Source organism: Ranitomeya variabilis, chromosome 8 (assembly GCF_051348905.1).
Source record: "Ranitomeya variabilis isolate aRanVar5 chromosome 8, aRanVar5.hap1, whole genome shotgun sequence".
Taxonomy (NCBI): domain Eukaryota; kingdom Metazoa; phylum Chordata; class Amphibia; order Anura; family Dendrobatidae; genus Ranitomeya; species Ranitomeya variabilis.
Window position 1 is genome coordinate 66220893 of NC_135239.1, and position 144179 is coordinate 66365071.

The following is a 144179-nucleotide window of genomic DNA, read 5'->3' on the forward strand; positions in this document are numbered from 1 at the left end:
TATATCTAACAAGAATGGACGATATGTAATAAAGAAAAGGGAGGTATAAATAACAAAAATGACGAGAATCTGATATGTAAGGGACAGTGCTGTATGTAACAAGAGGGAACTATGTGATAAGGGACGGCGCTATACATAAAGAGAGTGCAGTGTAATAAGGGGCGGCAATATATATATAATGAGAGGAGACTGTAAAAAAATATGTACCGTATATACTCGAGTATAAGCCGACCCGAGTATAAGCCGAGACCCCTAATTTTGCCACAAAAAACTGAGAACACTTAATGATTTGAGTGTAAGCCTAGGGTGGAAAATGCAGAAGCTACCGGTAAATGTCAACAATAAAAATAGGTACCATAAAAGTAAAATTAATTGAGACATCAGTAGGTTAAGTGTTTTTGAATATCCATATTGAATCAGGAGCCCCATATAATGCTCCATACAGTTCATGATGGGCCCCATATTAAAATATGCCCCATATAATGCTGCACAAATGTTGATTATGACCCCATAAGATGATTCTCAATAAGTACAGTGGTCAGGTATACAGTTTATTGATTGTTGTGTGGACAAATAATACAGAACATTGTTAAAATGGGCCCAACAATCCTAACATTATCTGTGAGATAATACTCAAGTGATGGAAAATTGCAAAGATAAAGATTAGATCAACTAACTAAAAACAGTAAAACAGAAACAGATTTAATTTTATTACAACCCGTATATGAAATTGATACATTCCTATAGCATATACCCTGCAATCCTATTGGTCAGTTACTGATCACATGACCAGTGCCATCCAGGTGCCCGTGCGCTCAGTTGACAGTTGAGGAAAGTGACAGTTGGAGTTGATGGTGAAGGTGAAGAATCTGTCTGTGGATTATAAGCAAAGCGCTAATATGGAGAAAGAAGAGTTTGTAGGGAGGAAGAGAGAGAGGAAAAGAAGACACGTGGATTCATCGGCTGATGACAAGTCTTCAATCAAAAAACCAAAAAGGATGGGACGCAAGATTAAAAAAGCAGACTCAGGACGGAAGACGTCTCCCACCCCAGAAATGGAGCGAGTGGATGAGGACGTCATTGCCCAAGGTGAAAGGCTAAAGAACAGAAGACACTTTGACTCATCGGCTGATGAGAAGTCTTCAATCAAAGAGCCCAAAAGGAAGGGCAAAAAGAGGAAATATCCAGACGCAGGACAGAAGATGTCTCCCACCCCAGAGATGGACCGAGTGGATGAAGACGTCATTGTCCAGAGTAAAGGACCAAAGAACAGAAGAATCAGCCTGGACTGTTCAGAGGAAGGAAAGACACCAATTATTAAGACCAACATTCAGGAAAAAAAAGACCTGCAGAAGTACCCAGGAGGCTCAGGTAAGTAGAGAAAAAGAACTATCAATTACAGAGAAAGTTATTGTACATGTTTTATATCTCCACATGTAATCCGGGGATAAAAAGTCAGCTAAATGATTCTACATCAAATGAACCTTTATAATGAAAAATTACCAAAACCAGTTTTATATTAGTGCAGAAGATTATAGGTGTTATAGGCAGTTTACCAATATAACATGGTCAGAGTTATCTGTTCCCGAATCATGGTGACATGTTCTTATCATTGTGTAATGTCCAGGTTCAGCTCTGATGAGATTTACCACAAGATATGGAAAATGCTGACACCTTTTTAAAGGGAATCTGTCAGCAGTTTTTCGTTACTGTATCTGAGAGCAGCATGATATAGGGGCAGAGACCCTTATACCAGTGATATACTACTTATTGGACTACATGGTGTAATTGTGATAAATTGACAGTCTTATCAGCTGCAGATTTACTAGTTCTCTCAAAGCTGAGCTCTGTATAACCCTGCTAACAACACTGATTGGAAGCATTCTGTGTATGTGTACACTGTGCATAGGCAGAAAGCTCTGAATCAGTGGTGGAGTTATACAGAGCTCATGAATATGGATGACTATCTTGCAGCAGTCCTCTAGTGATAATCTCCTGCTGATAAAACAGTGATTTTAGCAAGCAGCTCAATACGTGACACATTTCTCTTTATATATTACAGTATATAGATATATAATTCTAAATATATTAGATCTCAGATTAGGTGTTAAAACCTTGGTGACATAACCCCTTTAAATGCTGCAGTGTCTGAAATAAAATAAAAAACACACACCTCCTGGAATGGCGCCATTCCAACGATGCTGGCGCTGAGTCTCCTGTAAACATGGAGTGCTTTTACTTTGTTGCTCTGCAGCACTCAGAAGGGGTTGACCAGTAGTGAATAACTCCTTAAATGACTTTCTCTGCAGTAAATGGTCCTAGAAGTTGCCACATTTTTTGCCAATGTTATAATGTTACAATTTCCTCCTCTACCCCCCTTTTATTTAGTCTTTCCACATTCACATACAAGGTTTCTCCAGTGTATCCCCCCTACTCTAGAACTCTCTACCCCAACATATCAGACTCTCACCTACTGTGGAAACCTTCCTAAGGAACCTGAAGGCCTACGTCTTCCGACAAGCCTACAACCTGCAGTAACCCTCGCTCCACCACACCGCTGCACGACCAGCGCTGCCCTCCCTCCTGTATCCTCACCCACCCCCTGTAGACTGTGAGTCCTCGGGGGCAGGGTCCTCGCTCCTCCTGTACCAGTCGCTGACTCGTATTGGTCAGGATTATTGCACCTGTTATTACTATGTATTCTCCTTCTCACATGTAAAGCGCTATGGAGGAAATGGCGCTATAATAATAAATAATAATAATCCTAGTGACATTTGTATGAGGATTTTCCGTCTCTTAGGAGGTTATTTCATGAGCATTGCGGTTGTTTATCAGCACCATACGCCGTATATTTAGAAATCCTCGTGTATGCCTTGTGTGAAATGTCTGCAGTATCTGCCATATTGAGTTCTGCTCTTATATGCAGCGGTGTACCACCAATGGCGGCGGGCCACGCCACTACAATGTGGCCCGTGAGCCAGGGAAGCCCGGTGTCAGCGCCCGCACTGGGCCCCCCTCTGCCCGTCAGCAGCCGCACTGCCCCCCGCACAGAATGATAGGGGCGGAAGCGTCTGCTGACACTCCGTCTTCCATCATCATTGCTCGTGACCATTGATGATGAGGAGGGAGTGCCGGCAGACGCTTCCACACCCATCATTCTGCCTCGGCATCTGACGTGTCAGAATAGCGGGCGCGATGACGTCATTACAGCACGCCAACTGTTCTGACATGTTCGACGCTTTACACCACATGCTCAGCAGACCAGAGCATCGGGTGGAGGAGATGTGAACATTGTATTTATTTTTTTAAATCAGTGACTGGAGGTTATAATAGCGTATGGAGGACCATGGGGGGTGGGTGAATTATTCTGCATGGAGAACCATGGGGTGGAGGGCTACATTTTATTGTATGGAGGGTGCATTATATTCTATGTAGGACCATGGGGATGCATTATATTCTAGGGAGGACCTTAGGGAATGCATTATATTGTATGGAGGACCATGGGATGGGGGGGCTGCATTTTATTGTATGGGGGACCATGGGTGATATATAATGTTCCATGGAGGACCATATGGAGTGCATTATATTCTATGGAGGACCATGGGTGGTGCATTATATTCTATGAAGGACCATGGGGGGTGCATTATATTGTTTGGAGGACCATGGGAGGACTATGTGGAGTGCATTATATTCTATGGAGGACCATGGGGAGTGCATTATATTGTTTGGAGGACCATGGGAGGACTATGTGGAGTGCATTATATTCTATGGAGGACCATGGGTGGTGCATTATATTTCATGAAGGACCATAGGGGTGCATTATATTCTATGGAGGACCATGGGGGATGCATTATATTGTTTGGAGGACCATGGGAGGACTATGTGGAGTGCATTATATTCTCTGGAGGACCATGGGGGGTGCATTATATTGTTTGGAGGACCATGGGAGGACTATGTGGAGTGCTTTGTATTCTATTGAGGACCATGGGGAGTGCATTATCTTGTTTGGAGGACCATGGGAGGTGCATTATATTCAATGGAGTACCATGAGGAGTTCATTGTATTCTATGGAGGACCATTGGGAGTGCGTTATATTGTATGGAGGACCATGGGGGTGCATTATATTGTATGGAGGACCATGGTCAGGGCAATATATTTTATGGAGGTCCATAGGGTTCAGGGCTGCATTTTATTATATGGGTACCATGGGCTGTGTATTATGTTCTATGATGGACAATGGGAGGTGCATTTTATTCTATGGAGGACCATTGAGAGTGCATTATATTGCATGGATGACCATGGGGGGTACATTATTTTCTGTGGAGGACCATGGTAGGTGCATTATATTCTATAAAGGACCATGGCAGGTGCATTATATTCTATGTAGAACCATGGGGAGTACATTATAGTCTATGGAGGACCATTGGGAGTGCATTTTATTACATGTATGACCATGGGGGTGCATAAGCTTGTATGGAAGACCATTGGGAGTGCATTTTATGGAGGACCACGGAGAGCGCATTACATTCTTTGGAGGACCATGGGGTGCGCATTATATTCTATGGAGGACCATGGGGAGTGCATTTTATTACATGTATGACCATGGGCAGTGCACTAAATTCTATGGAGTACCATGGGAGGTGCATTACACTGTATGGAGGACTATAGAATGTTCATTATATTGTATGGAGGGTACATTATATTGTAAGGAGGACCATGGGGGCTGCATTATTCTGTATAGAGGACCGAAAGTGGAGTGCATTATATTATATGGAGTACCATGGGACATGCATTATATTATATAGATAACTGGGGAGTGCATTATATGGTATGGGAAACCATGGGGGTGCATTATTCTATATAGAGGACCATGGGGGGTGTATTATACTGAATGCAAAACAATTGGACGTTCATTATATTGTATCGAGGACCATAGGGGGTATGCATTATATTGTATAGAGGGCCATGAAGGTGCATTGTACTCTACAGAGGACCATGAGTGGTGCATTATATTCTATGGAGGACCATGGAGGGTAAACTATATTGTATGGGGGACCATGAAGGGTGCATTATACTGTATGGAGGACTATAGGAGGTTCATTATATTGTATGGAGGACCATGGGGTGCATTATATTGTATTGAGGACCATTGGGGGTGCATTATATTCTAAGGAGGACCACGGGGAGTGCATTAAATTCTCTGGAGGACCATGGGGTGTGCATTAAATTGTTTGGTGGATCATAGGGAGTGCATTATATTCTATGGAGGACTATGGGGGTGGATTATAGCCTATGGAGGACCATGGGGAGTGCATTATATTGTATGGAGGACCATGAAGAGGGCATTATGTTGTATGAAAGACCATAGGTCACTCATTGCATTCTATGGATGACCATGGGGAGAACATTATATTCTATTGAGGACCATTGGGAGTGCATTTTATGGAGGACCACGGAGAGCGCATTACATTCTATGGAGGACCATGGGGTGCGCATTATATTCTATGGAGGACCATGGGGAGTCAACTATATTCTCGTGAGGGAAATGGGGTGTGCATTATATTTTTAAGAGGACTATGGGGAGTGCATTATATTCTAGGGAGGACTATGGGAGGTGCATTATATTCTATGAAGGACCATGGGGAGTCTACTATATTCTCGGAAGGAAAATGGGTTGTGCATTAAATTGTTAAGAGGACTATTGGGAGTGCATTATATTCTAGGGAGGACTATGGGGGGTGCATTATATTCTATGGAGGACCATGGGGACTGCATTGTATTGTATGGAGGACCATAGTCAGGCCCCCGGAAGAAGCAACCTTGCGAAACGGTGCACATCGGGCAAGGGGATCTCTAGCAGCAGCTGGCCCTACTGCACAGTCTCACAGTTCCAGTCTTCTAGCAGGTATCTAACTATATGAGCATTCTGAACTTCCTGGACATTTTATATACCTGCTATTTACTGAGCTCTGTCAGCACATGTGATGTGAAGGAACTAGCTTCTATGGCATATAATCCATAAGCACCTCACCTTGTCTTCACTCCTCCTGGACTTTGTTTCTTTCCTTTCCTTCTTGCAGGCAGCTATTTAATATTGCATCTGCAAAACTTAGCATATAAAGCAAATTTGTAGTGCTTGCTAAGTCTCTGTTCCTGCCCCTTCATGAATTTAAGGATTATACATTCGCCTGCTTCTTTTATGCATGGTGCTCGCATTTTATTCTTTAACTGTGCGCTTTATCATTACTTGCTGCTGCTTCCTTTCCCCATCATTTGGAGGCCCTTTTTTCTTGCCCTGTCTTTTTAAATTTGTTTTTATACTATTGTTATTTAATACAGATATTCTTTTATTTGCATGTTGTTTCATATCAGTTCTCATCTATATGGCACCTTACGATAGTAGATGATGTTAGTCATATATTGATCAAGTGTCCTTAGCCTCTTTATTATTGTATCGCATTATATTGTATGGAGCACCATGGGGGGTACACTGCATTCTATGGAGGACCATGTGGAGCGCATTATATTCTATGGAGGAAAATGAGGTGTGCATTACATTGTATGGAAGACCATGGGAAGGCATTATATTGTATGGAGGTCAATGGGTAGCTCATTACATTCTATGGATGACCATGGGGAGCACATTATACTCTATGGAGGACCATAGGGAGCCCATTTTATTCTATTTAGGACCATGGGAAGTGCATTATATTGTATGGAGAGCCATGTGGAGTGGATTATATTGTATAGATCAGCTTGGTGGGTGCATTCTATTCTTTGGAGGACCATGGGGAGGCCATTATATTGTATAGAGGACAATTGCAGGTTCATTATATTGTATGAAGGAACACGGGGAGCTCATTACATTCTATAGAGGACCATGGGGAGCGCATTATATCTTATGGAGCACCATCGGGAGCGCATTCAATTCTATGGAGGGCCACGTGGCTTGTATTATATTGTATAGAGAACTATGGGGGGTGCATTATACTGCATGGAGGACCATGGTGGTGCAGTATATTATATAGAGTTCCATGGGGAGTGCATTACATTGTATGGAGGACCATAGGGGTGCATTATGTTGTGTCGTGGACAATGGGAAGGGCATTATATTGTATAAATGTCCATGGGGGTGCTTTATATTGTATGGAGGACCACGGGGGGGGGGGGGTGTTATATTGCGTGGAGGACCATAGGGGTGCATTTTATTGTATAGAGTACCATGGGGAGTGCATTATACTATATGGAGGATTATGAAGGGCTGCAATTTATTATATGGAGGACTATGGGGAGTGTATTAAATTGTAAAGATGACCATGAGGGGTGCATTATGTTGAATGGAGAACCATGGAGAGTGCATTATATTGCATGGAGGACCATGGGGGGTCCATTATATTGTATAAAGAACAGTGGGGGATTGTATTACATTGTATAGAGGACTATAGGTGGTTCATTATATTGTATGGAGGACCATAGGGGGGCATTATATTGTATGGAGGACCATAGCGGTGCATTATATTGTATGGAGAACCATAGGGGGTGCATTATATTGTATGGAGGGCCAAGCTAGGGCATTATATTGCACGGAGGACCATAAGTAGTGAATTATATTGTATAGATGACAATAGGGAGTGCATTATATTGTATGGAGGACCATGGAAAGTGCATTATATTGTATAGAGGACCATAAGGGGTGCAATATATTGTATAGAGAACCATGGGATATGCATTATACTATAAAGAGGACCAAACGGGTACATTATAATGTATAGAGGACAATGGGGAGGTGCATTATATTCTATGGAGGACCAAGGAGAGCACATTATATTTTATGGAGGACCCTTGGGAGTGCAATATATTGCATACATGACCATGGGAATGCATTGTATTCTATGGAGGACCATTGGGAGTGCATTATGTTGTATGGAGGACCGTGGGGGTGCATTATATTGTGTGGAGGACCATAGGGAAGGCATTATATTGTATAGATGACCTTGGGTGTGCTTTACATTGTATGGAGGACCACGAGGGTGCATTATATTGTGTGGACGACCATGGAGGGTGCATTTTATTGTACAGAGTATCATGGGGAGTTCATTATACTATATGGAGGATTATGGAGGGGTGCATTATATTGTATGGAGGACTATGGGGAGGGTGATTTATATTCTATGGAGAACCATGGAAAGTGCATTACATTGTATGGAGGACCATGGGAGGTGCATTATATTCTATAGAGGACCATGGGGAATGCATTATATTGTATAATGGACCATGGGGAGTGCATTATTGTCTATGAACAATTGTGGGGAGGGCATTATGTTGTATGGAGGACCATAGGGAGTATATTATATTGCATGGAGGTCCATGGGGAGTGCATCATATTATATGTAGGACCATAGGGAGTGCATTATATTGTATAGGTGATTTGTGGGTGCATTATATTGTATAGAGGACAATAGGAGGTTCATTATATTATAAAGAGGACAATAGGAGGTTCATAATATTGTATATAGCACCATGGGGAGAGCATTATATTTATAGAAACTTAATTCCAGCTCACCCAGTTGCTCTATGCTCATCCACCTGGGGCTCAGACACTGGGTCATGTCGACCATGTAAATTTTTCTTATGTATGCACCGTATTTCTTTTGAAAAGTAAAAAGAAAAGGAAAATCCAGTCCTGTTGAGCCGGATTTCAATTTTTTCTATTTTCCTTGATGTGAGAGCAATATATTGTATGGAGGACCATGGGGATCTCATTACATTCTATGGAGGACCATGGAGAGTACATTATATTCTCTGTAGGACCGTGTGGAGCGCATTATATTCTATGGAGCACTATAGGGAGTGCATTACATTGTATGGAGGACCATGGGGGATTGAATTATATTGTATAGAGGACAATAGCAGGTTCATTATATTGTATGGAGGATCATGGCAAGTGCATTGCATTATATGGAGGACCGTGTTGAGTGCTTTATATTGTGTAGATGACCTTGGTGGGTGAATTATATTGGTTGTAGGACCATGGGAAGGTCATTATATTGTATAGAGGACAAAAGGAAATGGTTCCTCATATTGTACGGATGACCATGTGGGGTGCATTATATTTTATAGAAGACCTTGGGTTGTGTATTATATTGAACAGAGGACCATGGGAATGCATTATGTTGTATATAGAACAATGGGTGGTGCATGATATTGTAGGAAGGACCATGGAGAGTGCATTAAACTATATAGAGGACCAAGGGGGAGCATTATATTGTATGGGGGACCATGGAGAGTACATTGTATTGTATGGAGGACAATTGGAGATTCGTTATATTGTATAGATGACCATGAGGCGTGCATTATTATATGCATTATAATGTATGGAAGACCATGGGGGCATTATATTCTATGGAGGACCACTGGGGCTTATTATATTGTATGGAGGACCATGAGGGCTGCATTATATTGTGTGGAGGACCATGGTGGCTGCATTCTATTGTAAGGAGGACTATGGGCTGTGCATTACATTCTATGAAGGATAACAGGGATTGCAATATACTGTATGGAGAACCATGGGCAGTGCATTATACTGTATAGAGGCCATGAGGAGTGCATTATCTTACATGGAGGAGTATGGGGGTGCATTCTATCTTATGGAGGACAATGGGGGGGTAAGTTATTTGTTATATGGAGGACCATGGCGAATGCATTATATTGTATGGAGTACCATGTGGAGTGCATTATATTGTATGGAGGACCATGAGGTCTGCATTATATTGTATGGAGGACAAGAAGGGCTAAATTCTGTTGTAAGGAGCAAAGGCGGTGCATTATATTCTATGGAGGACCATAGGGAGAGCAAAATATTGTATTGTATGTCCATGCTGGACATAAGAAGGCTATGGGACTCTCATTGACTACATGGGGAGGTTATGTGAGGCTCATGCAGTATATAGGAGGCTGTGTGGGGTTCATGGTGTATATAGGGATGTTGAGTGGGGCTCATGCTGTATATGGTGAGGCTGTGGAGGCTCATGCAGTATATAGGGAGGCTGTGGGGGGCTCATGCAGTATATAGGGAGGCTGTGTGGGGCTCATGCTGGACATAGGAATAATGTGTGGGGCTCATACTGTATATGAAGAGGCTGTGTGGGGCTCATGCAGTATACAGGGAGGCTGTGTGGGGCTCATACAGTATATAGGGAGGCTGTGGGTCTCATACAGTATATGAGGAGGCTACATGGTGCTCATGCAGTATATAGGGAGGCTGTGTGGGGCTCATACTGTATATAGGGAGGTTGTGGGGGGCTCATGCAGTATATAGGAAGGCTGTGTGGGGTTCATGCTGGATATAGGACGCTGTGTGGGGTTCATACTGTATATAGCAAGGCTGTGTGGGGCTCATGCAGTATATAAGGAGGCTGTGATGGGGCTCATGCAGTATATGGGGAGGCTGTGTGGGGCTTATGCAGTATATAGGGAGGCTGTGTGGGGCTCATGCAGTATATGGGGAGGCTATGTGGGGCTCATGCAGTATATGGGGAGGCTGTGTGGGGCTCATACAGTATATATGGAGGCTGTGCGTCTCATACAGTATATGAGGAGGCTACATGGGGCTCATGCAGTATATAGGGAGGCTGTGTGGAACTCATGCTGTATATAGGGAGGCTGTATAGGGCTCATACTGTATATAGGGAGGTTGTGGGGCTCATGCAGTATATAGGGAGTAAAACACTAGGGTGGAACAATGAGAGGTCACCAACATAGTATTCAAAGCCCAAATAGGGTATATTCAGTGCAAAAAGAAACTGGGACCCAAAAAGGAACATATAGGACCACTGCCTTAAATTAATCAAAGACCAAAAAGAAAGAAAAAAGCAGCATGGAGTCCAGATAAATATGTAAACAAACTTTATTAACAATTATTACAGGCTTAAAAATGAACAGAGGGAAATGATCCCCGTGCTGTACTCAGCACGCATCTGCAAAAACAGGGGGTATGTGCCTGTAGTACACATATATCCACATTATAACCGATAGTAACAGACTAAAGTGACTGTGCATAAGGTTCAACAGAACCTGTATTGGACACATGGGTCCGTCAAAAGTAGATACCAAGTACACTTCATATTAAGTATATAATCATATACATACCAGATAATGTGGAGAAAAAGTCACGGCGTGGATTGGCACTTCCCCCTGTATCCCCCGACGCGCGTTTCGGCTATCGCCTTGAGAAAGGCGATAGCCGAAACGCGCGTCGGGGGATACAGGGGGAAGTACCAATCCACGCCGTGACTTTTTCTCCACATTATCTGGTATGTATATGATTATATACTTAATATGAAGTGTACTTGGTAGCTACTTTTGACGGACCCATGTGTCCAATACAGGTTCTGTTGAACCTTATGCACAGTCACTTTAGTCTGTTACTATCGGTTATAATGTGGATATATGTGTACTACAGGCACATACCCCCTGTTTTTGCAGATGCGTGCTGAGTACAGCACGGGGATCATTTCCCTCTGTTCATTTTTAAGCCTGTAATAATTGTTAATAAAGTTTGTTTACATATTTATCTGGACTCCATGCTGCTTTTTTCTTTCTTTTTGGTCTTTGAGTATATAGGGAGGCTGTGTGGGGCTCATACGGTATCTAGCGAGGCTGTGTGGGGCTCATGCAGTATATAAGGAGGCTGTGCTGGGGCTCATGCTGTATATGGGGAAGCTGTGTGGGGCTCATGCACTATATAGGGAGGCTGTGCTTGGGCTTATGCTGTATATGCGGAGGCTGTGTGGGGCTCATGCAGTATATGGGAGCCAGTGTGGGGCTCATGCAGTATATAGGTTGGCTGTGTGGGGCTCATGCTCTATATAGGGAGGCTGTTTGGGGCTCTTGCTGGACATGGGGAGGCTGTGTGGGGGTCATGCTGTATATAGGGAGGCTGTGTGGGGCTCATACAGTATATAGGGAGGCTGTGTGGGGCTCATGCAGTATATGGGGAGGCTGTGTGGGTCTCATGCAGTATATGAGTAGGCTGTGTGGGGCTCATACAGTATATGGGGAGGCTGTGTGGGGCTCATACAGTATATATGGAGGCTGTGCGTCTCATACAGTATATGAGGAGGCTACATGGGGCTCATGCAGTATATAGGGAGGCTGTGTGGAACTCATGCTGTATATAGGGAGGCTGTTTGGGGCTCTTGCTGGACATGGGGATGCTGTGTGGGGCTCATGCAGTATATAGGGAGGCTGTGGGGCTCATGCTGTATATAGGGAGGCTGTGTGGGGCTCTTGCAATTTATAGAGAGGCTGTGTGGGGCTCATGCAGTATATAGAGAGGCTGTGTGGGGCTCATGGAATATATAGGGAGGCTGTGTGGGGCTCATGCTGAATATAGGGAGGCTGTTTGGGGCTCTTGATGGACATAGGAAGACTGTGTGGGGCTCATGCTGTATATGAAGAGGCTGTGTGGGGCTCATGCAGTATATGGGGAGGCTGTGTGGGGCTCATGCTGTATACAGGGAGGCTGTGTGGGGCTCATGGAATATATAGGGAGGTTGTGTGGGGCTCATGCTGGACATGGGGAGGCTCTGTGGGGCTCATGCAGTATACAGGGAGGCTGTGTGGGTCTCATGCTGTATATAGGGAGGCTGTGTGGGGCTCATGCAGTATATAGGGAGGCCGTGTGGGGCTTATGCAGTATATAGGGAGGCTGTGTGGGGCTCATGCTGTATATAGGGAGGCTGTGCGGGGGTCATGCTGTATATATGGAGGCCGTGTGGGGCTCATGTAATATTAAGGGAGGCTGTGTGGGGCTCATCCTGTATATAGGGAAGATGTTTGGGGCTCTTGCTGGAGATGGGGAGGCTCTGTGGGGCTCATGCAGTATACATGGAGACTGTGTGGGGCTCATGCTGTATATAGGGAGGCTGTGCGGGGCTCATGCAGTATATAGGGAAGCTGTGTGGGGCTCATGCAGTATATAGGGAGGCTGTGTGAGGCTAATGCTGTATATAGGGAGGCTGTGTGCGGCTCATGCTGTATAAAGGGAGGCTGTGTGAGGCTCATGCAGTATATAGGGAGGCTATGTGGGGCTCATGCATTATATGGGGAGGCTGTGTCGGGCTCATGCAGTATATGGGGAGGCTGTGTGGGGCTCATGCAGTATATAGGGAGGCTGTGTGGGGGTCATGCAGTATATGGAGAGGCTGTGTGGGGCTCATGCAGTATATGGGGAGGCTGTGTGGGGTCAAGCTGTATATAGGGAGGCTGTGTGGGGCTCATGCTGTATATAGGGGGGCTGTGTGGGGCTCATGCTGTATATAGGGAGGCTGTGAGGGGCTCATGCAGTATATGGGAGGCTGTGTGGGGCTCATGCAGTATATAGGGAGGCTGTGTGGGGCTCATGCTGTATATAGGGAGGCTGTGTGAGGCTCATGCTGTGTATAGGGAGGCTGTGTGGGGCTCATGCTGTATATAGGGAGGCTGTGTGAGGCTCATGCAGTATATAGGGAGGCTGTGTGGGGCTCATGCTGTATATAGGGAGGCTGTGTGGGGCTCATGCTGTATATAGGGAGGCTGTGTGAGGCTCATGCAGTATATCGGGAGGCTGTGTGGGGCTCATGCTGTATATAGGGAGGCTGTGTGGGGCTCATGCTGTATATAGGGAGGCTGTGTGAGGCTCATGCAGTATATAGGGAGGCTGTGTGGGGCTCATGCTGTATATAGGGAGGCTGTGTGCAGCTCATGCTGTATAAAGGGAGGCTGTGTGAGGCTCATGCAGTATATAGGGAGGCTGTGTGGGGCTCATGCAGTATATAGGGTGGCTGTGTGGGGCTCATACAGTATATACGAAGGCTGTGTGGGGCTCATGCAGTATATGGGGAGGCTGTGTGGGGCTCATGTTGTATATACGGAGGCTATGTGGAGCTCATGCTGTATATACGGAGGCTGTGTGGGGCTCATGCAGTATATAGGGAGGCTGCATGGGGCTCATGCAATATATAGGGAGGCTGTGTGGGGCTCAAGCAGTATATAGGGAGGCTGTGTGGTGCTCATGCAGTATATGGGGAGGCTGTGTGGGGCTCATGCAGTATATGGGGAGGCTGTGTGGGGCTCATGCAGTATATGGGGAGGCTATGTGGGGCTCATGCAGTGTATAGGGAGGCTGTGTGGGGCTCATGCAGTATATAGGGATGCTGTGTGGGGCTCATGCAGTATATAGGGAGGTTGTGTGGGGCTCATGCAGTATGTAGAGAGGCTGTGTGGGGCTCATGCAGTATATAGGGAGGCTGTATGGGGCTCATGCTGTATATAGAGGGGCTATGTGGGGCTCATGCAGTATATAGCGAGGCTGTGTGGGGCTCATGCAGTATATAGGGAGGCTGTGTGGGGCTCATGCTGTATATAGGGAGGCTGTGCGGGGCTCATGCAGTATATAGGGAGGCTGTGTGGGGCTCATGCTGTATATAGGGAGGCTGTGCGGGGCTCATGCTGTATATAGGGAGGCTGTGTGGGGCTCATGCTGTATATAGGGAGGCTGTGCGGGGCTCATGCTGTATATAGGGAGGCTGTGTGAGGCTCATGCTGTATATAGTGAGGCTGTGTGGGGCTCATGCAGTATATACGGAGGCTGTGTGAGGCTCATGCAGTATATACGGAGGCTGTGTGGGGCTCATACAGTATATGGGGAGGCTGTGTGAGGCTCATGCAGTATATAGGGAGGCTGTGTGGGGCTCATGCAGTATATAGGGAGGCTGTGTGAGGCTCATGCAGTATATAGGGAGGCTGTGTGGGTCTCTTTGCTGGACATGGGGAGGCTGTGTGGGTCTAAGACTTCAGTAGGCGGAAAATTACTTTGTAAAGGCTGGAAAGTTGGGAGATACGCTTTTCTGTGACCCCAGCAATTTTTTTTTTTTTTTTTTTGAGGAGGGAACAATTGGAACTTCTGCTCCAGTGCCCCATGATTTCTATGTACGCCCCTGCTTATATGGCTCTTGTAATGCAGAGTATATTCCCCATATTGCTGGGTTCTCCTCCGTTGTCCTTGCTCCATCTCCTGACAACAGTGGTAGACCAGTGACATGGAGCTGCTGTCCCCTAATGTATAATTCAGGGTCTCATCCTCATTTATCAAAACTGTTCATTAAATTGTTTTTGTTGCCCATAGCAACCAACCAGAGTTCAGCTTTCATTTCTCAAAATGCTTAGGTAAAATGACCGCTGATCACTGATTGGTTGTTATGAGCACAGTAGATAGTCCTGCTGTACGGCTGTGTGCACACGTTGTGGTTTTGCTGCGTTTATTCAGTGCAGATTTGTCATAAAACGTAAAGTGTTTCTTGATGCCAGAAAAGTGAATGAGAATCCTGAAGTCTCATGCTCACCTTGCTTATCTGTGACTTGCAGATTTGGTGCAGATTTAAATCCGTAGCATGTCAATTCTTTCAGCGTTTTTCCTGCAGATTTCACTCATTCTGAGTGGGGAAAAATCTGCCCCAAACTCACAAGTAAATAATGCAGCAAAAATGCGCGTTTTGCCACAGTGTTTTACCTGACATGACTTCTTTTAGACAAGTCTTCAACCATCTCTATAGCTGCATGGGAGACATACAGAGTGACACGGAGGGTGAAGCTGGGGGTCCGGGGAAGAGTCTGAGCTGTCAGGAGGGATTCATAGCTGGAGAGGTCATCTTTCAGGTCACATGACGTCAGAGACTGACTTCCTGTTGGAGCGCCCCCAAGGGCTAGGGGTACTCGACATCGGGTCCTTCGGTTCTCAAGGGGGATGTCACGGTGGCTGACCCGGTCCGTGGCCCTCGGGAGGTCCGTTGTAGAAGGGGAAAGGTCTTTAAAGGGATATGTATGTGACGCCACCTGTGGTATTTGGTCAGGGTGACCGACGCTGCTTAGGGGTCCGCTGGGGTGATGATATGGCAGCTAGATGGTATACCTTCCCACAGGTGAAGTATGTCCCCAGGGCTTCCCAGTGTGTAGATGGTGGATGGTGTGAGACGCAGTGAAGAACGAGGACATAAGGTTGCAGTCTCTTTACCTTTACTGAAGACTTCAGCATCCACAGTCCAGAGCACCAGATCACAGGGCAGGCAGAGTCCGGCCGGTTTGGAGGAAAATCCAGAGTCCCCTTATCCAGGTGGAAATCAGTAGCCTTCCTCTAGCGCCTGGGTGTTGTAGTACCTTATTGCTGAGCCTCTCATAAGGTCCTCACAACTGTTGTAGATGTTCTAGATGTTGTGTCTCTCTCTGTCCCTCAGATGGATAGGACAAACCCGTGTGACCGGTGGTGTGAGGCTTTTTACAGGGACTCTATCATGCCCCAGCCTTTCATGGGTGCCACCTTGCCTCCTGGGTATAGGGTGGGCAGGTAACGTGGATTTAGCTGTCCTGCCAGTCTCTGGAGCAAGGCATAGAGAACTGTTGCTCTCTCGGTGTTCCGGCTACCAGGATCCTGCGCCTCAGAAGGAGGCAGCCTGTGTAGGGCAGAATTCCTTCTGTTTTCCTCTCTTTTTGCTATGACTTCTCCTCACTCTCTACAATACAGTTCTCTGTTCGTGTCTCTTTCTGGAAGCTGCTGCACGTGGGGCAGGCACAGCTCCGTGTCCTTCTGTCTAGGCCTGTGACAGGATCCCACCCCTGTCAGGGACCAACTACCTGAGCGGAGCTCAGATAGCAACTGCCTGAGCGGAGCTCAGCCAGCTTCTGTCTAACTTCCTATCCAGACCACCAGTTTTACCTAATTGTGAAGAGTGCCCTAATAAATAGGAGCATAGCTCCCCCTGGTGGACTGGAGTGTGAAATGTGTTTTGTGTTGGTGTTACCTGGAAGTGAGATCTCCTTTATCGCCTCCAAACATAACATCACTCCCCCCTAGAGGAGAATGATATTACTGCAACGATCAGGATCCTGGGGCGCTGCACTGTCAACACATTAGTGCATGTACTGGAATAGTTGTCAGACCGGAGATCACATGACCCAACTCCCTATAATGAAGGGGGGATGTGTCAGTGTAACTGATGTGGGATGAAATAAAGCACTTCTGGACGACCCTTACATTATACATTTCTGGGCAGTCCACTCATTACTCTGCACTGACGTTCTAAAACATCAATGGAGTGTAAGCAGCTTGCACAAGATGGTGAAGCTGTGGGGTGGGGAGCAGACTGTCATACACAGCCAGACTTCCCAGACAGGAGGTAAAACCTGGCTTATTACCATGCTCACCATCTCCATGGTTGAATACACTGTGCTAAACCAGCGCTTCTGTATACACTGTGTGCAGAATTATTAGGCAAGTTGTATTTTGATCACATGATACTTTTTATACATGTTGTCCTACTCCAGGCTGTTCAGACTTGATAGCCAACTACCAATTAAGTAAATCAGGTGATGTGCATCTCTGTACTGAGGAGGGGTGTTGTCTGATGACATCAAAACCCTATATAAGGTGTGCTTAATTATTAGGCAACTTCCTTTCCTTCGGCAAAATGGGTCAAAAGAGAGATTTAACGGGCTCTGAAAAGTCCAAAATTGTGAGATATCCTGCAGAGGGATGCAGCAGTCTTGAAATTGCCAATCTTTTGAAGCGTGATCACCGAACAATCAAGTGTCTCATCTCATGGCAAATAGCCAACAGGGTCGCAAGAAGCGTGTTGGGCAAAAAAAGACGCAAAATAACTGCCCATGAATTGAGGAAAATCAAGCATGAAGCTTCCAAGATGCCATTTGCCACCAGTTTTGCCATATTTCAGAGCTGCAACGTTACTGGAGTAACAAAAAGCACAAGGTGTGTGATACTCAGGGACATGACCAAGGTAAGGAAGGCTGAAAAACGACCACCTTTGAACAAGAAACATAACATAAAACGTCAAGACTGGGCCAAGAAATATCTTAAGACTGACTTTTCAAAGGTTTTATGGACTGATGAAATGAGAGTGACTCTTACTGGGCCAGATGAATGGGCCAGAGGCTGGATCAGGAAAGGGCAGAGAGCTCCACTCCGACTCAGACGTCAGCAAGGTGGAGGTGGGGTGCTGGTATGGGCTGGTATCATCAAAGATGAACTTGTGGGGCCTTTTCGGGTTGAGGATGGAGTGAAGCTCAACTCCCAGACCTACTGCCAGTTTCTGGAAGACAACTTTTTCAAGCAGTGGTACAGGAAGAAGTCGGTATCGTTCAAGAAAAACATGATTTTCATGCAGGACAATGCTCCATCACTTGCCTCCAACTACTCCACAGCGTGGCTGGCCAGTAAAGGTCTCAAAGAAGAAAAAATAATGACATGGCCCCCTTGTTCACCTGATCTGAACCCCATAGAGAACTTGTGGTCCCTCATGAAATGTGAGATCTACAGGGAGGGAAAACAGTCCACCTCTCGGAACAGTGTCTGGGAGGCTGTGGTGACTGCTGCACACAATGTCAATCGTAAACAGATCAAGCAACCGACAGAATCTATGGATGGAAGGCTGCTGAGTGTCATCATAAAGAAAGGTGGCTATATTGGTCACTAATTTTGGGGGGTTTGTTTTTGCATGTCAGAAATGTTTATTTCTAAATTTTGTGCAGTTATAATGGTTTACCTGGTGAAAATAAACAAGTGAGATGGGAATATATTTGATTTTTAATAAGTTGCCTAATAATTCTGCACAGTAATAGTTACCTGCACAAACAGATATTCTCCTAAGATAGCCAAATCTAAAAAAGAACCACTCCAACTTCCAAAAATATTAAGCTTTGATATTTATGAGTCTTTTGGGTTGATTGAGAACATAGTTGTTGATCAATTAATAAAAATTATCCTCTAAAATACAACTTGCCTAATAATTCTGCACACAGTGTACAGATTAAGAAGAGATTAGGAAACATGGACTGTGCTTCCTTCTCCAGATCCAGAGAACATGTGACGCTAGATATAGGGAGGGACCAGGAGCTGCTTGGCTGTAGGAGGTCAGGTCAGCTCTGCCATGCAGGCCGGAGGCTGGAATTCTCCTGTAACTGGGGGTAATATGCCAGCCTAAGTTACAGGGTAAATTAGCAATAATAAGAATGTTAACCCCTTGATGACCGTGGACATGCTGGTACGTCCAAGGTCGCCTCCCCCTGATTTTATCAGCTGACACGTGACCCTAACAGCTGCGGTTGGAATCGATATCCACCCGCGGCTGTTAACATGTTTAATGCCGCTGTCAATCTCTGACAGCGGAATGTAACATGATCGTGCCGGAAGCGCATCACAAACCCTGCCCATCGACACCCACGTCACATGACCGCGGGCTGCTAATGAGTTGGCATGACAACCCGGAGTCTGCGGAGACCACTGTCATTGTCATCACCCAAACTGCTGTGAGTATTTTAGCTACAGAAACGCCCTGCCATGTGTAGCACAGGTGATCGGAGGATCGCAGCTTCTAGTCTCCCATGGACCATTGTACCCAGTAAAAAGTAAAAACACATTCCCCCCATATGAACAAGAAAAGGGAATCTAAAAATGCCATAAAAAATAAACCCCATGTAAGGCAAAAAAAGGCAAAACTTTTGAATATCCAAGTGAGAACATTCTTTTTAGAGCACTTATAAGCCCATGTATGAGAAAACCCGAAAAAGTGTATGGTCAGGAATGGGGGGAAGCAGCCCGTTCGCAAACTGGTTAACAGCTAGAATACTGAAGGCGAGTAATCTTTATATATGGAAAAAAAATACTGGAGCGATTTTCTAAAAAGGAGACTGTCAACAGGTTTGTCTGCAAATTTATATTTTTAGCAGCATCATAACTGAGAAAATGTAGCTTTAATCTGATTTACGTTGCTCCCGAGTTTTGGGAATTCTGTGACTGACATGTCCTTGGCATTCTGCAGTAAGTGCTTTACCGCACCTCTGTTCTGGAGTGACAGTTGTAGCATTCGTCTAGATGCCCGTTTAGATGCCCCTCCAGATGCAAGTCAATTTGATTGATTTTTTTTTTCTCCAAGCTGAATAACATGAATAAAATGTATTTGTGTCACAGTAAACATGCGATTATGCTGCAGTGCAGGTGGCACGGCCGGCACCTTCCTGCAGAAGCACTTTTTTATGTATATACAGATAGTCAATATGCTAACTAGTGGGCAGGTCAGTGAGGGATCAGTAGCAAATAGATCAATGGCTGCACTCAAAATTTACTTGTGCTAAAGCAAGGAAATGTGTAATACATGAAATGTGAATAGCATAATGGCTTGTGAAATATATGAAAAAACACGAGATTTTTAGCACAAGATTTGGCCAAAAGTTGTGAGCCCATCCACCAAACGTCAAGGTAATCTCAAAACGGATGGGTAACTGAGCTGACTGCCTAGTGTGAACACTTACCTATGGCTAATAAAATGGTAAAGTGCTGTTCAGTCAGTTTTCCTATATTTGCTATGTATTTTTTCCTGACTTGAACGCCCCGCCCTTCACCATGCTGTGATTTTAACTTCATCCAGACACAGTTGGTTCTGAGCTTCCTATATAAGCAGGCTTTACCATTTTATTAGCCATAGGTAAGTGTTCACACTAGGCAGTCAGCTCAGTTACCCATCCGTTTTGAGATTACCTTGACGTTTGGTGGATGGGCTCACAACTTTTGGCCAAATCTTGTGCTAAAAATCTCATGTGTTTTTTCATATATTTCACAAGCCATTATGCTATTCACATTTCATGTATTACACATTTCCTTGCTTTAGCACAAGTAAATTTTGAGTGCAGACATTGATCTATTTGCTATATGACTTTTTTGGTTATGCACCAGTTCAGATTAGATTGCTGTTCAGTGAGGGATCAGTGACCTGTCAGCAGTCTGCATTATGAATATATTATCAGACACCATATACACCAAACCCACCTTAGAGCATGAGAATCTCATTAACACAAAACTGAAAATAAAGATTAAAGAACAACCACATCGCCCAAGGTATCATTGTAAGGCCGGGGTCACACTTGCGAGTGCAATGCGAGAACCTCACCTCAATTCCTGGCACTGCTGCCGGCACTTGGGACCGGAGTGTTCAGCTGTACAGAAATCCATGCAGCCGCACACTCCAGTCCCAAGTGCCGGAGACAGGGCTGGGTATTGAGGCGAGAAACTCGCGCAAGTTTCTCACATTGCACTCGCAAGAGTGACCTCGGCCTAATCAGTATAACGGCGCCAACCTGACACTGTGTGTAGGTTACTGTGCACAATCCTGCTGACAGGATCCCTTTAAACACCTTTTCAGATCTCCCATCTAGAGCTGCCAGCACAATACTGTAGCACTTTGCTGTTTCCATCAGTCCCATAAATTTTGAGTTGAAAATAGCAATATGCATGTTTCACCACTATCATATATAAAAACCCTCCTCAATGGACGACTGCAGGGGTCCTTTTCTAGTGACCATGAGAGTCCCAGAGTAAGATAGGTGATAAGTAGAGTCGGGAAAATGTATTCAAGTGAAGTTCAATTTTACAAACATCACTATTCTTTTCCAGATTTTTTTGTAGTTTGCTCCTAAGGAATTCAGTAAAATAGTTTCCACAATTTTTGTTGAACTGTACAGAGTCGGCCGAAGGTTAAAAAACTAATGTCTCTGTTGCTCGTTGTCCCCCTTACAGTCCTCAACACCTCTACTTACCATCACTGTGCCCTGAAACCTCAGGCATCTTCACGTTAGGCTGGGAGTAGACCCTGGGTGTCCCTGAGTCTGGAAGTCCTGGACTACAGTACTCGTTGTAAGGCCATGTGCACACGTTCAGTATTTTGCGCGTTTTTTTCGCGTTTTTTCGCTATAAAAACGTGATAAAAACGCGAAAAAAACGCTTACATATGCCTCCTATTATTTTAAGTGTATTCCGCATTTTTTGTGCAAATGTAGCCTTTTTTTCCGCGAAAAAATCGCATCGCGGAAAAAAAAGCAACATGTTCATTAAAATGCGGAATTGCAGGGGATTCCGCACACCTAGGGGTCCATTGATCTGCTTACTTCCCGCACGGGGCTGTGCACACCATGCGGGAAGTAAGCAGATTATGTGCGGTTGGTACCCAGGGTGGAGGAGAGGAGACTCTCCTCCACGCACTGGGCACCATATAAGTGGTCAAAAAATAAGAATTAAAATAAAAAACAGTCCTATACTCACCCTCGATGTCTTCCCGCCTCCACTGCACGCTGCCGTTCGGTTCCTGTAGCTGGTGTGCGGCGAAAGACCTGCCGATGACGTCACTGTCCTGTGATTGGTCGTGAGCGGTCATGTGACCGCTCACGTGACCGTGACGTCACGGAAGGTCCTGTGCGCACAGACCAGCTATAGGAAGAGGAGCCGGACGCCGGTGAGGAGATGTCTGGGTGAGTATAAGCATTTTTTAATTTTTTTTATTATTTTTAAACATTCTATCTTTTACTATAGATGCGGCATAAGCTGCATCTATAGTAAAAAGTTGGTCACACTTGTCAAACGCTATGTTTGACAAGTGTGACCAACCTGTCAGTCAGTTTTCCAAGCGATGCTACAGATCGCTTGGAAAACTTTAGCATTCTGCAAGCTAATTACGCTTGCAGAATGCTAAAAAAACGCGAAAAAAACGGAAAAAAAACGCAAAAAAAAAAATGCGGATTTCTTGCAGAAAATTTCCGGTTTTCTTCAGGAAATTTCTGCAAGAAATCCTGAACGTGTGCACATACCCTAAGGCTGTGGCACATGTCGTAACATCATGACTTGCTTCATGACTCTAGCAAGGGACTTCCAGCTGCAAGTAGGCCCCAGGACATTTCTTTGGATGCGCAGGGAATTCACAGGCCTAGTCACGGACAGAAGTCTCGGCCTAGTGTGAAGATGACCGGGTTCCATCAGCGCATGCTGGCGGTAAGGAGCAGCGCCAAGGACCTTGTGGATGACAAATAGCATAAAAGTGGAGATGTGAGGAGAGTATTAATTTTCTGGGTATTTTTTCCTGCGTATTATGCTTGGGGAGTCTTTCCATACCCCAGTACCTGAGAGCTTAGTAAAGGAAATCGAATTAGCTGAGAATAAATTCACTGTAAATCGAATGTCCAGGTAAAATCCAGAATGCTGTAGATAAGCCCCTAATGCCGGTGGGCTTAGCTCATCTTCGATTTTGGGGGTGACAGATTCCCTTTAACAGACAGAGCCATATAAGATGAATTACATGAATACTAAGTTGCTTATTAACCCCTTCATGACCCAGCCTATTTTGGCCTTAATGACCTTGCCGTTTTTTGCAATTCTGACCAGTGTCCCTTTATGAGGTAATAACTCAGGAACGCTTCAACGGATCCTAGCGATTCTGAGATTGTTTTTTCGTGACATATTGAGCTTCATGTTAGTGGTAAATTTAGGTCGATAATTTCTGAGTTTATTTGTGAAAAAAACGGATATTTGGCGAAAATTTTGAAAATTTCGCAATTTTCACATTTTGAATTTTTGAATAGTTAATAAATAACGTTTCCCACATGTCTACTTTACATCAGCACAATTTTGGAAACAAATTTTTTTTTTGCTAGGAAGTTATAAGGGTTAAAATTTGACCAGTGATTTCCCATTTTTACAACAAAATTTACAAAACCATTTTTTTTAGGGACCACCTCACATTTGAAGTCAGTTTGAGGGTTCTATATGGCTGAAAATACCCAAAAGTGACACCATTCTAAAAACTGCACCCCTCAAGGTGCTCAAAACCACATTCAAGAAGTTTATTAACCCTTCAGGTGTTTCACAGCAGCAGAAGCAACATGGAAGGAAAAAATTAACATTTAACTTTTTAGTCACAAAAATGATCTTTTAGCAACAATTTTTTTATTTTCCCAAGGGTAAAAGGAGAAACTGGACCACGAACGATGTTGTCCAATTTGTCCTGAGTTCGCTGATACCTCATATGTGGGGGTAAACCACTGTTTGGGCATACGGCAGGGCTTGGAAGGAAAGGAGCGCCATTTGACTTTTTGAATGAAAAATTGGCTCCAATCTTTAGCGGACACCATGTCGCGTTTGGAGAGCCCCCGTGTGCCTAAACATTGGAGCTCCCCCACAAGTGACCCCATTTTGGAAACTAGACCCCCCAAGGAACTTATCTAGAAGCATAGTGAGCACTTTAAACCCCCAGGTGCTTCACAAATTGATCCGTAAAAATGAAACAGTACTTTTTTTTCACAAAAAAATTATTTTAGCCTCAATTTTTTCATTTTCACATGGGCAACAGGATAAAATGGATCATAAAATTTGTTGGACAATTTCTCCTGAGTACACTGATACCTCACATGTGGGGGTAAACCACTGTTTGGGCACATGGTAAGGCTCGGAAGGGAAGGAGCGCCATTTGACTTTTTGAATGAAAAATTATCTCCATCGCTAGCAGAGACCATGTCACGTTTGGAGAGCCCCTGTGTGCCTAAACATTGGAGCGCTCCCACAAGTGACCCCATTTTGGAAACTAGACCCCCCAAGGAACTTATCTAGAAGCATAGTGAGCACTTTAAACTCTCAGGTGCTTCACAAATTGATCCGTAAAAATGAAAAAGTACTTTTTTTTCACACAAAATTTCTTTTAGCCTCAATTTTTTCATTTTCACATGGGCAACAGGATAAAATGGATCATAAAATTTGTTGGACAATTTCTCCTGAGTACACTGATACCTCACATGTGGGGGTAAACCACTGTTTGGGCACATGGTAAGGCTCGGAAGGGAAGGAGCGCCATTTGACTTTTTGAATGAAAAATTATCTCCATCGCTAGCAGAGACCATGTCACGTTTGGAGAGCCCCTGTGTGCCTAAACATTGGAGCGCTCCCACAAGTGACCCCATTTTGGAAACTAGACCCCCCAAGGAACTTATCTAGAAGCATAGTGAGCACTTTAAACTCTCAGGTGCTTCACAAATTGATCCGTAAAAATGAAAAAGTACTTTTTTTTCACACAAAATTTCTTTTAGCCTCAATTTTTTCATTTTCACATGGGCAACAGGATAAAATGGATCCTAAAATTTGTTGGGCAATTTCTGCTGAGTACGTTGATACCTCATATGTGGGGGTAAACCACTGTTTGGGTGCACGACAAGGCTCGGAAGGGGAGGCGTGCCATTTGACTTTTTGAATGGAAAATTAGCTCCAATCGTTAGCGGACACCATGTCGCGTTTGGAGAGCCCCTGTGTGCCTAAACATTGGAGCTCCCCTACAAGTGACCCCATTTTGGAAACTAGACCCCCCAAGAAACTTATCTAGATGCATAGTGAGCACTTATAACCCCCAGGTGCTTCACAGAAGTTTATAACGCAGAGCCGTGAAAATAAAAAATAATTTTTCTTTCCTCAAAAATGATTTTTAGCCCAGGATTTTTTAATTTTCCAAGGGTAATGGGAGAAATTGGACCCCAAATGTTGTTGTCCAGTTTGTCCTGAGTACGATGATACCCCATATGTGGGGGTAAACCACTGTTTGGGCACACGGCAGGGCTCGGAAGGGAAGGCACGCCATTTGGCTTTTTGAATGGAAAATTAGCTCCAATCATTAGCGGACACCATGTCACGTTTGGAGAGCCCCTGTGTGCCTAAACATTGGAGCTCCCGCACAAGTGACCCCATTTTGGAAACTAGACCTCCCAAGGAACTAATCTAGATGTGTGGTGAGCACTTTGAACCCCCAAGTGCTTCGCAGAAGTTTACAACGCAGAGCCGTGAAAATAAAAAATCATTTTTCTTTCCTCAAAAAAGATGTTTTAGCAAGCAATTTTTTATTTTCACAAGGGTAACAGGAGAAATTGGGCCCCAATGTTTGTTGCCCAGTTTGTTGTGAGTACAGTGATACCCCATATGTGGGGGTAAACCACTGTTTGGGTGCACGTCAGGGCTCGGAAGGGAAGTAGTGACATTTGAAATGCAGACTTTGATGGAATGGTCTGCGGGCGTCACGTTGCATTTGCAGAGCCCCTGATGTGCCTAAACAGTAGAAACACCCCACAAGTGACCCCATTTTGGAAACTAGACCCCCCAAGGAACTTATCTAGATGTGTGATGAGCACGTTCAACCCCCAAGTGCTTCACAGAAGTTTACAACGCAGAGCCGTGAAAATAAAAAATCATTCTTCTTTCCTCAAAAATTATGTCTTAGCAAGTAATTTTTTATTTTTGCAAGGGTAACAGGAGAAATTGGACCCTAACAGTTGTTGCCCAGTTTGTCCTGAGTACGCTGGTACCCCAAATGTGGGGGTAAACCACTGTTTGGGCACACGTCGGGGCTTGGAAGGGAGGGAGCACCATTTGACTTTTTGAATGCAAGATTGGCTGGAATCAATGGTGGCGCCATGTTGCGTTTGGAGACCCCTGATGTGCCTAAACAGTGGAAACCCCTCATTTCTAACTTCAACACTAACCCCAACACACCCCTAATCCTAATCCCAACTGTAGCCATAACCCTAATCCCAACCCTAACCCCAACACACCCCTAACCACAACCCTAACCCCAACACACCCGTAACCCTAATTCCAACCCTAATCCTAACCCTAATCCCAACCCTAACCCTAATCCCAACCCTAACCACAACTGTAACCCCAACACACCCCTAACCCTATCCGTAACCCTAACCACAAGCCTAATCTTAACCCTATTTCCAACCCTAGCCCTAATTCCAACCCTAACCTGTTATGGTTCTCAATGGCAAGAGAACATAGCCCAGCAAACATACGAACTAGCTCTTGGAAGGATGGAAACTAAACTGACCATGAACTAAACCTGCCGCACAACTAACAGTAGCCGGGTAGCGTAGCCTGCGTTTTATCCCTAGACGCCCAGCGCCGGCCGGAGGACTAACTAATCCTGGCAGAGGAAAATATAGTCCTGGCTCACCTCTAGAGAAATTTCCCCGAAAGGCAGACAGAGGCCCCCACAAATATTGGCGGTGATTTTAGATGAAATGACAAACGTAGTATGAAAATAGGTTTAGCAAAATTGAGGTCCGCTTACTAGATAGCAGGAAGACAGAAAGGGCACTTTCATGGTCAGCTGAAAACCCTATCAAAATACCATCCTGAAATTACTTTAAGACTCTAGTATTAACTCATAACATCAGAGTGGCAATTTCAGATCACAAGAGCTTTCCAGACACAGAAACGAAACTACAGCTGTGAACTGGAACAAAATGCAAAAACAAACAAGGACTAAGTCCAACTTAGCTGGGAGTTGTCTAGCAGCAGGAACATGCACAGAAAGGCTTCTGATTACAATGTTGACCGGCATGGAAGTGACAGAGGAGCAAGGCTAAATAGCGACTCCCACATCCTGATGGAAACAGGTGAACAGAGAGGATGATGCACACCAGTTCAATTCCACCAGTGGCCACCGGGGGAGCCCAAAATCCAATTTCACAACAGTACCCCCCCCTCAAGGAGGGGGCACCGAACCCTCACCAGAACCACCAGGGCGATCAGGATGAGCCCTATGAAAGGCACGGACCAAATCGGAGGCATGAACATCAGAGGCAGTCACCCAAGAATTATCCTCCTGACCGTATCCCTTCCATTTGACCAGATACTGGAGTTTCCGTCTGGAAACACGGGAGTCCAAGATTTTTTCCACAACGTACTCCAACTCGCCCTCAACCAACACCGGAGCAGGAGGCTCAACGGAAGGCACAACCGGTACCTCATACCTGCGCAATAATGACCGATGAAAAACATTATGAATAGAAAAAGATGCAGGGAGGTCCAAACGGAAGGACACAGGGTTAAGAATCTCCAATATCTTGTACGGGCCGATGAACCGAGGCTTAAACTTGGGAGAAGAAACCCTCATAGGGACAAAACGAGAAGACAACCACACCAAGTCCCCAACACAAAGCCGAGGACCAACCCGACGCCGGCGGTTGGCAAAAAGCTGAGTCTTCTCCTGGGACAACTTCAAATTGTCCACTACCTGCCCCCAAATCTGATGCAACCTCTCCACCACAGCATCCACTCCAGGACAATCCGAAGATTCCACCTGACCAGAAGAAAATCGAGGATGAAACCCCGAATTACAGAAAAAGGGAGACACCAAGGTGGCAGAACTGGCCCGATTATTGAGGGCAAACTCCGCTAAAGGCAAAAAAGCAACCCAATCATCCTGATCTGCAGACACAAAACACCTCAAATATGTCTCCAAGGTCTGATTCGTCCGCTCGGTCTGGCCATTAGTCTGAGGATGGAAAGCAGACGAGAAAGACAAATCTATGCCCATCCTAGCACAGAATGCTCGCCAAAATCTAGACACGAATTGGGTACCTCTGTCAGAAACGATATTCTCCGGAATACCATGCAAACGGACCACATTTTGAAAAAACAGAGGAACCAACTCGGAAGAAGAAGGCAACTTAGGCAGGGGAACCAAATGGACCATCTTAGAGAAACGATCACACACCACCCAGATGACAGACATCTTCTGAGAAACAGGAAGATCCGAAATAAAATCCATCGAGATGTGCGTCCAGGGCCTCTTCGGGATAGGCAAGGGCAACAACAATCCACTAGCCCGAGAACAACAAGGCTTGGCCCGAGCACAAACGTCACAAGACTGCACGAAGCCTCGCACATCTCGAGACAGGGAAGGCCACCAGAAGGACCTTGCCACCAAATCCCTGGTACCAAAGATTCCAGGATGACCTGCCAACGCAGAAGAATGAACCTCAGAAATGACTTTACTGGTCCAATCATCAGGAACAAACGGTCTACCAGGTGGGCAACGATCAGGTCTATCCGCCTGAAACTCCTGCAAGGCCCGCCGCAGGTCTGGAGAAACGGCAGACAATATCACTCCATCCTTAAGGATACCTGTAGGTTCAGAATTACCAGGGGAGTCAGGCTCAAAACTCCTAGAAAGGGCATCCGCCTTAACATTCTTAGAACCCGGCAGGTAGGACACCACAAAATTAAACCGAGAGAAAAACAACGACCAGCGCGCCTGTCTAGGATTCAGGCGTCTGGCGGACTCAAGATAAATTAGATTTTTGTGGTCAGTCAATACCACCACCTGATGTCTAGCCCCCTCAAGCCAATGACGCCACTCCTCAAAAGCCCACTTCATGGCCAAAAGCTCCCGATTCCCAACATCATAATTCCGCTCGGCGGGCGAAAATTTACGCGAGAAAAAAGCACAAGGTCTCATCACGGAGCAATCGGAACTTCTCTGCGACAAAACCGCCCCAGCTCCGATTTCAGAAGCGTCGACCTCAACCTGAAAAGGAAGAGCAACATCAGGCTGACGCAACACAGGGGCGGAAGAAAAGCGGCGCTTAAGCTCCCGAAAGGCCTCCACAGCAGCAGGGGACCAATCAGCAACATCAGCACCCTTCTTAGTCAAATCAGTCAATGGTTTAACAACATCAGAAAAACCAGCAATAAATCGACGATAAAAGTTAGCAAAGCCCAAAAATTTCTGAAGACTCTTAAGAGAAGAGGGTTGCGTCCAATCACAAATAGCCTGAACCTTGACAGGATCCATCTCGATGGAAGAGGGGGAAAAAATATATCCCAAAAAGGAAATCTTTTGAACCCCAAAAACGCACTTAGAACCCTTCACACACAAGGAATTAGACCGCAAAACCTGAAAAACCCTCCTGACCTGCTGGACATGAGAGTCCCAGTCATCCGAAAAAATCAAAATATCATCCAGATACACAATCATAAATTTATCCAAATAATCACGGAAAATGTCATGCATAAAGGACTGAAAGACTGAAGGGGCATTTGAAAGACCAAAAGGCATCACCAAATACTCAAAGTGGCCCTCGGGCGTATTAAATGCGGTTTTCCACTCATCCCCCTGCTTAATTCGCACCAAATTATACGCCCCACGAAGATCTATCTTAGAGAACCACTTGGCCCCCTTTATGCGAGCAAACAAATCAGTCAGCAGTGGCAACGGATATTGATATTTAACCGTGATTTTATTCAAAAGCCGATAATCAATGCACGGCCTCAAAGAGCCATCTTTCTTAGCCACAAAGAAAAAACCGGCTCCTAAGGGAGATGACGAAGGACGAATATGTCCCTTTTCCAAGGACTCCTTTATATATTCTCGCATAGCAGCATGTTCAGGCACAGACAGATTAAATAAACGACCCTTAGGGTATTTACTACCCGGAATCAAATCTATGGCACAATCGCACTCCCGGTGCGGAGGTAATGAACCAAGCTTAGGTTCTTCAAAAACGTCACGATATTCAGTCAAGAATTCAGGAATCTCAGAGGGAATAGATAATAAAATGGAAACCACAGGTACGTCCCCATGCGTCCCCTTACATCCCCAGCTTAACACAGACATAGCTTTCCAGTCAAGGACTGGGTTATGAGATTGCAGCCATGGCAATCCAAGCACCAACACATCATGTAGGTTATACAGCACAAGAAAGCGAATAATCTCCTGGTGATCCGGATTAATCCGCATAGTTACTTGTGTCCAGTATTGTGGTTTATTGCTAGCCAATGGGGTGGAGTCAATCCCCTTCAGGGGTATAGGAGTTTCAAGAGGCTCCAAATCATACCCACAGCGTTTGGCAAAGGACCAATCCATAAGACTCAAAGCGGCGCCAGAGTCGACATAGGCATCCGCGGTAATAGATGATAAAGAACAAATCAGGGTCACAGATAGAATAAACTTAGACTGTAAAGTGCCAATTGAAACAGACTTATCAAGCTTCTTAGTACGCTTAGAGCATGCTGATATAACATGAGTTGAATCACCGCAATAGAAGCACAACCCATTTTTTCGTCTAAAATTCTGCCGTTCACTTCTGGACAGAATTCTATCACATTGCATATTCTCTGGCGTCTTCTCAGTAGACACCGCCAAATGGTGCACAGGTTTGCGCTCCCGCAGACGCCTATCGATCTGGATAGCCATTGTCATGGACTCATTCAGACCCGCAGGCACAGGGAACCCCACCATAACATCCTTAATGGCATCAGAGAGACCCTCTCTGAAATTCGCCGCCAGGGCGCACTCATTCCACTGAGTAAGCACAGCCCATTTACGGAATTTCTGGCAGTATATTTCAGCTTCGTCTTGCCCCTGAGATAGGGACATCAAGGCCTTTTCCGCCTGAAGTTCTAACTGAGGTTCCTCATAAAGCAACCCCAAGGCCAGAAAAAACGCATCCACATTGAGCAACGCAGGATCCCCTGGAGCCAATGCAAAAGCCCAATCCTGAGGGTCGCCCCGGAGCAAAGAAATCACAATCCTGACCTGCTGAGCAGGATCTCCAGCAGAGCGAGATTTCAGGGACAAAAACAACTTGCAATTATTTTTGAAATTTTGAAAGCAAGATCTATTCCCCGAGAAAAATTCAGGCAAAGGAATTCTAGGTTCAGATATAGGAACATGAACAACAAAATCTTGTAAGTTTTGAACTTTCGTGGTGAGATTATTCAAACCTGCAGCTAAACTCTGAATATCCATTTTAAACAGGTGAACACAGAGCCATTCCAGGATTAGAAGGAGAGAGAGAGAGAAAGGCTGCAATATAGGCAGACTTGCAAGAGATTCAATTACAAGCACACTCAGAACTGAGAAAAAAAAAAAAAAAAAAATCTTCAGCAGACTTCTCTTTTCTCTCCTTTCTCTGTCAATTAATTTAACCCTTTTATGGCCGGTCAAACTGTTATGGTTCTCAATGGCAAGAGAACATAGCCCAGCAAACATACGAACTAGCTCTTGGAAGGATGGAAACTAAACTGACCATGAACTAAACCTGCCGCACAACTAACAGTAGCCGGGTAGCGTAGCCTGCGTTTTATCCCTAGACGCCCAGCGCCGGCCGGAGGACTAACTAATCCTGGCAGAGGAAAATATAGTCCTGGCTCACCTCTAGAGAAATTTCCCCGAAAGGCAGACAGAGGCCCCCACAAATATTGGCGGTGATTTTAGATGAAATGACAAACGTAGTATGAAAATAGGTTTAGCAAAATTGAGGTCCGCTTACTAGATAGCAGGAAGACAGAAAGGGCACTTTCATGGTCAGCTGAAAACCCTATCAAAATACCATCCTGAAATTACTTTAAGACTCTAGTATTAACTCATAACATCAGAGTGGCAATTTCAGATCACAAGAGCTTTCCAGACACAGAAACGAAACTACAGCTGTGAACTGGAACAAAATGCAAAAACAAACAAGGACTAAGTCCAACTTAGCTGGGAGTTGTCTAGCAGCAGGAACATGCACAGAAAGGCTTCTGATTACAATGTTGACCGGCATGGAAGTGACAGAGGAGCAAGGCTAAATAGCGACTCCCACATCCTGATGGAAACAGGTGAACAGAGAGGATGATGCACACCAGTTCAATTCCACCAGTGGCCACCGGGGGAGCCCAAAATCCAATTTCACAACACTAACCCTAAGGGTATGTGCCCACGTAGCGGATTCGTGTGAGATTTTTCCGCACGACTTTTGAAAAATCTGCAAGTAAAAGGCACTGCGTTTTACCTGCGGATTTACAGCAGATTTCCAGTGTTTTTTTGTGCGGATTTCACCTGCGGATTCCTATTGAGGAACAGGTGTAAAACGCTGCGGAATCCGCACAAAGAATTGACATGCTGTGGAAAATACAACGCAGCGTTTCTGCACGGAATTTTCCGCACCATGGGCACAGCGGATTTGGTTTTCCAAAGGTGTACATGGTACTGTAAACCTAATGGAAAACTGCTACGAATTTGCAGCGGCCAATCCGCTGCGGATCCGCGGCCAATCCGCTGCTGATCCACGGCCAATCCGCTGTTGTGAATTTGGATTCTGGGCTCCCCCGGTGGCCGCTTGTGGAATTGGACTTGTCATCCTCTTTCCTGTTTCACCTGGTTCCATCAGTAGTGGGTGTCGCTATTTAAGCTCATTTCTCTGGTGGTTTCTTGCCGGTCAACAATGTTATCTGATGCCTCTCAGTGCTTGTTCCTGCTTCTAGACAACTACTAGATAAGTTGGACTTTTGTCCATGTTTTGTTTTGCCTATTTGTTCCAGTTCACAGCTGAAGTTTTGTTACTGTGTCTGGAAAGCTCTCGTTGATCAGGGATTGCTACTCTGGCGTTATGAGTTAATGCCAGAGTTTAAGGTAATCTCTGGATGGTGTTTTGTTAGTGTTTTTCTGCTGACCATGAAAGTATACTATCTGTCTTCTGCTATCTAGTAAGCGGACCTCAAATTTGCTAAGACTATTTTCCTGCTGCGTTTGTTGTTTCATCTGAACTCACCGTCATTATATGTGGGGGGCTACTGTCTTCTTTGGAATATTTCTCTAGAGGTGAGCCAGGTCTTATATTTCCCTCTGCTAGCTATTTAGGTCTTAGGCCAGAGCTGGGCATCTAGCGATAAATAGGAAATGCTACCTGGCTATTTCTAGTTGCGCGGCAGGCTTAGTTCATGGTCAGTATAGTTCCATCTTCCGAGAGCTTGTCCCTCTATAGGCTTGCTATGATCTCTGCCTGCAGAGATCATGACAGTTTGACCGGCCAGTAAAGTGTTAAAGACCCAGGTTGAGAAAGGAGAGTTATAAGAAGTCTGCTGGAATTTTTTTTTTTTTTTTTTTTTTTTCCTCCAGTCTGCCTTGCTGCAGTCTTTTTTCTCTCTCTCCTCCTAATCTCTGTATGGCTCTGTGTGCACCTGACAATAATGGATCTCCAGAGTGTAACTGCGGGTTTGAATAATCTCATCATGAAAGTACAAAATTTACAAGATTTTGTGGTACATGCTCCGGTATCTGAGCCGAGAATTCCTTTGCCGGAGTTCTTCACAGGGAATAGAGCTAGCTTCCAGAATTTCCGAAATAATTGTAAGCTTTATTTGTCCCTGAAGTCTCGTTCAGCTGGAGACCCTGCTCAGCAGGTTAGGATTGTGATTTCCTTGCTCAGGGGTGACCCTCAAGATTGGGCCTTCTCATTGCCAGCAGGGGATCCTGCGTTACGCGATGTGGATGCGTTTTTTCTGGCCTTGGGCTTGCTTTATGAGGAACCTCATTTGGAACTTCAGGCAGAAAAAACTTTGATGGCACTATCTCAGGGGCAAGACGAAGCTGAAGTTTTCTGCCAAAAATTCCGTAAATGGTCTGTGCTTACTCAGTGGAATGAGTGCGCCTTGGCGGCAGCTTTCAGAGAAGGTCTCTCTGATGCCGTTAAGGATGTTATGGTGGGGTTCCCTGTGCCTGCAGGTCTGAATGAGTCCATGACAATGGCTATTCAGATTGATAGGCGTCTGCGGGAGCGCAAACCGGTGCACCATCTGGCGGTGTCTATGGAAAAGACGCCAGAAAGTATGCAGTGTGATAGAATTCTGTCCAGGAGCAAGCGACAGAATTTTAGACGGAAGAATGGATTGTGTTTCTATTGTGGGGATTCTACTCATGTTATATCAGCATGCTCTAGGCGTACAAAGAAGCTTGATAAGTCTGTTTCCATTGGCACCATTCAGTCTAAGTTTATTTTGTCTGTAACCCTGATTTGCTCTTTGTCATCCATTGCCACGGACGCCTATGTTGACTCTGGCGCCGCTCTGAGTCTTATGGATTGGTCCTTTGCCAATCGTTGTGGTTTTGATTTAGAGCCTTTGGAGACTCTTATTCCTCTGAAGGGGATTGACTCCACCCCATTGGCTAATAATAAACCACAATACTGGACACAAGTAACCATGCGTATCAATCCGGATCACCAGGAGATTATTCGTTTCCTGGTGCTGTATAGTTTACATGACGATTTGGTACTGGGATTGCCATGGTTGCAGTCTCACAACCCAGTCTTGGACTGGAGAGCAATGTCTGTGTTGAGCTGGGGATGTAAGGGTATTCATGGGGACTTACCTTTGGTTTCTATTTCGTCGTCCATTCCCTCTGAAGTCCCTGAGTTCCTCTCTGATTATCAAGACGTCTTTGACGAACCCAAGCTTGGGTCGTTACCTCCGCACCGTGAGTGCGATTGTGCCATAGATTTGATACCGGGTTGTAAATATCCAAAGGGTCGTTTGTTTAATCTGTCTGTGCCGGAACATGCTGCTATGCGGGAATATATAAAGGAGTCTTTGGAAAAGGGACATATTCGTCCATCTTCTTCTCCCTTGGGAGCTGGGTTTTTCTTTGTCTCAAAAAAAGACGGCTCTTTGAGACCATGTATTGATTATCGGCTTCTGAATAAGATCACTGTTAAGTATCAATACCCATTGCCATTGCTTACTGATTTGTTTGCTCGTATAGAGGGTGCTAAGTGGTTCTCTAAAATTGATCTTCGTGGGGCGTATAATTTGGTGCGGATCAGGCAGGGGGATGAGTGGAAGACCGCATTTAATACGCCCGAGGGCCACTTTGAGTATTTGGTCATGCCTTTTGGTCTTTCTAATGCCCCTTCAGTTTTCCAGTCTTTTATGCATGATATTTTCCGCGATTTTCTGGATAAATTTATGATAATATATCTGGATGATATTCTGATTTTTTCTGATGACTGGGACTCTCATGTCCAGCAGGTCAGGAGAGTTTTTCAGGTTCTGCGGTCTAATTCTTTATGTGTGAAGGGGTCTAAGTGCGTTTTTGGGGTCCAGAAAATTTCCTTTTTGGGGTATATTTTTTCTCCCTCTTCCATTGAGATGGATCCCGTCAAGGTGCAAGCTATTTGTGACTGGACTCAGCCCTCCTCTCTTAAGGGTCTTCAGAGATTTTTGGGCTTTGCCAACTTTTACCGCCGATTTATTGCTGGTTTTTCGGATGTCGTTAAACCACTGACTGATTTGACCAGACAAGGCGCTGATGTTGCTAATTGGTCCCCTCATGCTGTAGAGGCCTTTCAGGAGCTTAAGCGCCGTTTTGCCTCTGCCCCTGTGTTGCGTCAGCCTGATGTGAATCTGCCTTTTCAGGTTGAGGTTGACGCTTCGGAGATCGGAGCTGGGGCAGTGTTGTCGCAGAAAGGTTCCGACTGCTCCGTCACTAGGCCTTGTGCCTTCTTTTCTCGCAAATTTTCGCCCGCAGAGCGGAATTATGATGTTGGGAATCGGGAGCTTTTGGCCATGAAGTGGGCGTTTGAGGAGTGGCGCCATTGGCTCGAGGGGGCTAGGCATCAGGTGGTGGTATTGACTGACCACAAAAATTTGATTTATCTTGAGACTGCCAGACGCCTGAATCCTAGACAGGCGCGCTGGTCTTTATTTTTTTCTCGCTTTAATTTTGTGGTGTCGTACCTACCGGGTTCTAAGAATGTTAAGGCAGATGCCCTTTCTAGGAGTTTTGACCCGGACTCTCCTGGTAATTCTGAACCCACAGGTATCCTTAGGGAGGGAGTAATTTTGTCGGCCGTTTCTCCTGATCTGCGGCGGTCCTTGCAAGAGTTTCAGGCGGATAGACCGGATCGTTGTCCGCCTGATAGACTGTTTGTTCCGGATGATTGGACCAGCAGAGTCATCTCTGAGGTACATTCTTCTGCATTGGCAGGTCATCCCGGAATTTTTGGTACCAGGGATTTGGTGGCAAGATCCTTCTGGTGGCCTTCCCTGTCACGAGATGTGCGAGTCTTTGTGCAGTCATGTGACGTTTGTGCTCGGGCCAAGTCTTGTAGTTCTCGGGCTAGCGGACTGCTGTTGCCCTTGCCTATTCCTAAGAGGCCTTGGACACACATCTCGATGGATTTTATTTCAGATCTGCCTGTTTCCCAGAAGATGTCTGTCATCTGGGTGGTCTGTGACCGTTTCTCTAAAATGGTCCATTTGGTTCCTCTGCCCAAGTTGCCTTCTTCTTCTGAGTTGGTTCCTCTGTTTTTTCAGAATGTTGTCCGATTGCACGGTATTCCTGAGAATATTGTTTCTGACAGAGGTACCCAGTTTGTGTCTAGATTTTGGCGGGCATTCTGTGCTAGGATGGGCATAGATTTGTCTTTTTCATCTGCTTTTCACCCTCAGACTAATGGCCAGACCGAGCGGACTAATCAGACCCTTGAGACATATCTGAGGTGTTTTGTCTCTGCTGACCAGGATGATTGGGTTGCTTTTTTGCCATTGGCAGAGTTTGCCCTCAATAATCGGGCCAGCTCTTCCACCTTGGTGTCCCCGTTTTTCTGTAATTCGGGGTTTCACCCTCGATTTTCCTCCGGTCAGGTGGAATCCTCGGATTGTCCTGGAGTGGATGCGGTGGTGGAGAGATTGCATTACATCTGGGGGCAGGTTATGGACAATTTGAAGTTGTCCCAGGAGAGGACTCAGCGTTTTGCCAACCGTCATCGTCGTGTTGGTTCTCGGCTTTGTGTTGGAGATTTGGTGTGGTTGTCTTCTCGTTTTGTCCCTATGAGGGTCTCTTCTCCTAAGTTTAAACCTCGGTTCATCGGCCCTTATAGAATATTGGAGATTCTTAATCCTGTTTCTTTCCGTTTGGACCTCCCTGCGTCCTTTTCCATTCATAACGTTTTTCATCGGTCGTTATTGCGCAGGTATGAGGTACCTGTTGTACCTTCAGTTGAGCCTCCTGCTCCGGTGTTGGTTGAGGGTGAGTTGGAGTACGTTGTGGAGAAAATTTTGGACTCTCGTGTTTCCAGACGGAGACTCCAATATCTGGTCAACTGGAAGGGTTACGGCCAGGAGGATAATTCTTGGGTCAATGCATCTGATGTTCATGCTTCTGATCTTGTTCGTGCCTTCCATAGGGCTCATCCTGGTCGCCCTGGTGGATCTGGTGAGGGTTCGGTGCCCCCTCCTTGAGGGGGGGGTACTGTTGTGAATTTGGATTCTGGGCTCCCCCGGTGGCCGCTTGTGGAATTGGACTTGTCATCCTCTTTCCTGTTTCACCTGGTTCCATCAGTAGTGGGTGTCGCTATTTAAGCTCATTTCTCTGGTGGTTTCTTGCCGGTCAACAATGTTATCTGATGCCTCTCAGTGCTTGTTCCTGCTTCTAGACAACTACTAGATAAGTTGGACTTTTGTCCATGTTTTGTTTTGCCTATTTGTTCCAGTTCACAGCTGAAGTTTTGTTACTGTGTCTGGAAAGCTCTCGTTGATCAGGGATTGCTACTCTGGCGTTATGAGTTAATGCCAGAGTTTAAGGTAATCTCTGGATGGTGTTTTGTTAGTGTTTTTCTGCTGACCATGAAAGTATACTATCTGTCTTCTGCTATCTAGTAAGCGGACCTCAAATTTGCTAAGACTATTTTCCTGCTGCGTTTGTTGTTTCATCTGAACTCACCGTCATTATATGTGGGGGGCTACTGTCTTCTTTGGAATATTTCTCTAGAGGTGAGCCAGGTCTTATATTTCCCTCTGCTAGCTATTTAGGTCTTAGGCCAGAGCTGGGCATCTAGCGATAAATAGGAAATGCTACCTGGCTATTTCTAGTTGCGCGGCAGGCTTAGTTCATGGTCAGTATAGTTCCATCTTCCGAGAGCTTGTCCCTCTATAGGCTTGCTATGATCTCTGCCTGCAGAGATCATGACAATCCGCTGCGGATCCGCATCCAATCCGCTGCGGATCCGCGGCCAATCCGCTGCGGATCCGCGGCCAATCTGCTGCGGATCCGCATCCAATCCGCTGCGGATCCGCGGCCAATCCGCTGCGGATCCGCGGCCAATCCGCTGCGGATTCGCGGACAATCCGCTGCGGATCCTGTTGTGAATTTGCTTTTTGCTCCCTCTAGTGGTTACTAGTTTTTTGACTCTGGTTTTTCTGTCATTCCTTTTATCCGCACCTGGGTCGTTAGTTAGGGGTGTTGCTATATAAGCTCCCTGGACCTTCAGTTCAATGCCTGGCAACGTAGTTATCAGAGCTAGTCTGCTGTGCTCTTGTCTACTGATCCTGGTTCCAGTTATATCAGCTAAGTCTGCCTTTTGCTTTTTGCTATTTGTTTTGGTTTTGTATTTTTGTCCAGCTTGTTCCAAATCTATATCCTGACCTTTGCTGGAAGCTCTAGGGGGCTGGTGTTCTCCCCCCGGACCGTTAGACGGTTCGGGGGTTCTTGAATTTCCAGTGTGGATTTTGATAGGGTTTTTGTTGACCATATAAGTTACCTTTCTTTATTCTGCTATCAGTAAGCGGGCCTCTCTGTGCTAAACCTGGTTCATTTCTGTGTTTGTCATTTCCTCTTACCTCACCGTCATTATTTGTGGGGGGCTTCTATCCAGCTTTGGGGTCCCCTTCTCTGGAGGCAAGAAAGGTCTTTGTTTTCCTCTACTAGGGGTAGCTAGATTCTCCGGCTGGCGCGTGTCATCTAGAATCAACGTAGGAATGATCCCCGGCTACTTCTAGTGTTGGCGTTAGGAGTAGATATATGGTCAACCCAGTTACCACTGCCCTATGAGCTGGATTTTTGTATTCTGCAGACTTCCACGTTCCTCTGAGACCCTCGCCATTGGGGTCATAACAGTTTTGCCAGGCCAGTATTAAATGTTTAATGCATTGCAGAAGAGGGATTATAAGAAAGAAGATTCTGAGTTTTTTTTTTTCTCCTTCCCCTTTACCTCAGAGTGGCTATGCTTGCTGCAGACATGAATGTCCAGACCTTGATTACAAGTGTGGACCAGCTGGCTACTCGTGTGCAGGGCATACAAGACTATGTTATCAGAAATCCTAGGTCAGAACCTAAAATACCGATTCCTGAACTGTTTTCCGGAGACAGGTTTAAGTTTAGGAATTTCGTGAATAATTGTAAATTGTTTTTGTCCCTGAGACCCTGTTCATCAGGAGATTCTGCTCAGCAAGTAAAAATTGTTATTTCGTTCTTACGGGGCGACCCTCAGGATTGGGCTTTTTCGCTGGCGCCAGGAGATCCGGCATTGGCTGATCTTGATGCGTTTTTTCTGGCGCTCGGTTTACTTTATGAGGAACCCAATCTTGAGATTCAGGCAGAAAAGGCCTTGCTGTCTATGTCTCAGGGGCAGGACGAGGCTGAAGTGTATTGCCAAAAATTTCGGAAATGGTCCGTGCTGACACATTGGAACGAGTGTGCACTGGCCTCTAATTTTAGAAATGGCCTTTCTGAAGCCATTAAGAATGTTATGGTGGGTTTTCCCATTCCCACAGGTCTGAATGATACTATGGCACTGGCTATTCAAATTGACCGGCGGTTGCGGGAGCGCAAAACCGCAAATTCCCTCATGGTGTTGTCTGAACAGACACCTAATTCGGTGCAATGTGATAGAAAAACCGCAAATTCCCTCATGGTGTTGTCTGAACAGACACCTGATTTAATGCAATGTGATAGAATCCTGACTAGAAATGAGCGGAAAATTCATAGACGCCGGAATGGCTTGTGCTACTACTGTGGTGATTCTACACATGTTATCTCAGCATGCTCTAAACGTATAGCTAAGGTTGTTAGTCCTGTCACCGTTGGTAATTTGCAACCTAAATTTATTCTGTCTGTAACTTTGATTTGCTCACTGTCATCTTATCCTGTCATGGCGTTTGTAGATTCAGGTGCTGCCCTGAGTCTCATGGATCTCTCATTTGCTAAGCGCTGTGGATTTACTCTTGAACCATTAGAAAATCCTATTCCTCTTAGGGGTATTGATGCTACACCATTGGCAGCAAATAAACCGCAGTATTGGACTCAGGTTACCATGTGCATGACTCCTGAACACCGCGAGGTGATACGTTTCCTGGTTTTACATAAAATGCATGATTTGGTCGTTTTAGGGCTGCCATGGTTACAGACCCATAATCCAGTCCTGGACTGGAAGGCTATGTCAGTCTCAAGTTGGGGCTGTCGTGGTATTCATGAGGATTCCCTGCCTGTGTCTATTGCTTCTTCTACGCCTTCGGAAGTTCTGGAGTATTTGTCTGATTATCAGGATGTCTTCAGTGAGTCTGAGTCCAGTGCACTGCCTCCTCATAGGGACTGTGACTGTGCTATAGATTTGATCCCAGGCAGTAAATTTCCTAAGGGAAGACTGTTTAATCTGTCGGTACCTGAACATACCGCTATGCGTTCATATATCAAGGAGTCTCTGGAAAAAGGACATATTCGTCCGTCTTCTTCCCCTCTTGGTGCGGGATTCTTTTTTGTGGCAAAAAAGGACGGATCTTTGAGACCTTGTATTGATTATCGGCTTTTAAATAAGATCACTGTCAAATTTCAGTATCCTTTACCGCTGTTGTCTGACTTGTTTGCCCGGATTAAGGGTGCCAAGTGGTTCACCAAGATAGACCTTCGTGGTGCGTACAACCTTGTGCGCATTAAGCAAGGTGATGAATGGAAAACCGCATTCAATACGCCCGAAGGTCATTTTGAGTACTTGGTGATGCCTTTTGGGCTCTCCAATGCGCCTTCAGTTTTTCAGTCCTTTATGCATGACATTTTCCGGAAGTATCTGGATAAATTTTTGATTGTTTATCTGGATGATATTTTGGTTTTTTCTGATAATTGGGATTCGCATGTGGAGCAGGTCAGGTTGGTCTTTAAAATTTTGCGTGAAAATTCTTTGTTTGTCAAGGGCTCAAAGTGTCTCTTTGGTGTACAGAAGGTTCCCTTTTTGGGGTTCATTTTTTCCCCTTCTGCTGTGGAGATGGACCCAGTCAAGGTCCGAGCTATTCTTGATTGGACTCAGCCCTCGTCAGTTAAGAGTCTTCAGAAGTTCTTGGGCTTCGCTAACTTCTACCGTCGTTTTATCGCTAATTTTTCTAGCATTGTGAAACCTTTGACGGATATGACCAAGAAGGGCTCCGATGTAGCTAACTGGGCTCCTGCTCGTACTCGTGTACCACCCTGTAGGCCCCCTGTTTTTGATGGGATGGGGTTGTTTTGTCGCAGAGAGGTCCTGGTTGCTCTGTTATGAAGCCTTGTGCCTTTTTCTCTAGGAAATTTTCGCCTGCCGAGCGGAATTATGATGTGGGCAATCGGGAGTTGTTGGCCATGAAATGGGCATTTGAGGAGTGGCGTCATTGGCTCGAGGGTGCTAAGCATCGTGTGGTGGTCTTGACTGATCACAAAAATCTGATGTATCTCGAGTCTGCTAAACGCCTTAATCCGAGACAGGCCCGCTGGTCATTGTTTTTCTCCCGCTTTGATTTTGTTGTCTCGTATTTACCAGGTTCAAAGAATGTGAAGGCCGATGCTCTTTCTAGGAGCTTTGTGCCTGATGCTCCTGGAGTCGCTGATCCTGTTGGTATTCTTAAAGATGGAGTTATCTTGTCAGCTATTTCTCCGGATCTGCGACGTGTGTTGCAGAGATTTCAGGCTGATAGGCCTGAGTCTTGTCCACCTGACAGACTGTTTGTCCCGGATAAGTGGACCAGCAGAGTCATTTCCGAGGTTCATTCCTCGGTGTTGGCAGGTCACCCGGGAATTTTTGGCACCAGAGATCTGGTGGCCAGGTCCTTTTGGTGGCCTTCCTTGTCAAGGGATGTGCGGTCATTTGTGCAGTCCTGTGGGACTTGTGCTCGAGCTAAGCCTTGCTGTTCTCGTGCCAGCGGTTTGCTCTTGCCCTTGCCTGTCCCGAAGAGACCTTGGACACATATCTCCATGGATTTCATTTCTGATCTTCCGCTATCTCAGGGCATGTCCGTTATCTGGGTGATATGTGATCGCTTCTCCAAGATGGTCCATTTGGTTCCTTTGCCTAAGCTGCCTTCCTCTTCCGATCTGGTTCCTGTGTTTTTCCAGAACGTGGTTCGTTTGCACGGCATCCCTGAGAATATTGTGTCAGACAGAGGATCCCAGTTCGTTTCCAGGTTCTGGCGATCCTTTTGTAGTAGGATGGGCATTGATTTGTCGTTTTCGTCTGCTTTCCATCCTCAGACTAATGGACAGACGGAGCGAACCAATCAGACTTTGGAGGCTTATTTGAGGTGTTTTGTCTCTGCTGATCAGGACGATTGGGTGACATTCTTGCCGTTGGCTGAGTTTGCCCTTAATAATCGGGCTAGTTCCGCCACCTTGGTTTCGCCTTTTTTCTGCAACTCTGGTTTCCATCCTCGCTTTTCTTCGGGTCATGTGGAGCCTTCTGACTGTCCTGGGGTGGATTCTGTGGTGGATAGGTTGCAGCAGATCTGGAATCATGTGGTGGACAACTTGAAGTTGTCACAGGAGAAGGCTCAGCGCTTTGCCAACCGCCGCCGCGGTGTGGGTCCCCGACTACGCGTTGGGGATTTGGTGTGGCTTTCTTCCCGCTTTGTTCCTATGAAGGTCTCCTCTCCCAAATTTAAACCTCGTTTTATTGGGCCTTACAAGATATTGGAAATCCTTAATCCTGTATCTTTTCGTCTGGATCTTCCTGTGTCGTTTGCTATTCACAATGTATTTCATAGGTCCTTGTTGCGGCGGTACATTGTGCCTGTAGTTCCTTCTGCTGAGCCTCCTGCTCCGGTGTTGGTTGAGGGCGAGTTGGAGTACGTGGTGGAGAAGATCTTGGATTCTCGCCTCTCCAGGCGGAGGCTTCAGTACCTGGTCAAGTGGAAGGGCTATGGTCAGGAGGATAATTCCTGGGTGGTCGCCTCTGATGTTCATGCGGCCGATTTAGTTCGTGCCTTTCATGCCGCTCATCCTGATCGCCCTGGTGGTCGTGGTGAGGGTTCGGTGACCCCTCACTAAGGGGGGGGTACTGTTGTGAATTTGCTTTTTGCTCCCTCTAGTGGTTACTAGTTTTTTGACTCTGGTTTTTCTGTCATTCCTTTTATCCGCACCTGGGTCGTTAGTTAGGGGTGTTGCTATATAAGCTCCCTGGACCTTCAGTTCAATGCCTGGCAACGTAGTTATCAGAGCTAGTCTGCTGTGCTCTTGTCTACTGATCCTGGTTCCAGTTATATCAGCTAAGTCTGCCTTTTGCTTTTTGCTATTTGTTTTGGTTTTGTATTTTTGTCCAGCTTGTTCCAAATCTATATCCTGACCTTTGCTGGAAGCTCTAGGGGGCTGGTGTTCTCCCCCCGGACCGTTAGACGGTTCGGGGATTCTTGAATTTCCAGTGTGGATTTTGATAGGGTTTTTGTTGACCATATAAGTTACCTTTCTTTATTCTGCTATCAGTAAGCGGGCCTCTCTGTGCTAAACCTGGTTCATTTCTGTGTTTGTCATTTCCTCTTACCTCACCGTCATTATTTGTGGGGGGCTTCTATCCAGCTTTGGGGTCCCCTTCTCTGGAGGCAAGAAAGGTCTTTGTTTTCCTCTACTAGGGGTAGCTAGATTCTCCGGCTGGCGCGTGTCATCTAGAATCAACGTAGGAATGATCCCCGGCTACTTCTAGTGTTGGCGTTAGGAGTAGATATATGGTCAACCCAGTTACCACTGCCCTATGAGCTTCCAGCAAAGGTCAGGATATAGATTTGGAACAAGCTGGACAAAAATACAAAACGAAAACAAATAGCAAAAAGCAAAAGGCAGACTTAGCTGATATAACTGGAACCAGGATCAGTAGACAAGAGCACAGCAGACTAGCTCTGATAACTACGTTGCCAGGCATTGAACTGAAGGTCCAGGGAGCTTATATAGCAACACCCCTAACTAACGACCCAGGTGCAGATAAAAGGAATGACAGAAAAACCAGAGTCAAAAAACTAGTAACCACTAGAGGGAGCAAAAAGCAAATTCACAACAGGATCCGCGGCCAATCCGCTGCGGATCCGCGGCCAATCCGCTGCGGATCCGCGGCCAATCCGCTGCGGATCCGCATCCAATCCGCTGCGGATCCGCAGCCAAATCCGCACATGCCATAACCCTACCCCTAACCCTACCCCTACCCCTAACCCTAGTTCTAACCCTAACCCTAGTTCTAACCCTAACCCTAGTGGAAAAAAAAAAAATAAATATTTTCTTTATTTTAATATTACCCCTATCTATGGGGGTGATAAAGGGGGGGGGTTTATTTATTATTTTTTTTATTTTGATCGCTGTGGTAGAACCTACCACAGCGATCAAAATGTACTTGAATGGAATCTGCCGGCGGGCGTACTGAGCATGCGCCCGCCATTTTGGAAGATGGCGGCGCCCAGCGAGGAGACGGCCGGACACCGGGAGGATCGGTAAGTATGAAGGGGTGGTGGGGGGGTGGATTGGAGCACAGGGGGGGTGATCGGACCACAGGGGGGAGCGGACAGCAGGACGGGGGAGCGGGCAGGAGCACGGGGCAGCGCAGCACAGGACGGAGGGGACCGGACCCCATAACGGAGGACTGGGGGGGGCGATCGGTGGGGTGGGGGGGGCTCACATCAGTATTTCCAGCCATGGCCGATGATATTGCAGCATCGGCCGTGGCTGGATTGTAATATTTCACCTGTTTTTTAGGTGAAATATTACAAATCGCTCTGATTGGCAGTTTCACTTTCAACAGCCAATCAGAGCGATCGTAGCCACGGGGGGGTGTAGCCACCCCCCCTGGGCTGAAGCACCACTCCCCCTGTCTCTGCAGATCGGGTGAGATTGGAGTTAACCCTTTCACCCGATCTGCAGGAGCGCGATCATTCCATGACGCATACGCTGCGTCATAGGTCGCATTGGCACCGACTTTCATGACGCAGCGTATGCGTCAAAGGTCGTGAAGGGGTTAATAAAATCCATTAAAGGGAACCTGTCACCAAGTTTGGCCTGTGTGAGATACGGCCACCACCTTTTAGGGATGATATACAGTATTCTATAGTGCGGTATATCTGCCCTCAACCCGACCTGTAAGAGAAAAAAAAGACCTTTTATTATACTCATTTGTAGGGCGGTCCGGTCCAAAGGGTGACAATGTTTTTCATCTGACGCCTCCCATCTTATGATCGCCGTCCTCCTTGCTTTGTGTGGATGACACGTCCTTGCATTATCCGCACAGTTTCCTCGGCATCGCGCTCCTGTGCAGTCATACTTCTCAGCCCTTTTGAGTGGAGAGCGAAGTACTGCAGTGAGCATACATCAAGGCTCTTTGTCTTTTCCCGGCACCTGCGCACTGAAATACTTTATTCTCTGCTCAATATGGCAGAGAAGTATGACTGCACAGGAGCGCAATGCCGAGGAGACTGTGTGGATGACGCAGGGACACGTCATCCACGCGAAGCAAGAAGGAGGACAAGGATCGTAGGAAGATGGGAGGTGCCGGACCAAGAACATCGACCGGACCGGACCGCCCCACACGTGGGACTAATAAAGGTCTTTTTCTTGTCTCACAGGTCAGGTTGAGGCAGATATATCGCATTATAGAAGGCTGTATATCAGCCCTGAATGGTGGTGTCGTATCTCATATTGGCCAAACCTGGTGACAGCTTCGCTTTAACACAATTTATGAAATGAAGAACAAGCTTTACTTAGAACAGAAGATTTCCTCAGTGTGAATAATGTCCTGTAAATGTTAGATTTATTCTGACACTTCCCATTCATCCCCCCTGATAGGAGGCAGCGGTGTTCGGCCATCCAGCTCCATCATAATCTCTCATTCCATCATGGATAGATTATTATTCCACCATGTGATCGGAGTTGGAAGCTTTGGAAAGGTCCTGATGGCGGAAGATATTTTAACCCGCAAAGAATTTGCAGTGAAGATCATCGGCAAAACAGCCCTGCTGGCCGGAGGGGATAGGCTGGATGTGATGGTGGAGAGGCGAGTTCTGCAGCTGGCATCTGGAAGCCCCTTCCTTGTCCACTCATCCTTCGCATTTCAGACCAAGGTATCATTGTGACTATTTAGCACTATAAGATTTAGCCACTTCTCTGATGTTGGTGACCTGTTCATCTGAATGGGAGCTGTCCTACAGGACCCAGGAGTGACCACTAAACCTTGTGTGCTCCGTTCACTGCTCACATCCGGCTTTTAGAGGAGATGGTAACAGCTGATCGGACCCCACAAATCTGATATTAAAGGGAACCTGTCACCCCCAGAGCCTATTAAGGTAAAATAGCCACCTTCAGCAGCACTAAGGCTGCATTCTGTGAAGGTGGCTCTTATGTTTAGTATCCCTAGGAATGCTGAAATAATCACTTTTATAAATTTCGAGCCATACCTCTATTGAGTCAGGGAGGTATGATTTCTCCCTGACTCAAGCGCCTTGCAGCCGTCCATCATCCCACCGGGCTCAGCGTCCTCTCTGTCTTGTGCGCGCTGCCCTGGAACTTACATCAAGTGAGGTAAGTAGATCACGCCTGCGCACAGCGGAGGCCCCAGATCCTGCCTTGCAGTGTGTTATGATGCATTCACACTGCGGGGCTGGGAATCTGGCGCTGTGCGCAGGAGCCATCTACTTACATCACTTGATGTAAGTTCCAGGGCAACGCGCATAGCGCATGCCCGAGAAATAATTGCAGAGCGCGGGTGACGGCACAAAACAGAGAGCAGGCGGCGCCCGGTGGGATGATGGACGGCTGCGAGGCGCTTGAGTCTCGCGTGGACATGTGAGACTGGCCTTAGAGCCACCTTCACAGAATGCAGCCTTAGTGCTGCTGAAGGTGGCTCTTTTACCTTAATAGGCCCTGGGGGGGGGTGACAGGTTTCCTTTAATGACCTATTCTAAGGATGGGCACATTATAAGAGTGAAAAACCCCTTAATCAATTGACCCTACACTACAAGCCTCACTACGCAATGGGCAAAACCTCTGCCAGGGACAAACTTTACATATGTGATAGAGGAGGTATTAATGTGCAGAACAAAATGGCTCTGTAACAGTTATCTATTTTTTGAGGTTGGATTGAAAACAATAGCCAGCTTGCTAGTGTTTTTGAGGTTTTATGGCTGTTACATATTATGTTACCTTATTCTCGGGGTGTTTATGATTATGGTAAAACCAGATTTATATGATTTTTATGTTTTGCTACTTTTATTCCACTTTTTGGAAACTGGGATGTACAGAAAACTTCTACAGTATGGCAGCCCTATACAAAACAGAAAGATTATGTTCTTGATTCATCATTACCTTTTTGTCCGTTTTGCGCCTATTTTTGTTTGCCCTCTGTAGAAGGAAGTTTGTCTTGGATAAAGGTTGTTGTTACGTGAACTAAGACAGGCGAAGAAGCATGGACAGATAATGGACGTACACGATGGAATGTCGTGTTATACTGTGCTTAGACCTTGAAGTTTGGACGGATAACATGGTTTTGTTTAATACGTGATGCAGGATAAAACTAATGTCAGTGTACCTTAGTTTAGTTTTCCTAGGGTGTAAAGTAGCTGCGAGGGTTGTATGTTACTCTTTTGATTTGTGGAAAACTGGTAGGGGTGTCTGTATAGGAAACAGAGGCAATTGACTAGGATCGTACTATAAGAAAATGGCATTCATTTTGTGGGGTTCAGGAGAGCTGAGGCATTAGCTAATTACTGGGCAGCTCAAGTAAGTTAACAGTATAAAGAAGTAAAAGTATAAAGAATAAGTGCGTTTGGTTGGGACAGGGAAGCATCAAATAAGGATGCTCTCCCAGAGCGTATAGTTCCTTTTGTTCCATTTTAGGTTTAGGTATCTATGTAGAAGAGCAGCTATCACTCCAGAGAAGAAGTCTTGACCTTTGCCCAGATGCCCTTGAGAGACTCCAAAACACCCCTCTTATGTTTGGTGCCGAGCTGAAACATCTCTCAGATTTCAGCCATGAGGAGGAGACTGTAATAAAACCCAATGCCACTTCTTCCTGTCATTTTCCTCCTGGTCATTATTTATATATATATATATATATATATATATATATATATATATATATATATATATATATATATTCTGGACTGGTATTATCTGCAGGAGAACCAAAAGACTGGACACCCAACTGCACGGAAGTCAGGCTGAGCACCATTTACTCAGCCGGAGAAGGGGGTTAAGGACATAAGAAAAGTCCAGTACTTTACCGTGAATCCAATATATATTGTACATAAATAATGATGTTATATTCATTATCGTGTTACTGTGTAGTAATTCCATATGTGTGCATATATACACTTTAGGTGTAGGCGCAGGACTACCTGTACATGGACATACTCAGTAAGTGGGTTCATGTGAAGGTGTTCATGCATTTACAGCCAGTAGATAACTCCAACTGTACGTGGATCAATGATCTGCATGTGCATTATGGATCATTAGCTGCCATGCTATTTTAGCTTAAGTCTCTATATGCATTATGGAATTGTAATATGTGTTTTGTGTGAATGGGGAAAAAGAGTAAGGTTCTCTAGGTATTGAAAAAGAAGAGAAGGTTCCAGCTCCAGGAATAAAATGTAGAAACTTTATTAGTACATATTAAAACACTGCTGAGACATGACCGGCATGGTTGGTAGGGGAGAGTAACCAACACCCGACTGGACGCGTTTCGAGCACAAGCGTGCTCTTAGTCCTCACACTGAGGACTAAGAGCACGCTTGTGCTCGAAACGCGTCCAGTCGGGTGTTGGTTACTCTCCCCTACCGACCATGCCGGTCATGTCTCAGCAGCATTTTAATATGTACTAATAAAGTTTCTACATTTAATTCCTGGAGCTGGAACCTTCTCTTCTTTTTCAATACGTTAATCAGCGTTGTGGCAGCAACACTTTGTCTCCTTGCTCGGACCAACATTTACCACATCGGATGGAAGAATAAGGGTGAGCTGAAATATACATTTTTTTCTTAAGGTTCTCTAGGGACAGGTCCCCTCAACTAGGTATTTGCCACTTTAACCCTAGCAATGGTGAAGTTTGTAAGGGATGGATTGAATGTCGGTTAGAATTAGACGGTGTTTTTCCTGCAGTCAACTTAGGTACTGTGACATCACTCCCTACTCCAGAAATTCTGACCTGCCTATTAAAGATCTGCATATCTATCTATGGAGGAACCTCATCAACGATCTTCAATCAAGATTACAGGAGAACTGCCTGATGGAAGCCGTGTCTGGTGCATGTCAGCTGAAAGTCGTTTGAAGTGCCTGAGTCTGCAAAGCCAAAAAAAAAAACCCTGTGACATCCAGCAGTCTCATCTTCCAGACATACTCAAAATCCTGCTGAATTAAGCTATAGGAGAGTAACGTGAAGTCTGGCAGGGTGACGGGTGCACACAGGATGATGTTGTCTGACCTATGCTCTGTAAGGGTGAAGCCATTCCAGAGTCTGACCAGTAAGATGACATTGGGATAGGCCAACACCTGAAGACTGGTAACGACATGACCACAGAGAAAAGACATAACAAAGAGACTTTGATATCAAAAGACTTTGATTTGACAACAAAGAGACTTTGATAACAAAAGACTTTGATTTGACAACAAAAAGACTTTGATTAAGATCAAAGATAGAGATGTGGGTTATGGTGAACGGCAGGGAAGAGATGATGGTCGTGTGGATGATGTGTAGGTACCTTAGTGCAGAATTATGCTTCATTCCATCCTAAACTGTTACTAGCTATAATTGGGGTTGAGTAGGCAAATAAATCCAGCACAACACTTCCCTCAAATGTCCTTGTCGTGTTCTCGACAACAGGGGGAATGTAGAAGGGTAGTGCGCCAAAATGTATATTTTTATATTGTGATGTGTTTAATGCATGTTTTGTGTATATACACCCCCACATGGAGGAGCGAAACCCATCCTCCAGCCTGCAGTATTGCAAATTAGGTCTTTCATGAGCTGGTAAGACAGGTTATTGAGGGGATGTACCTTTTCCAGTAGACAATAGACTTGTGATCTCATTCCTCACACCTGGGGCTGGACGCACCTCTTTTAGCTGGTCACATAAAAGGGACAAGAGCATGTGGTTCACTCTCTTTTGGCTCCCTTGCTTGCTGGGAAGATCATGGACGTACGTGGTGGTTAAGTATACTCTGTATCCCCTTTTCTTATGAGGCCCTGTACTACTCATTAGGGATAGTAGGCTATATATGGGAGGGCTAATATTGAATGTGTGATTTGGGTAATTTGGGGAGTATATTGTGGGTTATTACTGTGTGATATTGTTGTGATATTACTGTATACTGTAAACTTTTTTTGTTTTTTTCCACTTTGTGCTCAGAGTTTAGTGATTCCAGATATGTTTACCCTATTCATCAATTGTGATTATTTAAAAAAGCCGCAAATAGGACACAATCTTCATTTCAATTCCCTTTGGTGTATTTTTTAATTATTACAATTTTTGGGCCAAATTTTGGGTCAATTTTCAAAATGTGTGATTTGGGGGGCCAAAAAGTTGGAAAAACAGTTCAAGGCAGAAAAAAAGACCTCTTTCGACTTTGCCTCAAATTCTTGAACTGTGCACGCCATTATGAAGATTCTGGCACCAAAACCAGCAACAAATACACAAGACCAAAACAAAAGTGATTAAAAAATGCTGATTATGCACCCGGGCCTATGTCTACAATTAAAATAAAAATAATGATTACCAAACATTGGCTGGAACATTAATTTCTAAATTTAGTAATATATTCTACATAATTGTTTAGAATTTTAGTTGTCCCAGCAGTTAAAACACCTTTTTCATTCAATGAGTGACTACATATCACAGCAATATGCTTTAATTTAAATTTCTTGGATAGAAAACCCCATTAAGTAGTAAAATCTGTATTTGTCTTTAGTGTATAATAAATGCAAATGTTCCATGTTACAGATGAATGTTTACTTTGGAATGGAGTACATGAGATACGGGGACTTTCACCAACTTCTAGAAAGGAATGGGCCACTAGACATCTCCAGTGCCAGGTAATGTGTTAAAGGAGTTGTCCGATCTCAGAAGAAAAGTCATCAGTCACTGTACATGACTGCAGACTGCCAGATTGTGACAGGGGGCAATGCGCACACGGTCACGACTTCCCTGTGTTCCCCAATCAGGTGGGCGATCCTGTGTACAATTTGCACATTTGTGGTCACGTGCTGACTAGTCTCACCCGGCTTCTCTCAGTAGTAAAGAATTGAGAGACGTGCAGGGTACAGTCAGAACATAATCGCCAATATGTAATTTTCATACACTCATTCATTCATTCATTCATTCATTCATTCATTCATTCCTACCTTCTCGAGACTGCAGTACTGATAGTGTGCACTTCTTACACCGTCACGATTCGGCGGTCATATACAGTGACTGCAGACTTTTCTTCTGAGACCGGACAACCCCTTTATAAAACCCTCTAAGTTAAGAGGAATAATATAGAATAATGCTTCTAATGACTGATATGATTCCCAGGTTTCCTCTCTATGGGATCTGATACTTATTCATTTTCTCTTTGTCAGATTCTATACCGCCGAACTGGTGTGTGGGATCCAGTTCCTCCATTCGAGAGGCGTCATCCACAGGTAATCTAGTCAGTGCTAGGCCGGGTCACACCAGCGTATATTCTCTCATCTAAGAGAATCCGGAAGATGATCCTAATCGCACGTTGATTAAACTCTGAACAGAATTTGATCAGAGTGATCACAGTGTGATCTCATTTTTTCGGATGAGGAGAAGATGTAAAAAAATGTCTCCATCTTCTGCAATCAGACTGCACTCAGATGTCATCCGAGTGTAGTTAAATGTTTTACATGGACTCATTAACTTGCCTATTGAAGCATGATCCGATAATCTGATCCAACTCAGGCATGTTGCGATCGGAAACAATCAGACATGTACATGGCCCCATAGAATAACATTGGTCCGAGTGCAATCTGATGTTTTGTTACCCACTGACAGAATGATGCGCTGTACCTGGGGTCTAGTCGTCCTGTCTGGGGTCACAGACAGGAAGCTGCAGATGAGCGGCCGTCACATGTCATACAGTGATCCCTACAGTGCGCAGGTAGGGGACATAGTAATGGAGTCATCTCAGATGAGCAAAGTACAGCAGGAAGAGAAAAGAGGTTTATTCCCATCTGTCATCATGTGACCACAGATATAAGAAGAACACTTACTTTATACTCAGGTTATTTTTCTTTTTCTTACAGAGACCTAAAGCCCGAGAACATCCTGGTGGCTGAGACGGGCCATATTAAGATCACGGATTACGGTCTAGCACTAGAGAACATGCACGGAGACCGAACAGCCACCGGATTCGCTGGGACAATAGGTTACATGGCTCCTGAGGTGAGAATAGAATGCTTTTATTTTTGGTATATAAAAGGTTTTTCAGGTAATTTCACATTGATTAGCTTTATTTATGCGCGTTCATCAATATAAAATCATTGGGGGTCCGATCCCACTGATTAGCTGTTCTTACAGAGGCAACCAGAGCAGAACATCGCACCTCTGTACTGTTTAGTGGTCAGTACTGAGGACTGCAGATCAGACCGTGTTCATTTCAGTAGGGACTAATCTGTAGTACCAGCAATCGCCACTAACCAGTGAGGGGAGCTGTGACGTCTGTTTATTGGTTATATCCAACCACCGGCGGAGGTGATAGCAGCTAATCAGTGGGACTGACGGGTGTTGGCTCCCACCATTCTTATATTGATGTTCTGCTCATCAATATAAAGTATTAGAAACCCCCTATAAATGATTTTCATTATAAATATCACCCATCCCCAGAAAAGGTGAGAAATGTGTGACCTCTGGGGGCTTCACTGCTTTGTACCCCACAATCACCAAATGGGAGGACCAGAGCCTCCTACTCTTCCCAGCCTACATGTCTACATGGATAGTGAACTATGGCTGACCAGGTGTAATGCTGAGTTATCCGGACCATAGATGTCCTAAAGGGTTAATAAAATGTGTAATCATGATACAGGAAAATGTGTTATTTTATGTGCACTTATTACATTTATTACATAACACGCATCAGATGTATCACGTACATCGGACTAAGCTGCTCTGTGTATATTAGACAAGGCCAACCGCCACCTCAATACTATCAGCCATAATGCCACAGATAGCTCCTTAACCCCTTCATGGCATAAGGCGGACATGCCGGATATATGTTGTGTCTCTGCTTTCATGCGGTCTCACCCGCAGAGCCTTCATCTTTTCCGGCAGATGATGGGTGATTTAATGAGCCATCATGTGCCTTTATCAGCTGCGGGTGTGACATTGCTCTGTCTATGTCCGTTAACCTGTTAAATCCTGCTGTCACTCAGACAATGGCATTTAACATGCGCAGGCGGGGGTGTGCGTTTTTCCATACTCCCATCAATGGGCCCATGACATGATCATGATCTCAGAAAATGGCAACACAAGTAAAGGGTTTTTTTTTACAAATCTAAGATTTTCTTTTTCACCACTTAAATAAAAAAATATATACATTTTGGTATGAGTAATTTCACTGACCTGGATAATCATATTGTCAGTTTTATCACATAATGAACATGGTAAATAAAAAAAATTAAGTGCATCACATGATAAAACGAATGATGTCAAGTACAACTCGTCCTTCAAAAAACAAGCCCTCATATAGTTATGTGGACGGAAAAATAAAAAAGTTATGGCTCTTGAAAGAAGGAAAATGCTAAAACAAAAAAGCTGACAATCTCTTGGTATGAAGGGGTTACAGTGTGAGCCGGTAACACACTGAGCCGAGCGTTGTGTGCGCCGTCACACCCATATATATTACATTCACTCTGATTGTTAATATAGTTTATTAATTTCATTTATGGAGCATAATTATGGAAGATCCTTTGTGCCTCTGACTGAGTAGTAAGACTTACTGCCATTACTGTAGGATCACATAACAATATGAGTGACATATACGTGCGGTGACAGGAGGTGGCACTACTAATAATGCTGCTCTATGGCAGATCCTGGACATGCAGGAGTATAACGCCGGAGTAGACTGGTTCTCGCTTGGAGTCATCATAAACCAGATGCTGACCAGTTTTACTATCTACAATCCCGCAGTGTTTGATGAGTCCTCCTCCGGCGCCAAGGACATCATTGAACAGGTCAGTATGTTCCCGGTATAAGGGTCTAGTATTGGGGTCATACAATGTTAGTAGTCCCTGACCCGGAGGCTGTAATTGTACTGAACACAGCCTTACACAGACATCTTCTCCCCATCCTCAACCTCGTAAACCACATTTACAATGTCCAATTATGGATAAGAGAAGTAGAAATCCATTGCTTGCACCCCCTCATCACTAAATATCACTATCATATACCATCACAGCACACAACGCGTCATGGAGAGCAACAATCAGAAAGAAGTGATCACTGTGTATAATCTTTACTGGTCAGATCACAGGGTTCCCTTACTAAATCCTAAATACATTTCTCCTTTTCAGCTCCTGCAGGAAGATCCTGTCCAGCGACTAGGAGTCCATGGTGAGATCCGAGAACACCTCTTCTTCCAGCGAATTGATTGGGTCTCTGTGGAAGCCCTTAGGATGGCCCCACCGTACATCCCTGTAGTAAGTAATGGGAGAATTCTCCCATGGATCTGAATAAGATTCTCTCCCACAATCGTCTACGCTTTTGGTTCTGTGATACATTATGTTTAGTGTCAGGGTTGGAAAATAATTTCGCTTGCGTTATTGGACAATGTAATCTCTTAGCAGTGTATGTCTAGTCTATAGGATTGTTCTTCTTTCAGGCCATTTTGAGGGTTACATGCAAATAATTAACTAGTTATAAGTTCTGTTAGATTCCCTTTAAATGGCTTGTACCTGTCACCCCCAAAAATCGTATATGAGCTAAGGCCACTGGCATCAGGGGCTTATCTACAGCATTCTGTAATGATGAGATAAGCCCCCGATGTAACCTGAAAGGTAAGGAAAACAGGTTATATTATACTCACCCAGGGGCGGTCCCTTTTCGTTTCGGGTCTGATAGGTGTCGCGGTCTGGGTCCAGGGCCTCCTATCTTCATTCGATGACGTCCTCTTCTTGTCTTCCTGCCGCGGCTCCTGTTGAGGGCAGAGCAAAGTACTGCTGGGCCTCTCTGACCTTTCCCGGCGCCTGCGCACTGCAGTACTTTGCTCTGCTCTCCACAAGGCACACAAAGTACACCTGCGCCGAAGCCACGGCAGGAAGACAAGAAGAGGACGTCATCGTATGAAGATAGGAGGCGCCGCACCCATCAGACCCGAAATTAACCGGGACCGCCCCTGGGTGAGCATAATATAACCTGTTTTTCTTACCTTTCAGGCTACATCGGGGGCTTATCTACAGCATTACAGAATGCTGTAGATAAGCCCCTGATGCTGGTGGCCTGAGCCCATATACGATTTTTGGGGGTGACAGATTCCCTTTAATCAGACAAAGCATTGCATAGCCGTCTGTAGCTGGAGCTAGAGAAGACCGCCCTTGGTAAAACATTTTTTTACATGAGCCCTCCATAAGGAGCAGTTCATAAGATTTTTATATTTTTCATGCAGACCTGGAAGTGATTCTAAAGATTAATTTACATTTTTAAATAACATTTCTCCTTTTTATAGTCTCCACTGCTAATTTACACCAGATGAAAAATAAAACAAAAAATAGGAACACATTTTTGTCAAAAAACAGAACTGATGGAGCTAGGCCAATTCAGAAAGACCTATAGGTACAAGAGAACGAGAGACACCAGGAAGAACAAAATATATTAGAGTAAAAAAATACCAGTGTATACTGGTGTGGACAAAGAATGGAAAAACCACTCGGAAAACAAGGAAGACCAAAAGGAGGAGACACTGAGACGCAGGTCACTTATTGCAGGAAATAAATATCAGGACAAAGAGGTATCTTTCCTATATACCAACTGCTGCTGTGTTTCCATGATGTTTGATTATTACTTTTTATATAATATTTTCATGTTGTTTGTGAGCGCCTTCTGTGGCACCACTTACCGTACTAGATAATAAAGGTGTTTTTACTTTATAGAAACCTCTTTGTCCTGACACTTTTTTCCTGCAATAAGTAACCTGCGGCTCGGTGACTCCTCCTTTTGGTCTTCCTGGTTTTTTTTTTCAATTCGGAAAGAGTCTGTAAACAGGTGAAAGTGTTCAGAGCTGAAGTGATAAGTACAGATTGTACTGATATAAACACTTCTCGTTCTCACCATACTTGGGCTATTGCCTGTTACCTGCACATAATTCTGCATCCTATGTATGATGAGACAGAAATGTGACCGGCCATAGAGATGATTAGTGGCGCTGCAGCTCATTGAAGTGACCAGACGTCAGCTGCAATGCTCGTGGTGCTGGTTTTGTCTCTAAGATATTATATTCACATTTGAAAACGTTCCTTTAAAGGGAACCTGTCACCAGGTTTGTCCCATATGAGACCTTTCAGCCCTGATATACATAATTCTAATGTGCTATATATCTGCCCCCATTCCAACATGCAAGACAAGAAAAAGACCTTTTACATACTCACCTACAGGGCGTTCGGGTTCGATGGGCATCACTGGTGTAGGTCCGGTGCCTCCCTTCTTCTAGCGATGCCGTTCCCCTTCTTGCTTCATGTGGATGACGTGTCCTACATCATCCACACAATGTCCCCGGAATTGCGCTCCTGAGCAAACGTACTTATGACCAGGGGGCAGAGTAAAGTCCTGCAGTGCGCATGCGGCGGAGCTCTTTGAACTTTCCTGGTGCATGCGCACTGCAGGACATTGATCGGCCCTTCACAGGGCTGAGAGAAGTACGCCTGCACAGTAGTGTGATACCGGGGACACTGTGGATGACGAAGGACGCATCATCCACACAAAGCAAGAAAGAGGACGGCATTGCAAGAAGAATGGAGCCATTGGACCAAGACAGCGATGCCCATCGGACCTGACCTCCCGTAGGTGAATATTATAAAAGGTCTTGCTTGTCTTGCAGGTTGGGTTGGGGGCATATATACAGCATATTAGAATGCTGTATATCAGGGCTGAAAGGTGCTGGCCTTACCCCATATGGTACTAACCTGGTGCCTGGTGACAGGTTCCTTTTAATATTGAACTATTATTTTCAATACTTAAAGTCAAAACTGTTTGATTAGTCACTAAGTTCACCATGACTTTTTTCTGCATTTTTTTCTATAGCCAACTAAGCCTAATCCCAGGGTCCGTGCATTTAAGCTGTTCAGAGGGGGGTTTCCATTTTTCAACTGAAAACCCTCAACAAGACACCGGCTCAATAACACCAGAGCAAGCTGCGTACCTGAGCTTCCAGAAGACCACGCCGAGAAGACCAGAGCATTGGATGTCCAACACCATCAGGGACCTACAAAACTATAACTATAAGTGATAAGTATAGGTAATTATAAGAAAGGATAGGTATATTTAGTCTAATAAAAAAAGAGAAAAAGATAAGTCTAAGTATAGGTAAAAATAATATTTCTAGGTAAGTATTTCTAAGAATGTATAAGAATAGACAAATATAGGTAAGAAAGGATAGGTATGTTTAGTCTTTAATAAAAAAAAAAAAAAAGAAAAAAAAGATAAGTATAGATAAGTAAGGATAAGTATAGATAAATATAGCTAAAAATGATAGGCCCCGTATATTTAAAATAAAATAAAATAGAAAAAGATAAGTATAGATAAGTATAGGTAAATATAGCTAAGAAATGATAGGCCCCGTATATTTAAAATAAAAAAAATAAAAAAATAGATAAGTATAGGTAAATATAGCTAAGAAATGATAGGCCCCGTATATTTAAAATAATAAAAAAATAGAAAAAGATAAGTATAGATAAGTAAGGATAAGTATAGGTAAATATAGCTAAGAAATGATAGGCCCCGTATATTTAAAATAAAATAAAATAGAAAAAGATAAGTATAGATAAGTATAGGTAAATATAGCTAAGAAATGATAGGCCCCGTATATTTAAAATAAAAAAAAATAGAAAAAGATAAGTATAGATAAGTAAGGATAAGTATAGGTAAATATAGCTAAGAAATGATAGGCCCCGTATATTTAAAATAAAATAAAATAGAAAAAGATAAGTATAGATAAGTATAGGTAAATATAGCTAAGAAATGATAGGCCCCGTATATTTAAAATAATAAAAAAAAAAAAATAGATAAGTATAGGTAAATATAGCTAAGAAATGATAGGCCCCGTATATTTAAAATAATAAAAAAAAAAAAATAGATAAGTATAGATAAGTATAGGTAAATATAGCTAAGAAATGATAGGCCCCGTATATTTAAAATAATTCAAAAAAAAAAATAGATAAGTATAGATAAGTATAGGTAATTATAGCCAAGAAATGATAGGCCTCGTATATTTAAAAAAAAAAAAAAAAAATAGATAAGTATAGGTAAATATAGCTAAGAAATGATAGGCCCCGTATATTTAAAATAAAAAAATAAAAATATATATAAGTATAGATAAGTAAGGATAACTATGGGTAAATATAGCTAAGAAATGATAGGCCCTGTATATTTAAAAAAAAAAAAAAAAAAAAGATAAGTATAAATAAGTAAGGATAAGTATAGGTAAATATAGCTAAGAAATGATAGGCCCCGTATATTTAAAATAATAAAAAAAAAAAAAAGATAAGTATAAATAAGTAAGGATAAGTATAGGTAAATATAGCTAAGAAATGATAGGCCCCGTATATTTAAAATAATAAAAAAAAAAAAATAGATAAGTATAGCTAAGTATAGGTAAATATAGCTAAGAAATGATAGGCCTCGTATATTTAAAAAAAAAAAAAAAAAAAAAAAAAAAATAGATAAGTATAGGTAAATATAGCTAAAAAATGATAGGCCCCGTATATTTAAAATAAAAAAATAAAAATATATATAAGTATAGATAAGTAAGGATAACTATGGGTAAATATAGCTAAGAAATGATAGGCCCTGTATATTTAAAATAAAATAAAAAAAAAAAAGATAAGTATAAATAAGTAAGGATAAGTATAGGTAAATATAGCTAAGAAATGATAGGCCTCGTATATTTAAAAAAAAAAAAAAAAAAAAAAAAATAGATAAGTATAGGTAAATATAGCTAAGAAATGATAGGCCCCGTATATTTAAAATAATAAAAAAAAAAAAAATAGATAAGTATAGATAAGTATAGGTAAATATAGCTAAGAAATGATAGGCCTCGTATATTTAAAAAAAAAAAAAAAAAAAATAGATAAGTATAGGTAAATATAGCTAAGAAATGATAGGCCCCGTATATTTAAAATAATAAAAAAAAAAAAATAGATAAGTATAGATAAGTATAGGTAAATATAGCTAAGAAATGATAGGCCCCGTATATTTAAAATAATTAAAAAAAAAAAATAGATAAGTTTAGATAAGTATAGGTAAATATAGCTAAGAAATGATAGGCCTCGTATATTTAAAAAAAAAATAAAAAAAATAGATAAGTATAGGTAAATATAGCTAAGAAATGATAGGCCCCGTATATTTAAAATAAAAAAATAAAAATATATATAAGTATAGATAAGTAAGGATAACTATGGGTAAATATAGCTAAGAAATGATAGGCCCTGTATATTTAAAAAAAAAAAAAAAAAAAAAAGATAAGTATAAATAAGTAAGGATAAGTATAGGTAAATATAGCTAAGAAATGATAGGCCCCGTATATTTAAAATAATAAAAAAAAAAAAAAGATAAGTATAAATAAGTAAGGATAAGTATAGGTAAATATAGCTAAGAAATGATAGGCCCCGTATATTTAAAATAATAATAAAAAAAAAATAGATAAGTATAGATAAGTATAGGTAAATATAGCTAAGAAATGATAGGCCTCGTATATTTAAAAAAAAAATAAAAAAAAAAAAAAATAGATAAGTATAGGTAAATATAGCTAAAAAATGATAGGCCCCGTATATTTAAAATAAAAAAATAAAAATATATATAAGTATAGATAAGTAAGGATAACTATGGGTAAATATAGCTAAGAAATGATAGGCCCTGTATATTTAAAATAAAATAAAAAAAAAAAAGATAAGTATAAATAAGTAAGGATAAGTATAGGTAAATATAGCTAAGAAATGATAGGCCTCGTATATTTAAAAAAAAAAAAAAAAAAATAGATAAGTATAGGTAAATATAGCTAAGAAATGATAGGCCCCGTATATTTAAAATAAAAAAATAAAAATATATATAAGTATAGATAAGTAAGGATAACTATGGGTAAATATAGCTAAGAAATGATAGGCCCCGTATATTTAAAATAAAAAAAAAAAAAAAGATAAGTATAGATAAGTAAGTATAGATAAATATAGGTAAGAAAGGATAGGTATATTTAAAAAAAAAATAAATAAAAAAAGCTAAGTATAGATAATCGCCCAGTGTAAGTTCCCCCTTAGTTATACATAAGCTTTATATAGCCTAGAGATAAAGATAAGGTAGAAATATAAGTATTAGATAAGTATATAACACCCCATGTACAGGGGTGACAGGGCCCATCCAGCGCTGACACTGCAGTGACCCAGGGATTAGCCGATCGCCAGGACATGGGGTCAGGAAGGAATTTTTCCCCACACATGGGGTTGTTTCGCCTTCCTCTGGGTCACATACTCTTTATGCAGTAAATCCTATAAATGGCGCTGGATGATTACATTAAATTAAACTAAATAATATAATAGATAACAATAAAAATTAATAAACCCCATTCATTGTGTCTGCGTCTTCTTTATATTCTTTTATTATAATGTTGGACGGCTATAGTGATTGTGACAAATGGCGGGGAATTAAGAGTTAATCCGATACTTTGTGTGGAGTTGGGTCACGTGATGACAGTGATGTTATGGCATCTGTCATATGGCTTTCCCAGACTGATGTCACTGCCCCATCATGCCCCACATCATCCATCACATGTAGTACATGGGATAGGGCCGACGCCATCAGCGGCTGTAACCCAAGTGTGGTCTCCTCCACTAATGTCCCTGCAGGTCACAGATCATGTAGAGGACGCCATATTCCATAGTCACTGTACTTACCCCACAGGAGCTCCACACCGAGCACCATCTCAGGAGCCTCCAGCCCATCACATATGGAAAGGTGACCTGGAGCAAGGGGATGTAATGGGATAGAATAGATTAGGCTACGTTCACATTTGCGTTGTGCGCCGCAGCGTCGGCGCCGCAGCGCACAACGCAAACAAAAACGCGGCAAAACGCACGCTAAAACGCTGCGTTTTGCGCCGCATGCGTCGTTTTTGGCCGAAAGTTGGACGCAAAAAAAATGCAACTTGATGCGTTTCTTGCGTCCAACGCTTGCGGCCATGCGGCGCAAAACGCAGCACAACGCATGTCCATGCGCCCCCATGTTAAATATAGGGGCGCATGACGCATGCGGCGCCGCTGCGGCGCCCGACGCTGCGGCGCTGACCGCAAATGTGAACGTAGCCTTAGTGCAGCAAGAGATGTATCCGGAGGATAGAGATGGAAAAGGAGGTGTCGTTGGCCGTACAGAACAAGGAGGTACAGTGGCAGGATAAAGATGGTGGGAACAGGACGCCACAAGGTAAAGTTATAATAGTAGTAAGCTGAACTGGCAACATGGCCACAAGCCTGAGAGCCAAGCAGTGGCATGTGTCCCCGATAATGGGGCCAGAAAGAACATCAAAGCAAGAGAAAATGCACTGAAATAATGTTCAACACAAAACGTTTTCAGGTTAAGAATTTTTCGACTCATAGAAAACCCCTTTACTCATTAAACAGCCTAATAAAAGGGTATTTCCACCATAAATAGTTATTGCCCATCCACAGGATAAGTCATCACTGTCCGATAGGTGCACGCCAATTCCAATGTATAGAGAGATGGTCGTGTATATTAGTGGTCCTCTTCATTGATTTCCATGGGAGTTATGGAAAAAGATGTAAAAGCAGACTAGGGAACAGCCATTCTGAAGAAAGGTGTGGAGTATAAGGCTGTGTGCATTTTTTTCACGGTTTTTCGCTATAAAAACGCGAAAAAAACGCATACATTAAGCATCCTACTTAATAGAATGCAATCCGCATTTTTTGTGCACATGCTGCGCTGTTTTCCTGAGTGGAATCGCATTCCAGAAAAAAACGCAGTATGTTCATTAAATTTGCGGAATCGCAGGGATTCCGCACACCTAGGAATGCATTGATCTGCTTACTTCCCGCATGGGGCTATACCCACCATACGAGAAGTAAGCAGATCATGTGCGGTTGGTACCCAGGGTGGAGGAGAGGAGACTTTCCTCCACAGACTGGGCACCATATAATTGTTTAAAAAAAAAAGAATTAAAATAAAAAATAGTGATATACTCACCTTCTGATGACACCGGAGTTTTCCCGCCTCTCAGAGGTGCACGCTACCGCTTCCGTTCCCAGGGATGCTGTGTGTGAAGGACCTGCGATGACGTCGCGGTCACATGACCGTGATGACGTTGCGGTCACGTGACAGTGACGTCATCGCAGGTCCTGCACACAAAGCATTTATAGGAACGGAAGCCGCTGAGGAGATCGGGGGCCATCAGAAGGGGAGTATAACCATTTTTTTTTATTTTTTTCAAATTATTTTTAACATTATATCTTTTACTATTGATGCTGCATAGGCAGCATCAATAGTAAAAAGTTGGTCACACTTGTCAAACACTGTTTGACAAGTGTGACCAACCTGTCAATCAGTTTTCCAAGCGATGCTGCAGATCGCTTGGAAAACGCTAGCATTCTGCAAGCTAATTACGCTTGCAAAACGCTAGTGTTTAGCGGGAATACGCATGCCAATTCCGCATGCGATATACCCGTGGCAGGAGTTGCAGAATTGCCGCGGAAATTTCCGGAAATTTTTAGCCAAAATGTGAGATCGGCATTCGTCAGACAGTTATGGCTTATTCGATGGACACAAATGTCTGAGATGGGAATACACCTTAATAGTGGATCTGTTAGCATCACATTACACACTGCAAAACTCATTAATTATGTCTCTCAAATCTGATGAGACTGGTGTACTTACCATGAAAATCAGTGTCAAAATGGCTGTCTAATTCTCACACTTAAAAGATCATTTTATGAGTCCAGCTAGAAATAGACTCAAACAAATAAGGCTACTTTCACACTTCCCTCTTTCAGCTCCCGTCACAATTCGTCGATTTTTGAGAATGCAGGATCCTGCAAAAAAATTTGCAGGATCCTGCATTTTCCCATAGACTTGTATTAGCGACGGATCACGACGGATGGCCATACGTCACATCCGTCGTATGACTGATCCGTCGTGTTTTGGCGGACCGTCATATGGAAAAAACGTTCAATGTAACATTTTTTGTCTGCGTCGGGAAAGCGTGTAGCGACGGATCCTGCGTCATACGTCTTTCATTAGAATAGAAGCCTATGGACGCAGGATCCGTCGCTGACCGTCACACACTGGAATCCAGCGACGGATCCAGTTTTTCCCCTCTGAGCATGCCCGGAAGGATTTTCAAGTCCGGGAAAAAAATCTCTCTCTCTCTCTCACGCTCTCTCTCTCATTTCTCATTTATTTTCCCGGAATTTGTGGACGACACATCCGTCATTACACTGGATGCGTCGCACACGTTTTCACTATTTTTATGACGTCCGTTGATCCGTCATTTTGCTGCACTACGACAGACACAAAAAGACGGAAGTGTGAAAGAAGCCTAATTTTCAAATTAGGCAGGAAACTTTTATAAAGCGTCATACAGCCTTTCTTAGGATGGAGTAACACTAGAGATGAATACGGACGAGTGCTATGCGAGAAAAAAAATAGCATAGCAGTCGGACCACTGTTAATCTATGGGGCAGCTCCCATCACCCTTTTTTTTTCTCGGCCGTATTACACATGCGAGTGAAATCGCCAATGCAAGTCTATGGGTACTAGAAAAAAAATCTCACACCACGCGGACCATCAGTGTGACTTGCAAGAAATACGCACCGGTGTTCTTTGAAAAGCTGGCATGTGCGGTGTACAGTAAAATCACAGTGACAGGTTAGAATAGATAGAATACATATACACACATAGAATAGGTATAATATATATGTCAGTGACACACATAGATACATAGAAGAATAGCCGTTAATTCAGTTGTCGGCTTCTGTAAAATCACTGCAGGAGCCGACAGGTAGGAGACATGGTTTACAAATTATGGAACTTGTATGTATTTAATACAAGAATCTTTTTGGGAACAAAATGGCATGGGCTCCCGCACAATTTTCTGCGCCAGAGAGGGAAAGCCAGCAACTGGTGGCAGATGTTTATAGCTTAGGAAGGGGTTAATACCCATGGATCTTCCCAGGCTATGAATTTCAGCCCGCACCTGTGTATTTAGCATTTACTGGCTGTTAAAATAGGGGGGCCGCCCAACAAAATGATGTGGGTCCCCCTATAATAGCCAGAAAAGGCTATGCAGACAGCCAGCTGCGGGCTGATATTAATAGCCTAGGAAGGGACCATGGTTATTGGTTTCCCCTCAGCTACAAACACCAGCTCACTGCCGCCCCAGAAATGGCACATCTCTAAGATGCAGTGGGAAGAGAGAGGCTAAGTGCCAGAATTGGTGCCCTGTAGCAGTGTCAAATGGGGTAATAGTTGGGGTGTTGATGTCACCTTTGTATTGTAAGGTGACATCAAGCTGGCTTAGTAATGGAGAGATGTCAATAAGACACCTATCCATTACTAAACCTATAGTTGTGAAAGGGTTAAATAAAGACACTGCCTGAATAAAGTCTTTTAATGAAATAAAACGCTAAATACAGTTTGCCATCTTTATTATTCAGCTAATCCATAAAATGCCCTTGCTCTCCTGTAATAAAAAAAAAACAAAAAAACCCCAACAATATATCATACTTGTCTGGCGTTCAGTCCCACGCCGTAATCCATATCTAGGGGATATACAGTTTACAACCAGGAGCGGTGCTAATGCGACCGTCCCGGCTGTAAACCACTGATGGATGAATGAGAAGCTGCCGGCGGCAGCATCTGTGACTAGCGGTGCTGTATTTTTGTATAAGCTTCTATATATTGATATTTTTTGTATATGTTGTTTGTTATTTCAATACATTTTCGTCTTTTTACATACTGTACCTTCATAGTCCTCCACTGGTTTCATGTTTGTAGTGAAGGGATCACTATGTGATGGTATGTGAGGCACTACGCTTTTAGGTGTTAGTCTCTTTATACAGTCTGCCCTTGTCCCAGTATACTCTTTACTTGTCAGAAGTAGCAGGGGGTCGGTCTGCAAGACATCGGAGCTTCTCCAGACTGATATCTGTCTCCAGGGCCTCCTGGAAGCTCTGACTGTCAGTCTTCAGGCCCTGGCCTAGTGTGACTTCCAGGCCCTGGTCTGAAGCTGAGTCTTCAGTGTTGGTTATCAGGGACCTTGTTGGGTCTGCCATGTGAGGAGGCTCCGAGGCCACAGTATGGGCCTCCTGTTCTGGCTGTTCTGTCTGAGACTCATCCCCGATTCTCTGGGGTTGAGTCTGAGCTGCAGCCTGACTCTGGGTCACAGCTGCCACATATGTACAGTCCTGTGCAATGGTACATTTTCTCCTTGCACGGGATCTCAGGTGGGTCATTTGCTTCCACCTTCTCTGTAGCATTTACTTGCAAGAGAGAAATATAGTGGGACACCATCCTCCCCAGGTCTGTGTCTAGCAACACATTGGTGGGAATAGCCTCTGATACTCCCACTTCTCTCTGTCCTTTCCCTGCTCCCCAGTCCAGGTACACACGGGCCATGGCCACAGCAGGGCTGACCCCTCCAATCCCGGTTATAGACATAGTCTTTGCTGGTATGATATCGGCAAGGGTTACCATTGCTGGATGCACCAGAGTCACCTCTGCCCCAGTGTCTCGGAGTCCAATGGTGACTTTATTGCCAACAGTGACAGGTTCACAGTTCTCATTATCCCTCGCATCAGAGCCGGCCACAAAGGGGACAGACGGTGGGGACACAGATGGCTTTGTGGTTGTGGCTGGGCATTTCTCCCTATCAGGGCAGACAGCGCTAACATGTCCTACTTTGTTGCAGGAGAAGCACCGGTATGCATCACCTAGAGAATGTCTATTCCCCGGGATCCCATAGGAGGTGGGCTTGGACAGCACTGGTGATCGGCCGGCAGAGGGAGAAGGGTCCCCGTTTGGCTTTCCTCCCTTCTAGCTGAATCCCGATGGCTTCCGCACCTCAGGCATCCTGTTAGCCACATAACAGTCAGCAATCCTTGTTGTACAACTGTGGGGCACACGTGAAGAAATTGATCCTTGACCATAAGATCCGTTAACAGAAAGATCTGTTAACAGAAAGTCCCCTGATCCATTGGTGGAACGTGGTCCTCAAGGTGCTCACAACACCTGCATAGCTGTCAGTTGATCCACGTTGTAGGTTCCGGAACTTTCTCCGATACACTTCTGGGCTTAGGTTGTATTTCCTGATCAGGGCCTCTTTTGTGACCTCATAGTTCTCATCTAGGTCTAGTGGGAGGCCAGCAAAAACTTCCAGGGCTTTGCCTCTCAACCCTGGGGTTACACACTGCGCCCACTGCTCACGGGGTAGATGGTATTGCCTGCAGCGCAGATTGGAATCACTTGTTCCCAGCTCTTGTAAGGCCATTTGTAAAGTAAAGTTCATAGGCTCCTCAGCATTGGCATTTCCATCAGGTATCTCTGGTGCAAGAGCTGGCATTGCTGAGTTTCTCCGAGGTGGACTCTCTCCTTGCCCAGTACTTTGCTCTATGTCCTGCTCGACCAAGGCGCGTATCAGCAGTTCCTTGGATCTGTCGGCCGTCTCTATACCTCTCTGCTCACAGAGGCCGGTCAGAACCTCTTTGCACTGCTTCTTGTACTGGACTGCCATATCGATGAACAGCCTTTGCCAAATAAAATATAGAAAAGAAAAACAGGGAAGGGAAACTGATTGCAAGTATGTCTAAGTAAACACTGAGTTGAACCTTGTAGCTGGAGCACTCTTCGCAAGGATACCAATTCTTTAGTACAGGGAATAATTGCTTAAACCATGCACTAATGCTCTAATAAAAATAATTCTATCCCACCGCTCTGCCACCAATTTGCCACGTACCCGCTTCTCAGCACGCGAGTTGGGGTTGCGTCTACAAGGGTTAATTTATCTCCCCTCTCTCATTCCAGCATTCAACCTCTGTCCTATGCTGTAATGGGAGCATAAATCACACACCAACCCAGGCCACATACTCGCTCATACAGGCTGCCACCAGTCACCGAACACACGGGCGATGAGTCCCGCAAATATTACTACTAATGTCTGCCAATCATAAGGCTCACACAGTTTAAGGCTATGGATTCTTTAGAACATGCAAAGTTCAACTTGTTAAAGTTTGATGCTTTAATACAAAAAGGTACAGTGCTTACAATAAAAAGGGTATAAAAATATTTGTAATAAAAAAACATACAAATATGCAAAATATAAAAATAAACGGGAGAAAACTTACAGAAATATCTAACTGTGTAGTCTGCTTTCTGCTCCCTGAGGGGAAAACGAATATGGATTGGAACACATCAGCTTGGCTGCCCCTCAATCTGTGAACCTCCCCCTTTGTGTGTAGGTCTAATTTATAGAGTCACCCTGGAGGTCACATTTCTAGACCAGCCTCTCATGTTAATATTTATAACTGCTTGTTTGTGACTGGACCTTGAACACTCCACCAATGAATATATTATTTTCTCTTAAATTCTCTGCGTATGTTTCTCACAGATAGTGTCAGGCTGTAATTGACATCTCTTCAAAAGAAACAGAACGTGTGGAGCGCTTCCCCTTCCTGGTTCTTAGCAAGACCCCCTGGCGAGATTGGAGACAGTAGACTGCTTTCTCAGGAGAACATATGATGTGACCCCTGTGAGACCTGCAGTCTCAGGACAGATGTTAAATTACTGCTAGTCAGACATATATACCTATACATATTTCGCTACATTGCGTATATCCAGTGTGCTGCTGCTTTCACTGCTCATATAGAAGCACAGCTTCTGTCCTGCACTCACTTCCTCTTTCTTCCTTTTCTAAAGGTAATTTTCTCTGCCCTAAAGGACTGCATACATGCTTTCTCCCCTTTCTAAAGGTCTGTGTAAAACACCCTTTCATTCCCTCTTGTTATTTCTAACAGTGAGAGAAATTAGAAGGGTGAGCAGAGAGACATGAAGACCAGGAGCACTGATGGATTTGGTTCTGGTTTGAAAAACATACAATAAATGACTTCGACACTGTAGTAGCAAAATGGTGGAATTTATTTTAAGGGTGACTAATTAAAAAATTGCTTAACTTTGCATTTAGGAAGGAAATAATCCATAAAATGATTCATTGCTTTGATTTTGAGCTTACCTAAGCTGATGAAAGTCGTGGAACTCAGGGGAAGGCAGGAAGGGCAGATGGTAGCCACAATGTGATATTTTGGTGGAAATCAGAGCAAGGCAAAACCATAGCATGATGGTAGCTACGTGGGATCCCATCATCATTGGTCTGGCCATGGATGGTGACATGTTGGAAAACTGTAGTTTTAAAAAGGGATATTTAATGTGGAGAGCACAAGAGAAGCGATGACTGTTAGGCTACATGCACATCTCAATTTTCTCTACATCAGGGGAAATCTGAAGTGTCCACAGGCACCATGTCCCCAGTGTATAGCATAAGCAGGTCCATGCAGTGGCGCATCCAAGGGGGAGCAGCCGGGGCACGTGCCCCGGACGCAGCCGACGGGGTCGCCAGCGGGCCGCCTGATGATGCGGAGGTCCAAGGAGGCTCCTCGGCGGCGGCATTCTGTGATACTCAGTATAAGGGGAAGGGGAGTGGGGGCTGTCTAATTATACTCACCTACTCCTGGCGCGGTCCCTAAAGGTCCCTCGTTCCCCGGCAGCTTCTTACTGTACTGAGCGGTCACATGGTACTGCTCATTACTGTAATGACTATGCGGCACCACCTCCCATGGGGGTGGAGCCCCATATTCATTACTGTAATGAGCGGTAACGGTGACCGCTCAATACAGGAAGAAGCTGCGGTGCTGGGGAACCAGGGACTGCACCGCGCCAGGAGCAGGTGAGTATAATGGGGAGGGGGAGCGCAGCGATGCGCGATATTCACCTGCTCGTTCCAGCGCCACTCTGTCTTCTGCAGTGACGCTCAGGTCATAGGGCGCGGTGACGTGGTTAGTGCGCGCCCTCTGCCTGAAAGTCAGTGCAGAAGACGCTGAAGATGGAGCGGCGCCGGAACGAAATCAGGTGAATATTGAAAGTGCCGGGGACCTGAGCGACTGAGAAGTGAGTATGAGATTTATTTATTTTTTTTATCGCAGCAACAGCAAATGGGGCAAAAGTCTGTATGGAGCATCTTATGGGGCCATATTTAATGTTTCTGCAGCACTATATGGCGCAAATATATTTATGGAGCATCTTATGGGGCCATAATCAAGGTTTGTGCAGGATTATATGGGGCGTATTTTACATCTACTATATAATTGTCTAAGGGGTACTTCCGTCTGTCCTTCTGTCTGTCTGTCGGCAACTTCTGTAACGGTTATTCGTTCTCTGATTGGTCTCGCCAGCTGCCTGTCATGGCTGCCGCGACCAATCAGCGACGCGCACAGTCCGGAAGAAAATGGCCGCTCCTTACTCCCCGCACTCACTGCCGGCGCCCACATACGCTGTCCGGTCACCGCTCACACAGGGTAAATGCCGGCGGTAAGGGACCGCGCTATGCCGATGGTAACGCACTCCGTAACCGCCGCTATTAACCCTGTGTGTCCCCAATTGAGGCTGCCTATACGGCATCAATAGTAAAAAAATGTAATGTTAAAAATAATAATAAAAAAAAAACCTGCTATACTCACCCTCCGTAGTTCGCCGAGCCGCTGGCGCTGGCCGCCATCTTCCGTTCCCGCCGATGTATTGCAAAATTACCGCTAAGTCTTCTGGGTAATTTCGCAATACATCCTGGGAAAGGAAGATGGCAGCCGGCGCCCTCGGCTCGGCTTAGCTTTGGTGGATTCCAAGCGTCGGTAACCGCTTCCTGGATCCAGGCGCCAACGGAAGCTGAGCATATAACTATTTTTTTTATTTTAATTCTTTTTTTTTTTTTTTGTAACAGGAATATCATGCTTACATTGCTATATATGTGGCCTGTGCAATATACTACATGGGCTGCGCAATACACTACGTGGGCTGCGCAATACACTACGTGGGCTGCGCAATACACTACGTGGACTGCGTAATATACTACGTGGACTGCGCAATATACTACAGGGGCTGGGCAATATACAACGTGGGCTGCGCAATATACAATGTGGGCTGCGCAATATACAACGTGGGCTCCGCAATATACAACGTGGGCTGCGCAATATACAACGTGGGCTGCGCAATATACAACGTGGGCTGCGCAATATACTACGCGGGCAGCGCCATATACTAGTGGGCTGCGCAATGTACTGCGTGGGCTGCGCAATGTACTGCGTGGGCTGCGCAATGTACAACGTGGGCTGCGCAATGTACAACGTGGGCTGCGCAATGTACAACGTGGGCTGCGCAATGTACAACGTGGGCTGCGCAATATACAACGCGGGCTGCGCAATATACTACGCGGGCAGCGCCATATACTACGCGGGCAGCGCCATATACTACGCGGGCAGCGCCATATACAAGTGGGCTGCGCAATGTACTGCGTGGGCTGCGCAATGTACTGCGTGGGCTGCGCAATGTACTGCGTGGGCTGCGCAATGTACAACGTGGGCTGCGCAATGTACAACGTGGGCTGCGCAATGTACAAAGTGGGCTGCACAATATACTACGCGGGCAGCGCCATATACAAGTGGGCTGCGCAATGTACTGCGTGGGCCGCGCAATGTACTACGTGGGCTGCGCAATGTACTGCGTGGGCTGCGCAATGTACTGCGTGGGCTGCGCAATGTACAACGTGGGCTGCGCAATGTACAACGTGGGCTGCGCAATGTACAACGTGGGCTGCGCAATATACAACGTGGGCTGCGCAATGTACTGCGTGGGCTGCGCAATGTACTGCGTGGGCTGCGCAATGTACTGCGTGGGCTGCGCAATGTACTGCGTGGGCTGCGCAATGTACTGCGTGGGCTGCGCAATGTACTGCGTGGGCTGCGCAATGTACAACGTGGGCTGTGCTATACACTACGCATATATATTCTAGAATACCCGATGCGTTAGAATCAGGCCACCATCTAGTAGTTACATAGTTACATAGTTATTAAGGTTGAAGGAAGACTTTAAGTCCATCTAGTTCAACCCATAGCCTAACCTAACATGCCCTAACATGTTGATCCAGAGGAAGGCAAAAAAAACCCATGTGGCAAAGAGTAAGCTCCACTTTGGGGAAAAAAATTCCTTCCCGACTCCACATACGGCAGTCAGACTAGTTCCCTGGATCAACGCCCTATCAAGGAATCTAGTGTATATACCCTGTAACATATTTTTCCAGAAAGGTATCCAGTCCCCTCTTAAATTTAAGTAATGAATCACTCATTACAACATCATACGGCAGAGAGTTCCATAGACTCACTGCTCTTACAGTAAAGAATCCGCGTCTGTTATTATGCTTAAACCTTTTTTGCTCCAGACGTAGAGGATGCCCCCTTGTCCCTGTCTCAGGTCTACGATTAAAAAGATCATCAGAAAGGTCTTTGTACTGTCCCCTCATATATTTATACATTAAAATAAGATCACCCCTTAGTCTTCGTTTTTCCAAACTAAATAGCCCCAAGTGTAATAACCAATCTTGGTATTGCAGACCCCTCAGTCCTCTAATAACCTTGGTCGCTCTTCTCTGCACCCGCTCCAGTTCAGCTATGTCTTTCTTATACACCGGAGACCAGAACTGTGCACAGTATTCTAAGTGTGGTCGAACTAGTGACTTGTATAGAGGTAAAATTATGTTCTCCTCATGAGCATCTATGCCTCTTTTAATGCATCCCATTATTTTATTTGCCTTTGTAGCAGCTGCCTGACACTGGCCACTGAATATGAGTTTGTCATCCACCCATACACCCAGGTCTTTTTCATTGACGGTTTTGCCCAGAGTTTTAGAATTAAGCACATAGTTATACATCTTAATACTTCTACTCAAGTGCATGACCTTACATTTATCCACATTAAAGCTCATTTGCCATTTATCAGCCCAAGCTTCTAGTTCACATAAATCATCCTGTAATATAAAATTGTCCTCCCCTGTATTGATTACCCTGCAGAGTTTAGTGTCATCTGCAAATATTGAAATTCTACTCTGAATGCCCCCTACAAGGTCATTAATAAATATGTTAAAAAGAAGAGGGCCCAATACTGACCCCTGTGGTACCCCACTGCTAACCGCGACCCAGTCCGAGTATGCTCCATTAATAACCACCCTTTGTTTCCTATCCCTGAGCCAACTCTCAATCCACTTACACATATTTTCCCCTATCTCTATTATTCTCATTTTAAGTAACAACCTTTTGTGTGGCACTGTATCTAAAGCTTTAGAAAAGTCCATATACACTATGTCCACTGGGTTCCCTTGGTCCAGTCCGGAACTTACCTCTTCATAGAAGCTGATCAAATTAGTCTGACATGAAAAAAAAAAAAAAACAGACAGCAATTCCTCCCTTGGAAACTCCCTGATTCCAAAGTCACTGAATCACAAGTCACTGAATCACAAGTCACTGAATCACAAGTCACTGAATCACAAGTCACTGAATCACAAGTCACACTTACCGCCGTTCACACTTACGCTCAGGTCACACTCAGCTCGTTCACACTCGCTAAGCTGAAGATTTATAGATTTTTTTGTTTGTTTTTTTCTTCTCTCTGTCTCCCCTCAACAGCAATCCACCTTGCTGTTCAAATGCACTTCCAAAAAGTTCCTCCAAGCACCGCCAACGACAACACACCCTTCTCCTCCTGCACACATGGTGCTATAATGGCGGCAGTTTTGGCGGCAATTAGCAGTTCAACAAATTCGAGTCTCTTAGGCGCACCAGACCTATCTTAATGGGTCGGTCCATCCTGTTCATGATGCAAGTTTGGAGCGCCCACCAGGGCTGTGGGGTACTTGGTACCGGGCCAGTAATTAAAGGGATATGTCACGGTGGCAGTTACCGGGTCCGTGGCCTTGGGCTTCCAAATTAAAGGGGATTTGAAATGGGAAATAAAGTTTGTTCGTGACGCCACCTGTGGAATTCGGTCAGGGATGACCGACGCTGCTTAAAGGGGTCCTCTGGGGTGATGTTGTGGCAGCAGGGGTGGTATGGCTTCCCACAGGTGGAGTTGGGTCCCCAGGGCTACCGGTGTATAGATAAAGATGGTAGAGGGTGCAGCAAGAAACGGAGGACACAGGATTGCAGTCTCTTTACCTTTTTACTGTAGATTTCAGGCAGCCACAGTTCAGGGTACCAGATCACGGGCGCTGGTGTGGTCCGGCCAGCTTGGAAGCGACTCAGGTATCCCCCTAACCAGGTGGGGTTGGAAGCCTTCCACTACGCTTTGTTGTAGTCCCTTGCTGCCTTAGGCCTCACACAAGGTCCTCACGTTTTCTCTCTGTCCCCCTGGTTGGTAGGACACTACCCGTATGACAGGTAACTCGAGCCTTTTTACAGGGTCTCTCAGATGACGCCGGGCTCTCTGTGCTTCTGAGTCTTCAGGTCTTAATGGTGGACAGGTGACTTGAAATCTAGCTGTCCACCGGTTTCTGCTGTGGGGCATGAAGTTACCCCCACAGCCTCGGTCGTCCGGCTACCGGTATCTGCGCTTCAGCTTGGAGGGAGCACTATCGCGGCTCTCCTCCAGCTCCTTACTCGCCTTTGCTCCTTCACTGTCTCTACAACTATTCAGTTCTCTTTCTCTCCTCTTCCAGTTCTCTCTTTCCTGGAGCTGCAGAATTCAGTCAGCACGGCCCCTCCTCTCCTCTGTCCATCTGACAGACTACCCCAGACTGCTGTCTGGCACCAACTAACTAACTCCAAGCCAGAACATATATCTATATTTAGGGAAGCTCCCTTGAAACCGGCTCAGTGCTCCCCCTTCTGGCCTGGAGTCAGAACATGTTGCATTTATGTGAATACCTGCTAAATGGATCCTTCCTCACTTCCAAGCATGGTATCACTCTCCCCGTGAGGAATGCAATGCCACTGTAACAACCAGGACCCTGAGGTGTTACAGAAGCCCCTCTGCTCCTCCTGCTGGAGTCTCTATGGAGTCGGGGTTGCCCTGCACTCTGAGCATCAGCCTACATGCATACTGCAGGTGAAGGGGGGGACTTTTTGAACTCCTGTCATGATCATCTGTAAAGTAAGTGACTGGCCAGTGGGGGGATAATTGTGCTTAGTGAAGACATTAGCCACTATAAGGCTGTGTGCCCACATTGCGTTTTTTATGTGTTTCCGCCGTGGTTTTTACCGCAGCAGAGACGCTTAAAAAACGCATTCCTATGCAATCTTATGGGATTCCGCAGTTGCTGTGCCCATGCTGCGGATTTTTGCGATGAGGAATCGCATAGCGGTAAAATCCGCAGCATGCTCATTATTACTACGGAATCACGGCGATTCCGCCGCCATAGGATTGCATTGAAACGCTCACTTTACGCATGTGGCTATGCCCACCGTGCATAAAGTGAGTGCTTCATGTGCAGATGGTACCCAAGGTTTGGAGGAGAGGAGACCCTCCTTCAGGCAAATTTTAGGCCACGCCTCTAATGACACCCATTCATAATTAGTCACACCCATATCCACGTCCCAACCACAACCATTTAGTACTGCTGATCACACTGTTTCATATACAATAATTATAAACAAAACAATATGGCCACACAATGCTCCATACCGTATAATGGCCACACATGATGCTCCATATTGTATAATGACCACACATGATGTTCCATACTGTATAATAGCCACGTATGATGCTCCATATGTATAATGACTGCACATGATGCTCCATACTGTATAATGACCACACATTATGCTCCATACTGTATAATGGCCACGCATGATGCTCCATACTGTATAATGATCGCACATGATGCTCCATACTGTATAATGGCCACACATGATGCTCCATACTGTATAATGACCGCACATGATGCTCCATACTGTATAATGGCCACACATGATGCTCCATAGTGTATAATGATCGCACATGATGCTCCATACTGTATAATGGCCACACATGATGCTCCATACTGTATAATGACCGCACATGATGCTCCATACTGTATAATGACCGCACATGATGCTCCATACTGTATAATGACCGCACATGATGCTCCATACTGTATAATGGCCGCACATGATGCTCGATACTGTATAATGGCCACACATGATGCTTAATACTGTACAAAGACCGCACATGATGCTCCATACTGTATAATGACCGCACATGATGCTCCATACTGTATAATGACCGCACATGATGCTCCATATTGTATGACTGCACATGATGCTCCATACTGTATAATGACCGCACATAATGCTCCATACTGTATAATGACCGCACATGATGCTCCATACTGTATAACTCCACATGATGCTCAATACTGTATAATGACCGCACATGATGCTCCATACTGTATATTGGCCGCACATGATACTTCGTACCATATAATGGCCACACATAGCTACTCCTACATGGCTCCACTCCGTACACACGCGCTCTGCTCCGTACACCTCGTTCACACATGGCTCCGCTCCGTACACCTCGTACACACACGGCTCAGCTCCGTACACCTCGTACACACACGGCTCAGCTCCGTACACCTCATACACACACGGCTCCGCTCTGTACACCTCGTACACACACGGCTCCGCTCCGTACACCTCATACACACACGGCTAACTGCACAGACTTCTTCATACCTGATACGTCGATCTGCAATGACAGCAGCAGAGGCCAGTAACAGAGGAGGCTGTCAGAGGCCATCCCACCATGCTCATCCCCACTCATTCCACGCACGATTAGTTTACTATCCAGGCATGATTAGCTCAGCAGTCCACTGGTCTGCTTATTGCGGCACCCAGGGCTGTGTTCGGCAGATAAGCCCTGGAGGTGGTGACTGACTGTGTTGTAACTTATGTACCTCAGAACAGAAGTGTCCCCTCTCCGTGTCTCCCTCTCTAAAGGTCTGTACCGCAGGCACACTGGAGACTCACTCAGGAACATACCGGAGGGGAAGGGGGCGTGGTCTAACACAAGGGGGCGTGACACGTACCTCAAACATGTCTCCTCTCTCTCCCTCTGAGCTGTACCGCGCACACTGGAAGAAAAAGAGACTGCAGGGGGCGTGGCTTAACACAAGGGGGCGTGTCGGGATCCCGTGCTGGACAGCGGGGCAAAGCATCAAAACCGGGACAGTCCTACACAATGAGGGACAGTAGGGAGCTATGAGGGGGAGACTGGAGAGGGGCCCCTAATACTGCGCTGCAGTACACTTGTGCCTCACCTCGTCAGCCAATCACAGACTCCGCTTTATGTGCACTCCTGTGATTGGCTGACACTTGATGATGGACAGGTGTCTGCCTTGCCATGTAGTCACACCAGGCCCTAGTGGACAGGTTCATGGTGGACGCTTATTTTGTGGACTTCCTGAGCCGTCCCTGTAGCCTCAGTAATTACCTCATGTCTAGGGTTGAGCGAAACGGATCGTTCATTTTCATAAGTCGCCGACTTTTGGCAAAGTCGGCGTCTCATGAAACCGAGCCGATCCCTGTGTGGGGTCTGCCATGCGGTACGCGACTTTCGCGCCAAAGTCGGGTTTCAATGACGCTAAAAGCACCATTTCTCAGCCAATGAAGGTGGACGCAGAGTGTGGGCAGCGTGATGACATAGATCTCAGTCCCCACCATCTTAGAGAAGGGCATTGCAGTGATTGGCTTGCTTTCTGCGGTGTCACAGGGGCTATAAAGGGGCGTTCCCGCCGACCGCCATCTTACTGCTGCTGATCTGAGCGTAGGGAGAGGTTGCTGCAGCTTCTTCGGAAGCAGGGACAGTGATAGGCAGGGTACATAAAGCTGCAAACCGCTTGTGCTGTAGCGATTTCCACTGTCCAACACCACCTTTTGTTTGCAGGACAGTGGAAGCTACATTTTTTTTTCCTCAGCGCTGTAGCTCATTGGGCTGCACTAGAAGGCTCCCTGACCCTGATAGCTGCGTTGCTTTGTGTGTACGCCGCTGTGTAAACCAACTGCTTTTTTCAAAGCACAAATCCTGTTTTTCCTTCCTTTCTGCACAGCTATCTTGTGTGTTTGTCCACACTTTTGTGTGCAGCAGTCCTTTTTACAGCTGCCTGCCATACTTTTCTGAGATAACTGCAGGGAGATAAATATTGGCAAGTGTGCCTCCGTGCCATTGCTGTGTGTGGCATCTGTCTCTCATTGTGTGCCACTGAAAACACTGTGTAATACTTGGCCATTTTTTTTTTTTTTGGGTACATTCTCCCTTTTCCCCAAAAAAAATTATTGGGAGATAAATATTGGCAAGTCTGCCTCCTTGCCATTGCTGTGTGTGGCATCTCTCTCTCATTGTGTGCCACTGAAAACACTGTGTAATACTTGGCCTTTTTTTTTTGGGGGGGGGTACATTCTCCCTTTTCCAAAAAAAAAATTATTGGGAGATAAATATTGGCAAGTCTGCCTCCGTGCCATTGCTGTGTGTGGCATCTGTCTCTCATTGTGTGCCACTGAAAACACTGTGTAATACTTGGCCATTTTTTTTTGGGGGGGGGTACATTCTCCCTTTTAAAAAAAAAAAAAAATTATTGGGAGATAAATATTGGCAAGTCTGCCTCCGTGCCATTGCTGTGTGTGGCATCTGTCTCTCATTGTGTGCCACTGAAAACACAGTGTAATGCTTGGCCATCTTTTTTTTGGGGGGTACATTCTCCCTTTTAAAAAAAAAAAAAAATATTGGGAGATAAATATTGGCAAGTCTGCCTCCGTGCCATTGCTGTGTGTGGCATCTGTCTCTCATTGTTTGCCACTGAAAACACTGTGCAATACTTGTCCATTTTTTTTTTTGGGGTACATTCTCCCTTTTCAAAAAAAAAAATTATTGGGAGATAAATATTGTCAAGTCTGCCTCCGTGCCATTGCTGTGTGTGGCATCTGTCTCTCATTGTGTGCCACTGAAAACACTGTGTAATACTTGGCCATTTTTTTTTGGGGGGGTACATTCTCCCTTTTCAAAAAAAAAAAAATTATTGGGAGATAAATATTGGCAAGTCTGCCTCCGTGCCATTGCTGTGTGTGGCATCTGTCTCTCATTGTGTGCCACTGAAAACACAGTGTAATACTTGGCCATTTTTTTTTGGGGGGGTACATTCTCCCTTTAAAAAAAAAAATAAAATATTGGGAGATAAATATTGGCAAGTCTGCCTCCGTGCCATTGCTGTGTGTGGCATCTGTCTCTCATTGTGTGCCGCTGAAAACACTGTGTAATACTTGGCCATTTTTTTTTTTTTGGGTACATTCTCCCTTTTCCCAAAAAAAAATTATTGGGAGATAAATATTGGCAAGTCTGCCTCCGTGCCATTGCTGTGTGTGGCATCTCTCTCTCATTGTGTGCCACTGAAAACACTGTGTAATACTTGGCCATTTTTTTTTGTTGGGGTATATTCTCCCTTTAAAAAAAAAACATTATTGGGAGATAAATATTGGCAAGTCTGCCTCCGTGCCATTGCTGTGTGTGGCATCTCTCTCTCATTGTGTGCCACTGAAAACACTGTGTAATACTTGGCCTTTTTTTTGGGGGGGGGTACATTCTCCCTTTTCAAAAAAAAAAAAAATTATTGGGAGATAAATTGTTGTGAATTTGCTTTTTGCTCCCTCTAGTGGTTACTAGTTTTTTGACTCTGGTTTTTCTGTCATTCCTTTTATCCGCACCTGGGTCGTTAGTTAGGGGTGTTGCTATATAAGCTCCCTGGACCTTCAGTTCAATGCCTGGCAACGTAGTTATCAGAGCTAGTCTGCTGTGCTCTTGTCTACTGATCCTGGTTCCAGTTATATCAGCTAAGTCTGCCTTTTGCTTTTTGCTATTTGTTTTGGTTTTGTATTTTTGTCCAGCTTGTTCCAAATCTATATCCTGACCTTTGCTGGAAGCTCTAGGGGGCTGGTGTTCTCCCCCCGGACCGTTAGACGGTTCGGGGGTTCTTGAATTTCCAGTGTGGATTTTGATAGGGTTTTTGTTGACCATATAAGTTACCTTTCTTTATTCTGCTATCAGTAAGCGGGCCTCTCTGTGCTAAACCTGGTTCATTTCTGTGTTTGTCATTTCCTCTTACCTCACCGTCATTATTTGTGGGGGGCTTCTATCCAGCTTTGGGGTCCCCTTCTCTGGAGGCAAGAAAGGTCTTTGTTTTCCTCTACTAGGGGTAGCTAGATTCTCCGGCTGGCGCGTGTCATCTAGAATCAACGTAGGAATGATCCCCGGCTACTTCTAGTGTTGGCGTTAGGAGTAGATATATGGTCAACCCAGTTACCACTGCCCTATGAGCTGGATTTTTGTATTCTGCAGACTTCCACGTTCCTCTGAGACCCTCGCCATTGGGGTCATAACAGTTTGCCAGGCCAGTATTAAATGTTTAATGCATTGCAGAAGAGGGATTATAAGAAAGAAGATTCTGAGTTTTTTTTTTCTCCTTCCCCTTTACCTCAGAGTGGCTATGCTTGCTGCAGACATGAATGTCCAGACCTTGATTACAAGTGTGGACCAGCTGGCTACTCGTGTGCAGGGCATACAAGACTATGTTATCAGAAATCCTAGGTCAGAACCTAAAATACCGATTCCTGAACTGTTTTCCGGAGACAGGTTTAAGTTTAGGAATTTCGTGAATAATTGTAAATTGTTTTTGTCCCTGAGACCCTGTTCATCAGGAGATTCTGCTCAGCAAGTAAAAATTGTTATTTCGTTCTTACGGGGCGACCCTCAGGATTGGGCTTTTTCGCTGGCGCCAGGAGATCCGGCATTGGCTGATCTTGATGCGTTTTTTCTGGCGCTCGGTTTACTTTATGAGGAACCCAATCTTGAGATTCAGGCAGAAAAGGCCTTGCTGTCTATGTCTCAGGGGCAGGACGAGGCTGAAGTGTATTGCCAAAAATTTCGGAAATGGTCCGTGCTGACACATTGGAACGAGTGTGCACTGGCCGCTAATTTTAGAAATGGCCTTTCTGAAGCCATTAAGAATGTTATGGTGGGTTTTCCCATTCCCACAGGTCTGAATGATACTATGGCACTGGCTATTCAAATTGACCGGCGGTTGCGGGAGCGCAAAACCGCAAATTCCCTCATGGTGTTGTCTGAACAGACACCTGATTTAATGCAATGTGATAGAATCCTGACTAGAAATGAGCGGAAAATTCATAGACGCCGGAATGGCTTGTGCTACTACTGTGGTGATTCTACACATGTTATCTCAGCATGCTCTAAACGTATAGCTAAGGTTGTTAGTCCTGTCACCGTTGGTAATTTGCAACCTAAATTTATTCTGTCTGTAACTTTGATTTGCTCACTGTCATCTTATCCTGTCATGGCGTTTGTAGATTCAGGTGCTGCCCTGAGTCTCATGGATCTCTCATTTGCTAAGCGCTGTGGATTTACTCTTGAACCATTAGAAAATCCTATTCCTCTTAGGGGTATTGATGCTACACCATTGGCAGCAAATAAACCGCAGTATTGGACTCAGGTTACCATGTGCATGACTCCTGAACACCGCGAGGTGATACGTTTCCTGGTTTTACATAAAATGCATGATTTGGTCGTTTTAGGGCTGCCATGGTTACAGACCCATAATCCAGTCCTGGACTGGAAGGCTATGTCAGTCTCAAGTTGGGGCTGTCGTGGTATTCATGAGGATTCCCTGCCTGTGTCTATTGCTTCTTCTACGCCTTCGGAAGTTCCGGAGTATTTGTCTGATTATCAGGATGTCTTCAGTGAGTCTGAGTCCAGTGCACTGCCTCCTCATAGGGACTGTGACTGTGCTATAGATTTGATCCCAGGCAGTAAATTTCCTAAGGGAAGACTGTTTAATCTGTCGGTACCTGAACATACCGCTATGCGTTCATATATCAAGGAGTCTCTGGAAAAAGGACATATTCGTCCGTCTTCTTCCCCTCTTGGTGCGGGATTCTTTTTTGTGGCAAAAAAGGACGGATCTTTGAGACCTTGTATTGATTATCGGCTTTTAAATAAGATCACTGTCAAATTTCAGTATCCTTTACCGCTGTTGTCTGACTTGTTTGCCCGGATTAAGGGTGCCAAGTGGTTCACCAAGATAGACCTTCGTGGTGCGTACAACCTTGTGCGCATTAAGCAAGGTGATGAATGGAAAACCGCATTCAATACGCCCGAAGGTCATTTTGAGTACTTGGTGATGCCTTTTGGGCTCTCCAATGCGCCTTCAGTTTTTCAGTCCTTTATGCATGACATTTTCCGGAAGTATCTGGATAAATTTTTGATTGTTTATCTGGATGATATTTTGGTTTTTTCTGATAATTGGGATTCGCATGTGGAGCAGGTCAGGTTGGTCTTTAAAATTTTGCGTGAAAATTCTTTGTTTGTCAAGGGCTCAAAGTGTCTCTTTGGTGTACAGAAGGTTCCCTTTTTGGGGTTCATTTTTTCCCCTTCTGCTGTGGAGATGGACCCAGTCAAGGTCCGAGCTATTCTTGATTGGACTCAGCCCTCGTCAGTTAAGAGTCTTCAGAAGTTCTTGGGCTTCGCTAACTTCTACCGTCGTTTTATCGCTAATTTTTCTAGCATTGTGAAACCTTTGACGGATATGACCAAGAAGGGCTCCGATGTAGCTAACTGGGCTCCTGCTGCCGTGGAGGCTTTCCAGGAGTTGAAACACCGGTTTACTTCGGCGCCTGTTTTGTGCCAGCCTGACGTCTCACTTCCCTTTCAGGTTGAGGTGGATGCTTCGGAGATTGGGGCAGGGGCCGTTTTGTCGCAGAGAGGCCCTGGTTGCTCTGTTATGAAGCCTTGTGCCTTTTTCTCTAGGAAATTTTCGCCTGCCGAGCGAAATTATGATGTGGGCAATCGGGAGTTGTTGGCCATGAAATGGGCATTTGAGGAGTGGCGTCATTGGCTCGAGGGTGCTAAGCATCGTGTGGTGGTCTTGACTGATCACAAAAATCTGATGTATCTCGAGTCTGCTAAACGCCTTAATCCGAGACAGGCCCGCTGGTCATTGTTTTTCTCCCGCTTTGATTTTGTTGTCTCGTATTTACCAGGTTCAAAGAATGTGAAGGCCGATGCTCTTTCTAGGAGCTTTGTGCCTGATGCTCCTGGAGTCGCTGATCCTGTTGGTATTCTTAAAGATGGAGTTATCTTGTCAGCTATTTCTCCGGATCTGCGACGTGTGTTGCAGAGATTTCAGGCTGATAGGCCTGAGTCTTGTCCACCTGACAGACTGTTTGTCCCGGATAAGTGGACCAGCAGAGTCATTTCCGAGGTTCATTCCTCGGTGTTGGCAGGTCACCCGGGAATTTTTGGCACCAGAGATCTGGTGGCCAGGTCCTTTTGGTGGCCTTCCTTGTCAAGGGATGTGCGGTCATTTGTGCAGTCCTGTGGGACTTGTGCTCGAGCTAAGCCTTGCTGTTCTCGTGCCAGCGGTTTGCTCTTGCCCTTGCCTGTCCCGAAGAGACCTTGGACACATATCTCCATGGATTTCATTTCTGATCTTCCGCGATCTCAGGGCATGTCCGTTATCTGGGTGATATGTGATCGCTTCTCCAAGATGGTCCATTTGGTTCCTTTGCCTAAGCTGCCTTCCTCTTCCGATCTGGTTCCTGTGTTTTTCCAGAACGTGGTTCGTTTGCACGGCATCCCTGAGAATATTGTGTCAGACAGAGGGTCCCAGTTCGTTTCCAGGTTCTGGCGATCCTTTTGTAGTAGGATGGGCATTGATTTGTCGTTTTCGTCTGCTTTCCATCCTCAGACTAATGGACAGACGGAGCGAACCAATCAGACTTTGGAGGCTTATTTGAGGTGTTTTGTCTCTGCTGATCAGGACGATTGGGTGACATTCTTGCCGTTGGCTGAGTTTGCCCTTAATAATCGGGCTAGTTCCGCCACCTTGGTTTCGCCTTTTTTCTGCAACTCTGGTTTCCATCCTCGCTTTTCTTCGGGTCATGTGGAGCCTTCTGACTGTCCTGGGGTGGATTCTGTGGTGGATAGGTTGCAGCGGATCTGGAATCATGTGGTGGACAACTTGAAGTTGTCACAGGAGAAGGCTCAGCGCTTTGCCAACCGCCGCCGCGGTGTGGGTCCCCGACTACGCGTTGGGGATTTGGTGTGGCTTTCTTCCCGCTTTGTTCCTATGAAGGTCTCCTCTCCCAAATTTAAACCTCGTTTTATTGGGCCTTACAAGATATTGGAAATCCTTAATCCTGTATCTTTTCGTCTGGATCTTCCTGTGTCGTTTGCTATTCACAATGTATTTCATAGGTCCTTGTTGCGGCGGTACATTGTGCCTGTAGTTCCTTCTGCTGAGCCTCCTGCTCCGGTGTTGGTTGAGGGCGAGTTGGAGTACGTGGTGGAGAAGATCTTGGATTCTCGCCTCTCCAGGCGGAGGCTTCAGTACCTGGTCAAGTGGAAGGGCTATGGTCAGGAGGATAATTCCTGGGTGGTCGCCTCTGATGTTCATGCGGCCGATTTGGTTCGTGCCTTTCATGCCGCTCATCCTGATCGCCCTGGTGGTCGTGGTGAGGGTTCGGTGACCCCTCACTAAGGGGGGGGTACTGTTGTGAATTTGCTTTTTGCTCCCTCTAGTGGTTACTAGTTTTTTGACTCTGGTTTTTCTGTCATTCCTTTTATCCGCACCTGGGTCGTTAGTTAGGGGTGTTGCTATATAAGCTCCCTGGACCTTCAGTTCAATGCCTGGCAACGTAGTTATCAGAGCTAGTCTGCTGTGCTCTTGTCTACTGATCCTGGTTCCAGTTATATCAGCTAAGTCTGCCTTTTGCTTTTTGCTATTTGTTTTGGTTTTGTATTTTTGTCCAGCTTGTTCCAAATCTATATCCTGACCTTTGCTGGAAGCTCTAGGGGGCTGGTGTTCTCCCCCCGGACCGTTAGACGGTTCGGGGGTTCTTGAATTTCCAGTGTGGATTTTGATAGGGTTTTTGTTGACCATATAAGTTACCTTTCTTTATTCTGCTATCAGTAAGCGGGCCTCTCTGTGCTAAACCTGGTTCATTTCTGTGTTTGTCATTTCCTCTTACCTCACCGTCATTATTTGTGGGGGGCTTCTATCCAGCTTTGGGGTCCCCTTCTCTGGAGGCAAGAAAGGTCTTTGTTTTCCTCTACTAGGGGTAGCTAGATTCTCCGGCTGGCGCGTGTCATCTAGAATCAACGTAGGAATGATCCCCGGCTACTTCTAGTGTTGGCGTTAGGAGTAGATATATGGTCAACCCAGTTACCACTGCCCTATGAGCTGGATTTTTGTATTCTGCAGACTTCCACGTTCCTCTGAGACCCTCGCCATTGGGGTCATAACATAAATATTGGCAAGTCTGCCTCCGTGCCATTGCTGTGTGTGGCATCTCTCTCTCATTGTGTGCCACTGAAAACACTGTGTAATACTTGGCCATTTTTTTTCGTTGGGGTACATTCTCCCTTTTCAAAAAAAAAAAAAATTATTGGGAGATAAATATTGTCAAGTCTGCCTCCGTGCCATTGCTGTGTGTGGCATCTCTCTCTCATTGTGTTGCACCGAAAACCACTGTGTAATACTGGGCCTTTTTTTTTTTTTAGGGTAAATTCTCCCAGAAAAATAAAAAAATAGTGGGAGATTAAGATTGGCATTTCTGCTCGAGTGCTGGTCCTGTGTGTGCCATCTGTTTCAAATTATTGGGCCACAGAAAACCTAGTGTGTAACATTGGGCCTGATTTTCCTTTCAGTGTCAGGCACCTATAAAGGTATATATAAATCCTACAGAAGTTTGAGTTCACCTTATAAGTTGTTTTACAGTAACAAATAGTGTTACTTTGGTTACGTTTTGCAAACAATGAGGAAGTCTAGTGGAAGAGGTCGTGGCCGTGGGCGGTCTGTTGTGGATTCTGTTTGTGGGCTCCCTCTGGTGGTTACTGCTGGTACTGGGTGACTTTGGTGGGTTGCGGCCTTTGGTTTCCACCTGTCCATCAGAGGCTGGGTGTTTCCTATTTTACCTGGCCTTTCTGTCATTCCCTTGCCGGCTATCAATGTATTCAGATGTGCTCTGTTTTGTTCCTGCCTGCTCCTAGATCTTTCAGGATAAGCTAAGTGCTGATTTTCAGTTGTTTGGTTTTTTGTCCAGCTTGCTTATTATGTCTCTATGCTAGCTGGTATCTCTAGTGGACTGAGGTTCTCCCCATGTGCCATGAGTTGGCACATGGGTTCTTGTAATCTCAGGATGGTTTTTTTTGATTAGGGTTTTTTGCTGACCGCTCAGACCCCTTTTGTATCGTTCTGCTTTCTAGTTTACAGCGGGCCTCAATTTGCTAAACCTATATATATCATCTCTATGTGTGTGCCTTCCTCTCATTTCACCGTCAATACATGTGGGGGGCAACTATACCTTTTGGGGTTCATCACTCTGGAGGCAAGTGAGGTCTTTATTTTCTCTGCAGTACTAGTTAGCTCTTAGGCTGGTGCGTGGCGTCTAGAACCAACGTAGGCACGCTCCCTGGCTATCTCTAGTTGCGTTTGTCAGGCGTAGGGCAGCGGTCAGCCCAGGTTCCATCACCCTAGAGCTCGTCCGTTATATATTTGTACCTTGCTTGTCCTGTGCTATCCCTAGCCATTGGGATTCATGACAGTATAGCCGGCCCACAAAGTGTTAATTGTTTGGGCTGAAGCAGGAGAAAAAGAAGTGTTTAAGGGAAATTTTTTTTTTTTTTTTTCCCTTCAGAGTTTTGCTGCCTAGCCCTTAATTGCTGTCTAGCTGCTTCTTACCTCCTCTTAACCCTTGAATGGCTCTGATCTTAGCTGTTTAACATGGATGTCCAGAGTTTGGCTTCCAGCCTGAGTAATCTCGCGGCAAAAGTTCAAAACATACAGGATTTTGTTGTTCACACTCCCATGTCTGAACCTAGAATTCCTATTCCAGAGTTCTTCTCTGGAGATAGATCTACCTTCCTGAATTTCAGGAACAATTGTAAATTGTTTCTTTCTTTAAAATCTCGCTCCTCTGGAGACCCTGCTCAACAGGTCAGGATTGTAATATCTTTCCTGCGGGGCGACCCTCAGAATTGGGCATTTGCATTGGCACCAGGGGATCCTGCATTGCTCAGTGTGGATGCGTTTTTTCTGGCATTGGGATTGCTCTATGAGGAACCCAACCTGGAGATTCAGGCTGAAAAGGCTTTATTAGCCCTCTCTCAGGGGCATGATGAAGCGGAAATATATTGTCAAAAATTTCGGAAATGGTCGGTGCTTACTCAGTGGAATGAGTGCGCCCTGGCTGCAAACTTCAGAAATGGTCTTTCTGAGGCCATTAAGGATATTATGGTGGGGTTCCCTACGCCTACAGGTCTGAATGAGTCTATGGCTATGGCCATTCAGATTGATCGGCGTTTACGGGAGCGCAAACCCGTGCACCAGTTGGCGGTGTCTTCTGAACAGGCACCTGAGACTATGCAATGTGATAGAATTCAGTCCAGAAGTGAACGGCAAAATTATAGGCGGAAAAATGGATTGTGTTTTTATTGTGGTGATTCAGCTCATGTTATATCAGCATGCTCTAAACGCACAAAAAAGCTTGATAAATCTTTTGCCATTGGTACTCTGCAGCCTAAGTTCATTTTGTCTGTGACTCTGATTTTTTCACTGTCTTCCATTTCCGTTGATGCCTATGTGGATTCGGGCGCTGCCCTGAGTCTTATGGATTGGTCATTTGCTAAACGCTGCGGTTTTAGTCTGGAGCCTCTGGAAGTTCCTATTCCTCTGAAGGGAATTGACTCTACACCATTGGCTATGAATAAACCGCAGTATTGGACACAAGTGACCATGCGCATGACTCCCGTTCATCAGGAGGTGATTCGCTTCCTTGTACTGTATAATTTACATGATGTACTAGTGCTGGGTCTGCCATGGTTACAAACTCATAATCCTGTCCTGGACTGGAAAACAATGTCTGTGTTAAGCTGGGGATGTCAGGGGATTCATGATGATGCACCTCCGATTTCAATCGCTTCATCTACTCCTTCTGAGATCCCTGAGTTTTTGTCTGACTATAGGGATGTTTTTGAGGAGCCTAAGCTCAATTCGCTCCCTCCTCATAGAGATTGTGACTGTGCTATAGAATTGATTCCTGGCAGTAAGTTCCCTAAGGGTCGTTTATTTAATCTGTCACTGCCAGAGCATACTGCTATGCGGAATTATATTAAGGAGTCCTTGGAAAAGGGACATATTCGTCCATCTTCGTCCCCTCTGGGAGCAGGTTTTTTTTTCGTGGCAAAAAAAGATGGTTCCCTGAGGCCTTGTATAGATTATCGCCTTCTGAATAAGATTACAGTCAAATATCAGTATCCATTGCCATTATTGACTGATTTGTTTGCTCGCATTAAGGGGGCTAGGTGGTTCACTAAGATAGATCTTCGCGGTGCGTATAATCTGGTGCGGATAAAACAGTGTGATGAGTGGAAAACCGCATTTAATACGCCTGAGGGCCATTTTGAGTATTTGGTAATGCCTTTTGGACTCTCCAATGCTCCGTCAGTCTTTCAGTCCTTTATGCACAATATTTTCCGTGAATATCTGGATAAGTTTATGATTGTGTATTTGGATGATATTTTGGTGTTTTCTGATGACTGGGAGTCTCATGTTCTACAGGTCAGGAAGGTGTTTCAGGTTCTGCGGGCCAATTCTCTGTTTGTGAAGGGCTCAAAGTGTCTCTTCGGAGTCCAGAAGATTTCTTTTTTGGGGTACATTTTTTCTCCTTCTACTATTGAGATGGATCCCGTCAAGGTTCAGGCAATTTGTGACTGGACACAACCTACATCTGTTAAGAGCCTACAGAAGTTCTTGCTAATTTTTCCAGTATTGTTAAACCTTTGACTGATTTGACTAAAAAGGGTGCTGATGTTGCTGATTGGTCTCCTGCGGCCGTGGGGGCCTTTCAGGAACTTAAGCGCCGGTTTTCTTCTGCTCCTGTGTTGTGTCAACCAGATGTTTCACTTCCTTTCCAGGTTGAGGTTGATGCTTCCGAGATTGGAGCGGGGGCGGTTTTGTCACAGAGAAGTTCTAATGGCTCGGTGATGAAGCCATGTGCATTCTTCTCTAGAAAATTCTCGCCCGCCGAGCGCAATTATGATGTGGGTAATCGGGAGCTTTTGGCCATGAAGTGGGCATTTGAGGAGTGGCGTCATTGGCTTGAGGGTGCTAAACATCGTGTGGTGGTCTTGACTGATCACAAGAATCTCATTTACCTTGAGTCTGCCAGGCGTTTGAATCCTAGACAGGCTCGTTGGTCGTTGTTTTTTTCTCGTTTCAATTTCGTGGTTTCATACCTGCCAGGTTCAAAGAATGTGAAGGCAGATGCTCTTTCCAGGAGTTTTGTGCCTGACTCTCCTGGAGACTCTGGGCCTACTGGTATCCTTAGGGATGGGGTAATATTGTCCGCCGTATCCCCAGACTTGCGACGTGCTTTGCAGGAGTTTCAGGTGGATAAACCGGATCGTTGTCCACCAGAAAGACTGTTTGTTCCGGATGATTGGACCAGTAGAGTCATCTCCGAGGTCCATTCTTCTGTGTTGGCTGGTCATCCTGGAATATTTGGTACTAGAGACTTGGTGGCCAGGTCTTTTTGGTGGCCTTCCTTGTCTAGGGATGTGCGTACCTTTGTGCAGTCTTGTGAAGTGTGTGCTCGAGCTAAGCCTTGCTGTTCTCGGGCCAGTGGGCTGTTGTTATCCTTGCCCATCCCGAAGAGGCCTTGGACGCACATTTCCATGGATTTTATTTCTGATCTCCCGGTTTCACAGAAAATGTCCGTTATCTGGGTTGTGTGTGACCGCTTTTCTAAGATGGTTCATTTGGTGCCCTTGCCTAAGTTGCCTTCCTCCTCTGAGTTGGTCCCTTTATTTTTTCAGAACGTGGTTCGTTTGCATGGGATTCCGGAGAATATCGTTTCTGACAGGGGATCCCAGTTTGTGTCTAGATTTTGGCGGACGTTTTGTGCCAAGATGGGCATTGATTTGTCTTTCTCGTCTGCATTCCATCCTCAGACGAATGGCCAGACGGAGCGAACTAATCAGACCTTGGAAACTTATTTGAGGTGTTTTGTTTCTGCTGATCAAGATGACTGGGTTGCTTTTTTGCCACTGGCCGAATTTGCTCTTAATAATCGGGCTAGTTCTGCCACGTTGGTCTCTCCTTTTTTTTGTAATTCGGGGTTTCATCCTCGTTTTTCCTCTGGTCAGGTGGAGTCTTCGGATTGTCCTGGAGTGGACGTGGTGGTGGACAGGCTACATCAGATTTGGAATCAGGTGGTGGACAATTTGAAGTTATCTCAGGAGAAGACTCAGCAGTTTGCTAATCGCCGTCGCCGCGTGGGTCCCCGACTTCTTGTTGGGGATTTGGTGTGGTTGTCTTCTCGTTTTGTCCCTATGAAGGTCTCTTCTCCTAAGTTCAAGCCTCGGTTCATCGGTCCTTATAGGATCTCGGAGATTCTTAACCCTGTATCTTTTCGTTTGGATCTCCCAGCATCGTTTGCTATTCATAATGTGTTCCATCGGTCGTTGTTGCGGAGGTATGAGGTGCCCGTTGTTCCTTCGGTTGAGGCTCCTGCTCCGGTGCTGGTGGAGGGAGAATTGGAGTATGTTGTTGAGAAGATCTTGGATTCTCGTGTTTCCAGACGCAAACTCCAGTATTTGGTTAAGTGGAAGGGTTATGGTCAGGAGGACAATTCCTGGGTGGTCGCCTCCGATGTTCATGCGACTGATTTGGTCCGCACCTTCCATAGAGCTCACCCTGATCGCCCTGGGGGTTCTCGTGAGGGTTCGGTGACCCCTCCTCAAGGGGGGGGTACTGTTGTGGATTCTGTTTGTGGGCTCCCTCTGGTGGTTACTGCTGGTACTGGGTGACTTTGGTGGGTTGCGGCCTTTGGTTTCCACCTGTCCATCAGAGGCTGGGTGTTTCCTATTTTACCTGGCCTTTCTGTCATTCCCTTGCCGGCTATCAATGTATTCAGATGTGCTCTGTTTTGTTGCTGCCTGCTCCTAGATCTTTCAGGATAAGCTAAGTGCTGATTTTCAGTTGTTTGGTTTTTTGTCCAGCTTGCTTATTATGTCTCTATGCTAGCTGGTAGCTCTAGTGGACTGAGGTTCTCCCCATGTGCCATGAGTTGGCACATGGGTTCTTGTAATCTCAGGATGGTTTTTTTTGATTAGGGTTTTTTGCTGACCGCTCAGACCCCTTTTGTATCGTTCTGCTTTCTAGTTTACAGCGGGCCTCAATTTGCTAAACCTATATATATCATCTCTATGTGTGTGCCTTCCTCTCATTTCACCGTCAATACATGTGGGGGGCAACTATACCTTTTGGGGTTCATCCCTCTGGAGGCAAGTGAGGTCTTTATTTTCTCTGCAGTACTAGTTAGCTCTTAGGCTGGTGCGTGGCGTCTAGAACCAACGTAGGCACGCTCCCTGGCTATCTCTAGTTGCGTTTGTCAGGCGTAGGGCAGCGGTCAGCCCAGGTTCCATCACCCTAGAGCTCGTCCGTTATATATTTGTACCTTGCTTGTCCTGTGCTATCCCTAGCCATTGGGATTCATGACAGCGGTCATTGTCAGCTGGTAATGATGGTAGTGGTGGTGGAGCATCAGGTGGTCGTGGTAAAAGCAGTACAGCACCTAAGTCTCGAGTTGTTGAGCCAGGTTCGTTGTCTGGCTACACAAGGCCTCGAACGCTCTCTTTTCTGGGAGTAGGAAAACCACTTTTGAAGCCGGAGCAGGAGGAACAAGTATTGGCTTTCATTGCTGACTCTGCCTCTAGCTCTTTCGCCTCCTCCTCGGAAAGTGCCAAATGTCACAGCAGTGCATCTTCAGTGGATGCTCCCGGTCAGGGACAAGTCGCTTCCTTGTCTTCTTCACCCAGAACAAGAGAGAAGGATGCGTCAGGAGACACAACGGGTTACTCCATGGAGCTCTTTACACATACCGTTCCTGGGTTAGACAGTGAAACAGTTAACAGGCCATGCCCATTAGAAGTTGAATCGGACATGGAGTGCACAGATGCACAGCCACAGCCAGATTACTATGCTGTTCCTTTGACTCAGACCAGAACATTGCCCTCGCAGTGTACTGAGGCAGAATCAAACCCAGCGGAGACTATGGTGCCCCGTCACGGACGCTATACCACCGGCTTACACGGTGACACAGACGAAATCGCACACGACATAGAAGAGGAGGTCATAGATGACCCAGTTTTGGACCCCGATTGGCAGCCATTGGGGGAACAGGGTGCAGGCGGCAGTAGTTCTGAAGCGGAGGAGGAGGAGCCGCAGCAGGCATCAACATCACAACAGGTTCCATCTACCGGGCCCGTATCTGGCCAAAAACGCGTGGCAAAACCAAAACCAGTTGGAGGACAGCGTGGCCATCCGGTTAAAGAAGCTCAGTCTGCAATGCCTGAAAAGGTATCCGATAGTAGAAAGAGTGCAGTCTGGCATTTTTTTAAACAACATCCAAATGATCAGCGCAAAGTCATCTGTCAAAAATGTTCAACTACCTTAAGCAGAGGTCAGAATCTTAAAAGTCTAAATACAAGTTGCATGCATAGACATTTATCCACCATGCATTTGCAAGCCTGGACTAACTACCAAACGTCCCTAAAGGTTGCAGCACCCTCGGCCAATGAAGCTAGTCAGCAACGCTACATCCCTTCCCTCCCTGTAAGCCGACCATTTCCCACACCACCTGCAGTATCTGTGCAGCTTTCGTCGCCAGGCCAAAGCAGTCAGGGAATCACCAGGTTAGTAGTAGGAAACACTGCATGTAGGGCACCGGCAAGAATACCATCTCCAACCGTCTGTCAGTCACCCATGTCCACCGGCACCACCGCTAGTTCCACGATCTCCAGCTCTCCAGTCCAGCTCACCCTACATGAGACTCTTGTTAGGAAAAGGAAGTACTCATCCTCGCATCCGCGTACACAGGGTTTGAACGCCCACATTGCTAGACTAATCTTATTAGAGATGATGCCCTACCGGTTAGTTGAAAGTGAAGCTTTCAAAGCGCTGATGGACTACGCTGTACCGCGCTACGAACTACCCAGTCGGCACTTCTTTTCTAGAAAAGCCATCCCAGCCCTCCAACAGCATGTTAAAGACCGCATCGTCCATGCACTCAGGCAGTCTGTGACTACAAAGGTGCACCTGACAACAGATGCATGGACCAGTAGGCATGGCCAGGGACGTTACGTGTCCATCACGGCACACTGGGTGAATGTGGTGGATGCAGGGTCCACAGGGGACAGCAATATTGGGACAGTTCTGCCAAGCCCACGGTCAAGGAAAGAGTTGGCTGTAGGCGTTCGCCCCCCCTCCTCCTCTTCCTCCTCCTCATGCAGAAGCGAGAGCTCGTCCACAGACCGCAGTCGCACATCCACTCCATCCGCAGCTGCCACTGATGCACACCAGGTGTGCCATTATGGGACAGCTAGTGGCAAGCGTCAGCAGGCTGTATTGGCAATGAAGTGTTTGGGCGACAACAGACACACCGCGGAAGTTCTGTCCGAGTTCTTGCAGAATGAAACTCAGTCATGGCTGGGCACTGTACATCTTGAGGCAGGCAAGGTAGTGAGTGATAACGGAAGGAATTTCATGGCAGCCATAGCCCTTTCCCAACTGAAACACATTCCTTGCCTGGCTCACACCTTAAACCTGGTGGTGCAGTGCTTCCTGAAAAGTTACCCGGGGCTACCCGAACTGCTCCTCAAAGTGCGCAGACTTTGCTCGCATATCCGCCGTTCGCCCGTACACTCCAGCCGTATGCAGAACTATCAGCGGTCTTTGAACCTTCCCCAGCATCGCCTCATCATCGACGTTGCAACAAGGTGGAACTCCACACTGCACATGCTTCAGAGACTGTGCGAACACAGGCGTGCTGTTATGTATTTGTGGGAGGATACACGGGCAGGCAGTTGGATGGCAGACATGGAGTTGTCAGGTGTGCAGTGGTCGAAGCTACAAGACCTGTGTCAAGTCCTTCAGTGTTTTGAGGAATGCACACGGCTGGTTAGTGCAGACAACGCCATAATAAGCATGAGCGTCCCCCTAATGCGTCTGCTGATGCAAAGTTTGACACACATAAAGGAGCAGGCGTCTGCAGCCGAGGAAGAGGAAAGCCTTGATGACAGTCAGCCATTGTCTGGTCAGGGCCGTGTAGAGGACGCTGTAGCGGGCGAAGAGGAGGAGGAGGACGAGGAGGATGATGGGGATGAGTACTTTTTGAATGAGGAAGCTTCTCCTGGGCCAACAGAAATTAGTTGCGTTGCAAGGCCGGGTTCTGTTTTTTTGAGGGAGACAAGTGTCGTAGATTTTCCTGTAACTGCCCCTCAAACCAGCACAACCGCAGATTTGCCAACAGGAACTTTGGCCCACATGGCGGATTATGCCTTACGTATCCTCCAAAAGGACCCACGCATTATTAAAATGATGAGCGATGACGATTACTGGTTGGCAAGCATCCTTGACCCTCGCTATAAAGGCAAATTGCAAAATATTATGCCACATGAGAACCTCGAACAAATATTAGCAAACAAACAAGCTACTCTTGTAGACCGTTTGATTCAGGCATTCCCAGCACACAGCGCCGGTGATGGTTCTCACACAAGCTGCAGGGGGCTACATGGCAGAGGTGTTAGAGGTGCACAGATCAGAAGTGGCGTTGGACAGAGGGGTTTTCTGACCAGGTTGTGGAGTGATTTCGCAATGACCGCAGACAGGACAGGTACTGCAGCATCTATTCAAAGTGACAGGAGACAACATTTGTCCACTATGGTTACTAACTATTTTTCAGCCCTTATCGATGTTCTCCCTCAACCGTCATTCCCATTTGATTACTGGGCATCCAAATTAGACACCTGGCCTGAATTGGCAGAATATGCGTTGCAGGAGCTTGCTTGCCCAGCAGCTAGTGTGCTATCAGAAAGAGTATTCAGTGCTGCAGGTTCAATATTAACCGAAAAAAGGACTCGTCTGGCTACCCAAAATGTGGATAATCTCACCTTCATTAAAATGAACCACTCCTGGATTTCTAATTATTTTGCCCCACCTTTCCCGGCTGACACCTAGCTTAACTATAAAAAGGTCTTGCTTGTGGACTTGTCTTACTGAGTGATCAAATCTCTTAATTTGCAGCAGCTGTATGACCAGCATACGACATGTTTACACATCCCCCAATGGGAAAACTCCCCCCACGGGGCCGTTGTCTCACTCTCGACACTTGGCGCAAGCACCTGTCAGTTACAGTGCTGTTTGTCAGAAGAGGTGGGTGTGCTCGCTTTTGGTCGACGGCACTGCCACTGGGTCCCTCATAGTACAATGTAGAGTCTCTGGCGGTGGTGGTGCGCACCCAACGTCAGACACACCGTTGTAACATGAGGGGCCCTGGGGCGGTACCGCCGGCCACAAGAGAGTCCCCCCCCCAGCTGAAACTGTGCTCTACCACGTGCAAAATTATCTCGCACAGCTCCACCAATGTTTAGTCTATGCGCTGACATCATTCAATGCCTGGCACTGACAAACAATAACAATTTCTTGACATCTATGATGCTAGTTAAAGTAGTCTGGGTCAGTGTCCTATATTGACACCAGTAAATACTAATTTACTGCCAAATTACTTTGTCATAAACTCTGCAGATGAGCCCACCCCTGTACCTAAGCATGCCACCCTTTTTTTATTTATAGTTGTTTTGCGAGACATTAACATCTATTTATTTTTTGGGAGTACTAACTGTGTCAGACACTTCTTGCAATACTCCTCCACTGACCACAATGCTGCCTGGAGTGCCTGCCTGTGTATCCATGTAACCGATTTCAAACTGCCATGCCTGCCTACTTTTTGTTATTTTAGGCCTTTGTTAGCCTGTCTGCGGCCCCTACTTGCAATACTCCTCCACTGACCACAATGCTGCCTGGAGTGCCTGCCTGTGTATCCATGTAACCGATTTCAAACTGCCATGACTGCCTACTGTTTGTTATTTTAGGCCTTTGATAGCCTGTCTGCGGCCCCTACTTGCAATACTCCTCCACTGACCACACCAATGCTGCCCGTGTACCCCTGGAACCTATTTAAAAGTTCATAGAGCCTAGTTATATATTTTATTTACTATTAATAAGGCCATGATGGACTACGCTGTACCATGCTACAAGCTAACCAGTCGACACTTCTTTTGCAAGAAAAGCCATCCCAACCCTCCACCAGCATGTAAAAGACCGCATTGTCCATGCACTCTGGCAATCTGTGAGTACAAAGGTGCACCTGACAACAGACGCATGGACCTGTAGGCATGGCGACGGAAGATTACGTGTCCATTACGGCGCAATGGGTTAATGTGGTGGATGCATGGTCCACAGGGGACAGCCTACTAAGTCTGTCTGCAGTCCCTAATTCAAATTGTCCTCCACTGTCTAAATCGGAGCTTCCACCTTCTGGCTTTCGGCCTATAGTATCAGATATTAAACTGCATTTGGCCTTCAACTTTGGTTACGGCCTACTAACGGTGTCTGCCCCTGCCTGGTGTTTGTCCTCAACTGAATAAAGCTGAGCTTCAACCTTCTGGCTCTCATTAAGTGCTGTGTGTTTAAAAATTGGTGGTTAGGGCCTACTAACGGTGTCTGCCCCTCCCTGGTGTTTGCCCTCAACTGAATAAAGCTGAGCTTTAGTCTTTAGGCTTTTGGCCTAAAGTATCAGATATTAAACTGCATTTGGCCTATTAGTGTGTTTGGGCCCTTAAAACAGTGTCTGCTGCTCCTGGGTTTGCTACTCCACTGAACAAAGCAATGCCGCCTGTTTAGTCCTGTTACCAATTTTGAACTGCATTTAGCCTACTTTATTCTTTGGCCCTATATCTGTTTCCTCCTCATCCTGCCCATTGCCCAGCCACTGCTAGATGAGTCTGCTGGTACATTGACCTAGACCACTACATTCCCCTTGCACTCTACACAGCCAGAATCTGACCCTGCTGAAAGTAAGGTTCCCCTTCCCGCATGTTATACCACCTTACACAGGGACAAAGAGGAAGGTGCAGATGAAAGTGCAGGTTCCTTCATCAGGTGGGGGGGCATACTCGTTGGCGACGTCACTGGCACAGGGCCCCTCAGAGTACGCAAAAGTGTCGCTGCTGGTGGGAGGCGCCCCCGACGTGCAAACACACCGCTGTACTTTGAGGGGCCCTGTGCCAGTGCCAATGCGAACGAGTGTGCCCCCCTGCTTACTCAGGATCACAGCACTTGCAACGTTGAAATACTTACCTCTCCCTGCTCCACCGCCGTGACGTAGTCCACGATTCCTGGGCCCACTAAAACCTTGAACCAGCCCTACCCCCCACAACTTTTGCCAAATGACCCCCAAGTTCCATTGAACAACTATTATTATAAAGTTAATTAAGATTGACAAGCTTCAGAAAACAAGAATGGATGTTTTTGGCATTAAAATGGGCACTGTAGGTGTTTTCCTGGCCTCAACTCACTGCCGACTATGCTTCCCCATTGACTTGCATTGGGTTTCGTGTTTCGGTCGATCCCCGACTTTTAGCGATAATCGGCCGACTGCACTCGACTCGACTCTGGACAAAGTCGGGTTTCACAAAACCCGACTCGATCTTTAAAAAATGAAAGTCGCTCAACCCTACTCATGTCTTCTCTGAGAGAAAACATCATTATGTCCAGCAGGCGGCGCCATCACAGATTGCAGTTACTGCTGCTTGTGAGACTGGACTTGTGAGAACTCTGCAGCAGCAGTATGGGGCGCAGCAAGGTGCCTGCTCCCCAGTACACAGGCTCCCCAGTAAACAGGCTCCCCACCTCCAGGAGAGCAGGGCCCCTGCTCCACAGCTGCTGTGTATAAGCCGTGTCCCGTCCTCTCCCGCCATCACTAGACAGGCAGTCGGGACAGAGGGAGAGGGAGGACGGACATGGCAGCTGTGTGCAGAGGAGGTGACAGGAAGCTGCTCAGCTCTCACCCCAATATCCTGCTGACCACTCATGACTGCTGTACTGGGGGCGGGCAGGTGTGTGAAGACCCCGACTGCTTCTGAAGACCGACGACAGCGAAGGTAAGTGTCTGTATACAGTATATAGCGTATGTAACTGTATACAGAGTTTATACTAGTATGAATATAGTATATAGTGTACATGACGGGACGTACTAAAGAATGAAGAAAAGGAATGAACATAACTTATAGGTCAAAAGACATGAAGAGGTATTATAGATTTCTTATGCATCTTGGATATGAAATGAACATGACTTATATGTAGGCAATTAGGAAATCAACACAGATCCCATATACACGGGTGTATATTATATTCCCTGTGCTTTATAGGTGGGGAATGAACATGAAATATATGTAGATAATAGAGAAGTGAACCCATTCCCCATATATACAGGTGCATATTACATTCCATGAGCTTTATAGTTGGGGAATGAACATGAAATATATGTAGATAATAGAGAAGTGAACACATTCCCCATATATACAGGTGTATATTACAGTCCATGAGCTTTATAGGTGGGGAATGAACATGAAATATATGTAGATAATAGAGAAGTGAACCCATTCCCCATATATACAGGTGTATATTATATTCCCTGTGCTTTATAGGTGGGGAATGAACATCTAATATATAATTGCCTAGAATACTACTTCCTGCAATTTGTGCCAACTTCCGTGGCTTTGTCCGGAGCTATTGTCCGGAGCTATTGTCCGGAGCTAATGTCCGTAGCTAATGTCCGGAGATAAGTGACGTCACCAGTGTCCTACACCCAGGCAGAGCACAGTGGCCCCAGGCAGAGCACAGGGGCCCCAGGCAGAACATGGGGCCCCAGGCAGAGCACAGGGGCCCCAGGCAGAGCACAGGGGCCCCAGGCAGCATATGGGGCCCCAGGCAGAGCACAGGGGCCCCAGGCAGCATATGGGGCCCCAGGCAGAGCACAGTGGCCCCAGGCAGAGCACACACCAAATCGGAGGCCGAGGGGCCCCGCCAACCAAATCGGAGGCCGAGGAGCCCCGCCCACCAAATTGAAGGCCGAGCGGCCCTGCCCACCAAAGCGGAGGCCGAGGGGCCCCGACCACCACATCGGAGGCCGAGGGGCCCCGCCCACCAAATCGGAGGCCGAGGGTCCCCGCCCACCAAATCGGAGGCCGAGGGTCCCCACCCACCAAATCGGAGGCCGAGGGTCCCCGCCCACCAAATCGGAGGCCGAGAGTCCCCGCCCACCAAATCGGAGGCCGAGGGGCCCCGCCAACCAAATCGGAGGCCGAGGGGCTTCGCCAACCAAATCGGAGGCCGAGGAGCCCCGCCCACCAAATCGAAGGCCGAGCGGCCCCGCCCACCAAAGCGGAGGCCGAAGGGCCTGGCCCCGCCCACCAAAGCGGAGGCCGAGGGGCCCCGCCCACCACATCGGAGGCCGAGGGGCCCCGCCCACCAAATCGGAGGCCGAGGGTCCCCGCACACCAAATCGGAGGCCGAGGGTCCCCGCCCACCAAATCAGAGGCCGAGGGTCCCCGCCCACCAAATCGGAGGCCGAGGGGCCCCACCAACCAAATCGGAGTCCGATGGGCCCCGCCCACCAAATCGGAGGCCGAGGGTCCCCGCCCACCAAATCGGAGGCCGAGGGGCCCCGCCCACCAAATCGGAGGCCGAGGGTCCCCACCCACCAAATCGGAGGCCGAGAGTCCCCGCCCACCAAATCGGAGGATAAGGGGCCCCGCCAACCAAATCGGAGGCCGAGGAGCCCCGCCCAACAAATCGAAGGCCGAGCGGCCCAGCCCACCAAAGCGGAGGCCGAGGGGCCCGGCCCCGCCCACCAAAGCGGAGGCCGAGGGGCCGTGACCACCACATCGGAGGCCGAGGGGCCCCGCCCACCAAATCGGAGGCCGAGGGGCCCCGCCCACCAAATCGGAGGCCGAGGGTCCCCGCCCACCAAATCGGAGGCCGAGGGTCCTCGCCCACCAAATTGGAGGCCGAGGGTCCCCGCCCACCAAATCGGAGGCCGAGGGGCCCCGCCTACCAAATCGGAGGCCGAGGGTCCCCGCCCACCAAATCGGAGGCCGAGGGTCCCCACCCACCAAATCGGAGGCCGAGGGGCCCCGCCCACCAAATCGGAGGCCAGAGGTCCCCGCCCACCAAATCGGAGGCTGAGGGGCCCCGCCCACCACATCGGAGGCCGATGGGCCCCGCCCACCAAATCGGAGGCCGAGGGTCCCCGCCCACCAAATCGGAGGCCGAGGGTCCCCGCCCACCAAATCGGAGGCCGAGGGTCCCCGCCCACCAAATCGGAGGCCGAGGGTCCACACCAACCAAATCGGAGGCCGAGGGGCCCCGCCCACCAAATCGAAGGCCGAGGGGCCCCGCCCACCAAAGCGGAGGCCGAGGGTCCCCACACACCAAATCGGAGGCAGAGGGACCCCGCCCACCAAATCGGAGGCCGAGGGGCCCCGCCCACCAAGCGGAGGCCGAGGGTCCCCGACCACCAAATCGGAGGCCGAGGGTCCCCGCCCACCAAATCGGAGGCCGAGGGTCCCCGCCCACCAAATCGGAGGCCGAGGGTCCCCACCCACCAAATCGGAGGCCGAGAGTCCCCGCCCACCAAATCGGAGGCCGAGGGGCTCCGCCAACCAAATCGGAGGCCGAGGGGCCCCGCCAACCAAATCGGAGGCCGAGGAGCCCCGCCCACCAAATCGAAGGCCGAGCGGCCCCGCCCACCAAAGCGGAGGCCGAGGGGCCCGGCCCCGCCCACCACAGCGGAGGCCGAGGGGCCCCGCCCACCACATCGGAGGCCGAGGGGCCCCGCCCACCAAATCGGAGGCCGAGGGTCCCCACCCACCAAATCGGAGGCCGAGGGTCCCCGCCCACCAAAGCGGAGGCCGAGGGGCCCCGCCCACCACATCGGAGGCCGAGGGGCCCCGCCCACCAAATCGGAGGCCGAGGGTCCCCACCCACCAAATCGGAGGCCGAGGGTCCCCGCACACCAAATCGGAGGCAGAGGGACCCCGCCCACCAAATCGGAGGCCGAGGGGCCCCGCCCACCAAAGCGGAGGCCGAGGGTCCCCGACCACCAAATCGGAGGCCGAGGGTCCCCGCCCACCAAATCGGAGGCCGAGGGTCCCCGCCCACCAAATTGGAGGCCGAGGGTCCCCGCCCACCAAATCGGAGGCCGAGAGTCCCCGCCCACCAAATCGGAGGCCGAGGGGCCCCGCCAACCAAATCGGAGGCCGAGGGGCCCCACCAACCAAATCGGAGGCCGAGGAGCCCCGCCCACCAAATCAAAGGCCGAGCGGCCCCGCCCACCAAAGCGGAGGCAGAGGGACCCCGCCCACCAAATCGGAGGCCGTGGGGCCCCGCCAACCAAAGCGGAGGCCGAGGGTCCCCGCCCACCAAATCGGAGGCAGAGGGACCCCGCCCACCAAATCGGAGGCCGAGGGGCCCCGCCCACCAAAGCGGAAGCCGAGGGTCCCCGCCCACCAAATCGGAGGTCGAGGGTCCCCGCCCACCAAATCGGAGGCCGAGGGTCCCCGCCCACCAAATCGGAGGCCGGTCCCCGCTCACCAAATCGGAGGCCGAGGGTCCCCACCCACCAAATCGGAGGACGAGGGGCCCCACCAACCAAATCGGAGGCCGAGGAGCCCCGCCAACCAAATCGGAGGCCGAGGGGCTTCGCCAACCAAATCGGAGGCCGAGGAGCCCCGCCCACCAAATCGAAGGCCGAGCGGCCCCGCCCACCAAAGCGGAGGCCGAAGGGCCTGGCCCCGCCCACCAAAGCGGGGGCCCCCGGGTGCAAAAGTAAGTGCGCCCCCGGGTGCAAAAGTAAGTGCGCCCCCAGGTGCAAAAGTAAGTGCGCCTCCGGGTGCAAAAGTAAGTGCGCCCCCGGGTGCAAAAGTAAGCGCGCCCCCGGCCCCGGGTGCAAAAGTAAGCGCGCCCCCCAGTCCCGTGTGTGAAAAGTGCTGCTGTAAAGCTGGTAGCGCTGTTCAAGCACCATGTATTTCCTTCAGGAAATGCCCATCTAATATATAATTGCCTAGAATACTACTTCCTGCAATTTGTGCCAACTTCTGTGGCTTTGTCCGGAGCTAATGTCCGGAGATAATATCCGGAGCTAATGTCCGGAGCTAATGTCCGGAGATAATGTCCGGAGCTAATGTCCGGAGATAAGTGACGTCACCAGTGTCCTACACCCAGGCAGAGCACAGGCGCCCCAGGCGGCATATGGGGCCCCAGGCAGAGCACAGTGGCCCCAGGCAGAGCACAGGGGCCCCAGGCAGCATATGGGGCCCCAGGCAGAGCACAGTGATCCCAGGCAGAGCACAGGGGCCCCAGGCAGCCTATGGGGCCCCAGGCAGAGCACAGTGGCCCCAGGCAGAGCACAGGGGCCCCAGGCAGCATATGGGGCCCCAGGCAGAGCACAGGGGCCCCAGGCAGCATATGTGGCCCCAGGCAGAGCACAGTGGCCCCAGGAAGAACATGGGGCCCCAGGCAGAGCACAGGGGCCCCAGGCAGAGCACAGGGGCCCCAGGCAGCATATGGGGCCCCAGGCAGAGCACAGGGGCCCCAGGCAGAGCACAGGGGCCCCAGGCAGCATATGGGGCCCCAGGCAGAGCACAGGGGCCCCAGGCAGCATATGGGGCCCCAGGCAGAGCACAGTGGCCCCAGGCAGAGCACAGGGGCCCCAGGCAGAACATGGGGCCCCAGGCAGAGCACAGGGGCCCCAGGCAGAGCACAGGGGCCCCAGGCAGCATATGGGGCCCCAGGCAGAGCACAGGGGCCCCAGGCAGCATATGGGGCCCCAGGCAGAGCACAGTGGCCCCAGGCAGCATATGGGGCCCCAGGCAGAGCACAGTGGCCCCAGGCAGAGCACAGGGGCCCCAGGCAGCATATGGGGCCCCAGGCAGAACACAGTGGTCCCAGGCAGAGCACAGGGGCCCCAGGCAGCTTATGGGGCCCCAGGCAGAGCACAGTGGCCCCAGGCAGAACATGGGGCCCCAGGCAGAGCACAGTGGCCCCAGGCAGAGCACAAGGGCCCCAGGCAGAACATGGGGCCCCAGGCAGAGCACAGGGGCCCCAGGCAGAGCACAGGGGCCCCAGGCAGCATATGGGGCCCCAGGCAGAGCACAGGGGCCCCAGGCAGCATATGGGGCCCCAGGCAGAGCACAGGGGCCCCAGGCAGCATATGGGGCCCCAGGCAGAGCACAGTGGTCCCAGGCAGAGCACAGGGGCCCCAGGCAGCCTATGGGGCCCCAGGCAGAGCACAGTGGCCCCAGGCAGAACATGGGGCCCCAGGCAGAGCACAGGGGCCCCAGGCAGAGCACAGGGGCCCCAGGCAGCATATGGGGCCCCAGGCAGAGCACAGTGGTCCCAGGTAGAGCACAGGGGCCCCAGGCAGCCTATGGGGCCCCAGGCAGAGCACAGGGGCCCCAGGCAGCATATGGGGCCCCAGGCAGAGCACAGGGGCCCCAGGCAGCATATGGGGCCCCAGGCAGAGCACAGTGGCCCCAAGCAGAGCACAGGGGCCCCAGGCAGAACATGGGGCCCCAGGCAGAGCACAGGGGCCCCAGGCAGCATATGGGGCCCCAGGCAGAGCACAGGGGCCCCAGGCAGCATATGGGGCCCCAGGCAGAGCACAGCGATATTTTGGACCACTGTGCGGTGTTTCAGACCCCCTGTGTGATGTCTGGGGCCCTGTTCTTAAGTATATTAAAGATTAAAGTAACGTATATTAAAGTATATTATAGATCAAATTTGACACGTTTATGAGCACCATTGAGTGATATACTCAAGAATGACATAATTTTTCAACATTTTATGGTTTCAAACTGTAAACACTCAGAGTTTTTTTTTACTTCAACCAGAAAACCTTAACGGTTCATAAAAAACTTGACTGTTCAGGATATGATAAAAGTCATAGTATTCTGAATCTTTAACTTATAAAGATACCTTTACATGGGGTGATTATTGGTTCCAGAGAGGCTTTCGGCCGATAATCGTACACATGGCTGGTGACAGGACAATACAATATAAACGTTCAAAGGTAAACACTGATAACATTAAAATCTAATATATAATTGCCTAGAATACTACTTCCGGCAATTTGTGCCAACTTCCGTGGCTTTGTCCGGAGATAATGTCCGGAGATAAGTGACGTCACCAGCGTCCTACACCCGCTCAGGGTGGACAAAGATATATGCCTTCGTGGTGCGCGGCACTTTTCTGATTGGTTGCCGCCTGCCGCGAGCGACCAATCAGAAATGTGCCGTACTGTCAAGAATTGTCAAGAGCTGGTGAGTGCAGACATTTTTTGTTCTTTCTTACTATTATTTATTAATTGTATTATTCTTACATTTGAATAAATAAAGTATATATGGATTCTAGACTCCCGATTCTTTAGAATCGGGCTGCCATCTAGTGAAATATATGTAGATAATAGAGAAGTGAACCCATTCCCCATATATACAGGTGTATATTACAGTCCATGAGCTTTATAGGTGGGGCAGCACGGTGGCTCAGTGGATAGCAGCGCTTGCAGTCCTGGGTTCTAATCCCACCTTGGACAACATCTGCAAGGAGTTTGTGTGTTCTCCCCGTGTTTGTGTGGGTTTCCTCCGGGTCCTCCGGTTTCCTCCCACATTCCAAAGACATACTGATAGGGAATCTATATTGTGAGCCCCATCGGGGACAGTGATGATAATGTGTGCAAACTGTAAAGTGCTGTGGAATATGTTAGTGCTATATAAAAATAATTTATATGGGGAATGTGTTCATTCTCCTATTATCTACATATATTTTATGCTCATCCCACACCTATAAAGCTCAGGGAATATAATATACACCTGTTTATATGGGGAATGTGTTGATTTCCTAAATGTCTACATATAAATCATGTTCATTTCATGCTGTATCTAAGATCCATAAGAAATCTATAATACCTCTTCATCTCTTTGGACCTATAAGTTATTATGTTAATTCTTTTTCTTTATTCCTTTTCTTAATTCTTTTTAGTAAGTCCCGAGGGAAGAGTGATGTGATGGCCGATGTTCACATGGGTCAGATACCTGCCAGAACTTAGAAGGAAGGAGGAGAAGTGTCAGATTCACTGACTGCTGGGAGGCTGTTCTCTGCCGCTATCAGAGGTAGTGAAGAGGCAAAAGGAGTGGTGACGGCTGGAGATCTGGCCAGTAAGGGTATGTGCACGCGTAGAATGGTCCACTGCGGATTTTTCCGTAGCGGATTTGTTAAATCCGCAGGGCAAAAACACTGCGTTTTTCCTGCGGATTTATCGCGGTTTTTGTGCGGATTCCACTGCGGTTTTACACCTGCGATTTTCTATTATGGAGCAGGTGTAAAACCGCTGCGGATTCCGCACAAAGAATTGACATGCTGCGGAATCTAAACTTCTGCGTTTCCGTGCATTTTTTTCCGCAGCATGGGCACTGCGGATTGCGTTTCCCATAGGTTTACATTGTACTGTAAACTCATGGGAAACCGCTGCGGACCCGCAGCAAAATCCGCAGCGTGTGAACATAGCCAAAGTGCTGAAGGAGGACTGAAGATGGGAGAATGCACCTGCCAGAGCGACATCATATGTAAGTAATAAAATGTGTGCAGACTTACTGTCATCTATGTGTGTTACAAACTTCTGTGCACCTGTTTGTAAAAATATAATAAATATATATATATACATATATATATATATATATATATATATATATATATATATATATATATATATATATATAATATATAAAGCTCAATGTGTGTGTGTGTGTGTATGTCCGGGATTGGCATCTGCACCGTCGCAGCTACAGTCACAAAATTTTGCACAGTCATACGTCTGGACCCCAAGAGCGTCATAGGCTATGTTGTGAGGCGAAATTTTAACCCCGCGCATTCCAATTCACCAAACAATTTTGCCCCTATCTACATAATGGGGAAAAAGTGAAAGGAAAAGTGTTGGAGGCAAATTGACAGCTGCCAGATGTGAACAAGGGGGACTTAAAGAACAAGAGCGATGGCACAATAGAGTATATACTGTACAGTTGCTAAGGTGGGGCCCCGACATGGGATACTCACCACACACGGGGATATGAACACACACACAAAATGCGCCACACACTACCACGTGCTTGAACACATATCACCCTCTGCACACACTTCACCACACATACACCAACCTCGCCACATAAAAGTCGAAACACAAAAGTCGCCGCTCAAAACTCGCCACGCGCAAAACTCGCCACATGCAAACTAGGCTCACGCAAAACTCGCCACATGTGCAAAACTCACCTCATGGAAAAGTCGCCACACGCAAAACTTGCACATGCGGAAAAATTGCCACATGCACAAAAGTTGCAACACATGCAAAAGTTGCCTCACACAAAACTTGCACATACTCAAAATGCACCACACATAAAACTCGCCACGCGCAAAACTTGCTGCACACAACTTGCTACACTAACCTGTCACATGCAACTCGACACAAAAAGTTGCTACACGCATGTCGCCACACAAAACTCATCTCACAAAAGGCTCTACATGCATGTCGCCACGCGCAACTCAACACACACAACTTGACACATGAAACTCGCCCTAAAACACACACACAAGTCTGGTATTATCCTTCAAAAATAAAAATCTGATTAATAAGCAAAATACGACAGCTGTCAGTCACATGACCTGTCTATTATGTGTATGTGTGAGCTAATATATACTGCCAGGGGGGAGGGCATCCTGTTGGCTGGGGATTTATCAGGCTGCCAATTTAGCTTACAAATACTGAGGTAAAAATACTGACCAAATAACGTGTGAACGAGGTCTAATACAGGAGGAGATGACACACAGATATATACTACATACAGGAGGAGATGACACACAGGTATATACTATATACAGGGGAGATGACATACAGGTACATACTATATACAGGGGAGATGACACAGGTATATACTATATACAGGGGAGATGACACACAGGTATATACTATATACAGGGGAGATGATACACAGGTATATGCTATATACAGGGGAGATGACACACAGGTATATACTATATACAGGGGAGATGACACACAGGTATATACTATATACAGGAGATGACATACAGGTGTATACTATATATAAGAGAGATGACAAACATGTATATACTGAGGGGAAAATGAGGTGTGAGGTGAAAATGAAAAGGTGTGAGTGCAAAATGAGAGGAGTGAGGGAAAATAGTGGAGTGATCGGAAAATGACAGATGCGAGGTCGAAATGACAAGTGTTAGGGGGGAATGAGAGGAGTGAGGGGGAAAATGAGAGGCGTGATGGGAAAATAAGAGAAGTGAGGTGCTATAACTAACCACAGATATTTACTATGCCCAGGCAACGCCGGGCTCTTCAGCTAATAAATATATATATATATATATATATATATATATATATATATATATTATTATACACAGTTTGGACACACCCTCTCATTTAAAGATTTCCCTGTATTTTCTTGACTATGAAAATTGTAAATTCACACTGAAGGCATCAAAACTATGAATTAACACATGTGGAATTATATACTTAACAAAAAAGTGTGAAACAACTGAAAATATGTCTTATATTCTAGGTTCTTCAAAGTAGCCACCTTTTGCTTTGATGACTGCTTTGCACACTCTTGGCATTCTCTTGATGAGTTTCAAGAGGTAGTCCCCGGAAATGGTTTTCACTTCACAGGTGTGCCCTGTCAGGTTTAATAAGTGGGATTTCTTGCCTTATAAATGGTGTTGGGACCATCAGTTGTGTTGTGCAAAAGTCTGGTGGATACACAGCTGATAGTCCTACTGAATAGACTGTTAGCTGCTTTTTTCTTGCCATAATACAAATTCTAAGTAAAGAAAAATGAGTGGCCATCATTACTTTAAGAAGTGAAGGTCAGTCAGTCCGAAAAATTGGGAAAACTTTGAAAATGTCCCCATGTGCAGTGGCAAAAAGCCCACGCCATTTTTTTGGGGTCATTTTTTTTAAAATTAAACAGATATTGCGTTTAAGGCCGGGGTCACACTAGCGAGAAACTCGCATGAGTCCCGCACCTCAATACCCGGCACTGCCGCTGGCACTCGGGACCAGAGTGTGCGGCTGCAGACCCGTTGAAGCGCAAGCACTGCGCGAAACGGTCGTCGTCTCCTCCTGCTCGCCCGAGCTCCACTCCTCTTCCCCCTGCCATGAAGTTTTATCCATGAAGATTGAATAAAGCTGTTTTTTTGAGATCGGTGAGTGGATTCCGCTTTTTCTTCTTTTCATTCTATGGAACACATCTGTTTTTCTATGGAGTTGCACCCGGAATCTTAGGTGTGGCTGTTCTGGACAAAGATGACTTATAAATACCAGCTTTTATTCTATTAATAAGTTTTGGGCAGTGCCTTTCACCTTTGTCTTCGTTTCTGAAAACTGTTATGACCCCAATGGCAGAGGGTCTCAGAAATAATTACTAAGTCTGCAAACACAAAAAACCAGCTCATAGGGCAGTGGTATCTGAGCTGACCATATATCTAATCCTAGCACCACAAATAGCAGCAGCCGGGGAACGTGCCTACGTTGGTTCTAGACGTCTCGCGCCAGCCGGAGAACTAACTAACAATAGAAGGGAAAAGAAAGACCTTTCTTGCCTCCAGAGAAAAGACCCCAAAAGTTGGATACAAGCCCCCAACAAATAATAACGGTGAGGTAAGAGGAAAAGACAAACGTAAGAATGAGCTAGGTATTTAGCAAAGAGAGGCCCACTAGCTAATAGCAGAATATAGTAAGATGACTTATATGGTCAGCAAAAACCCTATCAAAATATCCACGCTGGATATTCAAGAACCCCCGAACCGTCTAACGGCCCGGGGGGAGAACACCAGCCCCCTAGAGCTTCCAGCAAAGTCAGGAATCACATTTAGTACAAGCTGGACAAAAATAAGAGCAAAGCAAATAACCAAAAAGCAAAGAAGCAGGACTTAGCTTAATTTTGCACGAACCAGGACCAGCAGACAGGAGCAAACAGAAAGGATCTGATAACAACGATGCCAGGCACTGGACTAAGGATCCAGGAAGTTTATATAGCAACACCCCTGGACTAACGACCCAGGTGGGTGCCAAACTGAGGAAAGACAATCCCAGAGTCATATCACTAGTAACCACAAGAGGGAGCCAAAAAGTCTAATTCACAACAGTACCCCCCCTTAAGGAGGGGTCACCGAACCCTCACCAAGACCACCAGGGAGATCAGGATGAGCAGCGTGAAAGGCACAAACTAAATCGGCCGCATGCACATCAGAAGCAACCACCCAGGAATTATCCTCCTGACCATAGCCCTTCCACTTGACCAGATACTGAAGCCTCCGTCTGGAGAGACGAGAATCCAAGATCTTCTCCACCACGTACTCCAACTCGCCCTCAACCAACACCGGAGCAGGAGGCTCAACAGAAGGAACCACAGGTACAACGTACCGCCGCAACAAAGACCTATGGAACACGTTGTGAATGGCAAACGACACCGGAAGATCCAAGCGAAAGGACACAGGATTAAGGATTTCCAATATCTTGTAAGGACCGATGAAGCGAGGCTTAAATTTAGGAGAGGAGACCTTCATAGGAACAAATCGAGAAGACAGCCATACCAAATCCCCAACACGAAGTCGGGGACCCACACCGCGGCGGCGGTTGGCAAAACGCTGAGCCTTCTCCTGTGACAACTTTAAGTTGTCCACCACATGATTCCAGATCTGCTGCAACCTATCCACCACAGAATCTACCCCAGGACAGTCAGAAGGCTCCACATGTCCCGAGGAAAAACGAGGATGGAAACCAGAGTTGCAGAAAAATGGCGAAACCAAAGTAGCGGAACTAGCCCGATTATTAAGGGCAAACTCAGCCAACGGCAAGAAGGTCACCCAATCATCCTGATCTGCCGAAACAAAACACCTCAAATAAGCCTCCAGAGTCTGATTAGTTCGCTCCGTTTGTCCATTAGTCTGAGGATGAAAGGCAGACGAAAACGACAAATCAATGCCCATCCTAGCACAAAAGGATCGCCAGAACCTGGAAACAAACTGGGATCCTCTGTCAGACACAATATTCTCAGGAATGCCGTGTAAACGAACCACATTCTGAAAGAACACAGGAACCAGATCGGAAGAGGAAGGCAGCTTAGGCACCAAATGGACCATTTTAGAAAAGCGATCACATACCACCCAGATGACAGACATGCCCTGAGACACCGGGAGATCTGAAATGAAATCCATGGAAATGTGTGTCCAAGGCCTCTTCGGGACAGGCAAGGGCAAGAGCAACCCGCTGGCACGAGAACAGCAAGGCTTAGCTCGAGCACAAGTCCCACAGGACTGCACAAATGACCGCACATCCCGTGACAAGGAAGGCCACCAAAAGGACCTAGCCACCAGATCTCTGGTGCCAAAAATTCCCGGATGCCCTGCCAACACCGAGGAATGAACCTCGGAAATGACTCTGCTGGTCCACTTATCAGGAACAAACAGTCTGTCAGGTGGACAAGAGTCAGGTCTACCAGCCTGAAATCTCTGCAACACACGTCGCAAATCAGGAGAAATGGCCGACAAGATAACTCCCTCTTTAAGAATACCAACAGGTTCTGCGACTCCAGGAGAGTCAGGCACAAAGCTCCTTGAAAGAGCATCAGCCTTCACATTCTTTGAACCTGGTAAATACGAGACCACAAAGTCAAAACGGGAGAAAAACAATGACCAGCGGGCCTGTCTAGGATTCAGGCGTTTAGCAGACTCGAGATACATCAAATTTTTGTGATCAGTCAAGACCACCACACGATGCTTAGCACCCTCGAGCCAATGACGCCACTCCTCAAATGCCCACTTCATGGCCAGCAACTCCCGATTGCCAACATCATAATTCCGCTCAGCAGGCGAAAACTTCCTAGAGAAGAAAGCACATGGTCTCATTACCGAGCAACCAGGGCCTCTCTGCGACAAAACGGCCCCTGCCCCAATCTCAGAAGCATCCACTTCGACCTGAAAGGGAAGTGAGACATCAGGCTGGCACAAAACAGGCGCCGAAGTAAACCGGCGCTTCAACTCTTGGAACGCCTCCACGGCTGCAGGAGCCCAGTTAGCAACATCAGAACCTTTCTTGGTCATATCCGTCAAAGGTTTAACAACGCTAGAAAAATTAGCGATAAAACGACGGTAGAAGTTAGCAAAACCCAAGAACTTCTGAAGACTCTTAACTGACGTGGGTTGAGTCCAATCATGAATAGCTCGGACCTTGACTGGGTCCATCTCCACAGCAGAAGGGGAAAAAATAAACCCCAAAAAGGGAACCTTCTGTACTCCAAAGAGACATTTTGAGCCCTTAACAAACAAAGCATTCTCACGCAAAACCTGAAACACCATCCTGACCTGCTCCACATGTGAGTCCCAATCTTCAGAGAAAACCAGAATATCATCCAGATAAACAATCATAAATTTATCCAGATACTTCCGGAAAATATCATGCATAAAGGACTGAAACACTGAGGGAGCATTAGAGAGCCCAAAAGGCATCACCAAGTACTCAAAATGACCTTCGGGCGTATTAAATGCTGTCTTCCATTCATCTCCTTGCTTAATGCGCACAAGGTTGTACGCACCACGAAGATCTATCTTGGTGAACCACTTGGCACCTTTAATCCGGGCAAACAAGTCCGACAACAGAGGCAAAGGATACTGAAATTTAACAGTGATTTTATTCAGAAGCCGATAGTCAATACAAGGTCTCAAAGATCCGTCCTTCTTGGCCACAAAAAAGAATCCCGCACCAAGAGGGGAAGAGGATGGACGGATATGCCCCTTCTCCAGAGACTCCTTGATATACAAATGCATTGCGGCATGCTCAGGTACAGACAGATTAAATAGTCTTCCCTTAGGAAATTTACTACCTGGAATCAAATCTATGGCGCACTCACAGTCCCTATGAGGAGGCAGAGCACTGGACCTGGACTCGCTGAATACATCCTGATAATCAGACAAATACTCAGGAACTTCCGAAGGAGTAAAGGAAGCAATAGACACCGGCGGGGAATCAGCATGAATTCCCTGACAGCCCCAACTTGACACAGACATTGCCTTCCAATCCAAGACTGGATTGTGGGTCTGTAACCATGGCAGACCCAAAACGACCAAATCATGCATTTTATGCAGAACAAGAAAACGAATCACCTCCCGATGTTCAGGAGTCATGCACATGGTTACCTGTGTCCAAAACTGCGGTTTATTTTCCGCCAATGGCGTAGCATCAATACCTCTAAGAGGAATAGGATTTACCAACGGTTCAAGAACAAAACCACAGCGCTTGGCAAATGACAGATCCATAAGACTCAGGGCAGCACCTGAATCCACAAACGCCATAACAGGGTAAGAAGACAATGAGCAAATTAAAGTCACAGACAAAATAAATTTAGGTTGCAAATTACCAATGGCGACAGGACTAACAACCCTTGTTAGGCGTTTAGAGCATGCTGATATAACATGTGTAGAATCACCACAGTAAAAACACAACCCATTCTGACGTCTATGATTTTTCCACTCATTTCTAGTCTGAATTCTATCACATTGCATTAAATCAGGTGTTTGTTCAGACAACACCACCAGAGGATTAGCGGTTTTGCGCTCCCGCAAACGCCGGTCAATTTGAATAGCCAGCGCCATGGAATCATTCAGACTTGTAGGAATGGGGAAACCCACCATCACATTCTTAATGGCTTCAGAAAGGCCATTTCTGAAATTTGCGGCCAGAGCACACTCATTCCACTGAGTAAGCACGGACCATTTCCGAAATTTTTGGCAATACACTTCAGCTTCATCCTGGCCCTGAGAAATAGCCAGCAAGGCTTTTTCTGCCTGAACTTCAAGATTGGGTTCCTCGTAAAGCAATCCGAGCGCCAGAAAAAACGCATCAATATTTGCCAATGCCGGATCTCCTGGCGCTAGCAAGAAAGCCCAATCCTGAGGGTCGCCCCGTAAAAAAGAGATAACAATTTTAACTTGCTGAGCTGAATCTCCAGATGAACGGGGTCTCAGAGATAGAAACAATTTACAATTATTCCTGAAATTCCTAAACTTAAATCGGTCTCCAGAAAACAGTTCAGGAATAGGTATTTTAGGTTCAGACATTGGACTACTGGTAACAAAATCTTGTATGCCCTGCACACGAGCAGCAAGCTGGTCTACACTTGTAATCAAGGTCTGGACATTCATGTCTGCAGCAAGCACAAGCCACTCAGAGGTAAAGGGGAGGAAGAGAGGGAAAAAAAAAAAAAAAAAAAAACTCAGAATTTCCTTTCTTATTATCCCACTTCTGCAATGCATTAAACATTCAATGTTGGCCTGGCATACTGTTTTGACCCCAATGGCAGAGGGTCTCAGAAATAATTACTAAGTCTGCAAACACAAAAAACCAGCTCATAGGGCAGTGGTAACTGAGCTGACCATATATCTAATCCTAGCACCACAAATAGCAGCAGCCGGGGAACGTGCCTACGTTGGTTCTAGACGTCTCGCGCCAGCCGGAGAACTAACTAACCCTAGAAGGGAAAAGAAAGACCTTTCTTGCCTCCAGAGAAAAGACCCCAAAAGTTGGATACAAGCCCCCAACAAATAATAACGGTGAGATAAGAGGAAAAGACAAACGTAAGAATGAGCTAGGTATTTAGCAAAGAGAGGCCCACTAGCTAATAGCAGAATATAGTAAGATGACTTATATGGTCAGCAAAAACCCTATCAAAATATCCACGCTGGATATTCAAGAACCCCCGAACCGTCTAACGGTCCGGGGGGAGAACACCAGCGCCCTAGAGCTTCCAGCAAAGTCAGGAATCACATTTAGTACAAGCTGGACAAAAATAAGAGCAAAGCAAATAACCAAAAAACAAAGAAGCCGGACTTAGCTTAATTTTGCACGAACCAGGACCAGCAGACAGGAGCAAACAGAAAGGATCTGATTACAACGATGCCAGGCACTGGACTAAGGATCCAGAAGTTTATATAGCAACACCCCTGGACTAACGACCCAGGTGGGTGCCAAACTGAGAAAAGACAATCCCAGAGTCATATCACTAGTAACCACAAGAGGGAGCCAAAAAGTCTAATTCACAACACTGATCCAGACTAAACTAGCTCCTCTTCCAAACCAGGATCTTTATTCAGGGAAGCTGCCCTAAAACAGGGTTTTGAGCTCCCCCTCCTGGCCTGGATTCAGAAGGTGTTGTGTGTGTGATTTACCTGCCAAAGAGATCCCTCTTGTTTCCAGGCATAGCACTACCCTCCCCAAGAGGAAGGCAGCACTACTGTGGTACCCGAACTCCTGGGGTGCCACACTGCAGAGCCTTTCTTTAAAGTCACTGAGGGTATGAGACTCCCATTAATATTGTGGAAACCAGGCCTCTCCAGGTATATAGGGCATAGACAGTGGCATTATGGGTGCTGTAGCTGTGGCGGGGTCCAGCTGGCTTGTAGGAGCTGTGGGCCCTGCGGGGCCTGGTGGCAGTATAGGGCCTGCGGCTGCATACGCTGCGGGGCCTGGGGGTACCATGGGGCCTGCGGCTGCGACCGCTGCCAATCCTCCTCTTGGGTCAGATATGGCTTTTCCCCCTTGCTAACCTTGTAGGGGCTTGGGTCTCTCCTCCAGAGTCTGCAGTGGTTCCTCCGGTGCGCGGTGTACAGCAGTTCCTCTGCGTGCGGTCGGGCGCTTCTCCCAGTCCTCCATCCAGGGCCCCTGCACGGCGTCTTCACTTCCGTTGTCCCTCTGGCAGCGTGGCACCCGTTTCCTTCAAGCTCTTTTTGGCCAGCTCCGCCCACAAAGGTACGCCTCCTTTCCCTCGCGCTCCACACGGCGCAGCAATGGCGATTTGCGAACAAACTGTCACAGTGGGATAACCTGCCAAAGGGATCCCACTTGTCTCCAGGCATAGCACTACCCTCCCTGAGAAGAAGGAAGCACTACTGTGGTACCCGAACTCCTGGGGTGCCACAATTGTATATATGTTTTCACGAATATTTGAGCCCATGGATCCATTGTATGTTCATTTTTCAAGCTGGCGAGAAAATCTTGCCATACGGATGTCATACGGATTTCACACGGATGCTTACATGCGAAAAAATTGCATCCTCGCACTGCACACGGATGATATACGGATCATTGTTCAGGGAACATTTCTGCGATTGTCGTCCGTGTAAAACGGACCGATTTTTTTAATACGTTGTGTGTAACTCCAGCCTAAAGGAGATCCCCCAACATTAAACATAGTGGTATTTTACTTACTGATCAGAAGGGGTCTGATTGTCAGGACCTTGCAAAAGAACAGGGACAGCAGCATTTTTTCCCCTCTACAGCAGCACTGCCATCTATCTGCACTGTAGGGAAGTGCAACACAGCCCTATGTATGTGAATGGAGCAGCTCCCTGTACAGCAGTGCCACTTTGACAGTAAAAATGAGCGTATTTACACCATTGTATAATAATTGGGAATATCCCTTTAAAAAAAAAAAAAAAATGTAATATCTGCAGATTATTTTACCTTTTCTTTTCCCTACGATTGGATTTTTTTTTCAATTTTTGCAAGGTTGTTTCCACCAATCTATCCCATCGGGAAACAATGTACAGTCTGAGTTATGTCAATGATGCAGTTTTTTACTTGGAACCAGAGGTGACTCCAGGTCACCAATAAGCTGCAACCTTAGAAGGAAGATAGACTTTTCAATGACTGTCCAATAATATGGAAAATCTGATGGTTCAGAACCTGTCCGGTCCCTTTTAGGCTGCATTCATTTATATATTCAGTTTTAAAGCTGAAGTCTTAAACAGGTAAAGTTTTTACTTTTATTCTACTTCCATATATGTAGCAAACATTTTATATGCACCTGCCTGAAATCGGCTGGGCAAGGAGTTCGGCAAGCTGGAAAGCCCCCAAGGCAAATGTTAGGATTTGTTTCAGCTTTGTGGTAGTATGCATGGGGTAGTGTGTTGCCACCTGCAGGTCATTTTTCCTTACTGCAGTTTTATGAAAATTAAAGATCAAAATGTATTTTGTGATCATATCGTGGATGTGTGGTTTGTTTGGCTATTTTCTTGCTGAAGGGGGCAAGTTTACCTTTCAAATGGTGTATCCTTTGTGTATGTGTGTGTGCAGTATAAACGGAGATACAAAGTAATCACCGAAAAAGAGTGTTTTGAAATAATATAGAAGGATCGCCGCGTTCAGAATCTCCCGATCTATCAATATAAAAAAAGATTTAGTGCTCATTCTCACATGCGAGAAACTCAGATAAGTCTCGCACGTCAATACCCGATGCTGCACCCGGCACTCAGATCGGAGTGTGCGGCTGCATAGCTATGCATCTGGATATATGCTTGCCCTTCCCCTCAGCACACGGCCAGTCAAGATGATACAATGGCATAATGACCTGTAAGTGTTCTTTTCAATTTTAATCCCATTTAATTTGTAATTGTATTGTACATATGATCTTGTCTCCTTTATAATTTATTTTTTATACTTTGTAAACACTGCCTACCTTTTTGGAGTAAAATATAAAACTACTAGCTTGTCTCTCCATGTTCTATAACAAACTGTCGCGTTCTCTGAAGTGAATTACACTACTGAGTTGGGTTTGGTTCCGGACCCATTAATACATACCAAATCGGAGCTGGTGGCAGCATACTTTGTCCTGTTCAATTGGGCGTCTTTGCAGCGACTGGCGGCGTTGATAATTATTGTTCCCGCCTGTGTGGGAGTAGTTATATCGCCCTTGCTGCAGCATGCCCAATAGCCAGTACACAGCAGGCAGCCCTTCTGGCGACTAATTACCCGAGGTGCAGTACCCTTACTGACCTAAGGGTAAGGGGGTGCCAGAGAGCTGTAAGTTCCAAACCGGAACTGGGAAGTGGGATATAGATAAATCCCCTTCAGAAGGAACCAGGGGGAACCAATCAACCCTGATTCGTGACAAATTGGTGAGAGCGGTGGGGATGATAAAGGTATCTTCCCCCGTGAACCGTGACAGATTAGTGGGATCCCTGACATATCCGGTGGGATCCGTGACAACACTACCTTCAAATGTTCCCAAAAGCTGCCAAAACACATTAAATTAGGGGCAGACACCAGGAAAGTGGTCTCAATTCACCCACAGCACAAATTTCAGAATGGCACGGCAGCAATCAGCCAGGCATGATGTATCGGGGTCTGGGACAGCATATACAGCTTTGAATTGAACTTCAAATTAAGATGTGGTGGGTGAGGAATTGGTGTAGGCCTGCTGTGCTGGGAGCCCTGATACCACATGCAACAGCTCAACCTGCTTTTATGCTCAGCTACACTCAGGTGGCACAAATATCAGTTTCAAAGACTAGTATTGTCAGAAAAATGTAAGGATAGTAACACGGGCAGTTGACTGAAAGTAAGTGGAGGCCTGCCGGTCTCGGAGGCCTACTGAGACAGGCAACACACATGAAGGAGACCCAACCAGGTATCTACACATTTCCAAATATTAATGGCAGACCCCACCAAAGTGGCATCAATTTCACTAGAGTAGAACTAGTATATTGGGGACTGACACCTCTTCCACTACAGCAAACCCAGCAGATGGAGACTGTAATGGGCAATGTGGTGGAACCACTGTGCCATAGCCCTCAGAAAGCCTGGAGGGGCATAACTAGGTGGCCTACCAAACCCCTCCTCAGATAACTGGCAGCAGGTGACACTGTGACCAGGGCCGGACTGGGACTAAAATTCAGCCCTGGCATTTGAAGTTACACAGGCCCACTTGTCACATGGTGACTGTATAATATCTTTGTAGACTTGTAGGCAGGGCCGGTTTTAGGCAAAGTGGGGCTCTAGGCAAAGATTAAAATGTGACCCCAAATGCTAACATATTGCACATCACACAAAAGCATTTCGGTTTACAAGAGCTGAGTTCAGGCCGCTAAATGAGTTTGATCAACAATACTGAAGTTGTTCAACGCTTGTCTCCCAGCCTCTTTCCACCAGCTGAGGAATAATGATGAGGATCATGTTATCAGCAGCACATCTACAGTCTACACCGTCGATGTGCTGCTGAGAACAAGGATTTTTGTTCCAACAAAAACAATCTGAATATGCAGCATTTTACTTGTTTAGTAAAATACACCCCATAGTCCTCCATATATTATAATGTACACCACAGTCCTCCATATAGTATAATACACCCCTTATAGTACTCCATATATTAAAATACACTGCTCAGACCTCCATATAGTATAAAACACTCCTCATAGTCCTCCATATAGCATAGTACACTCCTCATAGTGCTCCATATAGTATTATGCACCGCCATAGTCATCCATGTAGTACAATTCACTTCCCATAGTATAATGCACCCCATAGTTCTTCATATAGTATAACGTATTCCCTATAGTCCTCAATACAGTATAATGCAGCCCACATATAGTATAATGCAGCCACCACCCTACAGAATATAATGCAGCCAACCCAGAGTATAATGCAGCCACCCCATAGAATATAATGCAGCCCCCCATAGAGTATGATGCAATCACCCCTCATAGAATATAAATATAATACTGCCCCCCATAGAATATAACGTAGCCCCAAATAGAATACAGTCCACCTCTACATAGAATATAATGCAGCCCCATCAAAGAGTATGATGCAATCATCCCTCATAAAATCTAATACAGCCCCCCATAGAATAATACAACCCACCTCTCCATAATATATAATGCAGCCCCCCATAGTATATAAGACAGCCTCCCCCATAGAATATAATATACCCCCCATAGTATATAACACAACCTCCCCCATAGAATATAATATACCCCCGCAATAGTATATAACACAGCCACATAGTATATAACATGGCCTCCCCCATAGAATATAATATACCCCCCATAGTATATAACAAAGCCCGCATAGTATATAGCACAACTTGCATAGTATATAGCACAGCCTGCATAATATAGCACAGCCCACGTAGTAGTATACAGCACAGCCCACACAGTAGTATATACAGCACAGCCCCCACACTGGTATATACAGCACAGCCCCCACAGTGGTATATACAGCACAGCCATCACAGTGGTATATACAGCACAGCCCCCACTGTGGTATATAGAGCACAGCCCCCACAGTGGTATATAGAGCACAGCCAACACAGTGGTATATAGAGCACAGCCCTCACAGTGGTATATAGAGCACAGCCCACACAGTGGTATATAGAGCACAGCCTACACAGTGGTATATACAGCACAGCCCGCACAGTGGTATATAGAGCACAGCCCGCACAGTGGTATATCCAGCACAGCCCACACAGTTGTATATACAGCACAGCCCGCACAGTGGTATATAGAGCACAGCCCACACAGTGGTATATCCAGCACAGCCCGCACAGTGGTATACCAGCACAGCCCGCACAGTGGTATATCCAGCACAGCCCGCACAGTGGTATATACAGCACAGCCCGCACAGTGGTATATAGAGCACAGCCCACACAGTGGTATATAGAGCACAGCCAACACAGTGGTATATAGAGCACAGCCAACACAGTGGTATATACAGCACAGCCAACACAGTGGTATATAGAGCACAGCCCGCACAGTGGAATATACAGCACAGCCCGCACAGTGGTATATAGAGCACAGCCCGCACAGTGGTATATAGAGCACAGCCCGCACAGTGGTATATACAGCACAGCCCGCACAGTGGTATATAGAGCACAGCCAACACAGTGGTATATAGAGCACAGCCAACACAGTGGTATATAGAGCACAGCCAACACAGTGGTATATAGAGCACAGCCAACACAGTGGTATATAGAGCACAGCCCGCACAGTGGTATATACAGCACAGCCAACACAGTGGTATATAGAGCACAGCCGCACAGTGGTACATACAGCACAGCCCGCACAGTGGAATATAGAGCACAGCCATCACAGTGGTATATAGAGCACAGCCCGCACAGTGGTATATAGAGCACAGCCCGCACAGTGGAATATACAGCACAGCCCGCACAGTGGTATATAGAGCACAGCCCGCACAGTGGAATATACAGCACAGCCCGCACAGTGGTATATAGAGCACAGCCCGCACAGTGGAATATACAGCACAGCCCGCACAGTGGTATATAGAGCACAGCCAACACAGTGGTATATAGAGCACAGCCCTCACAGTGGTATATACAGCACAGCCCGCACAGTGGTATATAGAGCACAGCCCGCACAGTGGTATATAGAGCACAGCCCGCACAGTGGAATATACAGCACAGCCCACACAGTGGAATATACAGCCCAGCCCGCACAGTGGAATATACAGCACAGCCCGCACAGTGGTATATAGAGCACAGCCCGCACAGTGGTATATAGAGCACAGCCCGCACAGTGGTATATACAGCACAGCCCGCACAGTGGTATATAGAGCACAGCCCGCACAGTGGTATATAGAGCACAGCCCGCACAGTGGTATATACAGCACAGCCCGCACAGTGGTATATAGAGCACAGCCAACACAGTGGTATATAGAGCACAGCCCACACAGTGGTATATACAGCACAGCCCGCACAGTGGAATATACAGCACAGCCTGCACAGTGGAATATACAGCACAGCCCGCACAGTGGTATATAGAGCACAGCCAACACAGTGGTATATAGAGCACAGCCCGCACAGTGGTATATAGAGCACAGCCCTCACAGTGGTATATACAGCACAGCCAACACAGTGGTACTGTATATAGAGCACAGCCCTCACAGTGGTATATACAGTACAGCCAACACAGTGGTATATAGAGCACAGCCCGCACAGTGGAATATACAGCACAGCCTGCACAGTGGTATATACAGCACAGCCCGCACAGTGGTATATAGAGCACAGCCAACTGTTATGATCGCAGTGGTAGAGGATCTCTGGTATTCCGGCAAGGTCAACAAAAACATAAGAACTGCTCTAGGGAGGTGGAAACTGGGCTAACCGCATACCTGATCCTAACTGTTGTGATTCAGTTCGTGGGCTCCCCCGGTGGTCTCTTGTGGTACTGGTGTCCTGCAAGCTTTGCCTTCTCAGTTCACCTGTTCCTATCAGGATGTGGGAGTATCCTATTTAACCTTGCTCCTCAGTCATTCTAATGCTGGCCATCAATGTATCCAGAGTGATTCTGTTGCATGTTCCTGCTCCCAGATTCCTGCCCAGCAAGTAAAAATTGTTATTTCTTTACTGCGGGGTGACCCCCAAAATTGGGCATTTTCATTGGCACCAGGGGATCCTGCGTTGCTCAATGTGGATGCGTTTTTTCTGGCTTTGGGGTTGCTTTATGAGGAACCAAATTTGGAGATTCAGGCTGAGAAAGCCCTAATAGCCCTCTCTCAGGGGCAAGATGAAGCCGAAATATATTGCCAAAAATTTCGAAAATGGTCTGTGCTTACTCAGTGGAATGAGTGCGCTCTGGCGGCAATTTTCAGAGAAGGTCTCTCTGATGCTGTAAAAGACGTCATGGTGGGGTTTCCTGCGCCTACTGGTCTGAATGAGTCCATGACAATGGCAATTCAGATTGATCGGCGTTTACGGGAACGCAAACCTGTGCACCAGTTGGCGGTGTCTTCTGAAGAGGCACCACAGAGTATGCAATGTGATAGCTTTCTGTCCAGAAGCGAACAACAGATTTATAGGCGCAAAAATCATTTGTGCCTCTATTGTGGAAATTCTACTCATGTTATATCAGCATGCTCTAAACGAACAAAGAAAGTTGATAAATCCTCTTCTATTGGCACTTTGCAGTCCAAGTTTATTTTGTCTGTAACTCTAATTTGTTCGTTATCTTCTATTGTTGCGGATGCGTATGTGGATTCTGGCGCCGCTTTGAGTCTTATGGATTGGTCCTTTGCCAGGCGCTGTGGGTTTGATCTAGAGCCTCTGGAAGTTCCTATACCTTTAAAGGGTATTGATTCTACACCATTGGCTAGTAATAAACCACAATACTGGACACAAGTGACTATGCGTATGACTCCAGACCATCAAGAGGTGATTCGCTTCCTTGTACTGTATAATCTACATGATGTGTTGGTGCTGGGATTGCCATGGTTGCAAACTCATAACCCAGTCCTTGACTGGAAAACAATGTCTGTACTAAGCTGGGGATGTCAGGGAAATCATGGGGACACATCTTTGGTCTCCATTGCTTCATCTATTCCCTCTGAAATTCCTGAGTTTTTGTCTGATTATCGTGAGGTTTTTGAGGAATCTACTCTTAATTCTCTTCCTCCTCACAGAGATTGCGATTGCGCCATAGATTTGATCCCTGGCAGTAAATTTCCTAAGGGTCGTCTATTCAATCTGTCTGTACCTGAACATGCTGCCATGCGAGAGTATATTAGGGAGTCCTTGGAAAAGGGACATATTCGTCCTTCTTCATCTCCTCTTGGAGCGGGGTTCTTTTTCGTAGCTAAAAGCGATGGTTCTTTGAGACCTTGTATTGATTATAGACTCTTGAATAAGATCACAGTCAAGTATCAGTATCCTTTGCCATTGCTGACAGATTTATTTGCTCGCATTGAGGGGGCGAAGTGGTTCTCTAAGATTGATCTTCGCGGTGCGTATAATTTGGTGCGAATTAAGCAGGGGGATGAGTGGAAAACCACATTTAATACGCCCGAGGGCCATTTTGAGTATTTGGTGATGCCTTTTGGTCTGTCAAATGCCCCTTCGGTCTTTCAGTCTTTTATGCACAATATTTTCCGTGAATATCTGGATAAATTTATGATTGTGTATTTGGACGATATCTTGATTTTTTCGGATGACTGGGAATCTCATGTTCAACAAGTTAGGAGGGTTTTTCAGGTTTTGCGGACCAATTCTTTGTTTGTTAAAGGTTCAAAGTGTGTTTTTGGGGTTCAGAAGATTTCTTTTTTGGGGTACATTTTTTCCCCCTCTTCTATTGAGATGGATCCTGTGAAGGTTTGGGCTATTTGTGACTGGACGCAACCGACTTCTCTTAAGGGCCTTCAGAAATTTTTGGGCTTTGCTAACTTTTATCGTCGATTCATATCTGGTTTTTCTAGCGTTGTCAGGCCTTTGACTGATTTGACTAAAAAGGGTGCTGATGTTGCAGATTGGTCTCCTGCTGCTGTGGAGGCCTTTCGGGAGCTTAAGCGCCGTTTTTCTTCTGCTCCGGTGTTGTGCCAGCCTGATGTTTCTCTTCCTTTTCAGGTGGAAGTTGATGCTTCCGAGATCGGAGCGGGGGCGGTTTTGTCGCAGAAAAGTTCAGATTGTTCAGTGATGAGACCTTGTGCGTTCTTTTCTCGAACATTTTCGCCCGCCGAGCGAAATTATGACGTCGGTAATCGGGAGCTTTTGGCGATGAAGTGGGCATTCGAGGAGTGGCATCATTGGCTTGAGGGTGCTAAACATCAGGTGGTGGTCTTGACTGATCACAAAAATTTGATTTATCTTGAGTCGGCCAGACGTCTGAATCCTAGACAGGCGCGCTGGTCGTTGTTTTTCTCCCGGTTTAATTTTGTGGTTTCGTATCTGCCAGGTACTAAGAATGTGAAGGCGGATGCCCTTTCTAGGAGTTTTGAACCTGATTCCCCTGGTGATTCTAAACCTACGGGTATACTTAAGGATGGGGTGATATTGTCTGCTGTCTTCCCAGACCTGCGACGGGCTTTACAAGAGTTTCAGGCGGATCGGCCTGATCGTTGTCCGCCTGGTAGATTGTTTGTGCCGGATGAGTGGACCAATAGAGTCATCTCGGAGGTTCATTCTTCTGCGTTGGCAGGTCATCCGGGAATTTTTGGTACCAGAGATTTGGTGGCTAGGTCCTTCTGGTGGCCTTCCCTGTCTCGGGACGTGCGTACTTTTGTGCAGTCTTGCGATGTTTGTGCTTGGGCCAAGCCTTGTTGTTCTCGGGCTAGTGGGTTGTTGTTGCCCTTGCCTGTTCCTAAGAGGCCTTGGACACACATCTCTATGGATTTTATTTCTGATCTCCCTGTTTCTCAGAAGATGTCCGTCATTTGGGTGGTGTGTGACCGCTTTTCTAAGATGGTTCATTTGGTGCCCTTGCCCAAGCTGCCTTCCTCATCTGAGTTGGTGCCCCTGTTTTTTCAGAATGTGGTTCGGCTGCATGGTATTCCGGAGAATATCGTTTCCGACAGGGGATCCCAGTTTGTGTCCAGATTTTGGCGGGCGTTTTGTGCCAGGATGGGCATTGATTTGTCTTTTTCGTCTGCATTTCATCCCCAGACAAATGGCCAGACGGAACGTACTAATCAGACCTTGGAGACTTATTTGAGGTGTTTTGTGTCTGCTGATCAGGATGACTGGGTCTCCTTTTTGCCGTTGGCTGAGTTTGCCCTTAATAATCGGGCCAGTTCTGCCACTTTGGTCTCCCCTTTCTTTTGCAATTCAGGGTTCCATCCTCGTTTTTCATCTGGTCAGGTGGAGTCTTCGGATTGTCCTGGAGTGGATACCATGGTGGATAGGTTGCATCGTATTTGGGGGCAGGTGGTGGACAATTTGGAGTTGTCCCAGGAGAGGACTCAACGTTTTGCTAATCGCCATCGTCGTGTTGGTCCTCGTCTTCGTGTTGGGGACTTGGTGTGGTTGTCCTCCCGTTTTGTCCCTATGAGGGTCTCTTCTCCTAAGTTTAAGCCTCGGTTCATCGGTCCTTATAAGATTTTGGAAATTCTTAACCCTGTGTCTTTTCGTTTGGACCTCCCAGCATCCTTTGCTATCCATAATGTCTTCCATCGGTCATTATTGCGGAGGTATGAGGTACCACTTGTGCCTTCTGTTGAGCCTCCTGCTCCTGTGCTGGTTGAGGGTGAATTGGAGTACGTGGTGGAGAAAATCTTGGACTCCCGTGTTTCCAGACGGAGACTTCAATATCTGGTGAAATGGAAGGGCTACGGTCAAGAGGATAATTCTTGGGTTACAGCTTCTGATGTTCATGCTTCTGATTTGGTCCGTGCCTTTCATAGGGCTCATCCAGATCGCCCTGGTGGTTCTTGTGAGGGTTCGGTGCCCCCTCCTTAAGGGGGGGGTACTGTTGTGATTCGGTTCGTGGGCTCCCCCGGTGGTCTCTTGTGGTACTGGTGTCCTGCAAGCTTTGCCTTCTCAGTTCACCTGTTCCTATCAGGATGTGGGAGTATCCTATTTAACCTTGCTCCTCGGTCATTCTAATGCTGGCCATCAATGTATCCAGAGTGATTCTGTTGCATGTTCCTGCTCCCAGATTTCTGCTCAGCTAAGTTGGACACTTTAGTCCTTAAGTCTATTTTTGTATGTTTTGTCCAGTTTGCACTTATGTGAATCTCTGCAGCTGGAAGCTCTTGTTGGGCTGAAATTACCACTCTAGTGGCATGAGTTGTCACATGAGTTAAGGTAATTTCAGGATGGTGTTTTGAAGGGTTTTGCAGCCGACCGCGAAGTCCTCTGTTGTATCTTTCTGCTATTTAGTTAGCGGGCCTCTCTGTGCTAAATCTGCTTTCATACTACGTGTGTCTTTTCATCTGCTCTCACCGTTATTATATGTGGGGGGCTGCTATCTCCTGTGGGGACATTCTCTGGAGGCAAGCCAGGACTGTGTTTTCTTCTACCAGGGGTAGTTAGTTCTCCGGCTAGCGCGCGGCATCTAGAGACAACGCAGGAATGCCCCCTGGCTACTTCTAGTGTGGTGTGTAGGTTTAGCATCGCGGTCAGCTCTAGTTTCCATCACCCGAGAGCTTGTCCGTTTATTCTATGCTTCTGATGTCTCCTTGCCATTGGAAACCATAACACCTAACACAACAACTAGAAGTAGCCGGTGAACGTGCCTACGTTGATTCTAGACGTCTCGAGCCAGCCGGAGAACTAACTACCCCTAGAGGGAAAATAAGACCTCACTTGCCTCCAGAGAAATTGAACCCCAAAGATAGAGAAAGCCCCCAACAAATAATAACGGTGAGGCAAGAGGAAAACACAAACGTAGAGATGAACTAGATTCAGCAAAGTGAGGCCCACTAGTCTAGATAGGCAGAAAATAGATAGTGAACTATGCGGTCAGAAGAAAACCCTGCAAAAACATCAACGCTGAATATTTCAAGAACCCCCACACCGACTGACGGTGCGGGGGGAGAATATCAGCACCCTAGAGCTTCCAGCGAGCCAGAAAATCACATATTAAGCAAGCTGGACAAAAACACAGAAAAATGCAAATGATCCAAAGTATTCAAAACGGACTTAGCTTTTCTTGCATGAGACAGATGGAAAGGAATCAGGAGGAGACCTTATAGGACTGGATACAACGATGCCAGGCGAGAGACTGAGTCCAGAGGAGACCTAAATAGGGAACACCCGCTGCTTAATGACCCAGCTGGAGCCCAGGCCTGCAACAAGACATGCCTAACACAGTACCGTTAGTGACCACCAGAGGGAGCCCAGAAACACAGTTCACAACAGTACCCCCCCCTTGAGGAGGGGTCACCGAACCCTCACCAAGACCCCCAGGGCGATCAGGATGAGCAGCGTGAAAGGCACGAACCAAATCAGCCGCATGAACATCAGAGGCGACAACCCAGGAATTATCCTCCTGACCATAGCCTTTCCACTTAACTAAATACTGAAGTCTCCGTCTAGAGATACGAGAATCCAAAATCTTCTCCACCACGTACTCCAACTAGCCCTCAACCAAAACCGGGGCAGGAGGCTCAACAGCAGGAACAATAGGCACCACGTATCGCCACAACAAGGACCTATGGAACACATTATGAATAGCAAATGACGCTGGAAGGTCCAAGCGAAAAGACACCGGGTTAAGGATTTCCAAAATTTTATAAGGACCGATAAAGCGAGGCTTGAACTTAGGAGAGGAGACCTTCAAAGGAACATGCCGAGAAGACAACCAAACCAAATCCCCAACACGAAGTCGGGGACCCACACCGCGGCGGCGATTGGCAAAACGCTGGGCCTTCTCCTGTGACAATTGCAAATTGTCCACCACATGGTTCCAAATCCGCTGCAACCTATCCACCACAGAATCAACCCCAGGACAGTCAGAAGGCTCAACCTGGCCCGAGGAGAAACGAGGATGAAAACCAGAGTTGCAGAAAAAGGGTGAAACCAAAGTGGCAGAACTAGCCCGATTATTAAGGGCAAACTCGGCCAGTGGCAAAAAGGTAACCCAGTCGTCCTGATCAGCAGAAACAAAACATCTTAAATAAGTCTCCAACGTCTGATTAGTTTGCTCGGTCTGGCCATTAGTCTGAGGATGAAAAGCCGACGAAAAAGACAAATCAATACCCATCTTAGCACAAAAGGATCGCCAGAATCTGGACACAAACTGGGATCCTCTGTCAGACACAATATTCTCAGGGATGCCGTGCAAACGAACCACATTCTGAAAGAACAAAGGAACCAAATCAGAGAGGAAGGCAGCTTAGGCAAGGGCACCAAATGGACCATTTTAGAAAAACGATCGCACACCACCCAGATGACAGACATCTTCCGAGATACCGGAAGATCCGAAATGAAATCCATGGAAATTTGCGTCCAAGGCCTCTTCGGGATAGGCAAGGGCAAAAGCAACCCGCTGGCACGAGAACAGCAAGGCTTAGCCCGAGCGCAAATCCCACAGGACTGCACAAAAGAATGCACATCCCGCGACAAGGAAGGCCACCAAAAGGACCTAGCCACCAAATCTCTGGTACCGAAAATCCCAGGATGCCCCGCCAACACCGAAGAATGAACCTCAGAAATAACTCTGCTGGTCCATCTGTCAGGGACAAACAGTTTCTCTGGTGGGCAACGATCAGGCCTATCAGCCTGAAATTTCTGCAACACTCGTCGCAAATCTGGGGAAATGGCAGACAAAATCACTCCCTCTCTGAGAATACCAACCGGCTCCGAGGCTCCAGGAGAGTCAGGCACAAAACTCCTAGAAAGTGCATCAGCCTTCACGTTCTTCGAACCAGGCAGGTACGAGACCACAAAGTCAAAACGGGAGAAAAACAACGACCAACGAGCCTGTCTAGGATTCAGGCGCTTGGCAGACTCGAGATAAATCAGATTTTTATGATCAGTCAAGACCACCAAACGATGCCTAGCTCCCTCGAGCCAATGCCGCCACTCCTCAAATGCCCACTTCATAGCCAACAACTCCCGATTACCAACATCATAGTTCCGCTCAGCAGGCGAACATTTTCTTGAAAAGAAGGCGCATGGCTTCATCACGGAGCCATCAGAACTTTTTTTGCGACAAAATGGCCCCTGCACCAATCTCAGAAGCATCAACTTCAACCTGGAAGGGAAGAGATACATCCGGCTGGCACAAGACTGGCGCTGAAGTAAACCGACGCTTCAGCTCCCGAAAGGCCTCCACGGCCGCAGGAGACCAATTAGCAACATCAGAACCCTTCTTGGTCATATCCGTCAAAGGTTTAACTACGCTAGAAAAATTAGCGATAAAACGACGGTAAAAATTAGCAAAGCCCAAGAACTTCTGCAGGCTCTTAACAGACGTGGGCTGAGTCCAGTCATGAATGGCACGGACCTTGACTGGGTCCATCTCCACAGTAGAAGGGGAAAAAATAAAACCCAAAAAAGAAACCTTCTGTACCCCAAAGATATAGAAAGCCCCCAACAAATAATAACGGTGAGGCAAGAGGAAAACACAAACGTAGAGATGAACTAGATTCAGCAAAGTGAGGCCCACTAGTCTAGATAGGCAGAAAATAGATAGTGAACTATGCGGTCAGCAGAAAACCCTGCAAAAACATCCACGCTGAATATTTCAAGAACCCCCACACCGACTGACGGTGCGGGGGGAGAATATCAGCACCCTAGAGCTTCCAGCGAGCCAGAAAATCACATATTAAGCAAGCTGGACAAAAACACAGAAAAATGCAAATGATCCAAAGTATTCAAAACGGACTTTGCTTTTCTTGCATGAGACAGACGGAAAGGAATCAGGAGGAGACCTTATAGGACTGGATACAACGATGCCAGGCAAGAGACTGAGTCCAGAGGAGACCTAAATAGGGAACACCCGCTGCTTAATGACCCAGCTGGAGCCCAGGCCTGCAACAAGACATGCCTAACACAGTACCGTTAGTGACCACCAGAGGGAGCCCAGAAACACAGTTCACAACAGCCAACACAGTGGTATATAGAGCACAGCCCTCACAGTGGTATATACAGCACAGCCCGCACAGTGGTATTTAGAGCACAGCCCGCACAGTGGTATTTAGAGCACAGCCCGCACAGTGGTATATAGAGCACAGCCCGCACAGTGGAATATACAGCAGAGCCCGCACAGTGGAATATACAGCACAGCCCGCACAGTGGAATATACAGCACAGCCCGCACAGTGGTATATAGAGCACAGCCCGCACAGTGGTATATACAGCACAGCCCGCACAGTGGTATATAGAGCACAGCCAACACAGTGGTATATACAGCACAGCCCGCACAGTGGTATATACAGCACAGCCAACACAGTGGTATATAGAGCACAGCCAACACAGTGGTATATAGAGCACAGCCCGCACAGTGGAATATACAGCACAGCCCGCACAGTGGTATATAGAGCACAGCCAAGACAGTGGTATATAGAGCACAGCCCGGACAGTGGTATATAGAGCACAGCCCTCACAGTGGTATATACAGCACAGCCAACACAGTGGTATATACAGCACAGCCCTCACAGTGGTATATAGAGCACAGCCCGCACAGTGGAATATACAGCACAGCCCGCACAGTGGTATATACAGCACAGCCCGCACAGTGGTATTTAGAGCACAGCCCGCACAGTGGTATATAGAGCACAGCCCGCACAGTGGAATATACAGCACAGCCCGCACAATGGAATATACAGCACAGCCCGCACAGTGGAATATACAGCACAGCCCGCACAGTGGTATATAGAGCACAGCCCGCACAGTGGTATATAGAGCACAGCCCGCACAGTGGTATATAGAGCACAGTCCGCACAGTGGTATATACAGCACAGCCCGCACAGTGGTATATAGAGCACAGCCAACACAGTGGTATATAGAGCACAGCCCACACAGTGGTATATACAGCACAGCCCGCACAGTGGTATATACAGCACAGCCAACACAGTGGTATATAGAGCACAGCCAACACAGTGGTATATAGAGCACAGCCCGCACAGTGGAATATACAGCACAGCCCGCACAGTGGTATATAGAGCACAGCCAACACAGTGGTATATAGAGCACAGCCCGCACAGTGGTATATAGAGCACAGCCCTCACAGTGGTATATACAGCACAGCCAACACAGTGGTATATAGAGCACAGCCCTCACAGTGGTATATACAGCACAGCCAACACAGTGGTGTATACAGCACAGCCCGCACAGTGGTATATAGAGCACAGCCCGCACAGTGGAATATACAGCACAGCCCGCACAGTGGTATATACAGCACAGCCCGCACAGTGGTATATAGAGCACAGCCCTCACAGTGGTATATACAGCACAGCCAACACAGTGGTATATAGAGCACAGCCCTCACAGTGGTATATACAGCACAGCCAACACAGTGGTATATACAGCACAGCCCGCACAGTGGTATATAGAGCACAGCCCGCACAGTGGAATATACAGCACAGCCCGCACAGTGGTATATACAGCACAGCCCGCACAGTGGTATATAGAGCACAGCCAACACAGTGGTATATAGAGCACAGCCCACATCTCATCTCTCCCCCCACCCCCCCCCCCCCGATAATGGCCCCACAGCCCAGTAAAAAAAAAAAAACTCTCCTCACCTTTCCTTTTGCCCGCGCTGCTCCTGTCTCGGTGGCTGCAGTCTGCCCGGGACACAGCAGGTGCGCGATGATATGACGTCATTGCGCACCCGCAGTGTCAGAGGCAGAGCGGGGAATGATGAGAGAGGGAGCGTCTGTAGACGCTCTCTCCCTCCATCATTGCATTGAACTATACTGGCGTCATGGACGCCGGTATAGTTGAATGCGGCGGCGGCACTTGCGGGGGGAGAGGGGGGGTTTAAGAGTGCAGCGGCCCACTACTGGCACCGGCCCTTCTGGCATTTGCCAGAAGTGCCCGATGGCTAGTCCGGCCCTGACTGTGACCCAAGGATGGACAAGGAGGTAGAACCAGGTGCTATTCCAGGGCTGACCTACAGCGGGTAAGCAGACTGCTAGCATCCTTTTGGAGTTTGGAGGGCCTCGGCATTTCTCTCTGAGTCTACTCAAGCTAAGTGCTCCCCTGGTTTAATTTATCCTTACTGTCTTTAGTGTTAGTGAGATTGGCTAGCGTCATCCTGCCCTTGCCGCTGCAGGGCTTAGCACCAGGGTCACACAGGGACTAGGTATATTTTTCGGCGATACGTGCGGAACCTATATAGGAATGGTAGGACAGGCAGGGTGATGTTAGATCAATAAATAAAACAGTATCACTGGCGCTCAACACTGCTGCCCACTACGTATGTGGGAGTTACTGATGAAATCCCCCAGCTGCTGGTATCCTCAGAACATGTGCCACTTCTGTAAAGACCAAATGAATAAACTCATAACTGGTACCGCGCTTAGGTGATTTAGGGTGATCTATCCCTGGTAACAGGGATACGATCAACGTAAGTGTGATGGTGGATGCAAATATCCCACTATGAATGGTGGTGTGCCCAGTACCTGACTGGTGAGCCGGCTAATCACCTATGAGTAATTGCAAGATGCACTGAACATTTATAGCCAATGGGTCGCCCGTTCAGAATAAATGTCAGTACACTGCGGCCACCGCAAAAAACATAAACAATATCAGGAAGAGCCCTTACCGTGTGCTGTATCTCGTTGGGCGTGCAGCTCTTCCTAGTAGATGTCAGAGGAGATGTGCGGTGTCCTGCAAGTGAACGTGGCGAATATGAAAGCAGAGTAAATCTGCGGGTGACGGGTAGCGGGTGGGCACACAAATACTGATCAAGCGTGACCTGTGTGGGGTGTCGCTGATAAGTGCAGAGCCAGGGAACGACTGAAGGGCTCTTCTGATATTGTTTATGTTTTTTGCGGTGGCTGCAGTGTACTGACATTTATTCTGAACGGGCGACCCATTGGCTATAAATGTTCAGTGCATCTTGCAATTACTCATAGGTGATTAGCCGGCTCACCAGTCAGGTACTGGGCACTGTTGTGAATTCCGTTCTCGAACTCCCTCCTGTGGTCATGAATGGTACTTCGGTGAGTTCTGTCCGTGGACTCCCTCTGGTGGCTGTGAGTGGAGCTGCTGGTTCTGAGATTCCTTCTCCAGCTGCCCTCGTTTAGGGCTAGGCTGGATTCTCTATTTAACTCCACTCAGATCGTTACTCCATGCCAGCTGTCAATGTTCTAGTACTGGTTCAGATCTCTCCTGGATCTTTCTGAGGACCTGTCTACTCAAGCGAAGCTAAGTTCCTGCTTGTTCATTTGTTACATATGGTTTTTCTTGCTAAGTTCTAGTCCAGCTTGCTATCATGAAACTGTCTGGCTAGCTGGAAGCTCTGGGGGTGCAGAGTGGCACCACCGCACCGTGAGTCGGTGCGGGGGTATTTTTTGCACACTCTGCGTGGTTTTTGTAGCTTTTTGTGTTGACCGCAAAGATCCCTTTTCTGTCCTCAATCTGTTTAGTTAGACTGGCCTCTCTTTGCTAAAACCTATTTCATCCTGTGTTTGTGATTTCCTCTTAACTCACAGTCAATACTTGTGGGGGGCTGCTTTTACCTTTGGGAAAATTTCTCTGAGGCAATTGAGGCTTTGTTTCCTTTCTTTAGGGGTAGTTAGCTCTTAGGCTGTGAAGAGGCGTCTAGGCAGAGTCAGGCACGCTCCACGGCTATTTCTAGTTGTGCTGATAGGAGTAGGGTTTGCGGTCAGCAGAGTTCCCATTTCCCCAGAGCTCGTCCCGATTCCGTGTTTAACTATCAGGTCATTCCTGGTGCACCTAACCACCAGGTCCATAACAGGGCACACCACCATTCATAGTGGGATATTTGCATCCACCATCACACTTACGTTGATCGTATCCCTGTTACCAGGGATAGATCACCCTAAATCACCTAAGCGCGGTACCAGTGATGTTAGATCAGTCTAGGGGTCTCCACTTCCCCCACTGTGTTTGGTTCCCCTTCCATTATCCCTTTGTGTTGCACTTAGTCTCTTCTACACTGTGAGTGACAACAACTCTATAAGGAGGAAAAAGCCCGTTGAGCAGCATCCAACCATTTAGAAAAACCCCTTCCTTGTCATGTCAGTAAGGGATTTCACCATTACCGAATAATTTTGAATAAACTCCGGTAAAAAATGAGTGAAACCAGAAAATGCTTTAACCCCTTACTGACATCGGACGGTATAGTACGTCCGATGTCAGCTCCCCTGCTTTGATGCAGGGCTCCGAGGTGAGCCCGCATCAAAGCCGGGACATGTCAGCTGTTTTCAACAGCTGACATGTGCCCGCAATAGCGGCGGGTGAAATCGCGATTCACCCGCCGCTATTAACTAGTTAAATGCCGCTGTCAAACGCAGACAGCGGCATTTAACTACCGCATCCGGCCGGGCGGCCGGATACGAGCACATCGCCGACCCCCGTCACATGATCGGAGGACGGCGATGCTCCTCCATTGTAACCATAGAGGTCCTTGAGACCTCTATGGTTACTGATCGCCGGTAGCTGTGAGCGCCACCCTGTGGTTGGCGCTCACAGCACACCTGCATTTCTGCTACATAGCAGCGAACAGCAGATCGCTGCTATGTAGCTGTTGTGAATTTGCTTTTTGCTCCCTCTAGTGGTTACTAGTTTTTTGACTCTGGTTTTTCTGTCATTCCTTTTATCCGCACCTGGGTCGTTAGTTAGGGGTGTTGCTATATAAGCTCCCTAGACCTTCAGTTCTATGCCTGGCAACGTAGTTATCAGAGCTAGTCTGCTGTGCTCTTGTCTACTGATCCTGGTTCCAGTTATATCAGCTAAGTCTGCATTTTGCTTTTTGCTATTTGTTTTGGTTTTGTATTTTTGTCCAGCTTGTTCCAAATCTATATCCTGACCTTTGCTGGAAGCTCTAGGGGGCTGGTGTTCTCCCCCCGGACCGTTAGACGGTTCGGGGGTTCTTGAATTTCCAGTGTGGATTTTGTTAGGGTTTTTGTTGACCATATAAGTTACCTTTCTTTATTCTGCTATCAGTAAGCGGGCCTCTCTGTGCTAAACCTGGTTCATTTCTGTGTTTGTCATTTCCTCTTACCTCACCGTTATTATTTGTGGGGGGCTTCTATCCAGCTTTGGGGTCCCCTTCTCTGGAGGCAAGAAAGGTCTTTTGTTTTCCTCTACTAGGGGTAGCTAGATTCTCCGGCTGGCGCGTGTCATCTAGAATCAACGTAGGAATGATCCCCGGCTACTTCTAGTGTTGGCGTTAGGAGTAGATATATGGTCAACCCAGTTACCACTGCCCTATGAGCTGGATTTTTGTATTCTGCAGACTTCCACGTTCCTCTGAGACCCTCGCCATTGGGGTCATAACAGTTTGCCAGGCCAGTATTAAATGTTTAATGCATTGCAGAAGAGGGATTATAAGAAAGAAGATTCTGAGTTTTTTTTTTTTTTTTTTTTCTTCTTCCCCTTTACCTCAGAGTGGCTATGCTTGCTGCAGACATGAATGTCCAGACCTTGATTACAAGTGTGGACCAGCTAGCTACTCGTGTGCAGGGCATACAAGACTATGTTATCAGAAATCCTAGGTCAGAACCTAAAATACCGATTCCTGAACTGTTTTCCGGAAACAGGTTTAAGTTTAGGAATTTTGTGAATAATTGTAAATTGTTTTTGTCCCTGAGACCCTGTTCATCTGGAGACTCTGCTCAGCAAGTAAAAATAGTTATTTCGTTCTTACGGGGCGACCCTCAGGATTGGGCTTTTTCGCTGGCGCCAGGAGATCCGGCATTGGCTGATATTGATGCGTTTTTTCTGGCGCTCGGTTTACTTTATGAGGAACCCAATCTTGAGATTCAGGCAGAAAAGGCCTTGCTGGCTATGTCTCAGGGGCAGGACGAGGCTGAAGTGTATTGCCAAAAATTTCGGAAATGGTCCGTGCTGACACATTGGAACGAGTGTGCACTGGCCGCTAATTTTAGAAATGGCCTTTCTGAAGCCAGTAAGAATGTTATGGTGGGTTTTCCCATTCCCACAGGTCTCAATGATACTATGGCACTGGCTATTCAAATTGACCGGCGGTTGCGGGAGCGCAAAACCGCAAATTCCCTCATGGTGTTGTCTGAACAGACACCTAATTCGGTGCAATGTGATAGAAAAACCGCAAATTCCCTCATGGTGTTGTCTGAACAGACACCTAATTCGGTGCAATGTGATAGAAAAACCGCAAATTCCCTCATGGTGTTGTCTGAACAGACACCTGATTTAATGCAATGTGATAGAATCCTGACTAGAAATGAGCGGAAAATTCATAGACGCCGGAATGGCTTGTGCTACTACTGTGGTGATTCTACACATGTTATCTCAGCATGCTCTAAACGTATAGCTAAGGTTGTTAGTCCTGTCACCGTTGGTAATTTGCAACCTAAATTTATTCTGTCTGTAACTTTGATTTGCTCACTGTCGTCTTATCCTGTCATGGCGTTTGTAGATTCAGGTGCTGCCCTGAGTCTTATGGATCTGTCATTTGCTAAGCACTGTGGTTTTACTCTTGAACCATTAGAAAATCCTATTCCTCTTAGGGGTATTGATGCTACGCCATTGGCAGCAAATAAACCGCAGTATTGGACACAGGTTACCATGTGCATGACTCCTGAACACCGCGAGGTGATACGTTTCCTGGTTTTACATAAAATGCATGATTTGGTTGTTTTAGGGCTGCCATGGTTACAGACCCATAATCCAGTCCTGGACTGGAAGGCTATGTCAGTCTCAAGTTGGGGCTGTCGTGGTATTCATGGGGATTCCCTGCCTGTGTCTATTGCTTCTTCTACGCCTTCGGAAGTTCCGGAGTATTTGTCTGATTATCAGGATGTCTTCAGTGAGTCTGAGTCCAGTGCACTGCCTCCTCATAGGGACTGTGACTGTGCTATAGATTTGATCCCAGGCAGTAAATTCCCTAAGGGAAGACTGTTTAATCTGTCGGTACCTGAACATACCGCTATGCGTTCATATATCAAGGAGTCTCTGGAGAAAGGACATATTCGTCCGTCTTCTTCCCCCCTTGGTGCGGGATTCTTTTTTGTGGCAAAAAAGGACGGATCTTTGAGACCTTGTATTGATTATCGGCTTTTAAATAAGATCACTGTCAAATTTCAGTATCCTTTACCGCTGTTGTCTGACTTGTTTGCCCGGATTAAAGGTGCCAAGTGGTTCACCAAGATAGACCTTCGTGGTGCGTACAACCTTGTGCGCATTAAGCAAGGTGATGAATGGAAAACCGCATTCAATACGCCCGAAGGTCATTTTGAGTACTTGGTGATGCCTTTTGGGCTCTCCAATGCGCCTTCAGTTTTTCAGTCCTTTATGCATGACATTTTCCGGAAGTATCTGGATAAATTTTTGATTGTTTATCTGGATGATATTTTGGTTTTTTCTGATGATTGGGATTCGCATGTGGAGCAGGTCAGGTTGGTCTTTAAAATTTTGCGTGAAAATTCTTTGTTTGTCAAGGGCTCAAAGTGTCTCTTTGGTGTACAAAAGGTTCCCTTTTTGGGGTTCATTTTTTCCCCTTCTGCTGTGGAGATGGACCCAGTCAAGGTCCGAGCTATTCTTGATTGGACTCAGCCCTCGTCGGTTAAGAGTCTTCAGAAGTTCTTGGGTTTCGCTAACTTCTACCGTCGTTTTATCGCTAATTTTTCTAGCATTGTGAAACCTTTGACGGATATGACCAAGAAGGGCTCCGATGTAGCTAACTGGGCTCCTGCTGCCGTGGAGGCTTTCCAGGAGTTGAAGCGCCGGTTTACTTCGGCGCCTGTTTTGTGCCAGCCCGATGTCTCACTTCCCTTTCAGGTTGAGGTGGATGCTTCAGAGATTGGAGCAGGGGCCGTTTTGTCGCAGAGAGGCCCTGGTTGCTCTGTTATGAAACCTTGTGCCTTTTTCTCCAGGAAGTTTTCGCCTGCCGAGCGAAATTATGATGTGGGCAATCGGGAGTTGTTGGCCATGAAATGGGCATTTGAGGAGTGGCGTCATTGGCTCGAGGGTGCTAAGCATCGTGTGGTGGTCTTGACTGATCACAAAAATCTGATGTATCTCGAGTCTGCTAAACGCCTTAATCCGAGACAGGCCCGCTGGTCATTGTTTTTCTCCCGCTTTGATTTTGTTGTCTCGTATTTACCAGGTTCAAAGAATGTGAAGGCCGATGCTCTTTCTAGGAGCTTTGTGCCTGATGCTCCTGGAGTCGCTGATCCTGTTGGTATTCTTAAAGATGGAGTTATCTTGTCAGCTATTTCTCCGGATCTGCGACGTGTGTTGCAGAGATTTCAGGCTGATAGGCCTGAGTCTTGTCCACCTAACAGACTGTTTGTCCCGGATAAATGGACCAGCAGAGTCATTTCCGAGGTTCATTCCTCGGTGTTGGCAGGTCACCCGGGAATTTTTGGCACCAGAGATCTGGTGGCCAGGTCCTTTTGGTGGCCTTCCTTGTCAAGGGATGTGCGGTCATTTGTGCAGTCCTGTGGGACTTGTGCTCGAGCTAAGCCTTGCTGTTCTCGTGCCAGCGGTTTGCTCTTGCCCTTGCCTGTCCCGAAGAGACCTTGGACACATATCTCCATGGATTTCATTTCTGATCTTCCGCTATCTCAGGGCATGTCCGTTATCTGGGTGATATGTGATCGCTTCTCCAAGATGGTCCATTTGGTTCCTTTGCCTAAGCTGCCTTCCTCTTCCGATCTGGTTCCTGTGTTTTTCCAGAACGTGGTTCGTTTGCACGGCATCCCTGAGAATATTGTGTCAGACAGAGGATCCCAGTTCGTTTCCAGGTTCTGGCGATCCTTTTGTAGTAGGATGGGCATTGATTTGTCGTTTTCGTCTGCTTTCCATCCTCAGACTAATGGACAGACGGAGCGAACCAATCAGACTTTGGAGGCTTATTTGAGGTGTTTTGTCTCTGCTGATCAGGACGATTGGGTGACATTCTTGCCGTTGGCTGAGTTTGCCCTTAATAATCGGGCTAGTTCCGCCACCTTGGTTTCGCCTTTTTTCTGCAACTCTGGTTTCCATCCTCGCTTTTCTTCGGGTCATGTGGAGTCTTCTGACTGTCCTGGGGTGGATTCTGTGGTAGATAGGTTGCAGCGGATCTGGAATCATGTGGTGGACAACTTGAAGTTGTCACAGGAGAGGGCTCAGCGCTTTGCCAACCGCCGCCGCGGTGTGGGTCCCCGACTACGCGTTGGGGATTTGGTATGGCTTTCTTCCCGCTTTGTTCCTATGAAGGTCTCCTCTCCCAAATTTAAACCTCGTTTTATTGGGCCTTACAAGATATTGGAAATCCTTAATCCTGTATCTTTTCGTCTGGATCTTCCTGTGTCGTTTGCTATTCACAATGTATTTCATAGGTCCTTGTTGCGGCGGTACATTGTGCCTGTAGTTCCTTCTGCTGAGCCTCCTGCTCCGGTGTTGGTTGAGGGCGAGTTGGAGTACGTGGTGGAGAAGATCTTGGATTCTCGCCTCTCCAGGCGGAGGCTTCAGTACCTGGTCAAGTGGAAGGGCTATGGTCAGGAGGATAATTCCTGGGTGGTCGCCTCTGATGTTCATGCGGCCGATTTAGTTCGTGCCTTTCATGCCGCTCATCCTGATCGCCCTGGTGGTCGTGGTGAGGGTTCGGTGACCCCTCACTAAGGGGGGGGTACTGTTGTGAATTTGCTTTTTGCTCCCTCTAGTGGTTACTAGTTTTTTGACTCTGGTTTTTCTGTCATTCCTTTTATCCGCACCTGGGTCGTTAGTTAGGGGTGTTGCTATATAAGCTCCCTAGACCTTCAGTTCTATGCCTGGCAACGTAGTTATCAGAGCTAGTCTGCTGTGCTCTTGTCTACTGATCCTGGTTCCAGTTATATCAGCTAAGTCTGCATTTTGCTTTTTGCTATTTGTTTTGGTTTTGTATTTTTGTCCAGCTTGTTCCAAATCTATATCCTGACCTTTGCTGGAAGCTCTAGGGGGCTGGTGTTCTCCCCCCGGACCGTTAGACGGTTCGGGGGTTCTTGAATTTCCAGTGTGGATTTTGTTAGGGTTTTTGTTGACCATATAAGTTACCTTTCTTTATTCTGCTATCAGTAAGCGGGCCTCTCTGTGCTAAACCTGGTTCATTTCTGTGTTTGTCATTTCCTCTTACCTCACCGTTATTATTTGTGGGGGGCTTCTATCCAGCTTTGGGGTCCCCTTCTCTGGAGGCAAGAAAGGTCTTTTGTTTTCCTCTACTAGGGGTAGCTAGATTCTCCGGCTGGCGCGTGTCATCTAGAATCAACGTAGGAATGATCCCCGGCTACTTCTAGTGTTGGCGTTAGGAGTAGATATATGGTCAACCCAGTTACCACTGCCCTATGAGCTGGATTTTTGTATTCTGCAGACTTCCACGTTCCTCTGAGACCCTCGCCATTGGGGTCATAACAGTAGCAGAGGCAATCGCGCTGTGCCTGCTTCTAGCCTTCCATGGAGGCTATTGAAGCATGGCAAAAGTTTAAAAAAAAGTTTAAAAAAATGTGAAAAAAAAAAAAAAAAAAAAAAGTTTAAATCACCCCCCTTTCGCCCCAATCAAAATAAATCAATAAAAAAAAAAATCAAATCTACACATATTTGGTATCGCCGCGTTCAGAATCGCCCGATCTATCAATAAAAAAAAAAGCATTAACCTGATCGCTAAACGGCGTATTGAGAAAAAAATTGAAACACCAGAATTACGTTTTTTTGGTCGCCACGACATTGCATTACAATGCAATAACAGGCAATCAAAAGAACGTATCTGCACCGAATTGGAATAATTAAAAACGCCAGCTCGGCACGCAAAAAATAAGCCCTCAACCGACCCCAGATCATGAAAAATGGAGACGCTACGAGTATCGGAAAATGGCGCAATTTTTTTTTTAGCATTTAGTGAACCTAGCAAAAAAGCCAAGCAAAAAACAAGTGTGGGACTGCACTTTTTTTGCAATTTCACCGCACTTGGAATTTTTTTCCCGTTTTCTAGTACACGACATGGTAAAACCAATGATGTTGTTCAAAAGTAAAACTCGTCCCGCAAAAAATAAGCCCTCACATGGCCAAATTGACGGAAAAATAAAACAGTTATGGCTCTGGGAAGGAGGGGAGTGAAAAACGAACACGAAAAAACGAAAAATCCCACGGTCATGAAGGGGTTAATGATTCTTGGGATGGTCCCAATCAAGTACAGCCCGAACCTTTTTCCAGATCCATCTGAAAACCCAAAGAAGACAACAGGTACCCCAAAAACTGCATTTTCTGTATGGCGAAGACACATTTCTCTAGTTTGGCATAAAGTTTGTTATCCCTTATCCCCTTTCTGATGTCGGATGGGATAGTAAGTCTGATGGCAGAATCCCCGCTTTGAGGTGGGCTCCGGCAGTGAGCCCTCCTCAAAGCCGCGACATGTCAGCTGTTTTCAACAGCTGACATGTGCACGCAATAGGCGCGGGTGGAATCGTGATCCACCCGCCCCTATTAACTAGTAAAATGCCACTGTCAAACTCTGACAGTGGCATTTAACGCTCGCTTTCGGCAATTGGACCGGACATACGCGCACTGCTGACCCTCTTCACTTGATCAGGGGTCTTTGGTGCGTAGGCATGACAACCAGAGGTCTCCTTGAGGTCTCTATGGTTGTTGATGCCAGATTGCTATGAGCACCACCTTGTGGTCGGCGCTCATAGCAATGCAGTAATTCTGCTACATAGAGGCGATCTGAGCATTGCCTCTATGTAGCAGAGCTGATCAAGTTATAGCAGCTTCGAGCCTCCCATGGAGGCTATTGAAGAATGCCAAAAGTAAAAAAAAATTGATTATTAAAAATCTGAAAAAATAAAACATAAAAGTTCACTCCCCTTTCACCCCATTCAAAATAAAATAATGAAAAAAAAATCAAATATACACATATTTGGTATCGCCACGTTCAGAATCACCCAATCTATCAATTAAAAAAAGGATTAACCTGATCGCTAAATGGTGTAGCGAGAAAAAAAAAATTAAACTCCAGAATTACATTTTTTTGGTTGCCACGACATTGCATTAAAATGCAATAACGGACGATCAAAAGATTTTATCTGCACAAAAATGGTATCAATAAAAACAACAGCTCGGCACGGAAAAAATAAGCCCTCAGCCAAACCCTGATCATGAAAAATGGAGACGCTACGGGTCTTGGAAAATGGCGCAATTTTTTTTTAAATCAAACTTTGGAATTTTTTTCACCACTTAGGCCTCTTTCACACTTCAGTTGTTTGGCATCAGTCTAAAACCGCCATTTACCTCAAATAACGGATCCGTCATTTTTTTTTGACGGATCAGCTAATTTCCCATAGACTTGCATTAGCGACGGATTGTGACGGATGATCGTCCGTTCCATCTGTCATGCGACGGATCCGTTGAAATTTGGCGGACGTTGTCTAGACATAGACGGACATTGAAACATTTTTTGTCAACGCCGAAATGACGGTTCGCGGCGGATCAGTCGCGTCCGCCATTCCATAGAATGGCCGCTTATGGGAGACGGATCCGTCGCGACCGTCATTTCGGCGGATCCGTCGCCCCAATCCGCTTTTTCAATTGCGCATGCTCCAAAAAGTAGATACTTTTCCCAGACAACCCCCAAGTAACGGATCCGTCAAAAAAATGGATCCGTTAGAACCGTTTTCTTAACAATTGTGACGGATCCGTCAATCCGTCACTATGTCGGAAGTGACTGACGCCAAACAACTGAAGTGTGAAAGAAGCCTTAGATAAAAAAGAAGCTAGACATGTTTGGTGTCTATGAACTCATAATGACCTAGAGAATCATAATGACAGGTCCGTTTTTAGCATTTAGTAGCCTAGCAGAAAAGCCAAACAAAAAACAAGTGTGGGATTGCACTTTTCTTGCAATTTCACCGCACTAGGAATTTTTTTCCTGTTTTCTGTTACCCGACATGGTAAAACCAATGGTATTATTCAAAAGTACAACGTCCCACAAAAAATAAGCCCTGACATGGCCATATTCATGGAAAAATAAAAAAAAGTTATGGCTCTGGGAAGAAGGGGAGCGAAAAACAAAAACGGAAAAAAAGCCCATCATGAAGGGGTTAATATCTGAAGTACTTGTCTCACATGCCCCCGATGTGTCTCCAAATCAGTTGAATAAACCAAAATATCATCCAGATAGGCCACCACAAACCTGCCCAACAAATGATGGAAAATATCATAAATGAAATGCTGGAACACCGGTGGTGCATTGGTCAGACCGAAAGGCATAACCAGACTCTCAAAATGTCCCTCAGGGTTATTGAACGCCGCTTTCCATTCATCCCCTTCTCTGATTCTAACCAGGTTATAGGCCCCCCTTAAATCCAACTTGGAAAAACCTCAGCTCCCTCCACCGGGTTGAATAAATCAGGAATCAGAGGAAGATAATATGGATCTCGGATAGAAATTAGATTCAGTTCCCGGAAATCTAAATAGGGACGGAGAACGTCATCTTTCTTTTTCATGAAAAAGAACCCTGCCACCACGGGCGAAGATGAAGATCTGATATGTCCCTTCTCAAGACTCTCAGCAATAAAATCTTTCATGGCTTGTCTTTCAGGACCGCAAAGGATAGTTTAGCATCGGGAGACAGTTTAATAGGACAGACATAAGCCTGATTGGTGTGTGTGTGTGTGTGTGTGGGGGGGGGGGGGTAAATCCTGACACCCTTTCTCAGAAAATATGTCCTCAAAACCCAACAAAAACACTGGTAAGGTTACAGTGGATACTGCAGAAAGGGAAATGTTTAGGCAAAGGATCTTTTAACCTTTCAGTAAAATCTTGACAAAATTGGCATCTAAGAGCTGGGTCGTTCTATTTGGTATTGGTTGCCCACCTGCGGAATTCAGAGTTATAAGCCTCCACTGAACGATTCCCTTGCTGAAGACGGCGAAGCCTGGAATCAGCCAAGGAAATACGGTCAGAATCATCACAGATAAGGGCTAAAGCCCTGACAAACCCTTCTGTGGACTGGAGACACATAGAATCCTGTGGTAGAGAAAAAGTCCAGGATTGAGGATCCCCTTGCAACAGTGAAATCACAATTCCCACATGTTGCTCCTCATCCCCAGAGGAGTAAGGTCAAAGTTTAAAATATAGTTTACAAGCTTCTCTAACTACAAAAACCTGTCCCTACCTCCTGAAAACCTGTCCAGGAGGGCAATTTTGGGTTCAAGCTTGACTGGTCTACGCGTAGAGTCCCCCACAACAGGAGTCTGAAGTCGCTGCCATTGCTGCTGAACCTCAGAACGACGGTCGCCTCCATTGACAACCTCTGTAGCTGCTCTGTCAGCACAGAAATGGGATTCATGATCCTGGAAAAAGAAAGAAGAAACCACATCGAAATAAAGCACACACACACAAAACAAGTATTAGTTTTTTTCTTTTTACAAAAGTGCACGGCTGGTGTTAATGTCGCGCTGGGTGATGGACATGTAAGTGCACAATAAAAGGGAAAGGGAGGGGGAACCCAAACACTATGGAAGTGAGGAGTGGAGACCTCTGGGCAGATCTAAAATTACTGACTACCCTAACCGTCCCTATATAGGTTCTGCACCTATCGCCGAGCTTGAACCTAATCCCTGCCTGACCCTAGCAATAGGTCCTGGTTCGGGAGTGGTTGGGGTTACATTAGTCAGTCCCCACTATAACTAAAGACAAAGAGAGTAGACAAACAAAGGGACACTTAGCTTGAGAAGACAACCGAGATGTCACACCAGCAATCCTCCAAGAGACCTCTGAGAGGGAACTAACCAACTGTTACTACATCCATCTAGACAGAGACATATAAGAGCTAACACCAGCATTATGCTGCAGACACAAAATGAATATAAACCTTCAGCACAGATATCTAATGAGCAGCAGAAGGTGGAGGCAACCGTTGGGTCCTAAAGGGTGATGGATGTCGCTCCACAACAGAGATACAAAAATCAAGAAGGTGCATGAGCTAATCGCAAAGACCTTCTACAGCTGGATCCAGGATGACTGTCTGTCACACATGACACACCCATGACAATATTGGTGCATGATGAAATATAGTTATGGGTCCAACTGAAGTGGATTTAATCAGGGACAGGTTTGTGCCCTGGAGGAAAATATAGTCTAATCTATGGTATGTGAAACGTTGGTGGGAGTGTAAATTCTGGGCGGCACTCCCACTGTAAAAGTGTAATCCTGGGTGGCATGGTGGCTCAGTGGTTAACACTGCAGCCTTACAGCAC

The 144179-nt window shown here is 46.4% G+C and overlaps 1 protein-coding gene across 1 annotated transcript; it reads left to right on the top strand.

Annotated features, from left to right (window-relative positions):
• The first annotated feature begins 851 nt into the window (after window positions 1-851).
• LOC143788807 (protein kinase C delta type-like) lies at window positions 852-58669 on the top strand. Its single transcript, XM_077278709.1, has 8 exons — window positions 852-1371; window positions 46281-46555; window positions 51425-51516; window positions 52045-52107; window positions 52735-52873; window positions 54517-54660; window positions 55000-55125; window positions 57722-58669. The coding sequence occupies exons 1-8, from the start codon at window positions 852-854 to the stop codon at window positions 57788-57790; spliced, it is 1428 nt and encodes a 475-aa protein (XP_077134824.1). The 3' UTR covers window positions 57791-58669.
• The last annotated feature ends 85510 nt before the right edge of the window (window positions 58670-144179 follow it).

Bases quoted from the DNA above. Each gene is read 5' to 3' on its own strand.
- LOC143788807 (XM_077278709.1), top strand. From the start codon at position 852: ATGGTGAAGGTGAAGAATCTGTCTGTGGATTATAAGCAAAGCGCTAAT. The intron at 46,556-51,424 runs GTATCATTGTGA...TCCATGTTACAG, and splicing joins CCTTCGCATTTCAGACCAAG to ATGAATGTTTACTTTGGAAT. The intron at 51,517-52,044 runs GTAATGTGTTAA...TCTCTTTGTCAG, and splicing joins CTAGACATCTCCAGTGCCAG to ATTCTATACCGCCGAACTGG.